Source organism: Micromys minutus (genome assembly GCF_963924665.1).
Source record: "Micromys minutus genome assembly, chromosome: 4".
Taxonomy (NCBI): Eukaryota; Metazoa; Chordata; class Mammalia; order Rodentia; family Muridae; genus Micromys; species Micromys minutus.
This window is the reverse complement of record NC_137973.1, coordinates 29,360,386-29,504,564: the sequence shown is the minus strand read 5'-3', so window position 1 is coordinate 29,504,564 and position 144,179 is coordinate 29,360,386. Positions and strand designations below refer to the sequence as shown.

General features: G+C 39.6%; 4 protein-coding genes and 6 pseudogenes across 10 annotated transcripts; 5 read left to right on the top strand and 5 right to left on the bottom strand.

Annotated features, from left to right (window-relative positions):
• Positions 1 to 27,224: 27,224 nt before the first annotated feature.
• Positions 27,225 to 28,289, bottom strand: LOC308420032 (TD and POZ domain-containing protein 1-like; the record flags this gene model as incomplete). Its single annotated transcript, XM_080915989.1, has 1 exon — positions 27,225 to 28,289. One exon carries the CDS (start codon positions 28,287 to 28,289, stop codon positions 27,225 to 27,227), a length of 1,065 nt encoding a protein of 354 aa, XP_080772115.1.
• Positions 28,290 to 45,124: 16,835 nt separating this feature from the next.
• LOC308420031 (TD and POZ domain-containing protein 4-like) lies at positions 45,125 to 46,237 on the top strand (the record flags this gene model as incomplete). The annotated part of the gene is made up of 1 exon (XM_080915988.1): positions 45,125 to 46,237. One exon carries the CDS (start codon positions 45,125 to 45,127, stop codon positions 46,235 to 46,237), a length of 1,113 nt encoding a protein of 370 aa, XP_080772114.1.
• Positions 46,238 to 59,301: 13,064 nt separating this feature from the next.
• Positions 59,302 to 59,853, bottom strand: LOC308420238 (chromobox protein homolog 3-like; annotated as a pseudogene). Its single transcript has one exon. The product of its transcript is annotated as a chromobox protein homolog 3-like (transcript).
• Positions 59,854 to 60,757: 904 nt separating this feature from the next.
• On the top strand, positions 60,758 to 61,840 carry LOC308420030 (TD and POZ domain-containing protein 5-like; the record flags this gene model as incomplete). The annotated part of the gene is made up of 1 exon (XM_080915987.1): positions 60,758 to 61,840. One exon carries the CDS (start codon positions 60,758 to 60,760, stop codon positions 61,838 to 61,840), a length of 1,083 nt encoding a protein of 360 aa, XP_080772113.1.
• A 12,572-nt stretch (positions 61,841 to 74,412) lies between these two features.
• Positions 74,413 to 75,474, top strand: LOC308420029 (TD and POZ domain-containing protein 2-like; the record flags this gene model as incomplete). Its single annotated transcript, XM_080915986.1, has 1 exon — positions 74,413 to 75,474. One exon carries the CDS (start codon positions 74,413 to 74,415, stop codon positions 75,472 to 75,474), a length of 1,062 nt encoding a protein of 353 aa, XP_080772112.1.
• A 13,424-nt stretch (positions 75,475 to 88,898) lies between these two features.
• LOC308420028 (transcription initiation factor IIA subunit 2-like) lies at positions 88,899 to 89,429 on the top strand (annotated as a pseudogene). Its single transcript has one exon. The product of its transcript is annotated as a transcription initiation factor IIA subunit 2-like (transcript).
• A 1,965-nt stretch (positions 89,430 to 91,394) lies between these two features.
• Positions 91,395 to 95,895, bottom strand: LOC308420027 (transcription factor-like 5 protein; annotated as a pseudogene). The gene is made up of 3 exons: positions 95,873 to 95,895; positions 93,380 to 93,441; positions 91,395 to 92,815 (listed from the first exon to the last, which is right to left on the bottom strand). The product of its transcript is annotated as a transcription factor-like 5 protein (transcript).
• A 442-nt stretch (positions 95,896 to 96,337) lies between these two features.
• LOC308420026 (serine/arginine-rich splicing factor 7-like) lies at positions 96,338 to 101,217 on the top strand (annotated as a pseudogene). Its single transcript has 2 exons — positions 96,338 to 97,061; positions 101,043 to 101,217. The product of its transcript is annotated as a serine/arginine-rich splicing factor 7-like (transcript).
• Positions 101,218 to 104,072: 2,855 nt separating this feature from the next.
• LOC308420236 (thioredoxin reductase-like selenoprotein T) lies at positions 104,073 to 104,638 on the bottom strand (annotated as a pseudogene). Its single transcript has one exon. The product of its transcript is annotated as a thioredoxin reductase-like selenoprotein T (transcript).
• Positions 104,639 to 105,774: 1,136 nt separating this feature from the next.
• LOC308420025 (TD and POZ domain-containing protein 4-like) lies at positions 105,775 to 143,515 on the bottom strand (annotated as a pseudogene). Its single transcript has 2 exons — positions 142,473 to 143,515; positions 105,775 to 106,923 (listed from the first exon to the last, which is right to left on the bottom strand). The product of its transcript is annotated as a TD and POZ domain-containing protein 4-like (transcript).
• Positions 143,516 to 144,179: the final 664 nt, after the last annotated feature.

Sequence of the window (144,179 nt, the reverse complement as noted above, 5' to 3'; positions counted from 1 at the left end):
TCAGTTAGTCAATAGCCAGTCTGTCATCAACTGCTAGCATTCCCCTCTCCTCTTGTTCACACATTAGTCCAGCAATGACATCCTGGTTAGAGAGGATGCCAGAAGATTCATTACCAGGCTCTCTTCTTGAATGCCTCCAGAATAACATTTCAGCTTCTCTGCTGTCTGAACCTGAGCTTGATCAATGGCTACATGACTTATTTGTTTTTGCAGAGGAACATTGTTAACCTATAACAACAGGCTCATTTAGAATGGACTGAGGTATGCTGGGGCAGCAGTGGTCCCAAGCACTAAGATTTATGGGTGGAGTAACTCCTGACAGAAATGTCAGCTCAGAAAGATGAACTGAAAGCTCTGACCAAGGGATTAGAGATGACAAAACCTAAGAGACACAGATAGCCAGTGTCCCTTTGCTACTGCTCATAACCTTGGGGCTATTTTATGGAAAGAGAACTTCTGACTACAGAAGGAAGGATTAACTCCTATCCAGAGGGTAACAAGACCACACCCTGGTGGTCCTAAAATTGGACCTCTCTTCTTCTTGATTGTCCTAGACCTAGGATATTTCATATTCTCTGACCAGAGAGAAAATGTGATCTGGGCTAAAATCCTGCCCATTTCTCAGTGTCATAATAGTTTATGGAGACCAGATGAGTAGAAACTAATTGCACCAGTGAAAATATGTATTGAAAACAATCCATCATTTTTCACACATGGAACCCTGGAACATGCAGGACTTAGTCTGCCAGTCTCACATCAATTTTAGAAATACCAATTTGAAAATAGCTGAAGTTATTAAAAATAGCTAGCAGGACTGTCAGTTGACCAATGTGGCTGCCAATGACAAAAAACCCAGTACTCAAAACCACAGCATCAAGCCAGGAGACTTTCAGGACATAGATTTCACAGAGGTAAAACTAAGAAAATTCTGATACAAATATTTGAAAATACTTATAGACACATTTTCAGGATAGAATTGTGAGGTTCAAATTGGACCTTTACCTGGACCTCCGTAAATGAGAGTCTCAGAGACAGTGACACATACAAAAGTAGAAGGAGGTTAATTATTCGAACATGTCAGGATCATTCCATTTCCAGGGAAAGCTGACTCTGAGCCTATTCTATCAGGGGATTATATACCTTGCAATTTGGGCAGAAATTGCACAGTGATACGTAGACAGGGTACTTGCACATTTGGTGGAAAGAAAAACTGTCAAACCAATTCAGTGTGCCATTCAGGAATGTTCAAGAGAGAGTAGGTTGGGAGTCACAGGAAGCTTTGTTTGAGAGTTTGGCTTGCAGCTGTTCCAGGAACTAAACTCACAATTCTTTTTCTTCCTAGAAGGGAGGGGTCTTTGTGCTCAGAGATTTCTTTGGCATATTTCTACTGGACTTAGATTGATCACAATTCTGGCTTTTTCAGACTGAGACTTCCACAACTAGGCTTGAGACTGTGGAGACAGTCACCAAGAAATTACTAAATAATTTCTCACAAGGTATGGTTTCTCTAAGCTCATAGGATCAGATAATAGACCTACATTTGCATCCCAGGTTAGTTAGAGGTTAGCTAATATTTGGGCTTTGACTGGAAATTCCATTGTGCTTATAGACCTCAGAGCTCAGGACAGGTATAAAAGATAATAGAACCCTAAAAGAAACCTTAACTACATTGAGCTTAGAGGCTGATGGTGACTGACTGACTCTTCTCTGCTTCTTTCTTTACAGAGTACAGAACACACATTTTAGATAGGACTCACCCTTTTGAAGCTATATTTGGTTCACCTAATGACAAAAGTTATTATATAATCTCTAGGGTGTCCAGAGGTTACACAAAGCAGTTTGGCTTAAATTTTGTACATCCATAAAACAGGACTACCTCTGGAGCTCCACCCACTTTATCCCAGATATTGGAGAATTCAACCTCAAAACTCCCTCCTATCTCCCATTGATGGGCTCCTACCCTTGCCTCAGGGACACCACAAAGAGGTAGCCTTTTTGCTATTTCCATGAAGCTTCAGAAAGACCTTGTAGGGCCTTACAGTCACAAGAGAAAAAAGAAGGGAGATGAGAGGCCAAAACTTTTAAATACAGACTTCATTTTTAAAGAACCTTACCTACATTTGAATTCAGGTGAACTAACAGGCTGCTACCTAGCATTACTTAACCAGTTGCCCCCAAAATCTCTAGGGTTAACACAGTCTCTAGGCTAATCCCCAACATATGAATTTCAGCAGGAGCCAATTATCTTAAAGGCCAGAGTAGCTTTCAACTAAACGTTTATACATTTACCACTCACTTGCTCCTTAGTAAAAAGACCTTCACAAGTAGATATTTGGGGCTTTCCCATCCCCCCCCCCCCAAAAAAAAACAGTCCAGCATGTCAGTCATAACTGGTTGGGAAAGGGGAGTGAGATACTCGAATTAAGACACTGCTATGAGTTGCATCAGATCTGATCCTGTCTGTGTTTTGAGAGGATCACTGATATCTCCCTGGTACTACAAAAATTAGTATGAAGCCAAGCAGAGCAATTAAGGAAAAACTGAAAGAACCCAGATTGAATTAGTTACAGCTGGTAGGAGTTTTGGGTTACCCAGCTAGAGCTCAGAAAAAAAAATGAGGAAGGAGTGAGTTCATCCAGCTATGTCTCATTGTCTAAAAGGGTCTAGGCCTAGAAAAGATTTTCCAGAGGTTTTCAGGGCCTAGGTTGGGCCTAGGTTGGCAGGCAGAGGTTGAAAGAGCCAGAGCTGACAGCAAGTAAAGATGAACAATATTACTTTTACAATTATTTTGCTTGTGTTGAAGCAGTTTCAGTTCAAATACAGAAATGCACACACCTTCAATCTGAGTCCTGAGGCAGGAAAACACACACCTTTAATTCAGATTTTGAGACTAAGTGACACACACTTTTTGGATTACACCTTCTGCTGGAGGCCTATGTAAATTTACAGAAGCAGGAAGCTTTGTGTTTGCCTGCTTGGTATCTTCTTGGTAGCACTTATTCGCTGGCAATAGAACCTACTTTTTCAGATTTACTGTATATCCCAACTAGCACCAGTGATGTCATACCTCGTAGACTAAGTAAGTATAGCCTTTAGCCATTGCTGTATTATCTGGACCTGAGCCTGTATCTTATTCTCATATATCCTCTTTCTATTTCCTTATCGAAATTGATACTGCATATTTCGTACAGGACCCTGACTAATACAACACACTTGAGATGAAAATCTGTAAAAATTTTCAAAATCTGCCAAAGTTAGATAGAACAGCTAAAACTTGTTAAAATACACTTACCTAAATACACAGACCTAAAATCATACCTCAAGACGATGACAGCGATCCTTAAACAAGAATGGGAGGAAAAGCAAAAAGAATCAGAAGCTTTTAAAGAGGAAACAAGAAAAATACTCAAAGAACTAGAGGAAAACAGAACCAAAGAGATGAGGGAATGGAAGAAGGAATTTAAACCGGAAATTGACACAATAAAGAAAACACTAAAAGAGATAACCCTAGAGGTAGAACACTTTAAAAAGAAATTACGAGTCACAGAATCAAGCATTTCCAATAGACTACAAGAGATGAAAGAGAGAATCTCGGGGGCAAAGACAACATTGTAAACATAGACAAAACAGCCAGAGAAGATGCAAAAACCAAAAAGCCTCTAACCCAAAATGTCCACGAGATCCAGGACACAATGAGAAGAACAAACCTAAGGACAGTAGGAATAGAAGAGGGAGAAGAATATCAACCTAGAGGCACAGTAAATATCTTTAACAAAATTGTAGAAGAAAAGTTTCCTACCCTTAAGAATTAGATTACCATGAGCATAAAAGATGCCTACAGAACTACAAATAGGTTGGACCAGAAAAGAAATTCCTCCCGACACATAATAGTCAAAACACCAAGTGCCCAAAGGAAAGAAAGAATACTAAAAGCAGTAAGAGAAAAAGGTCATGTAACATATAAAGGCAGACCAATCAGAATCACCCCCAATTTCTCAACAGAGATTATGAAAGCTAGAAGAGCCTGGACAGACATCATGCAGAACCAGAGAGAGCACAAGTGCCAGCCCAAGCTACTATCCTCAGCAGAACTCTCAATCACCATAGATGGAAAGACTAAGATATTCCAAGACAAAACGAAATTTACACAGTATATGACCACAAACCCAGCACTACAACAAATTATAGGTGGAAAACCCAACACAATGAGGGGAACTACCTCATAGTAAAATCAAGTAAACTCCTAAGCAAGAAAACCAAAACAAGAAAGACACACAGGCAAAATTCAACCTACAAAAGCAATAATAGCAGGAAACAGCAGCCACTATTCCTTGATATCTATTAACATAAAGGGACTCAACTCCCCAACAAAAAGATATAGGCTATCAGAGTGGATATATAAACAAAACCCAGCATTTTGCTGCATATAGGAAACTCATCTCAGAGACAGAGACAGACAGTATCTCAGAATAAAAGGTTGGAAAAAAACCTTCCAAACAAATGGCCCCAAGAATCAAGCTGGAGTGGCCATTCTATTATCAAATAAAGTAGATTTTCAGCACAAAGTTATCAAAAAAGATAAGGAAGGACACTTTTTACTCATTACAAGGGGAAACCTGAAAGGAGGAACTCTCGATCCTTAACATATATGCTCCAAATACAAAAGCACCAATATTCATAAAAGAAACCCTACTAAAGCTCAAAAAATACATTTTACCCCACACAATAATAGTGGGAGACTATAGTACCCCACTCTCACCAATGGACAGATCATGGAAACAGAAAATGAACAAGGACACTTCAAAATTAACAGAGTCTATGAACCAACTGTAATTGATAGATATCTGTAGTACATATCATCTTAAAACAAAAGAATACACCTTCTCAGCACCCCACGGCACCTTCTCAAAAATTGAGCACATAATCGGATACAGAACGAGCCTCTATTGATACACAAAGATAGAAATTCTCCCATGCATCCTTTCATATCACCATCATCTAAGGCTGGTTTTTAATAACAACAAAGACAACAAAAAACCCATATACACATGGAAACTAAACAATGCTGTATTAAATGATAGAAGGGTCAAAGAAGAAATTAAGAAAAAAAATTAAGGATTTTCTAGAATTCAATGAAAATGATAACACGACATATCCAAACCTATGGGATGCAATGAAAGCAGTATTGAGAGGAAAACTCATAGCTCTGAGTGTTTCCAAAAAGAAACTGGAGAAAGCAAACACTAGCAATTTGACAGTACAGTTTCAAGCTCTAGAACAAAAGCAAGCAGATACACCCAGGAGGAGTAGACAGCAAGAAATAATCAAACATAGGGCAGAAATAGACCAAATAGAAACAAAAACAACCATCCAAAGAATCAACAAAACCAAGAGTTGGTTCTTTGAGAAAATTAACAAGATTGATAAACCCTTAGCCAGACTAACTAGAGGGCAAAGAGAGAGTATCCAAATTAACAAAATCAGAAAGGAAAGTGGAGAAATAATGACTGAAACTGAAGAAATTCAAGAAATCATCAGATCCTACTACAAAAGCCTATACTCAACAAAGCAGGAAAATCTGGAGGAAATGGATGAATTCCTAGACAGATACAAGATACCAAAGTTAAACCAGGACCAGGTAAACCATCTAAATAATCCCATAACACCTAAAGATATAGAGGCAGTCATCAAAAGCCTCCCAACCAAAAAAAGCCCAGGTCCAGATGGGTTCAGTGCAGAATTTTCTCAGACAGTTATTGGTGACATAATACCAATAGTCTCCAAATTATTCCACAAAATAGATTCAGATAGAACACTACCTAACTCATTTTTTGAGGCTACATTAACCCTCGTCCCTAAACCACACAATGACACTACAAGGAAGATAACTTCAGACCAATCTCACTTATGAACATCAATGCAAAAATACTCAACAAATCCTTGCAAACAAAATCCAAGAACACATCAAAATGATCATTCACTATGATCAAGTTCGCTTCATCCCTTGGATGCAATGATGGTTTAATATAAAAAATCCATCAATGTAATCTATCATATAAACAAACTCAAAGAAAAAAACCACATGGTCATCTCACTAGATGCTGAGAAAGCATTTGACAAAATTCAAAACCCCTTCATGTTAAAAGTCTTGGAAAGAGCAGGAATCCAAGGCCTGTACCTAAACATAATAAAAGCAATATACAGCAAACCAACTGCCAACATCAAACTTAATGGTCGGAAACTTGAAGAAATCCCACTAAAATCAGAGACTTGACAAGTCTGCTTACTTTCACCCTACCTATTAAACATAGTACCAGAAGTCCTGGCGAAAGCAATTAGACAGGAAAAGGAAATCAAAGGGATACAAATTGGAAAGGAAGAAGTAAAAACATCACTATTTGCAGATGACATAATAGTGTACTTAAGCAACCCCACAAATTCCACCAGAGAACTCCTACAGCTGATAAAAAAGTTTAGCAAAGTGGCTGGATATAAAATTAACTCAAAAAAATCAGTAGCCTTCCTATATTTAAAGGACAAACATGTGGAAAAAGAAATTAGGGAAAAGATACCCTTCACAATAGTTACAAATAATATGAAATACCTGGGTGTGACTCTAACTAAGCAAGTGAAGGACCTGTATGACAAGAACTTCAAACCTTTAAAGAAGGAAATCGAGGAAGATCTCAGAAAATGAGTAGATCTCCCATGCTCATGTATTGGAAGGATCAATATTTTAAAAATGGCCATCTTACCAAAAGCAATCTACAGATTCACTGCAATCCCCATCAAAATTCCAACCCAGTTCTTCATTGAGTTGGAAAGAGCAATGTGCAATTTCATCTGGAATAACAAAAGACCTAGAAGAGCGATATTCATCCTCAACAACAAGAAAACATCTGTGGGAATCACTATTCCTGTCCTCAAGCTATATTACAAGGCAATTGTGCTGAAAACTGCATGGTACTGGTACAGTAATAGGCATGGGGATCAATGGAATAGAATAGGAGATCTAGAAATGAGTCCTCACATAAATGGTCACCTGATTTTTGACAAAGGATCTGTAAACATTCAATGGAGAAAGGACAGCCTATTCTACAAATGGTGTTAGTCCAAGTGGCACTGAGCATGCAGAAGAATGAAAACAGACCCTTTTTTATTTCCTTGTACAAAGCTCGAGTGCAAGTGGATCAAAGATCTCCACATTAAACCAGGTACACTGAAACTATTAGATGAGAAAGTAGGGAAAATCTTAGAAGTCATAGGCACAGGAGAAAATTTCCTGAAGAGAACACCAATGGCTTGAGCTCTAAGGTCAAAGATTGACAAATGGGAGTTAATGAGATTGCAAAGTTTCTGTAATGCTAAAGACACTGTCAAGAAAACAAAACGGTAGCCAACAGAGTGGGAAATGATCTTTACCAACCCCACATCATCTAGATAGAGGCCTAATATCCAAGGTATACAAAGAACTCAAAAAGCTAGACACCAGAGAATCAAACAACCCTATTAAAAATGGGGTGCAGAGTTAAACAAGAAGTTCTCAATCGAGGAAAAGCGAATGGCTGAGAAACATCTAAGGAAGTGCTAGACATTCTTAGCCATCAGGGAAATGCAAATCAAAACAACCTAGAGATTCCACCTTACACCCTTCAGATTGGCCAAGATCCAAAACTCAGATGACAGCAGATGCTGGCGAGGATGTGGAGAAAGAGGAACACTTCTCCACTGTTGGTGGGGTTGTAAACTGGTACAACAACTATGGAAACCAGTCTGGCAATTTCTCAGAAAATTTGACATAGTACTACTTGAAGTTCCAGCTATTTCACTTCTGGGCATATTCCACAGAGACACTCCAATATACAACAAAGACGCATGCACCACAATGTTCATAGCAGCTCTATTTATAATAGCCAGAAGCTGGAAAGAACCCAGATGTCCTTCAGTAGATGAATGGATACAAAAATTGTGGTACATTTACACCTTGGAGTACTACTCACTATTAGAAACAATGATTTTTTTAATGAAATTATTAAGAAAAAGGATGCATCTAGAGAATATCATCCTGAGTGATATAACCCAGTCACAAAAGAACAGACATAATATGCAGTCACCGATAATGGGACACTAACCCTAGAAAGCTCAGAACACCCTAGAAACAAGTCACAGTCTTTGTGAAGTTCAAGAAAAAAAAAAAAAAAAGCAGGTCAGCTTTTCACCCTGCGTATTCATTAGCTCAGCTACCCTGATTTATGTGATTACGTTGCTTTGGCTGTGATCTGCGAATGCTGTCTTTATTTTATGTTTGATGACCAAGATCTTACTTTCAAGACAACAACTATGCTTTTCATTTTGTTTCAGCTTTTAACAGTGTTTTTATATTTTAAAGGCCCTGTACTCTGATTAGCTTTTAATTTTCATCAAACTCCCCTAATTTCGCACCTGTTTTTGTTCAAAGGGGTTTCTGATAAAGAACACAGTTAAGAACTCAGACATAGAGAAACAAATTATGCATTTTAACTATTTGTCTGAACCTTCTAGATGTGTATTAAATAAATAAAGGAAAAAAAGAGACTGTCTTTAACAACTTTCATTAAGCTGAGTTGCATAGGAAAACTCTGCAAAGGTTGATGTAACCTTGGAATTTACATCACATCCTTTTGTCTGTAGATTTTTCCATTGGTTTCATATGGGAACACATATCTGTTTTGCCCTCACATTCTGGAGCATGATGCTATTTTATAAATTGAGTAAATGTGTATTTGGCTTTACGTATACTCATCTTTACCGATATAAATCAAAGAAAGCGTTGTCACAAAATCATCTGTTCCCTCCTCACACCTCCAGATGTAATCATCCTGGAAGGAGCCCAGGAAGAGGTATGTTTTGACATTTCATAATGATGTCAGAGAAAATGATTCCACACATGGGCATAACTGTCCTCTCAAATTTTCAAGACACAAATAGGCATTCTTTCTCATTTTAACATGTATACTTTTTCTGTTTTAGAAATATTTATATGCGGAATATTCATCCTATGAATATTCTTTTCACATTCAGGAAACCTGACAAATGAATTCTTGCTTGGACTTCATCTTCCCCAAATTTTGTGTTTTCACCACTTGACTCAAAACAATAAAACATTCTTCAAGCTCCTAAAAAAAAAATTCTGGTGTAATTCTGATTGGTCTACTTTTACATGTTACTTGATTTTTCCCCCCTTATTGATTTTAGGATTCTTTCTATGTTTTGAATATTCTGTGTTTTGACTATTATTTGTCTGGAGGAGTTTCTTTTCTGGTGCAATTCATTTGGAGTTTTCTAGGCTTCTTTTAAGCTCATGGTCATCTAGTTCTTAAGGGTAGGGAAGTTTTCTTCCATGATTATGTTGAAGGTATTTACTATGCCTTTTAGTTGGGAGTCTTCACCCTCTCCCACACCTATTATCCTTAGGTTTGGTCTTTCATTGTGTTCTGGATATTTTGTATGTTTTGGGTTAGGATCTTTTTGGTTTTTATATGTTTTCTGACTATTGTGTCAATATTTTCTATGGTATATTCTGCCATTAAGATCCTTGCTTCTATCTTGTTTAGTCTGTTGGTGATGCTTGCATCTATGATTCCTGATTTCTTTCTAAGGTTTTCTATTTCCAGGGTTGTCTCTTTTGTAATTTCTTTGTTGTTTCTATTTTTGTTTTTAATTCTTTCACCTGTTTGATTGTGTTTTCCTGTGGTTCTTTGAGTGATAATTTGTTTCCTATTGAAAGGTTTCTATTTGTTTATGAGTGTTTTTGTAATTGTTTAAGGGAGTTATTTATGTGGTTCTTGAAGATCTCCATGATTTTCATGAAATATGATTTTAAGTCTAAGTCTTGTTTTTCTGTTGTGTTTTGCAATCCACTACTTGCTGTCATGAGAGAGCTTGTATCAGGTGTTGCCAGGTGGTCTTGGTTTCCATTGCTTAGGCTCTTTCGCTTTCCTCTTGCAATCTTGTTATCTATAGGTGATATTATTGTCTCCTACAGGAGACTGTTTGTCCTGTGGGTCTGAGGGCCAGTGGACTGAGGAAAGAGATTGCTTCTGGGTACTTGGCACTGTGCATGCAAGCAGTGCATTCTGATGGAGGTGATTCTGTTCTGGTTTTTGTGGGGTCAGGTTGGAGACCTCTTGTGAGGCTGTTCTGGGAGCTCAGCCATCTGTGGCCTATTCCTGAATCTTGAGTGATATCTGTCCTCTGAGAGCTCCAGTCATTCCCTCCTGGGACAGCTGGTAGGGTGTGTGGCAAGCTCCCTGTGGGCTCAGGTTGAAGAGCACTTGCAAGGGTGTTCTGGGGTCTCAACCATCTGTGAGCAGGCCTTGAGTCTTGATGGTGGTCACCTGGCCCTCTCACTGGGCCAGAAAGAACCCAGTCTTAGAATGCACCACCCTATCTACCCTCTGAGGTAACCAGGCATTGCCTCAGTGGACAGCTGGTGGCCCTATGTGGCAGGCTTAGGGCTTACCGTGGGCTCAGGTGGGAGAGCAATTGCCCTTGTTCTGGCGTCTCAGCAGTCTGCAGGTGGGTCCTGATTCTTTTACAGTATAATTTCTTATAGAAAAAGGTGACATTAAAAGACAGTTAAGATGCTGTTGTTTCTCACACACCTTGGCAAAACCTGGGACACAGTGCCTGTTGTTGGGAGACACAATGGCATATGGGAAACCTACTTTTTCCAGGATGAAAGACTATCCTAGAAGCCCACAGTCATCGGTTCTCAGAGAAAACAATGGCTTGTAATAGGCAGATATCAAGTGATTACATAGATTTGAAGGACATTAATGTTGTTAATCTATACCAATGAGGCTGTTGCACGTCTGGAAGATATTGCAGTAATAACAGATTCTGTGTTGAGTTGGATAACTTCGAATTTGTCCTGTGTTATTTGATTCTCATTCTGTGGATCCTTAACCATGCTTTAATTTTTTTTTAAATTTAACTTTGGTGTCGTCTGTCCACTTTGAGAAATGTTACAAGGTACTGCCATGTGAAACAGGAATCATGGTTCATTTGTGATTCCTGGAATCTCCTCCTGGAGAATTCAATGAATCCTTTTTTGACTTATCAGTAGTATAAACAAATGAGAGCAAGATGCATGCAACATAAATACCTTCTCCTCATTCTTGTCTTTTTCTTCTTCATTCTACTTTTTCTCCCCCACCTCATACTAGAGACTGATCAAGGCATTCCTAGGCAAGGAGATTTACTGAAGGATAGATACTTAGCAAGACTACTTTCTCAGAAACACCTGCAGCATTCTAACGCTTTTAGAATCACATTTCCCAAACACTATGCATCTTTCATGAAAGGAACTCTAATTCATGGCCATTGTGGATGCTGATTAGATGACTACTAATGACATGTCAGGTAAAACACAGGAACACAGTAATGAAGATGTCACTAAAAAAGACAACATGGAGAGAGCTCTGTTACTTCCTGTTCAATTTCCATATCAGGTGAGAACTGTTCCTAAAAGGACTTTGCATTAAGAAAATTAAAAATGAAATTTGATACAGCACAGTTTACAGAACTGTAGATAAGGGATTCTGGGAAGATGGTAGCAGCATGCTGCTGACAATATCCTAAAACGAAGGCCTGTGCTGAAAATGAGTATGCTAGTCAGATCCTAAGCTGGTCCATATGGGAACTTCTAGGTTAGGACATAGATAGTGACAAACTGTCAAAAAATCATGAATAGAATCATGAAAACCCGTTTAATCCCTGCTAAATTATTTTAGACCGCAAAAGCTATAGAGAGTGAGCTAGACTTTCAGAGTTGTTTCTTCATCCCTAAGAAAGTAGCTGGGGTAGACTGAGAAAATGGCTCACAGGAAAAGCTGCTGAATAACTTTCCAGTCCCTGGCATGCACAGGATCTCTCTCAGCAGTCTGTAACTTCAGTTCCCGGAGATCTAAGAGATTCCTTGGCATTTGAGGGCACCATATGCACATTCTACACAAGCACAAATAAAAATTTAAAGCAGTAACTGTCAAGATGATGGTTTAGGGGAAAGGAGAGTTACTGCTCCTAAGGGTGTGGTGGCTTGAAGTTTCAACACATACATTCTATATCCACCATTGATAAGTATATACAGAGCACAAACTGAACCAAGTGGATTATGAAAAATTAATTTGCACTTGGCATGGTAGTGAACTTGGGAGGCAAAGGCAGACAACTCAAGGCCATCATTGTTTACAAAGTTTGGCCAGAACTGCTAGATTACAGAGAAAACTTTGTTTTAGAAAAAGACATAATGAATAAATAAGATCCTGATGTTCATATGAGTAGAGGGTGGAAATTGAAGAGTTAAGGGAGGGGTTATGTGAACAGGATCAGATAAAACTTTATTTATTGTAAAATTTCCCAAATACTATTGAAAATATAGTGCTTCAAAAGTTTTAAACTATAACCAAAGAAGAAAGATTTAAACATGATGTTATTTATAGAGTTTGTTCACCTTCTGTCTTTATCTTGCAAGGTCCTCAATAAACCACCGAACTGACTACTCAGTATTTACAAAGGAATACATGTTATGACCCACTAAAGATGTCAGAAGTAGAAACCATGTCCTCTGCAGGGACCTCTCTTGGTGGAGGCTGCTGCACACACTCCCATCCTCACCTGCACAGTGCACAGCAACTGAAAACTCAGGCACTGGATTTTATTACCACGTATGCTTCCATGATCTCCAGGACTTCAGATAAGGAGTCAATGGTGGGGCCCTATTTCCACTTGCTGGCTGAAGCATTCCACTCTCTATCTTCTACAAAGGATTCTTTCCTGAAGCACCACTACAAATACCCAAAGAGATCTTAGGGCATACTCAGCTGCTCAATTCCACATTTCTGCAGAAGCAGCAGTGTTGCTTCTCTGACTGGGATAGACAGTGGGATATGTGGAGCTTTTACAGTCTGTGGAAAATCATTGTGGTCCAGGCATTTCTTCAGCTGTAAGTACTTAAGGGAAGGTGGAAAAGGCTAGCTTTAGCAGTAAGCTACCTGTTATCTACATTGCTGTAAACAGGTTTCATTTTGTCTTCCCCTTGTGAAGGCTAGATAAAGCACCAGAACAGACTCATCAGCTGTGACACAGTGACACACTAATACAGATGATGTTAAGAGAAGAAACTCTTGAGTGGAACTGTCTGTACTTTTTACTCGGTTTTCATACTGGACAAAAAGTGCTGTTTTAATTAAGAAAAATGAAGTATTTATATACTGGTAAATGCACACATCTGTAGGCAGGGAATTCTGGGACTCAGTGGTGATCAATCAAAGGCCTCAGGGGGTCTCTGATACCCACTGAATGTTTAAGGCGTCTTTATTTTCTGCACAATTGTCTGTATATTTGTGTGTACTTTCATGTAAGCATGTTTGAATCTTGCAAGAGACAAAAATCAGTGTCCCCCTACATGCTAGGCTATCTCTCTACATTGTCACTATCTTTCTCCCTTACTCTCTTCTTTTTCTGCCTTCTTCTTCTTTAGCCTTCCATAAAGACCTGGACACACCAAGGAGTCAGTACATCTCACTGTGTTTCTGTGATAGATGTTCAAAATGGTAGTTCACCCCATATTTAATTGAGAGATGTAAATTTATAATATAATTTATGAAAGACCAAAGTGTAGCTGTGGTGATTTCTTCTCCATTGCTGTGAAGAAATGCCATTATCCAAAGCAACTTGAAAAACAAAGGTTTTGATACAGCTTCCAGCTTACATTCAGTAATGAGGGAAGTCTGGGCAGAAACTTAACCAACACAAAAACCAAAGTAGAGGCACTGAGCAGTGCTGCTTACTGGGTTGCCTTTTTTTTTTTTTTTTTTTTTAGTCTAGGACCACCTGCCAAAAGGTGACAATGCCCCCAATAGGCTGAGCACTTCCATAGTAATCATTAATCAAGAAAATGCTGTAGGAAGGTGTGTTGGTCCATGCATTTAATCCCAGCACTCATGAGGCAGAGGCAGAGATTGATCTGTAGTTTAGAGGCCAGATTGGTCTACATAGTGATTTCTAGGATAACCCCACCTATCCACCTATGTATAGATAGCCTGAATTAAAAAAAAAAAAAAAAGCAAAGCAACAGGTCCAGGCCCAAAGTGGGATCCAGTCCAAGTGGAGAGACTCCATGGCCTGACACTATTACTGAGGGTATGGAGTGCCCACACAAAGGAACTTATCATGACTGTCCTCTGAAAGACCCAATAAGCAGCTGAAAGAGTCAAATGCAGATATTCACACCAAACCAATGGACTGAACTTGATGACCCTTATGGTTAAATTATGGAAAAGCTAAAAGAAGCAGAGGATAAGGGCAGCCCTGTAGGAAAGCATCCCTGTAAGAGGACAAGCAGTCTCAATTAATCTGGACGACCGAGATCTCTCAGACTCTGGATCACCAACAAGATAGCATCCACTAGGTGATATGAGGCCCCCAACACTTATAAAGTAGAGGATTGCTGGGTGTGAGTTCATTCAGAGAAGATACACTTAATTCTCAAGAGACTGGAGGTTCCAGGGAGTGGGGAGGTCTGAAGGGGCAGGAGTGGGTGTCAGTGGAAGCATTTCTGTGGAGACAAGTCAGGGACATAGGGGATATGGAACAGTCAAAAGGTAGACCTGGAGGAGGATAAATCTAGACTCTAAAAAAATTAAATAGACTTAAAAAAAGAAAAGAAAAACAAAACAAAAATAAGTGGAGGGGTACAGGGAAGATAATGCCTCAGAGACTCCCCTACAGATAATCTGATGGAAGCATTTTTCAAATGAGGTTCCCTTCTCCAGATGACCATGGCTTGTGTAAAGTTCACAGCAAATCCACTAGCACAGCTCTTAGAGAACAGGGTTATTTTAATTACTGCTCAATAACACACTGCAGTTTAGAGCACTGACTTTTTTTCCACAAGAATCAAGTTCAGTTCACAGGACTATAATGGACACTCTTAACTTTTTTTTCTCTATTTCTAGGGCATCCTACACCCTCTTCTGGATTCCTCTGGTACATGGCACAGGGTTGCTACACAAATATAAATTAGAGAAAACAATAAAATAAATAAATAAATAAATAAATAATCAAAAGAAAGTTCAGTAATTTTTCCTAGCTCTTTGCACATCTGTGAAAATGTAATTTTCCAGTCAAAGTCTAATGGCAGGTGGGAAGTCAGCTTTTTCTGGCTTGTCTCTTGTTCTTTGATGGCCAACACAAATTGGACTTTCTTATTAACAAGTTAAAAGAGATGGAGTTGGAGGTACAGTAGGACGTACTGAGGAAGAACGTGAATAAATAGGGACAAAATGTATTGTGTCCATCAGTGAAATTCTCAAAGAATTAGTGTATATTATGTTGTTTCATCTAAAGATAAAGGGAGAAGGAATATGTTTGGTGGATGTGTAGTCAGGTATAGGAGAAGGGGGTGCCTCCACAGGTCCATGCTGAGGCATTCATTCCTCCTGAGAAACCAACCACACAACAAAAGTACAGAATATAATATATTCAGGGCATAGTGAGGGAAGTTGAGAGGGTAGTAGAGACTAAGAAAGGCAGAGAGAGAGAAAGAAAGTAGAGAGAGAGACAGAGACAGACACAGTGAGAGACAGAGAGACACACACACACAGAGAGAGAGAGAGGAAGAAGAGGAATAAGGCCATGAGCATGGGAAGAGAGATGGGGGAGGGGAGTGGGGAAAGGGGAAAGAGGGAGAGGACAGAACTAGATCAAGAAGGCAAGAGAGAGTAGAGGGGCGAAGCAGTCCCTTTTATAGTGAGGCAGGCACACTTGGCTGTTGCCATGTAACTGTGATGTGGAGCTTAGACAAAATGCTAACATATGGAAGAAAAGTAATCTAAACAACCAACAAAAATCAGACAGGATATTATGAATAAAGTCTGCTCTTCCACTGTCCATGAATACAGAAGTAGGGAACAGGCACACCAGAAGAGGGCATTAGATCCCTTACAGATGGTTGTGAGCCACCATGTGGTTGCTGGAAATTGAACTTAGGACCCCTGGAAGAGCAGTCAGTGATCTTAACCACTGAGCCATTTCTCAGCCCAAAAAGATTAGTTCTAACATTTGTATTGAAAATAAAATCAAGATATCAAGCAGATAATGCAAAAAAAAAAAAAAAAAAAAAAAAAAAAAAAGCAAAACAGGGAATTATTTTGTTATCACATTGTGATATAAAATTCCCAGCCCAGATTGCCCTGCTGATTCCATTTGGCTTGCTCTTAAGTAGGAGAGACAAACCAATTACTCTAGATTAGCTCCTCGTCCTACAGGCAGTAACTTCTACACATTCATTTAATCTTTTAGGAGTTATAAGTAATTAGGATTTTCTAGGAAGACATAGAAGCAAATGTAAAATGTAAAAATTGAACTCCAATTCTCGAGTCTTAAGCAGGATCTGAACACATTGCACTGTTCTAAAGGCCCAAAGCACCTGAATCTTTCAATAATTATTTTCCTTCTTTATTACTATTTCCTGTTTGTTTCCTTTTTTTTCTTTAATTATTTGAGAAGGATTTTCTCTGGTCAAGTGAAAATCAACCTTCCAAATGCTGTTTCTTTAATATAGTTATTCATGGTGGGTAAAATCCAACCATAAAAATATTTTATTGCTAATCTGTAACTATAATTTTGCTGTTACAAATTATAATGTAAATATTTAACATGCAGGATATATGATATTTGACCCTTTTTCAAAATTGAGAACCACAAATTGAGAAACTCTTCTTTCGTCCATGTTGTCCTCAGTTTCATTCTGAAGTCCAGGATGGTCTTGAACTTTCCTATCTATTTCTAAGAGCTTGAGACAAGAAGGTTGTTTCATTTTCTAAGTGGACAATGGCATCACAGGAGTCCTTATAATGGGAGGAAAAATGGAAAGAGGCAGAGAAAGGACAGCAGCCAAGGCTTTCATGAGTCTGGCTGGGATCCCAAGCTAGGCAGTGTGGCACCATCTAGAGGCTGAAAAGGACAACAGTCTCCAGTATACTGCTGAGATCTCCATGAGACACCTGAATCTCTGCCTTTAGTCCTATGCATTATGAGAAATAACTAAGCTTGTCAGCTTTTTACCTTGGCAACATTATCGGACTAACTGTGCTCTTTTGTCTTTTTGTTCAGTGCAGTGTGGTGAGAATATATTCATCAACATGGTCAATAAAATCTGTGACTCTTCCTTGGTATTTAAGCAGTGACACCACAACAGCATTTCCAAAGAAATGGAGGAAACTGTTTTAAAAATAAAGAGAGAATATACGATATGGTTAAGATAATAGGGATTTAAGAACTGAAATGTCAGAATAACACAAAGGACACACAAGAGGGCATGTAAGAATGTGAGAATCTGCTGTTGCTACAGATACATCTCCCTAAAACCTGGTAATTAGTCACAAGTGTCAGGATAGTACACTTGAAAGGTCAGTTTAGGTGTACATGTCATCTTCGAAGACTGACAGTTTCTCAAAACAACAAGAACAACCACCAAAACAACCAAACTACCAAACCAGTATTCTGTGTTTTAGCTATTTGTCATGAGTCCACAAGTGCACAATGTTGCTTTTCAGTGTCAGTCACAATGTTATGCAGGGTTGTCTGGAGTGACAGTCACAGTGAATTTTCTCTTGAATTAGACAACTGCAAACCTTGTCTGAAGTCTTTGGCTTCTCCAGTGTCTCCTTCACTGCCCTGGAATTTCATTCACTGAAAGTTTGTATTATTGACTTATTTATAGACATTACAAGAAGGTGCCAGTGAAACTGAGGTTGCTATTCACTGTGGCACCTACAGTTCTCTTATGAAAAACTATGGGGCAAATATATATCTAAAGGAGTCAATTGTAGGAACAGGTAAGGGCCAGGTGCATTCAACTAAATTAATTATATTCTATTAATTATATTATTTCTATTATGATATAAATAATACTATTCTAGAACCTGAAAACAGGTTTTGTGCCTGCTGGGCAACATGCTTTAATGCTGGTCCATGTATCCTTAGATTGAGAGTAGTTCTCATAACGCTTAGAAATGTGACACCTGTGACACAACATTTTTAAGGAAATACATGCGAATGTATGAATGTTCCCAACCTTTGCTGGTGAATTACAAGGAAGACAAAATTCATAATAAATTATGTCCCACCAATGTAAGATTCCACTAAGACAAAGTTCATTTAAGGGACAAGGGACATAATAAAAAGCAGAGAAGTAACATAAATTATTGTGTATTTATTCAATTACTCTATGAGATCAAAATTTCCTACGAATATATTGATTAGGAAAAAGAACCATAACTAGTATACAGCTTGGTGCATATTTCTCTACGTCAGAGGTTCTGGGAAGTTAGCACCCAAGGTGGAATAACATGGATACTGAATCTCCCTGAATCTATACAGGAAGCACACAAACAGCTTCCTCATGGACTGAGGCTGACCTTGTTCCCCACAGTTCATATGGTGAACTCTGTCTCCTAAGGTGATGTTAAGCAAGACAAGTCTCAACGGGGTAATGTGCAGAGTGAAAGACACTAGAAGACTCCATCTAAAATGGCATGCCTTTGTCAAACCCTCCCCTCAAGGTTCAGGGAACTAAGAAGGAAAGGAGGAAGAAAGATTGTGAGAGCCAGGGAGGATAGATGACCAAAGAAAACAGTTCCTTTCTGAGAGAACAGGACTGAGTCATATATGAACTCACAGAGTCTGTGGCAGCATGCAAGGGGCCAGACCAGGTGTCAGAGCTGGAGCAGTGAATTGGACACAATCTCCTATCCATGACTAAGATGCTCTCTCCAACTCATACCTGTCTGTAAAGAAAAAAAAAAAAAAGATTTTTTCCAACAGACTTTCCCTGGTTAAATAAATAAATGACATTTAAGAGTAGGCCCCATATGAAGTTGATGACCTACACAAAAAAGCTGAAAGATAGTTTTTTCTTACCTCTCAGTTTTTTGCTTGGTCATTTTCTTTCTGTCTAGACATTTTGCTTGTATGTTTTGGTTCATGATTTTGCATTTTATTGGATTTGTGTGTTTGTGTGTGAGTGCATGTATGTGTCATGTGCTTTTTCTTTGTTTTTTTTCATGCTGGTTTTGTTTGTCTGCATGTCATGTAACTGGAAGAAGTGAGAACCGTGCATTTGGGTGAGTAGGGCATTTGTATAAGTAGGGAGTTGGGAGGGGCTGGAAGAAGTTGGGGGAAGGCAAATCTTAATATATTATATGAAAAAATTATATTCAATAAAAAGGAAAAAAAGTTGGGCCTTTGTAAGGTAATTTGGCTGTATGGTAATCCTCAGGGATAAGGAAGTACTCTTATATAAAAATTCCATCCAGGAAACCCAACACACTTCAGATAGAGCAAGGATTTGGAGAGAAAGAACAACATGATTGACCCTGGGTTTGGGGCCAGGTGTGGCTATTTGAGCTACTATCACAGAGACAAAGAGGAGGAAGGACGTGAAAAAATGATTGCCAATTGGCTCTTCTACCATTATATCTCTTATAGAAGGTGCCATTTATGAAGAATTGCATGTGCCAGGATCTTGATCCTTCCTGACCCTCAGATTGTAGGAATAAATTCCATGGTTTATAAATTATACAGTGTAATGTAATTTATTTTACAAGGAAAGTATGTCATCTTAGTTCCAGTAAGACAAGATAGAGCTAGAGAGCAGGTCCAAAAGACTGCAAACATTTGCAATAGAGAAGATAATAAAATACTTCCATGGACTCCCAACTTAATATTAGGAATAGTCAGGATCCAGACTGGAGACAACTGAGTGTTGGAAGATGTAGAAACAATAGCATCAGAGGCTGAAATTTTCATTCCATGGATCAAAGGTACAAAGATGAACCTAGAATTAGAGATTGTGCTCTGCTAGCTCTGTGCCCCAGAAGCTCTCAGAATTCACTTGTCAGTTTCGCCTTTAACATAGCCTCATGCTGAGAACAACCACAGGTGTGTAACCAGAACCAAGTGTGACAGGGTCTGAAGAGATGACTGTACCGGCTGCCATTCAGTAGAACCCGGGTTTTATTCCTAGTATCCAAAGGCAATTCTCAACCATCTGGATGCCAGTTTCATGTAATCTAGCGTCCTCTTTTGGTTTCTGTTGAGAGACCAAATCTTTTAAGTTCAGACTCCATTTTAGAGAACTTGTGTTCAGGTAAACTAACAGGCCAGTACCTAGTATTAGTTTCTAAGTTCCCCCCAACAAAACCCAAGCCTAGCTCCAGTTTGTAGGCTGACCCAACAAGTCCTGGCCTCCAGGTTCATCCTCTCCAACAAATCCAGCATTTCCAGATTAATCCCTAACATCCCTCCCCTGCCTAACAACTACCAATGCAGAGGGAAGCAGAAGTCAAGTTTATGGTTTGACTCCTAGCATCAGCCAACTAAGTTAAAGGCCATAGTAGCTTTCCAGTTAGATGCTTGAGAGGCCAGAACCACTAACTGCCTTTTCCCTTGCCCCCTGACCCTGTTTGTTGTGTTCTATAAAAGCTTACTCAAATGGATGTTCTGAGCTCTTCTCTACCAAAACAGTTCACTGCTTGTTGACAGTACACTGAGAGTGAGCAAGCTCAAACAAAGGCCTGTTGTGATTTCCATTATTTGCTCCTGTTGGGTTCCTAACAAACTTTCCTGGTCCCACAGAACACCCAGCCAGAGCTCAGGAAAGAAAGAAAATGTTGCTACCATCTCTGACCAGCAGAAAAGGAGCGACAACACAGCGTTCTTCTCAAAGAGGTTTATTCAGGACACTTACAGCATGCAAGTGAAAATCTTTCTGTCCCTTTCTGTCTCTCTGTTTCTCTTTCTCTCTCTCTGTTTCTCTTTCTCTCCCAAGCACAGTCCCTTTTATCCTCTCTCAACTCCACCTCCTCAGTCCATGCTTCGTGGCTGCAGTTCATAGGTCTGTGTCATCTGGCCTGATCTGGAGTCATGGGTGCTCCTGCACAGTTTGCACGGTGGGAGTGGCTAATCTCAGGGAGGGGGGGCAGGAGAAGTCAGGTGCTAGTCACAAGACTAGGCCGGAGACCCAATCGCCAACTTTGAACTGCCGCCACACCTGCTCTCCACAGGAAAAAAAGAAAAAAGGAAAAAAAAAAAAAACAGTAAGGGTTAACCTTACTAAGGTTTAATCTCAAAAGCTGAAAATGTTCTAGGCCCACATTAAATATTTTGGAGGACAAGAGCTTCCAAGACTAGGCCTAGGTTGCTATGTGAAGGCAGAAAGCCTCAGAGATGACAATAAATACTTATGAATAATAGTTACGTTTGCCTTCAAGATGTTAGAAAGTAAACTGTTCTTTCACCTCTGCAGGTCAGTCATGTTAAAGCAACTTTAGTTTAGATACCAGTACCCAGAGTTGTGAAAAATTTCCCTCTTCTCTACAGTCTCATCTGTGGTAGCAACCACAGGTTGTGTGTATAGTCTCTCACTCAGTCAGTCAGTCTGTATGTCTGTCTGTTTATCTTTCTCTGTCTCTCTGCATCTTCCTCTGTCTCTGTCTCTCTCTTTCTCTCTTTGTGTGTGTGTGTGTATGTGTGTGTGCCTCTATGAACTTCTCTCAGTTTATTCTCTTGAAATGGATAGTTGCTTTGTCTGATGTGAGGACCTTCCCAGGTTCAAGACCAGTGTGCCTCCTTTTTGGTACAAAATTACTTTGGGTTGGCAAGCGTACCCACACAATCACACCAGTGCCCAACACAAAGTCCTAAGCCTGTGCCACTCTGTTAGTCAGATTTATTGAGCAATGCCTATGATTCCTGCCCAGGAGGTCTTAGTTCTGTGAGAAGTAACTATCATCTTCCAGGAACTAAGAAAGAACAATTTTAGAACACCTTTCCGACAAAGAGTTTGTGCAGTTATCACCTAAAGGCATTTCAAATGTCACATTTGGCCTGGGCTTCTAATGAAGAGTCAGTGATGCTAATAGTAGCAATAAGTCTGAGAAAGGAATCAAAAATCAAAATCAAATGATTGGTTTATCCTGTATTGAGCCAAAAGCAGTACTAGAGCCAGACACACAGGAGAACAGGGAGTGGCTGATATAACCTGATACAGTAGTTACTTCTGTGTCCTCTAGACTGTAGGCTTAAGACATAAAGAACTGGAGAGATGAGAGATGTAGGCAGAGTTTTACACTTCCTTTTACATAAGGGCAGTAAAATCAAACTCTAATCTTTGATATCTGTTGAATATATGCTGCAGCCCTTGTAAAACAGCAAAATCTCTCCCTTTTCAGGACCAGCAGAGTAAGCATAACAAGTTCCAAGTCTGCAGAGAACAGAACTCACCAGTGGAGGATAGAGATGATGAGGAATTGAAAAACTGAACCCACCAATTAAAGTGGTTGGATTGAGAAGCATCTAGGATATTCTTAAAGTACACCCTTAATGACTCTGAAAAAGGATTTCCAAGAAGATTTCCTGTGAGTGAAGTACAAGACCACCGACCATATGGGGAGGAGTTTGATAAGGTCTATGGGTTTAATTGGAATAACATAGAGGAAATAACAAAGCCATCTTCAGAGATTTGGGGCTCTGCTTTCTGCCCACCATGTAAGAACTCTTCACCTACCATTCTTTTTATGAACCCCAGACTTCTAACAAGTAAGGAAAATGCTGCTTCCCTGATCATGTTTATGACAGAAATTAGTTTAAGACAAGCACAAGGGTAAATGATATGTGTGCAAGAGATTGACATGGTCCCTTCATTTATGGAAGTTTGATCCCAGTTACCAAAGTACACTGGTGATGGTTCTTCCTGTTCCTATCTGGACTACCTGTGGACTTAAATCCCAAAAGGGAAGGCATACCTTTCTTTATAAATGTTTTTAAGTAGTTAGATCCAGTTCAAATATTTTTCAGGTAGAAAAACATACACCCAGAAACCTTTAATCTGAGATTTGAGGCAGAAAAACACAAACTTGTAATCCAGATCTTGAGACTAGAAAACACATCCTTATCTGGAGCTACACCTTCTTCTGGAGGCCTATATAAGCACATGGAAGAAGGAAAATCTGTGTGTTTGCCTGCTTACTTTCATTTTGCTAGCAACTGTGTTTCTTCACTGACATTAGAACCTACTTGAGAATTTCAGTGTGTACTGAAGTGTAAGTTGTCTTTATGTAGGTGAAGGCAAGCATAAGATAAAACAAGGCCAGTCATTGGACGAGAAGGAAGGGTAGGTGGAAACAAAGTTTTTGGAAAGGGAGAAGCCAGAGCTGGGAGGAGGAGGAGAAGATGGAGAATGAGGAGGATGTCCCCGACCCATGTGGCTACCAATTCAAGAACCTAGCCAGAGGTAGTGTGGATTTTTAAAATTACACAGAACAGATTCCAGTGTTGCCTTCAGACAAGTCAATTTTAGTCCATCCAGCTCTTGATCTGTGTGCCTGGGGAGTACGGTCTGAAAAGGCAGTGAACACATAGGTGTAAAATTCTGCTAATCTAATGAAATATCTGGGCTAGCTTTTATACCTGGTGTATGGGAGAGGGTGGTTTGGGGAAAGGACAAAGGGAAGAAGTACTGAAGTGGTGACAAATGCCTTCGAACCTTATCAGTTAGATTAATAGACTGCTGATCACATTATTCCTGAGAAGCCAGTTCTATGGCAAAGAAACAAAACTCTAACTGGCTTTATCATGAATCATCTTTATTTCTATGTAGTGGAGTAAGAATAAGTCTGATTTGGGTAGAGAGTGGACCCATTTTTGCCATATTCTCTGATAAAAGAATAGCATATGGGCAATGTTATACTGCCCATTATCCAGCTTGGGAACCCTCAAAATGTATGGAATTGGCATAAAACAGACTTTTTGATCAATGGAATCAAACTGAAGACCCAGACATAAATCCACACAAATATCAGTATTGAATTTTGGTTTCAAAATGCCAGAAATACATATTGAATCTCTTTAACAAATGGTGCAGGTAAAACTAAATGATTGTATGTACACTGTAAAAAAAGAAAAAAAAAAAAAAAAAAAAAAGAAAGAAAGAAAAAGGAAGTCGGGAATAGCACTGGAGAAGCCTTTCTGAGCAGAACATTGATAACGATAACATAAAGACCAACATTTAGTAAGTGGGACCTCATGAGACTGAAAAACTTCTGTAAGGAAAAAACACTGTCATTTGGACGAAGAAGCAGCTTAGAAAATGAGAAAAGATTTTACCAATTCTACATCTGACTGAGGGCTAATATCTAAAATGTATTTTTTTACATAAAAAACCTGATAACTGGTTATTTCTTTACTGGTGAAAAGAGATGATTCAATCCAGAGTAGAATATATTAAAATCAGGGTTACTGGGAAGTTTCTGTCAGGCTCCAAGTTCACTGGCACAAAGAAAGGAGGCCAGGGATGTTGACATTGATAGGGGTAGGTAAGGAGAAGGAATGGGCACATGTGCCAGAAGGAGAAAGAGGAAGGAGAGGAAGGGGAATAGAGACGGGGGAGGGAGAGAGGGAAAGGAGAGTGCTCAATAATATCTGATATATATATAGCCCCTGGGGAAAGGGCAGCCTATTCCTTGGGCTGGTAAATACAAGGTTCCAGTCCTGTATGTTAGGTAGTGACTGAGGGATGCTGGAAGAACCTGGGCCGGGTTTGTTTTCTATGTAAAATATACACTTCAGTTCTTTTCCTCAGAATCTGAAAGCAAACAATATAAAAAACAAAACAAAACAACCCCTGGATTCTGGTATCGGCCTGAGCCCAGAGCTGAACCAGTGCCAGAGCAATCTGGACTCAGACCCCACTGATAGAAAGCCAATCTCACAGGAGTGCTGACACATTTGAGAGCCAAGGTGAGACCACCACTGCTCAAATTTCTGGCCCAAGAGGAACATACCCCCCCCCCCCCCCGCCTGGCCCAGAGCCTTCAGGACACAGGAACCAAGAAGCAGTATGGGACAGGATCTTTCTGCTTTAAGTCTGTACCCTGTGCAGACCCTGTGCCACAGCTCTCTTTACCCAGACCGTCTGGGAGGTTGCTATCCCCCAGTAGTGTTGATACACAGGCTTACTTGAGGGTCAAGCCACTGTCAGAATCAGCAAGAGCAGCTAACAGCAGAAGTAAGCAGATGGCTAGAGGCAAGAACAAGTTCCTAATCAACAGAAACCAAGTTCAAAGGGCAGAACTCAGTTCTGCAACCACAGCAAGTCCTCGATATCCCAACCCACCAGAGAAAGCAAGATATTGATTTAAAATCACAACTCATAATGGTGTTAGAGGAGGTTAAGAAGGTCATAAATAACTCCCTTAAAGAAATACAAGACAACACAAGGAAACAAGTAGAAGCCCTTAAAGAGAAAACACAAAAATAAACCAAACAGGTGAAGGAATTGAACAAAACTACCCAAAATCTAAAAATGGAAATAGAAACAATAAAGAAAACAAAGAGACAACACTGGAGATAGAAAATCTAGGAAACAGATCAGGAGTCATAGATGTAAACATCACCAACAGAATACAAGAGACCAAAGTGAGCATCTCAGGGTCAGAAGATACCATAGGAAACATTGACACAACAGCTCGAGGCACTGATGCTGTGGGCAAGATACAAGCAAAAAGTTTGAACCTCGTGATCCCCTTCCCTGCACCCAGCCATGATTCTCAGGTGGGCAGAGATGTGGGCAGCACCTAACAGCTGGTACAGAACCCATCCCTCAAATCCCTGCCTAGTCACAGCATCTTCTGACCATGGGCAACAGCCAAGTCTGAAAGAAGAGTCTCAGCACTAGTTCAATACTTTTGATCCAGACTATCTTGTTGCATTCAATATTTGCATGTAAAGGTGTTTGGGAAAGATGTAGATAGTTACATACTCTGTTGACACTCTGCCACTATGACAAGTGAATATAAGATGGGGAGCTGGAAAATATGGAGGAACAGTGCTGTAATTATATGGGGGAGAGAGGCAGAACTGCAAATGGGATGGAGGTGACAGTTATGAGTAAAGGCTGTGTTGGGTGGGGAACATGTGTGCCCTAAACAAAGGCACCTAAGTTGGCAAAGGAAACACTACCCCAGTTCAAATCACATGGTCTTCGTACACTGAAAGTGGCAGACAACCATAAAATAGTAGCAGCCATTTAAAATCTGTCCATCAAAAAAATAAAATAAAAAATAGAGAGAAGGGCCAGATGTTTTTCACGCAAAATTCTACCAGCCATTTCAAGAGGAGTTACTGCCTATACTCCTTAAATTACTTCACAAAATAAAAACAGAAGGAACTTTGCCAAATTTATTTTGTGAAATTACAGTTGCACTGATTCCCAAACCACAGTTCAGTTTCATTTATGGACTCTGATGCAAAAATACACATTCAATAATTGCAAACAGATTTTAAGAAAACATTAAAGCGATCATTTACAACAAAAAATAGGTTTTGTCTCACTATGTGTAGAAATGCTTCAATATAAAAAATAAAAAAATATAAGTGTCCACATAAACCAACTGAAAGAGAAAAACAAACAAGAAGGAAAACAAAACAATCATTCAAATGAGTCCAGGCAACGTCTTTAAAACGGCATTCCTTCTTGTGAGACTGGGCACAGGTGGTATACCTAAATATATTTATGGTAGTATAGAACAAGCCCATAGTCAACATCAAATTAAATGGGAAAAAGTCAAAACTCTTGTACAGAACCCAATAGCAAGTCATGATTTCTCACTCTCTTAAAAATATTAAATGAAACTATTAAAGTCTTAGAGCATTAAAACAGCTCCCAATCAACAGGATAAATACTAGAAAGCTGGAAGAAAAAATATTTAATTTAAACAATACACATAAGTTGGGTGAAAAATTATATATCTACATTAGTACACATGTTTGATCATCTATTCTGCTCAGTCCAATGCAGAGAAATTTCTCCAAAAAGGCTCAGCTGGGCTGTGCTTCAGGCAAGTTGAATACCAGTTTCTAAGGCATTAGACATCAGGGTAAATGTCAAGGAGAGTGTTGCAGATTTCAGTGCTGCCCTTCCTTCATCCACCATATTAACGTATCACAGGTGTTTTAGCCTGAGACACCATACTGCCTTTCCCACTGTAAATGTTCTAGCCATACCACTGTCTAACCAGAAGTCACTGGTAACAACAGTGGTTGTTGCTGTTGGAAGACAGGTGTAGGTCATGTCTGTCCAGCTCTGAAAATCACTTTAGTTGTTTTAGTTACAATTATAATTAAACTCTCTGGGTAGAAGACACTGAGTGGAATGCTTGAGCCACCAAGTGAGGATGTGACTTTGAAATTATCTTCCACGCCAAGGTCTCAGAGACCTCAGATTCATGAAGTGCAATGAAATCCAGGGTCTGAGTCTTCAGGTGCTCTGTTCTGTGGAGGTGAGCCAGGATGAGAATATGTGCAGCATTCTCCACAGAGAGGTTCCTGCAGAGGACATCCTCACACATGACCTTCAAGCCCTCCAGTCCATACTTGTCAGCAGCAGCTAGCACACCAACTGCCATGGAGTGGCTATAAAGGTGTGGTGCCACCTTCCCTGTGTAAATGAAGCCCATTATCTCCTTGAAGACTCCGGGATCCAGATCATGGATCTCAAAATGGTTCTTTATGCTCTCCTCCATTTCATGTTCAAACATGGCTCTGAAGACTGGAGAGCGAGCTGCTAGGATGGCCTTGTGAGCCCTGAATTCCTGCCCAGCTACCAGCAGGCAGCAGTCTGTGAGAAGGGACTTCTCCCATAGCTCCCCTAGGGCATCTGTCAACATGTGCCTTGGATCCTTGATTGCAGGTGCCCTGTTCTGTCCAGGCATGCTAACAGAGGCTCCTACTATGCTCAACTGGCAGCAGAGGGTGAGCCGGTCTTCAGGAAGAAGACAATGTTGATGGGAGAGAAGAAAGTCTCGAAGTATAAACTTATCGAATCCCCCAGTTTCATATTGCAGAAACCTCATGGTACCGGGGCTCTTCATTGTTTGACATTTCTCTCCTTTGGCATTTATGATCCAGAACTGGAACTTTCCCCAAACTGGACTCTCTGGACAGCTGAGCAGTACCACGTAAACTGACAGATAATCTTTGCTTTCTACATCAATCCCATTTGGGTGCACTCTCAAACACCATCCCAGTTCCTTACCATTGACCTCTAATGAGAACACTGGGCTTGTAATCTTTTTCTGAATTCCCTCCATGCAAAAGGAAAAGTTGGTAATGTTCCACTCATAGCAGAATTTCAGAACATTGATATGTGTATAGCCCCAGCTCATGACTTCCAGGTCCTCAAACATTTCTTCTTGAGGTTCTTTGGAGGTTAAAGTTGATCTGAAAGAAGAACTAGAAGTTATTTACTCTTCATCTTAAAGGATACAATTACAAGTACACTTTAGATGTTAGTTTCAATTTCTTCTAAATTGCCCCCTCTATGATCTTGGATACTTGTATTTTCCTGCAATTTTCTTTCTAGGTTTCAACATTTGTTCTTCTAAAAACAATACAGGTTCATAGTGACTGTTAAAACTCTCTGTCTGTCTCTCTATGTTTCTCTCTGTTTCTCTGTCTCTCTCACTTTCTCTCTCTTCTCTCTCTCTCTCTCTCTCTCTCTCTCTCTCTCTCTCTCTCTCTCTCTCTCTCTCGTGTGTGTGTGTATGTGTATATATAATCTATAAACTATATACTAATCAATAAAAATTTCTATTCTACACTCTGGCTGGTCCCAGAGTTGAAGGGATGACTCAGCGCTGACCTTCCAGGCCACCCCTCCCACCTTCACCATGTCTGGTTCTAACCAACATATCCTGGCTCTCATTTCAGAAAACACAGAAGTTATTATATCATACTTTGAATGAGCTTGAAAATTGTTATACATTCTAATTTAAGTATATTGTATTATTTAGGGATTTGTAAAGAAAATCCAGAATAAATTCCTCTATATTAGTAGAAAGTGGATATTTGGGAAAAAAATACATAAGAATGAGATCCAGCTAATCCAACAATGGCAAAAGTCAGTACTCACTTAGTCAACAAGTTTTAAGGCTCAGATGTTTCTAAGTATATATATGGGAATTCTGAAGAAGTAGGCTCTAATGTTAGTGAAGAAATATGCTTGCTAGTAAGATGAAAGCAAACAGGCAAAGACACAAAGCTTCCTTCTATGTGTTTATATAAACTTCTAGCAGAAGGTGTGGCCCAGTTGAAGGTGTCCAGGGATGTAGATTAAAGGTGTATGTTTTTCTGCCTCAAGACTCAGGTGTATATTTTTCCACCTGAAGAGTCTGTATGAACAGGATCTATCTACTTCAACTTAAGCAGAAAAAAAAAAGAGTAAAAGTTATCAATCCAGTTTTTGGCTTTCCTTAGTTCTGGAGGTAACTCAGATCAGGATAAGAGAAATGGGGTTAGGGGGCTGGAGAGATGGCTCAGTGGTTAGAGCACTGACTGCTCTTCCATAGATCCTGAGTTCCATTCCCAGCAATCACATGGTGGCTCACAACCATCTGTAATGGGATCTTATGGTCTGTCTGAAAATAGCTACAGTATACTCACATAAAATAAATAAATAAATCTTAAAAAAAGAAAGACATCACTAGGCTATGTTTACTGTGGTCAAACATCCATAAAAGAAGGGATCAAGACAATCTCTGCACATCTATTCTTTACCTTTGTGCTGCACTTACACTAAGGTGTGGCCCAGTTAAGGGTGTGTCTTCTAGTCTCAAATCTGGATTAAAGGTGTGTTTTCCTGCCCCAAGACTCAGATTAAAGGCGTGTGTTTTTCTACCCAAAGAGTCTATATTTGAACTGGACATACTTACTACAACTTAAGCCAAAAAAAAATTTTTTAAATCTTGCACTAGTTTTGTAAGTTACCTAAGTCCACAGGTAGACCAGACAGGAAGAATATCTATCAGCAGTGCGCTTTGCTTACTGGGGTCAATCTTCCATAAATGAAGGGACCTTGTCAATCTTTGTATGGTGATTATTCATCTTTGTGCTGCTCTTGCACTGATTCCTGCCATAAAACATGATCAGGGAGGGAGTGTTGTCCTTAACTTTTGAGAAGTCTTAGTGTTTACAAAATGGAGGGCAGTTAGAAGAGCTCCTATATGGTAGGCAGGATGCAGAGCCCCAAACCTCTGAATGTGGCTTTCTTCTTTCAGTAGTGTTGTTCCATTCAGACCCACAGACCTTGTGATGACTTCTCCCAATTTGGTTACTAGTCTTGTACTTCTCCCTCAGAAATTGTTCTTGGAAACCTGTTTTCAGAGTCACTTATGGGTGTGTTTTAAGAATATCCTAAATGCTTCTTAATTCAACCACTTTAGTTGTCAGGATTCACCATATCAGTACCTCATAGTCTGCATCCTCCACTGGTGAGTTCTGTCCTCTGCAGACTTGGAACTCCTATGCTTGTTCTGCTGGGGCTGAAAAGAGAGAAAAGTGGCTGTTTTCCAATGGCTGCAGCATATATTCAACAGATATCAATGATTAAGCTTTTGTTATTACTGCCCTTATGTAAAATAAGTGTAGAACTCTGCCTGTATCTCTCATCTATTCAGTTTGTGTGTTAGATATATAGTCTAAAGGACACAATAGTCCTCACAGAGATTCAATTAACTCAGCCACTACCAGCTTTCTTATAAGTCTGGCTCCAAAGGTGCTTATTCCTCAGGATAAATCAAGTGTTTCTGATTTTTGATTCATCCCTTTAACTTATTGATACTATCAGAATAAGTGACTCTTCATCATGTTCTTTTAGGTCAAGAATCAACAAATGGGACCTCATAAAGTTACAAAGCTCTGTAAGGAAAAGGACACTGTCAATAGGACAAAGTGGCAACAAACAGATTTTTACCAATCCTACATCCAACAGTGGGTTAATATTCAATATATACACAGAACCTAGATGTTAGATAGCAGAGAACCAAATAACCCTATTAAAAATTGGGTACAGAGCTAAACAAAGAATTCTCAACTAAGGAAAACTGAATGGCTGAGAAGTCTCAAAATGTTCAACATCCTTAGTCATTAGGGAAATGCAAATCAAACCAACCCCTAGATTTCACCTCCCCACAGTCAGAATGGCTAAGATAAAAAACTCACATGACAGTAGACGCTGGGAGGATGTCATAAAAGATGATTACTATTTCAGTGAGCTTGTGATTACAAGCTAGTCCAACTACTGTGGAAACCAGTCCAATGATTTCTCAGAAAATTGGACATAGTACTATCTCAGGACTCAGGTATGCCACTCCCCGGTTTATACCCAAAAGATGTTCCAACATACAACAAGGGCACATGCTCCACTGTGTTCATAGTTCCCTTATTTATAATAGCCAGAATCTGGAAAGAACTGAGATGTCCTTCAACATAGGAATGGATACAGAATATATGGTACATTTGCACAGTATGATACTACTTAGCTATTATAAAAAAATGACTTCATAAAATTCTTAGGCAAGGGATGAATTAGAAAATATCCAGAATTTGGCAACCCAATCACAAAAGAACACATATGCTATGCACTTAGTGATATGTGGCCATTAGTTCCAAATCTCTGAATACCCAGGATACAGTTCATAGACCGGATGAAACTAAAGAATAAGGAAGACTAAAGTGTGTATGTATGCTTCAGTCCTTCTTAGAAGTGGAAACAAAATACTCAAAAGAATAAATAGTGAGATAAATGTGGATGCGAGACTGAAGGGAAGGCCACCCAGAGAATGCCTTACGAGGGTATCCATCCTATATATAGACACCAAATCCAGATGCTAAGGCTGATTCCAAGTGCTTTTGAGCAGGAGTCTTATATGGCTGTTTCCTGGAAGGGTCTTCCAGAGCCTGACAAACACAGTTGTGGATTCTTACAGCCAACCATTGGACTGAGAACAGTGTCCCCTATATAGGAGTTAGAGAAAAGATTGGAGAAGCTGAAAGGGTTTGCAGTCTACAGTGAGAACAACACTATCAAAAAACAAGATCCTTGACCCCACCCCGAGCTCCTAGTGACTATATAAGCAGCCAAAGAGCACATATGGAGGAACCCAAGGCTCCATCCACATACATAACCAAGGTTGTCCTTGTCTGACATCAATGGGAGGAGAGGTTCTTTGCCTGTTAAAGGCCTGATGTCTCAGTGAAGCAGAGGGATACAATAGGTTTCTGGAGAGGAAACTGGGAACAGGGATAACATTGAAATGTAAATATAAAATATCTATTAAAAATAGAATGTAGACATTTGAGAATAGCAACCAGGCTGAGTTCTAGCTAATATAACAATTGCAAAAGTCAGTACTTACTTAGTCCACAAAGTTTGAGCTCTCAGCTGTTCTTCAGTATATACTGGAATCCTGTAGATGTAGGTTCTAATGCCAGTGAAGAAATGTACTTGCTAGTAAGATGAGAACAAACAGGCAAGAATACAAAGCACTTCCTTCTTCTATGTGCTTATATAGTCCTCCAGCAGAAGGTGTGACAGAGTTAATAGTGTGTCCTCTAGTCAAGATCTAGATTAAAGGTGTGTGTCTTTCGGCTTTAAGACTCAGATTATAGGTGTATGCTTTCCTAACCAAAGTTTGTATTTAAACTGGATCTATCTACTTCATCTTAAGTGCAAAAAAAAAAAAAAAAAAAAAAAAAAAAAAAAAAAGGAAAGAAAAATGAAAAAAAAGCCCTGCCCTGCAGTTGAGCTGGTCTTAAACTGATTCCTGCCATAATCAGAGAAGGAGTGTTTTCTTGGCAGTCTGAGTGTTCACAAAATGGAGGGCAGGTAGAAGAACTCCCGTTACATGTCCAGTTTATATATCAAGTCTAATGGTCTATGTCTTTTTATTGAGGAATTGAGTCTGTTGCTAAGAGATATTCAGGAATAGTGATTGGTTTTTCTTGTTATTTTGTTGTTAGAGGTAGAATTATGTTTGTGTGCTTTTCTTCTTTTGGGTTCATTGCAAGAAAATTATTTTCTTTTTTGCCCCTAGGCTGAAGTTTTCTTCCCTGTTATGGAGTTTTCCTACTATTATCTTTTGTAGGGATGGATTTGTGGACAGGTCCTGTGTAAATTTGGTTTTAACCTGGATTATCTTGGCTTCTCCATCTATGGTAATTGAGAGTTTTGCTGGATATAGTAACCTAGGCTGGCTTTGGGGTTTTTGGTGTCTGTATGACATCTGTTCAGCATCTTCTAGCTTTATAGTCTCTATTGAGAAGTGTGGTGCAATTCTGATCAGTTATCCTTTATATGTTACTTGTTCTTTATCTCTTCCTGCTTTTAGTATTCTTTCATTGTTTTGAATATTTGGCGTTTTGACTGGTATTTGTCAGGAGAAATTTATTTTTGGCTCCAATCTATTTGAAGTTCTTTAGGCTTTATATGTATATGATCATCATTAGGTTAGGGAAGATTTCTTCAAAATGCTGTGAAAGATACTGGGCTTTTAGTTGGCATTCTGAACATGGAAGGGAGAGATTGTAGGAACATTGTCAAAAGAATGGCATGTGGTGAGCAATACCTTAGAGAGTCATTATAAAGGCTCCAGAAACAAAGCAAAGGCCTTTTTACCTCAAGTGCATTGCATTCTCTAGGTTGTTCTTCATGTTTATTTTTGGTATATGTAAGCACATAGCTATAGAACCTGATCTGGTTAAAGGGTATACTTAGTCCTGTTCTTAGTGTGCCCTGAATCTGCCTATGACCTTATTCTTTCTTTTATGTATTCCCAAATACAATTATACTATGTGCCTCCCAATTGTGTTTAAATTGATCTAGTCTGAGAATGTTCTGGGAAAAGGCTGCTCTGTAGTATTTAGTATATGAGTTCTGGTGTTTATTTACATGTTTTCTGATCATTTGTTTCTGGATTCATACTATCTTCCAAGGATCATTTCTTCTTTTGTTTCGTTCTTGTATAACAATACAGTGCACCAGAAATTGATGTAACCCACACATAGAATGAACTCACTTGAAAGTGGATATTAGATGTAAAGCATAGGATAATCATACGTCAGAGCCACAGCCTTAATACCAAGGAGATCTCAAGTGTTGAATACAAGCATCATTCCAGAAAGAGACAGGAGAAGAGACTTTCTGGGGCCTGGTTTAATGTGGAAATTAATAACGCAAAGTGAGGAAATGTATTGGAAGAAGAGAGTAGGAGGAGAGAGATCAGTGGGATTCACAATCATTTTAGTGGTGAGAAAGAAATCCTGGGCAGTGGAAACTCCATGGAATCTACAGAGTTAAGCCTAGCAATGATCCTGAGCAGAGATATGAAACCTGAACTAGCCATCTTCTGTAGCAAGGTAGGGCTTCTAATAGAGGGATTAGAACACCAACCCAGACCAAACAAAACCCTTAAACCTACAATCTATCCCACATGGAAGGTGTCCTAGGGTAATAATGACACAGAAATTGTGAGAATCAAAAACATGTGAGTGACTGGTACAACCTGAGACCCATGCCTCAAGCAGGAACCCATTCCTGGATCTGCCTGAAGGGACAGGGACTAGAGGATAGAGAGTCCAGAGACCTATGTTAGAACCAAAAACAACTGGGAAACAAGTAAATGGAGTGATTACTAATGGTTTTCAGCCACATTTACAGATAGGAGCCCAGCACATACATCACCAGAGAAGCTTCATCCAGCAATGGATAGGAGCAAATGATGAGACCTACAAGCAACCAAATATTAGGCAGAAGTCAGAGAATCCTGCAAAGCCTGGAGGAAGGATTTTGGGAGGTAGATGTGTCAAGGATACCACAAGTACAGAGCTCACGGAATCAACTCACCTAACCTAGACCCATGGAAGCTCACAGAGCCTAAATGGACAATCAGAGAACTAGCATGGGTTCAGACTCTAGGCCATATGCATATATGTTATGGTTGAGTAGCTTGGTGTTCTGAGTGGAATTCCTAACAGTGGGAGAAGGGCCTGTCTTTGTTGTGGATTGCTGTTTGTATGTTCTGCCCCCTCAAAAGCACATTCAGGTACAGTCAAGTGATTTCTTAAGACTAGAGGCTGTGATTGGGCAGTGGAAATAGTGAGCAGAGCTGAATATTTTAGAGATGGGACAGACAGAGATGGAGAGGGAGAGATGAGATAGGGGGTTGAGAGAAGGTGGAGGAAAAGGTTGGACCAGAACCATTTGGCCTAAAAAAGCCAAGGGAAGTATGACTATATTAGAAGGACAATAGAGTAATGTAGGGAACATTTGCCCCATCTAGGTTTGCAGTGTGTATCTGAGTCAGTTGAGTTTTGAGTTCTTTGTGCAGGTCTTTTGAGAGTTGAGGTTTTACTGTTATCAATCTGGCTGATAAATTATAAGCCTCTGGAGTTTTCATTTTTATGGGGTTACCAGAACAGGTAGCATTGGCAAACAGCTTTCTACTAGCTAGCCAATGAGTGCAGTTTTTCTGGAAAAATCTGGGCATTTTTAGAACCTTGCTAGCCACACAAACCGTGGGGTGGGTGAGACCACAGTTAGCAAGTATCTTAGTCAGTGATTCTATTTGTGTACAAACATCACAATGAAAATCAGGTTGGGGAGAAAAGTGTTTATTCAGCTTACACTTCTACATTGCTATTTATCACCAAAGGAAGTGAGGATTGGAACTCAGGCAGGTCAGGAAACAGGAGCAGACGCAGAGGCCATGGCGAGATGTTGCTTACCCATTTGCTTCCTCTGGCTTGTTCAGTTTGCTTTCTTAAAAAACCCAAGTCTACCAGCCCAGTGTTGGCACCACCCACAATGAGCTGGGTCCTCCTTTGATCATTACTTGAGAAAATTCTTTACAGCTGGATCTCATGAAGATCTTTCCTCACCTGAGGCTCTTTCTCTGTGATAACTCCAGCTTGTGTCAAGTTGACACACAAAACCAGCCAGTACAGATGAGTAACCGGACATGGCATGGATTGTTTTCTATAATTACAAGATACATTTCTCTGACTCTTTGGGCTGCTTTTGGGACCTCTTCCCCTCAACAGGGTTGCTTTGCCCTGCCTTAGTACATGAACATGGGCCAGTCTTATTGTAACTCATTATGTTTGGTAGACATCCTGGTGAGGCCTGTTCTCTTCTGAACAGGAGCAAAGCAGTGGACAATGAAGAGGGAGTATTGGGGGTGGGGAAGCAACTTGGATGAAAGCAGGAAGGAAAACCTGCTGTTGGATGACATATATAAGATAAAAAAATTTTTAAAAGTGAAAATACCATTGAAAATACATTCATGTTTTAACAGACTTCTCACAAGAACACCCTACAACATTCCTGGAGGCTCAATAGAATTTCCAGAGACTACACTTTAAGACAATAAGGTCCTGAGCCCCTAAGGGCAAGGTAGAGGGCAATGGTCAAGGAATTCCAGAGGGTACTCAACTTGAGAAAAAGATTGCCAAGATTTCCCTTCTCCAGTTTGTTCCCAAAACAGTGAGGAGGAGGCTGACATCTCCACCCCAAAAGGAAACTGTTATTGCATATTTGATCATACTTTGAACACCCAAATTGTGTTGCTTACTGTAAAAAAAAAAAAAAACCTTTTTAGTTGTGGAGTGGCTCAGCTTTGGCACACACCTTTAATCACTCTGGCTGGAATACAGGCAAACTCTTACTACACACCTTTAATTCCAAACACTGAAGGTAAAGTTAGTATATAGAATAAAGTACCAGTGTACAGAGAGAGTGAAAAATCAGAGAAGGATTAGACAGGAAAGAATATGCCCAACTGTTATGAAAAGAGGGCAAAGAGAAGCTATTTAAGAGATCAGGGCAGTGAGAAAAGGAGAGAAGCCAGTTTTGCTGGGATAGGGAAATGGAGAGAGGTTGAGGAGAGAGCAGGAGAGACACAGGTAAAGAAAGAACAAGACAGAGAGTGGGAAGACAGAAGATTCAAACATATTGTCAAAGTTAGTATGAGACTAAGTGAGCAATTCAAGGGGAACTGTGAAGAGCCAGACCGAATTAGATACAGTGGAGAGGAGTTTTGAGCCAGATTAAATTAGGCAGCCAGAGACGAGAAAGAACCAGAAGGTGATGGGTTTAATTAGCTGTGAGTATCAGAAGCTGAGAACATTCTAAGCCTAACATGATTTGACTCAGGCTAGAACCTTCCAGAACTAGTCCTGAGTCAGTAGACCAATGGAGAAAGCCTCAAAGAAAATAATTAGTTCATGCAAATAAAACTTTCTTTTACAGAGAAATATTTGAAAGTTGCCCGGAGGTAATTATGGCTAAGGCATCTTCAGTTCAGACATCAGTGTCCAGAAACTGAAAGATATCAGATTTCCTTCTGTCCAGGAGTCTGGATGTGTGTGGTCACCAGTAGTTGTCTGTGTAGTATCACTGTTTCTCTGTGTCACTGTCTCTCTCTCTCTCTCTCTCTCTCTCTCTCTCTCTCTCTCTCTCCCTCCCTCCCTCCCTCCCTCCCTCTCCCTCCCTCCCTCCCTCCCTCCCTCTCCCTCCCTCTCTCTCTCTCTCTCTCTCTCTCTCTCTCTCTCTCTCTCTCTCTCTCTCTCCTCTCTCTCTCTCTCTCCCTCTCCCTCTCTCTCTGTGTATGTCTCTATCTATCTATCTATCTATCTATCATTTATCTATCTATCTATATATATATATATATATCTGCATTTGTCAGTCTGGCTTTTATTAATGACTACTTGCTTTCTTAGGTATAAGGATGCTTCCTTCCTCTGGTGTGGTACAGAATTCTTTTGACTCCGGAAGATCACCCATGAAATCACTCCTCCCTTCCACCTCCCTGAAAAACACAAAAAACAAACAAACAAACAAAAAAAAAAAAACCAAAAAAAAAACTTTACAGCTGTTCCCCTCTATACAGAGAGTTCATGAGCTAAGCCTATAATTCCTGCCCAGGGGGATCTCAGTTCTCCTGATGCAACTTCCACCCTACAGAAGCCTGCTCCTATCAAGGCCACAAAAGAACCAGATACAGACTCACTGATGCTCATAGTTTGCAATACATCTAGCAGAGGAATCAAAATCAATTGATTGATTTATTCAATAATGAGTGATAAGCCAAATTGGACCAAACATGCAGGAAAGGTAAGAGCTGCTGATCTGATATTATTGCTGTGATTTTTCTGTGTCCTCTAGGCTCTGAGGTCTCTCTAAACATGAGAACCTGGTGAGGTGAGAGATGTAGGCAGAGCTTTACATGTCACTTTACATAAGAACAGACATCACAAACCCCACTCTCTGATATCTGTTGATTATATGCTGCAGCCCTTGGGAGTAAGAATACTCTCTCCCTATTCAGGACTAGCAGAGCAAGGGCTGCAGTTTCAAGTCTGAAGAGGATTTCCAAAGAGGATTTCCTGAGAGGGAAATACAGTACAAGATCACCAACCAAATTGGGAGAAGTCATCCCAAGGTCTGTGGGTGTAATTGGAATAACACAGGAAAGAAGAAAGCCACCTTCACAGGTTTGGGGCTCTGCTTCCTGTCCATCACATAGGAGTTCTTCAACTGGCCCTTCATTTTGTGATCACCCACACTTCTGACAAGTTAAGGAAAACACATCTCTCCCTATGATGTTTGAGGCAGGAATTAGTGTAAGACCAGCGCAAGGGTTAATAGTAGCTGTGCAGAGAATGACATGATCCCTTCATTTATGGAAGACTGACCACAGTAAGCCAAATACACTGATGAAGGCTACCCCTATTCCCATGTGGACTACCTCCAGTACTAATAAAGTCCAATACTGGAAGGCATACTTCTATATTTAAAAAAAATTGCTTACGTTCAGGTAGATAGATCCTGCTCATACAGACTCTCCAGGTGGAAAAACACACTCCTTTAATCTGGGTATCAAGGCAGAAAAACACAAACCTTTAATCCATATCCTGAGACTAGAAGACACACCTACAACTGGGCCATATCTTCTGCTGGAGGCCTTTATAAACATATGGAAGAAGGAAGCTTTGTGTCTTTGCCTGCTTGCTCTCAGCTTATTAGGAAGCTCATTTCTTCACTGGCATTAGAAACTACTTCTTCAGGATTGCGGTATATACTAAAGAACTCCTGAGACTTCAAACCTTGTGGACTAAGTAAGTACTGGCTTTTGTCATTGTTGGATTAGCTGGACCTCATTCTTCAGTTTAACTTTATATATTCTCTCTCTCTCTCTCTCTCTCTCTCTCTCTCTCTCTCTCTCTCTCTCTCTCTCTCTCTCTTTCTCTCTCTCTCACTTGATGTATATAGATAGATAGGGAGGAAGTTATTCTTATGTTCATTATAGGACCTTGACTAATATAATTTATATGAAATCAGAATGTGTAACCTTTTCTAAGCTCATTCAAAGTTAGATAGAGCTTTGTACATGTACTTAGTATAGCTTTAGTATATAATCGAGGTTTTTAGAGCATAAGAAAAAAAGAAGGGGAGATGGTTAGGGAAGAGTAGAAGTAGAGAGAAGTAGAGGCAGAGAAAAAGTTGGCAAGAGATAGATATATAGAGAGATAGACATACAGACTGACAGACAGAGAGAGAGAGAGAGAGAGAGAGAGAGAGAGAGAGGAGACGAGAATCAGAGTTGTTGGCCAAGAACACTGGGAGAAGGGGGGAGAGTGGGAAAAGGAGTGAGGGAGAAATGGGTTATAGAGTCAGGGAGAGTAAGAGAAATGAAGAGATTAATAGAGTGAGAAGGGGCAAAAATCCCCTTTTATAGTGAGTCAGGCCTACCAGGCTGTTGCCAGGTGTAGCCTAGAAGGAATGGTAATATTTCCTAATCTTGGATTAATTTGTAATAAAAGGAAATATTAGACAGAGACATTGGTGGGGCAGGAATAGGTTCATCATGATGTTTAGCTGCTTCCTGCAGATATAGGGAAAATGTGTCTGTTGCAGTAAATATTAAATAAAAACAAGTTTATCTATCGGCCCTGATGTCTCACTCCTCAGGCCTGACCCTGATATGGAGCCTCACGTAGACCATCCAAGCCACCACCTGGATCTCACTCTGTTCCCACAACTCCTGTCCCTTGGCCGTTTCCTACTGCATGTTCTCTGCCTCAGTCCCGGTGTTTCTCTGTCCCAAAATCCCACACAACTCTACAGCCTGATAGCTTTTCATACATGTTTATATGTTCAACACTCAATCCACAAACCCTCTACACAACAAGATTACACCAAATAGACAAAGATATAAACTGCCTTTCTATATGAGATACTAGACTTATAAAATCCTTAATATTTATAGCTATTTAATGTCAATTAACATCACCTGGGTCTAGCTGGTCCTTGGGAAACTGCATGTTGCCAAGACCTTCACCCTCCATCCTGTGACCTTCTCTGACCTCACAGCCCTCACTCTTGCCCCGCCCAGGCACTGGCTTTCCTTTATTTTACTAATTAAAATGGGAAGTTCAGGTGGAGTCAATGTGACTAGGCAGCCCTTCTTTGGGAAGCAGAATTAACATTAAAATACCAACAGCTTCAAGACAATCTACAAGTGTCTTTGGGAAATTGAAGAAAATGTGGATGGAATGTTGTTCAGTCTTAAGAGAATTGGCTGTTTCCTTGCCATCCAGCAATTGCAGTACAATCTGTATTTAGAAGAGGCAGGGTGAGTTGAAGACTCTGTGTCCGAATGTAGACTGGAGCCCTCGGTTTGCTTCTCTGGAGGTGTCAGAAGTTTGATAGTATGCATAGAAATCTCACTAGTTACCATAAGCATAAAGTACATGTAGAACTGAATGTAACATGGAAACACTCAGAGGTTTTTGGTGTGTATAGATTAAACATAGTGATTTTTGAATACCAAAAATTGCCACTAGACTATATTCTTAGCTCTTGGAGTATAAATGATTTAAGATCCAGGTGTACTACACTCTGAGAAGGTGCTAGACACTTTACTTTTCTCCTAAGAAGGACTGAGGCTTTCACTTTTTGCCCTTTAATTTTGTTGAGCAATATATGGCCTATGCGTTGTGTCTGGGCTATTCAGTGCTTTCTGGGGCTAGTATCCAATTTTCAGTGACTGCATATTTTGTCTGTTCTTTTGTGACTGGGTTACCTCACTCAGGATGATATTCTATAGATGCATCCACTTTCCTGGGAATTTCATAAAGTCATTGTTTCTAATAGCGGAGTAGTACTCCATTGTGTAAATATATCACATTTTTTTTAATTGAAGAACTTTATTTTAAAAAAACATAGATAAATGCACAAATTTTAAGCATTTTTGCATAAATGCATACAAACACATTTTTGTCATCGCATGGCTTTTTTTTTTAATAAGGTTTGATATTGTGCATTAAGATCTTACTAGTTACAATGAACATAAAGTACGTGTAAAACTGGATGTAACCTGGAATTAGTCAAGGTTTTCTTGGTGTGTAAGGAGTAAACATAATGTTTTTTTCTTTTCTTTCTCTCTCTCTCTCTTTTTTTTTTTTTTTTTGAACTTCACACAGTCTGTGGGTTGTTTCCGGGGTGTTCAGAGCTTTCTGGGATTAATATCCAGTTATCAGTGACTGCATATTATGTCTGTTCTTTTGTGACTGGGTTATCACACTCAGGATGATATTCTTTAGATACATCCATTTTCTTAAGAATTTCATAAAGTCATTGTTTCTGATAGTTGAGTAGTAATCCACTGTGTAAATGTACCACAATTTTTGTATCCATTCATCTACTGGTGGATATCTGGGTTCTTTTCAGGTTCTGGCTGTTATAAATAGAGCTGCTATAATCATTGAGGTGCATATGTCTTTGTTGTATGTTGGAGCTTTACTGGGGCATAGGCCCAGAAGTGGAATAACTGGGTCTTCAGGTAGTACTATATCCAGTTTTCTGAGGAATCGCCAGACTGATTTCCAGAGTGGTTGTATTAGTTTGCAACCCCACCAACAGTGGAGAAGTGTTCCTCTTTCTCCACTTCCTCGCCAGCATCTGCTTTCATCTGAATTTTTGATCTTGGCCAATCTGACTGGTGTGAGGTGGAATCTCAGGGTTGTTTTGATTTGCATTTCCCTGATTGCTAATGATGTCAAGCATGTCCTTAGATGCTTCTTAGCCATTCGATATTTCTCGATTGAGAACGTTTTGTTTAGCTCTGTAACCCATTTTTTAATAGGGTTGTTTGATTCTCTGGTGTCTACCTACTTGAGTTCTTTGTATACCTTGGATATTATGCCTTTATCTGATGTGGGGTTGGTAAAGATCTTCTCCCACTCTATTGGCTGCCATTTTGTTTTTCTGACAGAGTTCTTAGCCTTACAGAAACTTTGCAGTCTCATTTAGTCCCATTTCTCGATCCTTGGTCTTACAGCACCTGCCATTGGTGTTCTGCTCAGGAAGCTTTCCCCTGTTCCCTATGTGTACTAAGGTTTACCCGACATTCTCATCTAATTGAGTCAGTGTACCTGGTTTAATGTGGAGATCTTTGATCCACTTGCAGTTGAGCTTTGTACAAAGAGATAAGAAAGAGTCTATTTTCACTCTTCTGCATGATGTGTGCCAGTTGGACCAACACCATTTGTTGAATAGGCTGTCCTTTTTCTATTGAATGTTTACAGCTACTTTGTCAAAAATCAGGTGACCATATATGTGAGGGCTCATTTCTGGATCTTCTATTTTATTCCATTGATCCACGTGCCTATTTTTGTACCAGTACCATGCAATTTTTAGCACATTTGCCTTGTAATATAGCTTGAGGTTGGGTATAGTGATTCCCCAGATATTTTCTTGTTGTTGAGGATGGATTTCACTAATCTAGGTATTTTGTTATTCTAGATCAAATTATCCATTGCTCTTTCCAACTCTATGAAGAATTGGGTTGGTGTTTTGATAGGGATTTGACTGAATCTGTAGATTGCTTTTAGCAAGATGACCATTTTTACAATGTTGATTCTTCTAATCTATGAGCATGGAGATCTTTCCATATTCTGAGATCTTCCTCGATTTCCTTCTTCAGAGATTTGAAGTTCTTGTCATACAGCTACTTCACTTGCTTAGATAGAGTCACACCAAGGTATTTCATATTATTTGTGACTATTGTGAAGTGTATCTTTTCCCTAATTTCTTTCTTTGCATGTTTGTCCTCTGAGTAGAAGGCTACTGATTTGTTTGAGTTAATTTTATACCCAGTCACTTTGCTGAAGTTGTTTTTCATCTGTAGGAGTAGTCTGGTGGAATTTTTGAGGTCACTTAAGTATACAAACATGTCATTTCCAAATAGTGATATTTTTACTTCATTCTTTCTAATTTGTATTACTTTTATATCCTTTTTCTCTCTAATTGCTCTGTCCAGGACTTCCAGTACAATGATGAATAGGTAGGGTGAGAGTTGGCAGCCTTGTTTCATCCCTGATTTTAGTGGTAATGCTTCAAGTTTCCCACTGTTAAGTTTGATGTTATCTATTTGTTTGCTGCATATTGCGTTTATTATGTTTCGGTATGGGCCTTGGATTGCTGTTCTTTTCAAGACTTTTAACATGAAGGGGAGTTGAATTTTGTCAAATGCTTTTCAGCATCTAGTGAGATGACCATGTGGTTTTTTTCTTTGAGTTTGTTTATATGGTATATTACATTGATGGATTTCTGTATATTAAAACATCCCTGCATCCCAGGGATGAAGCCTACTTGATCATGGTTAGTGACTGTATTGATGTGTTCTTGGACTTGGTTTGCAAGAATTTTGTTGAGTATTGCATCAGTGTTCATAAGTGAGATTGATCTGAAGTTCTCTTTCCTTGTGGGGTTTTTGTTGAAGAACAGCTCAACCTTCTGTGAGCAGTGCACATGCAAGGCTGAGTAAGAGAGCAAGACCTTTGGCGAACAGAGGTGGAATAAGAGCCAGGGCCTGCTTCTGTGCTCTGTCTGCACCTCTACTCTAGAACAAGAGGGTTTGGGCCCCAAGGACTGAGTATGGCTGGGAGCCAGAAAGAAAGGGGTACATCAGAGAGAGGAGGCTAGAGTCAGTCACAGGGAAAATGGCAAGAGAAGGATAGCCCTGTTTCTCAGTGGTTATCATACCACACTCTAGGCAGTATGTCCCTGTTCCTATGTGAGGGAGGGAGAGCAAAAAAATAAAGGGGTAAGAGAAGGAGGCTGTGATAGTGGAGCCTACGTAGAAATATTGCCATTCTTCTGGAAGGATGGAGAGAGAATTTTAAAATTCTCTATTTTTCAAGTGTCTTTAAATATCCATATAGAGTTATTGCCTAGTGGATATTGAGGCCAAAATTAGCATTAGAATTTAGATTCTTTTTGAGTGGGAGGCATCCCAGTAGGAAATCTGGGAGTGACTGTAAAGACATACTCTGTCTAGGTTAGAGTAGAAGTAATAAATTACCTCTATCAGCATGCTGTGTATAAATTAATAACTAGAAAACAGAAGGGCCAGATCACCAAGTGGTCAAGCAGGGAACTAGGGTGTTGTGAACTCAGGCCAGTTTGTAGTATGCAGAACGGTTTACCCACATCACTGGTTTCAAAGCAGTGAGAAAAGGAAATGAGGAAGAGGATAGAGGAAAATCTCATTCAAGGGAAATGTCCTAAAGAAAAGTCATCAAGGAGTTCATTCATAAAGACTGAATGTCCTTTAGCACGAGGACACAACAGGATGGCTGCAAACTAATTACCCCTCACTTGGGACCAGGGGATATTTTCTCTGACCAGTGTGGGAGAAGGAGCTTACCAATTTGCTGGGTAATAGCAGGATAGGGCTAGGGAGCAATCTGTTCCCTAGAGTTGTTTGTTAGAGGCATTTTGTGATGAGGGTGGCAGTGGTACTCTGGTGGGTCCATGCAGAAGTATCCTGTCTCTCTGAGATACCAACCATAGGACTGTTTTAGTATAGAATAGAGTTAAATTAGAGCATGGAAAGGGGAGATGAGCAGGGATGAGAAATGTGGAGAGAGAGAGTGAGAAGGAGAGAGTTTTAACATGATTTAGCAGCCACAAAAGACTTACACAGTTTTCTCTAAAACTAATATTGAAGTCATTAGAAATTTTAGACAGACAAGTTTTCAACATGATGGAATTGCCAATTTAAGAGAAGGTAAAATTTAAATCTAAAATTATCTATAATCGTATCTTATAGGGTAAAGAGTAAATAAATTTGAGTTCTTCCTTTCAGGTTCCATTCTTTCATCCAAGGTACCTCAAGCAGAAATGTCAGGGGACCGGGAAGCCAAGAGCTGGGACTACAGACAGAGTAGCAACCGGAAATTCTGCTATAGATGGACCATTAGCAACTACTCTTTTCTTGTTGAAGGAATGTCGGAATATATTACAAGTCCAGTGTTCTCATCAGACGCTGAAGACAAAGTGAAATGGTGTTTGAAACTATACCCAGATGGGCTTGATGAAGAAAGCAAAGGTTACCTGTCACTTCACCTGATCTCGATCAGATGTGAAAAGAGCACAGTTTCAGCAAAGGTTCAAATTTGTATCTTAGATGCAAAGGGGGAAACATGCAATGTTGCAGAGACCTCAGGATTCTATAATGTCTTGCCTAACCAAGCCTTTGGATTTAACAAGTTCATCCTTAGAGATTTCCTCTTGTCTCAAACCCATTCACTATTACTGGATGACAGACTTACCCTCCTCTGCAAGGTGAGCATGGTCCAAGACTCCTTAAGGGTTTCTGGACAGAACATAAGACTTGCAATCCATAATCCAAGGTGCACAATGGCAGATGACCTAGGGGAGCTGTGGGAGAATTCCCTCTTCACAGACTGCTGCCTGGTGGTAGCTGAGCAGGAATTCAGGGCTCACAAGGCCATCCTAGCTGCTCGCTCTCCAGTGTTCAGAGCCATGTTTGAACATGAAATGGAGGAGAGTGTAAAGTACCGTGTTGAGATCCATGACCTGGATCCCCAAGTCTTCAAGGAGATGACAGGCTTCATTTACACAGGGAAGGCACCACACCTCCACAGCCACTCCATGGCTACTAAATTGCTGGCTGCTGCTGACAAGTATGGCCTGGAGGGCTTGAAGTTCATTTGTGAGGATGCCCTCTGCAGGAAACTCTCGGTAGATAATGCTGCACACACTCTCATCCTGGCTGACCTCCGTAGCATGGAACGCCTGAAGACTCAGACCCTGGATTTCATTACACTTCATGCTTCTGAGGTTTCTGATACCCTGGGGTGGAAGTCAATGGTAGAGTCCCATCCCCACTTGCTGGCTCAAGCATTCCACTCTCTGGCTTCTACAAAGAGTGTTTTCTGGACCCTCCCTTTAAAACAACTTAAGTGGTCTTTAAGACCTGGTCAGCTATGACCTATGTCTGTCTTCCAAATAACAACCAGTATTGTTCCCAGTGACTCCTGGTTAGATGGAGTGACTGCTGAAGCATTTATACTGGAGCATAAGGGAGGGGATCAAGGTGGCTCCGGGCTCACAATAGCTCTAAATAACTTGGAGTTGTGGGTGGGGGAGGGAGCAGCACTGGAGTCTGGTACATTCTACCTGACATATACCATATTGATGTTATTGTTTGACTTTTGTCTCCTGTCTTGTAATCTGGGATTCAACGTAGGTACTGGCCTGAGTGCATAGCTCAGATGGGCTTCTTCTTAGAAACCTGTCTACATTGAACTCAGTAGAACAGATGACTAGGGGCTGAGAGAAAGAAGAAATCAAACATGAATATTTAGTTTTAAGGATGGGGAAAGAAGACCTTTTGTACCCAAAAAACTGAGTTTGGTGGTATGAATATGCTTGGCCCATTGAGTATTAGGGCCAAGTATTAGGTAGTATTAGGAGGTATGGCCTATTGGAGTAGGTGTGGTTTTGATGGAGGAAGTGTCCCATTGTGGATGTGGGCTTTAATACTGCTATGCTAGCTCCCTGGAAAACAATTTTCAACCAGAGGACTTAGTATGAAGACATAGAACTCTCAGCACTCCTGTACCATGCCTTCTTGGGTTTTCCATGTTCCAGCCTTGATGATAATGGACTGAATTTCTGAACCTGTAAGTCAGCACCAATTAAATGTTGTCCTTTTAAGAGTTGTCCTAGTCAAGGTGTTTGTTCACAGTATTAAAACCATAATTAACACAATGGCCAATATCAGCTTGACAAATCAATATCCTAATAAAATATAATATGCATATAAACATTGATATCTGTTTATTGATTTCATTGGTATTTGCCTTCAGAGGAATCAATTTTGTCTATCCAGGTTTTGGTCTGGATGAGTGGGTTGTAGGGTCTTGGGAGGAAGTATATACAGCAGGTATGAAAGTCAGCTAGTTTAGTGTAACTGTAGGGGTAGGTTTAATAGCTGGAGTAGGGGTGAGTGTTTTTTGTGGGAGGGAAGGGAAAAGGGAGGAAGTGCTAGACTCGGGAAAATTGCCTTCCAAGCTTATTAGATTAGTAAACCACTGATGGCATGTATCCAGAGAAACCAGTTCTCTGGCAAGGAAACAGAACCCTAACTGGCTTTTCTGTGACTTATTTTTGTCTCTGTCCAGTTGACTAAGCACAAGGCTGATTTAGGTGACCCCATTGCTACCTTGCTCTCTGATAGAAGTCCAGGGTAAGGATAACGCCCTACTTTCCATTATCTGGCTTAAAACCCACAAAACAGCATGAAATAGGCTTAAAAGCTGACTTTTTTGATCAAGGGAATCAATTTGAAGATCCAGACAAACACTCAAACAAGTATCAAGAATGTTTGTTTGGCTAAAAGCTAGAAATATGCAATGGACAATACATAGACTCTTTAACAAAATGTTGCTGGTGAAAATGGATGGCTACATGTATAAATATGCAAATATATCCATACCTATTACCCTGCACACATGAAACTCCATAAGGATCAAATACTTCAAATTAAAATCAGACAAACTGAAAAAACAAAAAGTGGAGGATAGCCTTGAACTCATTGGCACTGGAGAAGATATACTGAACAGAACATAGATAGTATTACCACTAAGATCAACATTTAGTAAGTGGGCCCTCATGAGACTGAAAAAATTTTGTAAGGCAAATGACACTGTCATTTGGACAAAGTTACAAAACGGGAAAAGATTCTATATCTGAGAGATGGTTAATATCAAAAATGTAGTTTTTAAATAAACATGGTGTAGGTTAGTTCTCTGCTGGAGAAATGAGCCAATTCAAGTCAGATTAGATGTAAATGGCAGGCTCATTGGGAAGCCACTCTCTGAATGGTTAGCTTATTGGCCACAAGGCAGGAAGCAAGGGAAGTTCCCATGAATGAGGGATGGAGGATGAAAAAGCACATACTCTAAGGGAGGGAGGGAGAGACAGAGAGAGGGGGGGGGGGAGCACAAATGTCTGGGTTATACAGGAAAGAGCTCTTCTGGAGGAATGGCAGCCTAAGATCTGGCTCCACAACCAGGATCTTTATATTTATTTATTTATTTTAGATGTCAGCTCATACAATAGAATTCAACTTGGTGAAAGGATATGCTGAGTCCTGTTCCCAGGGTTCCGTGAATTTGCTTATGGCCTTGTGCTTTTCTTTCATGTATTCTCAGATATAATCTATACTATGTGCCTGCCAATTGTGTTTAAATTCAGGTAGTCAGAGAACACTCTGGGAAAAGGCTGCTCTGTTAATAACTAGTATATAAGTTCTGGTTTTTATTTACATATTTTCTAATCATGTGTTTCTGGATTCAAACAGCCATCCATGGATCATTACTCCCTTTGTTACATTCATATATGACAGTACTCTGGTACTAAAATAAAGTTGTATAGAGCATTAGATTGTAGTCCAACACATTCTTTAAAATCCTTATTTCCCAAGACTCTCAGACAAATCTGCATAGTTCAACAACAACAACAAAAGACAAGGAAGAGGAATAATATCAGAGGAGAAGGAAGAAACTGTCTCCCAATATCTAAAGTCAGAACCAGAGTTCTGTCTCAAGAGAGAATGAATTATTCCCCCCCTTTATTCAAACTAGATACTTTTCTCATATAATATGTCCTGATATTTTCATCTCCCTCTCATTCTCCTCACCTTGATCTTTTTCCATACCTACTCCTGTTCTGTCTCTTATAAGCAAGGAACAGGCTTCTAGGAGATAACAAAATAATATAGAAGTTGAATGTGGGGAAAAACACATCATATTGAAGTTGGAACAGGAAACAAGAGTTCCAAGAGGAGAAAAGCCAGCAAAAGAATCAGGGTCCCACTTGTTCTGACACCCAGGGTTTTTATAAGATGCTAAAGGTTATAATAAATGCGCAGAGGTGCTGGCCCAGTTGAGACCTGTGTTGGCTGTTTCAGTCTCAGTGAGCTCCTATGCACCTTTCCTACTCAACTGAGAGGGTCTTGTTGTACTGCTGTCCTCCATCCCCTCTTACTCCTGCACTCCTACAACCTTTTCTTCTGCAGGTGTCACTCATATCGGAGGAAGGGAACTTGATGGAGACACCCTTATAGTCTTAGTGTCTCTGTCTTTCTGTCTCTTGGTCTCTCTCTAATGTCTGATTGTGTGTCTCTGCATATATTCCCACCTGCTGCTGTAAGAAGCTTTTCTTAGATGACTAAATATTATACTCATCTATGAGTAGAACAGAGTGTCATTAGGTTGGTCTTATTGATACGTTTGAAAACAAAGACCTGTAGTATTTGGTTGTATCTTAGGTTTCTGGGCTATCTGGTCTCTGGTTCTTAGTTACCAAAGCACTGTTGAATTTGGGTTCTGACTATGGAGTGAGCCTATATCAAATCAACCATTAGCTGGGTACTCTCAGAAGTTTTGGGGCACTATTTCCCTAGGGTATTTTGTAGGCAAGACAAATTGTAGGTCAAAGGTTTTGGTGTTTATGTTTCTCTTTTGGTAGTCTACAGAGTACCTTCCTGTACCAAAGACACTTGAGCATAGGGGGCCGACTTCATTAAAACACTAGCAAGAATTCATGTGAAATGTTTTCTGTGTGTGTTTTTTTTGACATTGGTGCCCGTCAGTCAGTTTGCAAAGAGCACCTTGGTGTCTTAGTGATATTCTGGATCATTCGTAAGCTTCCTTGGGAGTCTCTTGATTATACAACTCAACTAAACGCAACCCAGTCACAGTACTGGACACCTCTTTTGGTCACAACAGATGTCCAGTTCAGATTCCTTATCCATGATTATTAAGAGGTCTCATTAGAATCACTTTGGTACATTTTAGGAAGTTTGCACTGAACTATGTTTTAAAATCATCTATCAAATGTTTAAATAGCTCACTCATTTACTTAACTGCCAATTACTACATATATGACAATATATACCAATTTATCTTTCTGAGTCTGATTTAGCTAACCTAGGATAAATTTTTTTTTCTGGTATCGTCCATTTGGAAATTTCATGATGTCAATTTTTCAATTTTATTGGATATTCTCTTTATTTACACTTCAAATGTTATATCCTCCCCCCACACTCCACTCCATCCTCCCCCTCAACTTGCTTCCATGAAGGTGCTTCCTCTCCTAAACACCCTCAGGTCCTCAGGGCCTTGCCTGGTTGATATTGTTGTTTTTCCCATGAGATTGCAAACCCTTCCAGAGCTTTCAGTCATTTCTCTAGCTCTTTCATTGGGGTCCCCATGTTCAGTCCAGTGTCTAGCTGCAAGCATCCTTCTGTATCTATATGACTCTAGCAGAGACTCTAAGGAGACATCCATATCTGGTTTCTTCCTGTAAACAACACTTCTTGGAATCAGCAATAAAAAGTGCTTGTGTTTGGTGGCTGCATATGGGGCGGTTCTCCATGTGAAGCAGTTTCTGTAGATCTTTTTTCTAATCCTTGCTCCTCTATTTAACCGTGTATATCACCCCATTAGTGTTTTCTTCTCCCTTACAAGAATACCTGAGGCATCCACTTTCTTGCCTTCTTCTTCTTCTTCTTCTTCTTCTTCTTCTTCTTCTTCTTCTTCTTCTTCTTCTTCTTCTTCTTCTTCTTCTTCTTCTTCTTCTTCTTCTTCTTCTTTTTCTTCCTCTTCTTCTTCTTCTTTTTTTGAGCTTCATAATTTTTCTGGATGATTTCTGGGTATTTTGAGCTTTTGGGGCTAGTATCTGTTTACAAGTGAATATATATTAGGGGTGCTCTTTTGTGACTGGGTTACCTCACTCAGGAAAATAACTTCAAATTCCATCCATTTGCCTAAAAACTTCATGAACTTGTTTTTAATAGCTGATTAGTATTCCATTGTGTATATGTACCACAATTTCTGTATCCATTTGTCTGTTGACAGACATCTGGGTTCTTTCCAGCTTCTGGCTACTATAAAGAAGGCTGCTGTGAAGATGGTTGAGCATGGTCCTTGTTAGATGTTGGAGCTACTTTTGGGTTTATGCCCAGAAGTAGTATAGCTGAGTTCTCAGGTAGTACTGTGCCCAATTTTCTGAGGAACCAACAGACTGATCTCCAGCGTAGTTGTGCCAGCCTATAACCCCACCAAGAGTGGAGGAGTGTTCCTCTTTCTCCACATCCTTGGCAGCTTCTGCATCACCTAAGTTTTGATCTTAGACATTCTGACTGGTTTGAGGTGGAATCTTAGGCATGTTTTGATTTGCATTTCCCTGATAACTGGGGATGTTAAACATATCTTTATGTGCTTCTAAGCCATTCAGTACCCCTCAGTTGAAAAGTCTTTGTTTAGCTCTGTACCAAATTTTTAGATAGGATAATTTGATTCTCTAGAATCAACTTCTGTAACTTCTGGAGTTCTTTGTATATATTTGATACTAGTCCTCTATCAGATGCAGGGTTGGTCAAGATCTTTTTCCAAACTGTTGATTGCCATTTTTTTTTTTTTTATTTTTGGGACAGCTTGCTTGGACTTAGAAAAGATTTGCAAACTCATGAGGTCCCATTTTTCAATTCTTGATCTAAGAGCATAAGCCATTGGTGTTCTATTCAAAAAATATTCTCTGTGCCTATGTATTCTAAGCTTGTCTCCACTTTCTGTTTTCTTAGTTTCAGCATACCTGTTTTTATGTGGAGGTCTTTGATCCATTTGGATTTGTGGTTTATACAAGGAGATAAGAAGAGACTGATTTGCATTCTTCTGCATTCTAACTGCCAGTTGAAACAGGACCCTTTGTTGAAGAGGCTGTTCTTTTTCCATTGAATGTTTTATTACCTTTGTCAAAGATCAAGTGACTATAGTTATGTTTGTTCATTTCTGGCTCTTTGATTCTATTCCATTGATCTACCTGACTTTCTCTGTACCAATTCCAGACAGTTTTCATCCCAATTGATGTGTAATAGTACTTGAGGTTAGGGATAGTGATTCCCCCAGGGAAGTGTTTTTATTTTTTAATTGTTGAGAATGGCTTTACTATTCTGGGGTTTTTATTATTCTAAATGATTTTGCAAATTGCTCTTTCTAACCCTATGAAAAATTGAGTTGGAATTTTGATGGGGATAGGCAAGATGGGCATTTTTACTATGTTGATCCTTCCTATCCATGAGCATGGGAGATCTTTTCATTTTCTGAGGTCTTGTGCAATTTTCTTCTTTACAGACTTGAAGTTCTTTTCATACAGATTCTTCACTTGCATGGTTATGGTCACACCAAGGTATTTTATATACTTGTGAGTATTGTGAATGGATTTGATTCTCTAATTTCTTTCTCAGCCTGTTGGTCCTTTGAGTTGGGGAAGGCTACTGATTTGTCTTAGTTATTTTTTATATCTATCCACTTTGCTGAATTTGTTTATCAGCTGTAGAAGTTCTCTGGCAGAATTTTGGGGGTCACTTAAGTATACTATTATATTATGTGCAAATAGTGATATGTTGACTTCTTCCTTCCCAATTTGTATAACTTTGACATCTTTTTGTTATTTTATTGCTCTGGATAGTACTTATAGTACTATTTTGAATAGGTAAGAAGAGAGTGGACAGCCTTAACTTGAAAGACCCCCTCCTGCTATAGTTGCAGTAATGCCATTTTGTGCTAAGCCCAGAACAGGCAGGGATAGAAAAATACTAAAACAAAAGTGAGCCAGAGGACAGCCCAGTCCCTGTCAAAACAAGATATCTGCGGTGGACCACCTGGACCGGGGTAAAGACACAATATTTTAAAGACACAATATTTTGCCATACGTGCTGAGACAAGGACGAAAAACAGCACCCTGTCCCAGAGGAGGGGCCAAGGCCACCCTTTCCGAAGAACTTGAGGCTTGTCCCCAGCTCACCCTGGTTTCATTTAAATTAACCAATTAAAACCCTGTTGCTATGCTTCTGCTTCTGTACCTTGCTTCGGCCCCCTAAGCCCTATAAAAAGGGGACTGCCCTTTGTCCGGCGCGCAAGTCCTCCGAGAGACTGTGTGCCCACAGGTACCTGTGTATCTAAATAAACCTCTTGCTACTTGCATCCAAAGTGAGTGGTCTCGCTGTTCCTTGGGACGGGTCTCTTCAGATGGAAGATGCCCTCCGGGGGTCTTTCAAACTAGTTTCTGGTTTTAGTGGGATTGCTTCAATTTTCTACCATTTAGTTTGATGTTGGCCTCTGCTTTGCTGTATATTGCTTTTACTATGTTTAAGTATAGCCTTGAATTCCTGACCTTTCCAAGATTTTTGACATAAAATGGTATTGAATTTAGTCAAATGCTTTCTCAGCATCTAGAGAGATAATCAGATGACTTTTTTTTCTTTGAGTTTGTTTATATAGTAGGTGACATTGATGGATTTCCATAGAGTGAACCGGCTTGCATCCCTGGGAGGAAGCCTACTGGAATATGGTGAATGATTGTTTTGATGTGTTCTTGGACTTAGTTTGCAAAACTTTTACTGAGTAATTTTCATCAATGTTCATGAGGGAAATCGGTCTAAAGTTCTCTTTCTTTGTAGGGTTTTGTGTGTTTTAGGTGTGAGTATAATTGTGGCTTCGAAGAATGAGTTGGGTAGTATTCCCTCTGTTTCTATTTAGTGGAGTAGTTTGGAGAGTACTGGTATTAGAAGAAGCAGATACACCCTAGAGGAGTAGACTGCAGGAAATAACTGAAATCGAGGAAGATGAAATAAAAAGAAATATAAAAACAATCACAAAAACTAGGAGCTGGTTCTTTGAGAAAATTAACAAGATTTACAAACCCTTAGCCAGACTAACTGGAGGGCACAGAGAGAGTTTCCAAACTAACAAAATCAGGACTTTTTTTCAATTTAATTGGATATTCTCTGTATTTACATTTCAAATGTTACACCCCCAGCTCTTTTCCCTCCTCCCACTCAAGTTGCATGCAGGTGCTTCTTTTCCCAATCACCCTTGCTCTCTACCTCAGTGCCTTGGCTGGTTGATGATGTTGTTCTTCTCATGACATTGCAAACCTTTCACCTCTTTCAATCCTTTCTCTAGCTCTTTCATTGCTGTCCCCAAGTTCAGTCTGATGTTTAGCTGCAAGCATCCTCATCTGTATCCATACTCAAAAAAAAAAAAAAAACCTGGAAAATCTAAAGATATGGCAAATTTTCTAAACAGATACCAGGTACCAAAGTTAACTCAGGATTAAATAAACAATCTAAACAAGATATAAAAAAAGTTTTTAGGGGCTCTGAGACTTTTCCAAAATACCAATTTTTGAGAGAGTAAACGAGGACAGAATTTACTAGCTGATAGCCACAAGGTCTCATAGACAAGTCAGAATATACATCATCATCAGCCTAAATCTCTCAAAGTTTTAAAATATATAAAGAAGTTTCTAAAAATGTAAAATCAAAGTCTTAATGGACAGGTCAGGCTATGCTGACTAAGCTGAGTTAAGATAAAACAATTCTTGGAAAATGACCTTCTACCCCTCCTGGTGATAAATTTCGAGAAAACCCACCAGGAGTCAGCCTGACCTTGCCCAACCACCTAGTTCCTCCCACTCCCTCACAGGGACTTTCACCTTGGCCCTTTTCCCCAAGGCCAAGCACAGAACAAGATAAAGGAATGACTAACTAAGCCAAGAACAGCCCCTTGAGTGGGGCTACCCAATGCCTGATCCTATGTCCTAAGATCCACCAATGAGAGTAAGCAAATTGCTCTGTTGCTAAAATCTGCCAGCTGCAAAGAATAAAAAAATCTGTGCCTTTTGTATTTGGGGCTGACTCTCCCTGTGAGGATGAGCAACTCCAAGTACATGAAATAAAAACCTCTTGTTATTACAGCGGTCTATCATTTAATTGTGTTCTGTGTGTCGAGTTCCTGAGGGTCTTGAAACATAAACAGGAACCATAACCCCTAAGGAAATAGAAGCACTCTACAAAAGCATCCCAACCAAAAGAAGCCCAGTACCAGATGGGTTTAGTGCAGAATTCTATTAAACCTTCATAGAAAACCTAATAGCAATACTCTCTAAATTATTCCACAAAATAGAAACAGCAGAACACTACCCAACACATTTCTCTAAGCCACAATTATTCTCATTTCTAAATCATATAAAAACCCTAAAAAGAAAAAAAAGTTTAGATAATTTTCCCTCATGAACCTTGATGCAAAAATTCTCAATAAAATCCCTGTGAAAACACATTCAAATAATTCACAATGATCAAGTAGGCTTCATTCTAGCAATGCAAGAATGGTTCGTAGTATTCATAGGGACAGGCAGGCGATCAATGGAAGAGAGCTGAAGTCCCAGATATGAACCCATACACCTATGGTCACTACATCTTTGACAAAGGAGCTAAAAAATTTCAATGAAAAAGAATACTTTATTCACTAAATGGTGTTGGTTCAACTGGCAGTAAGCATTTAGAAGAATGCAAACCATACTTTCATATCTCCTTGTACAAATCTTAAGTCCAGTTGGATCAAAGCCATCCACATAAAACCAGGTACATTTGTGATAGGTATTCTTCTGGTCTGTACTAACCATGGATTTAAGTAACATTCAAAACTACAGGGCAACATCTTTTAAAATTATTTTGCTTAAGTTGAAGTACATACAGGTCAAATACAGAAATGTACACACCTTTAATCTGAGTCCTGAGGCAGAAAGACACACCTTTAATCCAAATTTTGAGACTAGGTGATACACCCTCAAATGTAGCATACCTTTTGCTAGAGGCCTATATAAGCACACAGAAGGAAAGAAGCTTTGTGTCTTTGCCTGCTTTCTCTCCTCTTGCTAGCAAGCCCACTTCTTCACTGGCAATAGAATCCACTTCTTCAGATTTCCTGTATATACCAGAGGCTTCAAACCTCCTGGACTAAGTAAGTACCAGCTTTAGCCATTGTTATATCATCTGGTTGTTAGCTTGCATGTTATTCTCATATATCCTTCTTCTATTTATTTAAAGGAATTTATACTCTACATTCTCTACAGGACCCTGACTAATACAATACACTTGAGATGAAAATGTATAAAAATGTATAAAAAATAAGGTATTCAAGGAAGTCCTGAAAGTGTCATCCCTGACTTCCAAGTACCTCAAAGTCACTTTGATAAATTGCTGTCTAACAGTGCATAGAGATCTGATACATACAATTTAAAGGAAAGAGATCAGAAAGTAGATTGGTATACCTTTGACTTCCTTTTGCTGTCTAGTTGCTTTAGCTTGGACTTCCAGTACTATTTTTAATAGGTTGGGAGATAGGGAGCATGCTTGTCTAGTCCCTTATTTTAATGGAACTGCTTCAAGTTTCTCATCATTTAGTTTGATGTTGGCTACTGTTCTTTGCTTTACTATGTGTAGGTATGGACATTGAACTCCTGATTTTTCCAAAGCTTTTAACATGAAGGAGCATTAATTCTGTCATGTGCATTCTCAGCATCTAATGAGATATCTTGTGCTTTTTTTTTCTTTGAGTTTGTTTGTATGGTGGATTGTGTTGATGAATCTCCATATATTGAACCATCCCTGCATCCCTGGAGTGAAGCTTAGAGATCTTTCTGAAGTGTTCTTGTATTTGGTTTATAAGAATTTTATTGAGTATTTTTGTATTAATGATCATGAGGAAAATTGGTCTGAAATTCTCTTTTTTTTGGTAGGGTCTTTGGTTGGTTTAGGTATGAGCATAATAGTGGCTCCGAAGAATGAGTCGGGTCCTGTTCCTTCTGTTAGTATTTTGTATAGTAGTTAGGAGAATATTGATATTAGGTCTGCTATGAAGGTCTGATAAAATCCTGCACTGAACCCATCTGGTTCTGGGCTTTCTTTTTGGATGGGAAGCTTTTAATGACTGGTTCTATTTCTTTAGGAGTTTTGGAACTCTTTAGATGGGTCATCTGGTCCTGATTTAACTTTGTTACTTGGTATCTTTCTAGAAATTTGTCCATTGCATCTTGATTTTCCAGTTTTGTTGAGGCTTTATGTATAGGCTTTTGTAGTAGGATCTGCTGATTTCTTGAATTTCATCAGATTATGTTGTTATGTCTCCCCTATCATTTCTGAATTTGTCATTTTGGATACTCTCTATGTTCCCTCTAGTTAGTCTGGCTATAGGTTTATCAATCTTGTTAATTTTCTCAAAGGATGAGCTCCTGGTTTTGTTGATTCTTTGTACAATTATTTTTGTTTCAATTGGGTTAATTTCAGCCCTGAGGTTTTAAATTTCCTGCCATCTACTCCTCTTGGGTCTGCTTCTTTTTGTTCTTAGAGGTTTCAGGTGTGGTCAAGCTACTAGTGTATGCTCTCTCCAGTTTCTTTTTGTAGGCACTCAGAGACATGAGTTTTCATCTTAGTACTGCTTTCATTGTATCTCACAAGTTTGGTATGTTGTACCTTCTTCATTTTTGTTTACTTTTTAAAACTCCTTAATTTCTTTCTTACTTGACCTTGTTATCTTTGAGTAGAGCATTGTTCAGCTTCCTCGTGTATGTGGACTTTTTGTTGTTTTTGTTATTAAAAACCAGCCTCAGTCCATGGTTTTCTGAAAGTATGCATGGAAGCATTTTGAATTTCTAATATCTGTTGAAGCCCGTTTTGTCACAACTATGTGGTCAGTTTTGGAAAAGTTACCATGAGGTTTTGAGAGGAAGGTATAGTCTTTTGTTTTATAATAATAAGTTCTAGAGATATCCTGGATAACCAGGATCTTTTGCGTTAGGACCTTTTTGATTTTTGCTATTTCTCTGACTATTCTTTCAATGTTTCCTATGTTATCTTCTGCCCATGATATCTTCTTTTCCATCTCTTGTATTCTGTTGGTGATGCTTGCATCTATGACTCCTGATCTGTTTCCTAGGTTTTCTTTTTTTAAACGGAATATAAAACTACTTATTAACCACTGTTCACCATTATTTACAATAAAGTAAGTATATAGCTGGATGACATTCTGAAACTACAAAGTTACTCTTCTGGGTCATTGAACCAGATCCCAAATATTGAAAAGATTGATCCTACCAGTAAGGAATGAGTCAGGGTAAAGAAAAAGCATGCAGGTCATTCATTGATATTAGCAAATATTGTTCACTCACTTAGTCAGCAGGTCTTAAACTGCCACATCAGCTCCAACCTGGATTCTATTTCCACATAAACAGATTCCATGAATCATAACCTTTTTGTAAAGATTTTAAATTTCAGCCAAGGAATGCTGGTTCATCAGTGGAACCTTTACAGACTGCCTGACCAGGCCCTGCCTCTAAACCAGCTGACCTCTTAAATCAGAGCTCTAAAGTGCTGGGATTAAAGGTGTGTACCACCACACTTGACCCAAGTCTTGTTACTGAATCACACTTCTACTTTGTCTAATTCCATTTTCTGAAGGGGGAGTTATTTGGACAACATTCTGTAAATAAACTACTGTATTTACATGATAATACATCAATTCTCATGTGGTTGCTTTTAAACTCTCCAATAATTTTGACCCTGCTTAATCTGAAAGGTTATGGTTTAGGAAAATATCCACAATGGTGGAATCTCATCAACTTGTGTTTTCTTCAGTTGTTTTGAGTATTAAAAACAATACAAAATAAACAAGTTATGTGTTTTAGGTACATACCACATAAGAAAAACAACAGCAACAAAAACCAGAATGGTCCTTCTTTGTCCCAGTTAAAAATAAGTTCAGACATTAGTAATGACTGTAAAATTTCCTCAGTGTTTTAGAAAAGCTATTCTTCAAAGCAGAGGAAATCCAAATGGTATCAAATATTCTATTGTTAAAGGAAGTCACTACAGAAAGATCTTACTTAGTCAAATGAATCAGTGCAGAACAAAACACAAAAATATCCCAACTACAGCCAATACTTTCAAAACCAGCATATCAAACTTTATTTTCATTAGAATGCTATTTTTCCACACTAGTAATTCAAAACCAAAACCCAAGACAGAAGACACACACACACACACACACATATATATGTATGTATGTATATGTATATGTACATGTATACACACACACACACACACACACACACACACACATACATACATACATACATACATACAATTACTGTGCTTCATGTTCAGGACAAGAATTCGAAGTCAGCCTCTCCTTGTAGAAGGCACTGACAACCTGAGGACACACCATATTTTTTTACAGAGCCAGAACCTAGTCAGCCTCATCTGAGTCCTTCCATTTAACGAGAAACATTAACTCTCCACTGCTGTCTGTGGCACCAGTTATTCGTTCAGGATCCAGACTCTGGTAGAGCTCCCTGGTTTGTCAGCAGCATCTCTTTTCCTCTTTTGATTTGCCATCATCAAATTCACTGTCAGATGAAGATTTCGGTTTTGTACCATCTTTTTTTTTACCAGCTTTTTGAGAATTGAGAAATGCTTCAATTAATTCTGGACAATCTAATTTTTCTTCTGGTTTCCAAGTATTGTCAGCATCTGTGAACCCCTCCTACTTCAGGAAGTACTCCACCTTCCCATTCACTCCAGGACAGTTCAGTATTTTTTCTACCACAAATGCTTCAGGCTCTGCCTCTTCAACTTTTTTACTCTTTCCATTCTGTTTCTTTCCCATTTTTTGCAATGTAGTTTTATTGAAGGACATTTTTAAAATTAATTTATTGGAGAATTGAAGAGTTCACTGCTCACATGTTCAGGGCCGTGGATCCTGGAGTCTCCTCCCTGCGCGCTTCAGTCCAGCCACATCCTAAAGGAGGCAGCCCGGGCGGGCAACTCCATTTCTAAGTTTTCTGTTTCCTTGGTTTTCTCTATTTATGATTTCTTTATTGTTTCTACTTCCATTTTCAATTCCTGTTTGGTTGTGTTTACCTATAGCTATTTAAGTGATTTTTGTGTTTTCCCTTTAAGGGCATCTACTTGTTTATATGAGTTCTGTAATTCTTTATGGAAGTCACTTATGTGTTTCTCAAGGATCTCCATCATCAAGTATGATTTCAAGTCCATATGTTGGTTTTCTGGTGTATTGGAATATCAACTCCTTGCTGTGGCGGGAGAACTGGTTTCTGCTGTTGCCAGGTTGTCTTAGTTTCCATTGCTTAGGTTTTAGAGCTTGTCTCTTGCCAGTATGTTTGTTATCTGTTATGTTAGGTGATCTTCTTGTCTGTGATTGGTGCTTGTCTTTCCTGTTGGTCTGAAGGGCCTGTGGGCTCAGGAGAGGATCTGCTCCTGGGTGTGCGGCTCTCTGCAGGCAGGCAATGAGTTCTGATGGCCATGACCAGGCTCTGTCTCTGGGTCAGACAGAACAGATCCATTCTCAACAGCACTATGCCACCAGAGCCTAGAGAGTTCCGGTGGTCTCTCACTGGATAGTGGGGGTTGGGTAGAGGAGGCACACTTGTGGGATCAGGTGGAAGGGTGCTTCTGATGCTCTTCTGGTCAGCAGACAACGGGCAGGCCCTTACTCCTAATGGCAGTCAGCTGGCTCTATTTCTGAACTACTAGTACTTATTTTCAGATCAACTTTAACCTCCAACCTATTTCCACCAGAAATGCCAGGGTACCTGGATGCCAAGAGCTGTGGCTACACACATGTCTGCTTTCAGAATTTCTGCTATAATTGGACCATTAGCAAGTTTTCGTTTTACATGGATGGAATTTGGAAAAAGATTTTAAGCCCGGTGTTCTCATTAGAGGACAGGGACCAAGAGGCATGGTGTTTGAAGGTACACCCAAATGGTGTTGATGAAGAAAGCAAAGATTATCTGTCAGTTTACCTGTGGCTGCTCAAGGGTTCAAAGAGCCCAGTTTGGGCAAAGTTTCAGTTCTGGATCACAAATGCCCAAGGAGAAATATGTCAAAATATGAAGAGCCACAATATTGTTAGCTTTTGTCAAAACAAACACCGGGGATTCAAAACATTTATTAAGCGTGATATCCTCCTCTCCCATCAACACCGGCTTCTCCCTGAAGACAAGCTCACCCTCTGCTGCCAGTTGAGCGTAGTAAGAAACTTCTTCAGCATGCCTGGACAGAACATGACACCTGCAAACAAGGATACAATGCACGTGTTGACAGATGACCTAGGAGAGCTGTGGGAAAACTCCCTCTTCACGGACTGCTGCCTGGTGGTAGCTGGACAGGAATTCAGGGCTCACAAGGCCATCCTAGCAGCTCGCTCTCCAGTCTTCAGAGCCATGTTTGGACATGAAATGGAGGAGAGCCTAAAGGACCAAATTGAGATCCATGACCTGGATCCCCAAGTCTTCAAGGAGATGATGGCCTTTATTTACATAGGGAAGGCACCACACCTCCACAGCCACTCCATGACAGTTGGTGTACTGGCAGCTGCTGATAAGTATGGTCTGGAGGGCTTGAAGGTCATATGTGAGAATGTCCTCTGCAAGAGCCTTTCTTTGGAGAATGCTGCAAACTATCTCATCCTGGCTGACCTCCATAACACACAGCAGCTGAAGATTCAGGCCTTAGATTTCATTATACATCATGCTTTTGAGGTCTCTGAGACACCAGGGTGGAAGTCAATGGTGTTTTCACATCCCCAGTTGGTGGCAGAAGCCTTCCACTTCCTGGCCTCTGCACAAAGTGCTTTGTTGGAGCCCCCCTCAAATGCCTAAAGCAATTTTAGGAGCTGGACAGCTGTGAGCTATACCTGTCTTCCAACAGCCACAACCTGTGTTGTTTCCAATGACTTTGGGTTAGACTTGAGTATTGCTGGACCATTTACAGTGTATCTGGGGGAAGACAGCATTGTGGTACAAGATTTAAAACAGCTGTAATGCACCTGCCGAAGTGCTGGAGCCAAGTACTGCTTAGTTTGGGTTCATACTGCGGCATCATCTCTCCCATCACATCCCGCTCCTGCTGCCAAGACTCTGGAGCCTTCCAGAAACAGTTTTTCCAGATGCTCTCTCCTGGAATACTGCAACATCAAAGAATGGACTGAGACAGACTGGAAATCCCAGACTGAATTTTCTTTTTTTGTCATTTGTAGTTAAAAAAATGTAAAGTTAACTAGGAAGTTATCTGTAGTTTAAATCCAGAAAACCAAACTACTGGTGCTGTGAAGATTTGGGTTGAATTGGGGTGGAACTGATTTGAATCTCTGTCTCTGACAAATCTCTAATCTACTGGGCTGAAGATTTCTCTGGATTATAAGGACTGGGTTCTTTCTGTTCTGTAAGTGTCAAAGAAACTAAAGGAAGCAATTTACCTTTAGCAACAGCACCGATTATAGGAGTAGCATTTAAAGCAACTGATTTGCCTCTACTTTTAGCGCCCCATTTTATAGCTCCACTGGACCCCAATAATTTATGCAGGACAAATCTTTGTCCTGACTCCCAAGCAAGTGCCTCTCTTAATTTTCATTTGCTGCTAGCTTTCTGTCTTAAGAATCATCAATCACAAAGAACTTGGGTGTTTTAGTGTGAATCTCGCACCTAAGGTGGGCCCGTTTCATTAATTGTTCCAATAAACTGAGATATAGTGTGCATAATGCAATGGTGCAATAAAAAAGTAAAACAGCTGTAATAAGTTAAAATGGCAGGTGGGGCAAGGACAGCACTGGAGCCTGGACTGTTTGCTTGACATCTACCTTATCGATTTTTTTTTCATGATGATGATTTGGAAACTGGGATTCAATTTTGGTTCTGGCCCTAAGTACAGTCCAACTAAGTATTTTTAGAAGCCTGTCTCCATTGGACTGAGTAGAACAGATGACTGGGGCCAGACAAAGGAGAAATCAATCATTAATTCTTACTTTTCAGAGAAGAAGAAGGCAATAAAGATATTATCTTTAAAGACTCACAGTTTTTGGGAACTCAGTTGCAAAAGCAATTACTGCTGTCTGAGAGACCCCAGGCTCAGTTCCCAGCACACACCAGAGTGTTTTAACCACCGGTAACTGATAATCCAGAGGATCCGAGGCCCTCCTCTTGTCTCCATCTTCAAATACAACTCTGTAGACAAAAAATTTACCTAATAAAACATAATATGAGTAAAACTTTTGAAATCTGTCTATGGATTCCAGAAATGTTTATGTTCAGAGAGGTGACAGGTAGTCCAATCAGCCAAGCTCATCTGTGGATGTTTGTGCAGAACCCCTGCTGTCCTTCCAAAATTAGAAACTCTTGGTCTTTTTTCTTACCATGTAATGTTGGCATATTAGATCTCCACCATCACACTTTTATGATGACTGAGAAAAGTAGGAAAAGCAGAGGGTTTACTGGTTCTGAGACACAAGTGTTTGTGGGTCAAGGCATGCACCAATCTTTTATCTGTTTGGAAAACAAAAGGAATTGATCCATTCCAGATTCACACTCCTTAGGCCAAACTTTCGAATGCTGTGACCCCTTAATACTATTATTCATGTTGTGGTCACACAGAAACATTAAATTACTTTCTGGCTACTTTATAACTGTAATGTAGCTACAGAATATCTGCTATTCAACCAGTATGGAAGGGCCATTAGACTGAAAAAGGGATGGAAATGCACAGGTTGGGAAACATGGCTCCAGGCCATGCCTGACAGCAAACCAGGTAGACTGCTTATAGATCTTCTCTTTCTTCAGTAAGAGAATTCCAAAATCTCAACACCACCACTGTGGGATTCACTGTGTCACCTAGAGTCCACCTGGAAAGTCCCAGAGAGGGCTGCAACTTGTCCCTAGATGGCCTGGCTAAGAGCCTCACATATCCTCCCCTTTTCATTGGAGATTTTAATTTCAATCTTAAAATTTTAAGTCAGCTTGGTTTAATTGTTTATATTGCTGTCTAAGCACCATAACAGGGACTCTACTTATGTGTTCTTGATAAAAGTTAGCAAGAGACTTAAAATGCAAGTCCTGAAGGTTAAGAGCAACGAGAAAATGATCAAAGGCCCTATCAGAATTGAAACAAAAGTCATCCCCTGCTGTAAAAACAATAGGTCTATCTCTCTTGTTCAGTAGCTGTACCTCTGCCAGGAAGGTGAGTGAATCCTGAAGATGGGAGGATTCCCATCTTTTATACTCTGGATATCAAGGACTATGGCTGCAAGCAAACTGGAGTAGTGGTTGTCAGTGAGGCCATTCTCCTTTTTAACTCTCCTAGGCTGGATCTCAGAAGCATACTCAGGGTTAAGGTTGTAATTGATTCTCTCTTTCTCCAGCTTAGACCCTGTCCCTCTTATAGAATCTCAAAGATCCCAGAGTCCTCATGAGATAAGAGCCAAGGCATCAATTGAACAAGGACACAAAAACACTTTGTCTGATTCAGGACCTGAAGATGTTCTCAAGGGGTCAATCTTGAATAGCAAGCCCACCAGGTATCATCAGGGGGAATCAAATACCCATCTGGTCAATCATATTCATGAGTAGAGTTACAAAGAATCATTTTTCTCTGGGAGGACAGTGCCTATGCATAGTCCTTCTGTTAGTATCTTAGTGGGAATATCCAATGTGTCTAAACTAGCAGCCATTTTATGCAAATCAGGAGTTAATGTGGGCTACCAGGTGTAAGCAGGGGTTTCTGTTGAGGTAGATCATACTACATCTCTGATGGCTGATGAGACCACCCAGTTGAGTCTATCAGGGGCATGGGTTTTGGCACAGAATGGGGGGGGGGGCTAATGTACAGTACCATGAGAAGGGGGGCCTCCATTATTGAAGTCTCTGTTGATTTTCAGCTTATGGGTTTTGCTGTGTTTTGGGCTGTCCAAATTTGAGGTCCTGGTGAGCTTCGAAGTCAGGGGCAGGCTTCAAGGGGTGATCCTGTTTACCTTGATTGCCACTGGAGTAGCCAACAGGAGAAAAGAGGGTCCTTTCCTTCATGGCTCGAGTTTCTCAGTACGGTGTTGTCCTGTGTAGACTGAGTCTCTAACCTGGAACTGATGGGATGTCTTAGGAGTCTCAAGCTCATAGGTAGCTGCCAGCTGTGACCATCTTTCTCTCTGCACCACATGCAGACCTTTTAGCCTAGCATATAAATTATTATTATTATTATTACTTCTATTATTACAATCAGCCACTCATCATTTACCTCTCAGAGATCTTAAACTGGCCGGTAGTCATTGTTTCTAGGTTCCTGAGCTGGTAGGAGAGGTGTGTTCCAGGCTGATTGGCACTTATGCAGAACACCGCATTGGAGTGGCACGATGATGTGTGGCTTGATTCTGTCTCAGACCTTCTTTGATATGCGATACTGATGCACCACTACCATGCAGGCCCGGGGACTCAGTCCTAAATGGACTGGGGACATGTTCTTAGATTCCCCCATTCCTGCAATTACAGCCCAGGCTTTGGATTTGCCTTTAGAGTGTCCTTAAGCTTTTCATATTTAAATGTTAATTTCACTTCTCCAAGAAGTTCTGTCTAGTATTATACTCAGGACTTTATCAAAACCTTCTCATTCTAATTAGTAAAATAAAGGCGAGGGCCAGTGTTTGGGCAGGGTAAAAGGGGAGGAGGAGAGAGAGAAGGTCAGAGGTCAGAGGATGAGGAGGACCAAGAGAAAAGTTTGAATATGGGACTCGGGAAGGATGAATTAGATCCAGGTGGGCTTAATTGGCATTAGATAGCTATGAACATTTTTGGGACTTTATTGGTCTTATTCTCATATAAAAGAGCAGTTTGTATCTTTGTATATTGGATATAATCTTATTGACTAGAATGTTTGTGGGTTGAATGTATAAAGTTGTATAAAAAGCTATTAGAGTTGTGTTTGTGTTGGGATTTGGGGTAAAGAAACACCCAAGGCAGAGACAGTAGGGCAGGTGGTGTAAACTGCCAGGGAAGAGCGTTTTGTGGACTGAGTGAGACCATGGTGGCAACTTGGACCGAGAAACAGAGTCCGTGTGTGAAGCTGCAAACTAGAAATGTTGCCTGAGAAGTGAATCCATAGGGCCGATGAAGAGATAAATAATTTTTTACAAAATATTTACTGCAACATACGTCTGTAACCAAAAATCTGAGGCAGGCCTTTTTGCTCAAAGAGTTGATACTCATCCTCCAACTGGATGGTTAGGACATGTATGGGTTCCCCTTTTGACCCTCTATCCTGTGATCCATCAGGATGAAAGTGTATTTGTGTACCTATCTTAGTCAGGAGGTCTCTGTCAAACGAGGGGCAGGAACAGTTTGGCATGACTATGAATGAGGGCGATACCTGGCCCACTCTGAGATCCACAGATCTTCCAGTAGACCATAAATATTGTTTGGTCCTGGTATGCCCTTGAAACCAAGACTTTTTGTTTGACCTGGGTCCTCAGTTCCTAGCAAGACAGAGGACTGAGCCCCTGTATCTACATGGAACAGGATAGGTTTCTCTTCTAATTTTAAGGTTACCCTGACCTTGGAGTGGGGGTCTGAACCCTATCTCCATTATTCACTCCCACACTGCATGGCCAATATCTTAGTACTCAGGGATTCTTTTTGAGGATCACAGGCCCCACTTTTCTTCATTTGTGGGCAATATCTTGCCCAGTGGCATTTTTTTTTTATAGTAAGCACATTGATCCTTGTCAAGAGGCTCCTTCCTAGTCCCAGACTTTGTTCATATTTTTCTGTCCATCACTACTGTGGCCAGAATCCTCTGTAAATTCCTTTCCTGCCTCTTCTTCTGCTCTCCTTCCCCACCTTACATTTTTCCATTTTCTTTCTGTGCTTCTTCTCTTCCTTTGTCTCCCTGTTAAGGTAAACTTTCTCAATAAACTGCACTAAATCCCTCAATGACTTATCTCATAGTCTGTGTAGCCTCTGAACCTTTTTTTTTCCTGACACCTGTACTTGTCTATAAAAGGCATAGTCACAATAGGCTTGTCATCATTGCTGCTGGGGTCATAGGGTGCATATTGGAGGGATGCCCCCATGAGCTGCTCTAGAATGTTAAGGGTAACTTGCCTGGTCTTTGCTTTACCTCACATATCTTTGTCTAATTTATGGGTCATTCTGCAACCCCCTTGAGATCTGATGTAGAGTTTCAAGCGCTCCTTACCTTCTGGCGAATTGAAGTCCAGCTAATTGAAGTCAGGGGAATGTCACTGAAATAATATCTAGACTTCTGACAAGATTGAGTGACAGAGCATTGGTTACAGAGCATATCATAACTTAATGACAGTAGCAAAAGTCATTACGTTGACAGTTTTTTAAAAGTAGATGTACTGGCTGGTTTTGTGACAACTTGACATAAGCTGGAACCATCACAGAGAAAGGAGCCTCAGTTGAGGAAATGCCTCTATGAGATCCAGCTGTAAGACATTTTCTCAACTAAAGGCAACTTCAAGGGGGAGGGCCCAATCCATTGTGGGTGGTGCCATCCCTGAGCTGGTAGACATGGATTCCATAAAAAAGCAGGCTGAGCAAGCCAGGGGAAGCAAGCAAGTAAGTAACATCTCTCCATGGCCTCTGATTCAGCTCCTGCTTCTCGATCCTGCCCACGATCTGATCCTGACTTCCTTTGGTGATAATGTGGAAATGTGAGAGTAATGAAATAGCTGTGATTTTTAGCTTTCAGCCAGTGCTACCCTACCCCTCGTTGGGGAATTGAGCCCATACCCCTCCTCTAACCCCCCAACCCCCAAGTGGAAACTCTCTTCCCTGGCAGTCAGGGCCAATATGCACACTTGGCTCCTTACTGTGCCACTGACTCCAGGTTGTCCAATGGATGGGTCCAGCTAACTACCTAGCTCTGCCCTGCACTGATCCACAATGGCTCTGTCCAGAGCAGCTGTATGGGTCCACAACCAAAGACAGCAGGGACCTGCAGTTTTCTTCTTTCTTTCTTTCTTTCTTTCTTTCTTTCTTTCTTTCTTTCTTTCTTTCTTCCTTTCTTTTCTTTCTTTCTTTCTTTCTTTTTTTCTTTCTTTTTTAAGCGAAAGCTGGTCTTTCTGGAGTTTGAGCTGAGAAGGCAGGCTTGGCCCAGTGCCCATACATTGGAAAGCAAATCTTACAGAAGCCCAGCAGGACATAATGGGGAAGGCCAGATCCCCTCCTTATGCTGAGAACCAGGAGTGGAGGGTCCACAGCCATGCAGCATCAGTGAGGGAAGCAGAGAGGGAGTCTACACTACAAGGGAGTGCCTGCTTATTGACCATATAGAACAGACTGACTAGTTTACTCTTTTTTTTCCTAACTTTTCTCTAACAGGTAACTAGGATGGTGAACAGGGTAGATTCAGTCTGTCCCATGTCAAAAAATAAGTGTATGTCTCCCCTCCCCCACACACGCCAGAACCAGAAACAAAAATCCCTGGCATCTGGCCAACAGACTCCACAGGAGATAATCAAAGAAACTTGGCCATGGCCTTCTTGCCAGTGTACCCAGATCCCAGAGTTTTGGAACACAGTAAAAGCAGTTCAAAGTGGCAAATTCATAGCAATAAGTGACTACATAAAACACTGGAGAGATCTCATACTAACAACTTAAAAGCACACCTAAAAGTTCTATGTCAAAGAGACAAAAAACCAACCAACGAAACAAACAACAAAACAACCAAACAAAAACCCCACTCACTCAAAGGAGGAGACAGACAGAATTAATCAAACTCAAGGAGTAAATCAATAAAGTAGAAACAAAGAAACAATACATAGGACCAATAAAACAGATTTGATTCTTTGAGAATGTCAGTAAGATCAGCCAACCCTTATCCAAATTAACTAAAAATTGGTGAGAGTAGATACAAATTAACAAAATTAGAAACAAGAAAACTGGATAGAACAACTGACACCAAACAAATCCAGAGAATCCTGAGGACACATTTAATAACATGCATTCCACTAAATTGAAATCTCTAAAAGAATGAATTATTTCCTCAATAGGGGCAACTTACCATATTCAAATTAAGTAAAGATGAGAAATTTAAACAGACTTATATCCCCTGGTGAAATTGAACCTGCCTTTAAAATTCACTCCCCCACATGGGGAAAAAAATCTGAGGGTAAGTTATCTTTAGCACAGAATTCTACAACCATTTCACAAAGGAGTTAATATCAGTACTCCCCGAATTATTCCACAAAATGGAAATAGAGGAAACATTTCTTCATACAATGTAGAGGAACACAGTAACCCTGATATCCAAATCACACAAAGACCCAGCAAAGCAAGAGGATTAGAAACCTATTTCTTTTATGAACACAAATGCAAAATCAATTAATAGAATATTCACAAACCAAATCCAAGATGACATCAAGAAGATGAATTCAGTTTCCTTGCAGAGATACACTGCTTGTTCTTCAGACAAAAATCAATACATGCAATGCACCATATAAACACACTGAAAGAAATAACCACATAATGATCTGATTACATGCAGAAAAGGCTTTTGACAAAAATCCAGCAACCCTTAATAACAAACGTCCTGGAGGGATTAGGGTTACAGGGTGTGGTGGCTATTCCTGGTTGTCAACATGACTATATCTGGAATGAACCACAATCCAGAATTGGGAGGCTCACCTTTGATCCTGATCTTGAGGCATAGAGGCTATGAATCTTAGGAAACTGAGGCAAGGAGATCTCTGAGCTCAGGGTCATCTGAGACTAAGAAAGTCCCAGATCTGGGTGTGGTGGTATGAAACTTTAATCTGGGACACACCTTTAATCTGGGACACACCTTCTATTGGAGACCTACATAAGAGCTTTGGAAGAAGGAAGGCTCACTCTCTTTGCCTGCTTGCCTTGTGTGACTGAGCATCTGCTACATCCTTCTTCTTAGACAAACAGCTGCTGCCAACCATTGCTGGGGACTTGGACTACAGACTGTAAGTCACCAACAAATTTGCTTACTATTTAGAGACTAACCATAAGTTCTGTGACTCTAGAGAACCCTGACCAATAGAGAAGTTGGTACCAGGGGTAGTTTTAGAGGAGCAAGCATATAAGGAAGAATCTGGAATTGGCTTAATAATTCACCAGCACCTTCAACTACTGAAACCTCTCCAGATGCTCCTTGATCTGTTAAACCAGTTAGCCTCGGTCCTGGCAGGGTTTGCTGGGAGAGGTCTTTCCTTCACCCATGGGTTTCTGCCAGGTTTTCTTCATACTAGTGCTGTCATGGCTGGAGGTCTGGATCTGGTTGCAAGGTGGCTGGATTGATCCAAACGTGGATAATCTAGTCCAAGGCAGCTCACAGGTGGTCCCATCCTCCGGGTCATTCTATTCAAAGCTGAAGATTTCTTGATTTTGAGGTGCCAAGAAGAGGCAGAAGAAAGAATATTTCAAGTTTAAAACTGTGTACCAAAGTCTGGAAATTGAAAAAGAACTCAACATAGTGTAGGGGGTCAGGCACTATAGGGTGGATGTCAGCTGCTCAACAGTTTACCTCCTACCTCTAGTAAATTCTGGACTATGTGATAATTGTTAGTGGCCAGCTTCTTAACTGGCAGGAGCTGTTTGTTCCAGGCCAAACAGCACTTATGCAACACCCCAAGCTGGAGGAGCCTGGAGATGTGTGACTTAACTCCTTCTTGTGCCTCCTGAGACATAGTCCCCTATGTCAGAGAGAAACTGGCATAGCCTGTACCTTGAGTCTAACACCGTGGGGCGATGGCACTTTGCTTTGCTCATTTCTGCTGCTTCCACCCAGGCTGAGAGGAATGTTTCCAAACACCTAGTCAACTTCTCGTTTGGAGTAAAGGTGTCTGTCATCTTTTTGTGGGCAGATTAGGTTTTCCTATGGTATAGCTTCAGTGCCATCTTAGCTAACGCATGTCACATGACTGGCTGTAGTTTCAGTGCCACCTTAATGACAGTCCCTTTTTTTTTTTTTTTTTTTTTTTTTGCTGTTGGAGTTAAATTGCTTTTATTTAGTGTTCTTATGGTTGATTTCTGATATATTAATACATACGATAAACCAGACTCCATATTTTATAAATATAACATATAGTACAAATCATCACATTATAGTTTCATGGAGAGATTAGTGTCAGTTATTAATACAGACAAACATATTAATCACTAATCATTTTGACAGCACCAATGAAAAAGCCTAAGTCAATGATGACTGTGTCATCGTTCTTGATAATTCAGTTTACAGTAAATGTAACCTTTATCAGACTAACCTGTGGATAGTGGATTGTTTTAGGTAGAAAATGCTTTGTCTAGGACTGAAGTAACCATAACAAATGCTGATGGGAGAGAATGTGGGTTGAGTACCTAAGACTAGGTTGTGGTGTATTAACAAACTGCTTCAAATAAGACACTTAAAAAGTAATGACAGTCCCTTAATCACATTTGTTATAGGCAGTTTCTACCTCTCTACCTCCTCAATTTACTACATCCTGATTTAGATTCTCTCATTTCTGTCTTGCCTTGGTGAATAATAATTTTAATATTAATTTAAAGATTATAACAGTAAAAAGTTAAAGATCACTGCCTCAAGTTAATTGACTCAGATATGTTTAATAGATAATTGCTTTCAGTCTTTTCAGAAATCTGCTTAATGTAACTTTTAATGTTTAAGCTTATTTTGAGAGACAGAAACTCCCAAAGCATAACAGTTACAATCCAAACCACAAGGTCTTAAAGAAGATATAGTCACAGTGACAAAACTTTACAGATAACTACTGAGAAACAGTGCTCCACTGCATTACCTCGGTGCTCAGACTTGGCATACACTGTTGTCAATCTGAGGATACCAAGAGAGTTAAATGTCTCATAATGCCTAAGATAAGGCTGAAAGACTCTGGCCAGCCTTACATCCACCTGCCCGCAGCCAAACCAGTCCAGGTTCCAGCTTCCTGCCACAGGTCAAAGCTAGGCTGAGTTCCATTCTCCACCCACAGTAACATTCTTGAGTAGAAAATTCTCAGATTCAACTGGCTGAGTCTTTCTAGCCAATAGAATTAAAGCTCAACATCCTTAGCCAATAAGGTGGTGAATTTGTCCTCTTCAAACTTGGAATTGTGTTGCTTACCCTTGGTCCTGAAAAGCAACAAATTTTGCTATTTTCCAAGGGCTACAGCTTATGTTCAACAGATATTAAAGATTAGGGTTTTTTATTACTGTCCTTATGTAAAACGAAGTGTAAAACTCTGCCTACATCTTGAACTTCTACAATTCTTCATGTCTTCACAGTCTAGAGGGCACAGTAACAACTACAGTGAATCAATCGGATCTGCCTCTCCCTGCTCTCCTCTAGATCTGGCTCCAATGTTTATTCCTAGGAAAAATTAAACATTCATTTTGAATTTTGACTTCTTCATTAGACTTATTGCTAATATTAGCACCAGGGCCTCTTCATCATGTTCTTGTAAGACCTTGGTTGGATGAACCACAGAATAACATCAGAGACCTCAAAAGACTAGTATCACAACTTTCACAGTTTCTGGATTCTTCTGTCTAAACTGGTGTCTAAACTAAAGATGCCTTTACCAAAATTACCTCCAGAGCAGTTGATTTTCTAACATGTTTATTGTAAAAGTAACTATTGTTCATCTATTCATTGACATCTCTGAGGCTTTCTTCCTCCACATGCCAACACATACCTAGTGTAGAAGCTTCTATGCCTAAAATGATTTTAGACTCTGAGATTTATAGCTGAATGAAATCACTTCCTAGTTATTTTTTTATTTAGATATGTGTTTATTATATATAGGTACATTATATTTGTTTTCAGACCCTTCAGAATAATGCCTCAGATCTTATTACAGATGGTTGTAATTTTCTGTGTGGTTGCTGAAATTTGTACTCAGAAGCTCTGGAAGAGTAGTCAGTGTGATTAACCACTGAACCATCTCTCCAGCCCTCCCTTCCTACTTCTATCTGAGCTTTGGCTGGCTGATTTAAATCTCCTTTCCAATGTGACTAATAGAATCTGGGTTATTTAATTTTTTCTGAAGTGCTCTGCTTGTATTCTTAGTAACTTTGACCATCTGTTACAATCTTCTGGCTCCTTCTCCTTTTCTGAATCATTCTTTCTCTTATGTGTCTCCATTGTTCTCCCTCAAACATGTGTCTGAAAAACTCTCTTGGTAAAACTGACTCTGCTCTTCTGTTTGTCTCTGCAGTGGCTTTTTGTCTTCACTGTTTATTTTATTTATTCACACCCCAAATGTTGGTACATCCCAGTACCCCTCTCTTCTCTCCTTTGCTTCTAAGGGGGTATGTAGTGTCAGGGAAATGTTAGTGGTCCCTGAGAAAAAAAGAAGAACCACTCAGACCCCCACTGCTCACACCCCAGGGCACCACTTTAGGGAACATGGTTTTGGTAGTGGAGGTGACCTGAATAGGTGTCTGGACTATCTATGGGCTTAGGTAACATACAAAACTGTAGAAAAGGTCCTTAAAATTTTTTGGGCTTAAGTTGATGTAAACAGATCCTGTTTGGATAAAGAAAAACACACACATTTAATATGAGTCTTGAGACAGGGAAACACAAACATTATCACAAATTTGGGACTAAGTGACACACCTTAACTGAATCACACCTTCTGTCAAAGGCATATATAACCACATAGAAGAAGGAATCAGTGTTTTTGCATGTTGCTCTAATCTTACTAACAAGCCCATTTCTTCATTGTCATTAGAATACACTTCATCAGGATCCCAGCATATACTGAATTTCACCTGAGACTTCAACACAAGTAAGTACTGTCTTTAGTCTTAGGACTTCACCTTTCAGGTTTTTCTCATTGATTCACTTTATATTCATAAAAAATTCATTCTGTATTTACTCTAAAGAACCCTGAGTAATATAAGAAATATCTGAATAGAAACGTATGAAATTTTCCAAACTCTACCAAAGGTAAACTCTACCAAAGTTGGATAAAGTAGCCATCACTGGTTGTCATTAACCTAAGATTCAATAAACACACACAGAATAACACAGACTTAGAGTTGAAGAAGAAAGACAGACACATACACAAACACACAGAGATACACTCACACACACACACACACACACACACACACACACACACAGAGAGAGAGAGAGAGAGAGAGAGAGAGAGAGAGAGAGAGAGAATAAGAGATAGCAACATAAATAGAGTGACACAGAGAGTTTCACCAATCACTACCCATCTTTATTGTCTTCAGTAGAACAAATATTGAAGCCTAAAGAAAAAAGTACATAGAAATACAATTTTCTGACATCATATCTGGTGAAATTTAGGAGAATTTGAAACTAACATCTAAAGTGTATCTATAATTGTATCCTATGGGATATAATTCTTGTTCTTGTTTTCAGATCAACTTTAACCTCCAAACTGCCTCCTGCAAAAATGTCAGGGCAACTGGAAGCCAAGTGCTGGGGTTGCACAGATATCAGTGTTCACAAATTGTGCTACGAGTGGACCATTACCAACTTTTCATTTTTCATGGGGGAAATTCGGAAAAAGATTACAAGCCCAGCGTTCTCATTAGAGGTCAATGAGAGAAAAGTGACATGGTGTCTGAGAGTACATCCAAATGGGATTGATGAAGAAAGCAAGGATTACCTGTCAGTCTACCTGATGTTGCTCAGTCGTCCAGATCGCCCAATTTGGGCCAAGTTTCAGTTTTGGATAATAAATGACCAAGGAGAGAAATGTCAAAGTAGGAAGAGCGCCAGTGTCTTCAGCTTTATTCAAAACCAAGACTGGGGATTCAAAAAGTTCATCCTTCAAGATTTGCTCCTCTCCCAGCATAGATGTCTTCTCCCTGAAGACCATCTCACTCTCTGCTGTGAGGTGAGCATAGTAGGAAAGTTCTTAAGCATGCCTGGACAAAACAGGCCACCTGCAATCAAAGATCCAAGGCACATGTTGACAGATGATCTAGGGGAGTTGTGGGAGAAGTCCCTCTTCACAGACTGCAGCCTGGTAGTAGCTGGCCAGGAATTTAGGGCTCACAAGGCTATTGTAGCAGCTCGCTCTCCAGTTTTCAGAGCCATGTTTGAACATGAGATGGAGGAGAGGCTAAAGAACAGAGTTGAGATCCATGACCTGGATCCCAGAGTCTTCAAAGAGATGATGGGATTTATTTACACAGGGAAGGCACCACACCTCCATTGCCACTCCTTGGCCACTGGTGTCCTAGCAGCTGCTGACAAGTATTGCTTGCAGGACTTGAAGGTCATGTGCGAGGATGCCCTCTGCAGGAACCTCTCTGTGAAGAATGCTGCACACACACTCATCCTTGCTGACCTCTACTGCACAGAGAAGCTGAAGACTCAGGCCTTGGTTTTCATTAGAATTCATGCTTCTGAGGTCTGTGAGACCTCGGGGTGGCAGTCGGTGGTGGAGTCACATCCCCACTTGGTGGCTCAAGCATTCCATTCAGAAGCTTCTACACAAAGTGTTTAGTTGCTCAAATGCATATAATGTTTTTAAAGAGCTGCATAGGTATGACCTACACGTCTTCCACTAGCAACAACCAGCATTGTTACCTGTGACTTCTGTTTGGATAATGGTATGGCTGGAACATTTACATTGAATCTGGGGAAAGACAGCATGGTGGCTCAGGGTTTAAAACAGCTGCTATATGATAAATGTTATAAGTTATGTTAGAATGGTGGGTGGAAGAAGGGTAGCACTGGAATCTGGGACACTTTATTTGACATCTACCCTGCTGATGGTCTTGTCTAATGTCCTGAAAACTGGGATAAAACTGGCCTGATCCACAGCCCAACTGAATTGTTGTTTTTTTTTTTTTTTTTTTTTTTTTTTTTGAGTAACTTCTCTGCATTGGACTGAGTATAATAGATGATGTAACACGTGTATTATTTTAGATGTACATCTTTTAACTAACTATGTGTGATATCTTCAAATAAATATTTTTTCTTCCAACATTCTAATTTCTCTCATGTTGATTTCCACTTGCCTTTTTGCTCTAATTAAAGTTTTAATTGTTTTATTCAATAGCTAAAGGAGTGAAAAATCATGACTTGCTTTGATTTTTGTAAACTGGGCTTTGAGTTTCTTTCCAGTTAACTTTATGTTGATTATGGGCTTGTTATATACTACCATAACTATATTTATATATATCAGCTATTTGCCAATATCTTGAGAACAAAAAGGGGTGCCTTTTAAAAAACATTGCCTGAACCAGGGTTAATGATCATGTTTTCCAGGTTTTGTTTGTTTAGTTTTGTTTTGATTTTGTATTTATTCCATTTCAGTTGGTTTCCGTGGTCAATTATATTTTTTAATATTTTTATTTTTATATATTGAAGCATCCCTACATATCTTGAGACAAAGCCTACTTTTGTTGTAAATGATATTTTAATGTGTTCATGAAATCTGTTTGCAAGTATTTAATGAATATTTTTGTATTAAAGACTATAAGGGAAAATGATCCGTGGTTTGGGTATCAGTGTTACTGTAGTCTCATAAAAGAAATTGAGCAATGATCCTTTTGTTTTTAAATTGAAATAATTTGAAGCAAAAACTCCTTCTGGGATTTTGTTTAAAAATTATCATGTCCTGGGCCTGTTTTAATGGGAAGATATTTAGTGGTTGATGTTCTTTTACTGATAATCTGCCACTATCACTGTATGAGGCCACCATGCAATTTAAACAGGAGTAGTGTTTCCCTTGCAAACTGTGCCTTTGATTTGGTGCATACACATGGTGAGATTTGAAATGTCAGCTTGGGACCTTTTTCTTTGAGTATGTAATGCCCCTGCCTATCTTTTCTGATTAGTTTTCAGTAAAATTATGTTTGATTATATCTTAGAATTTCTATAGCATCTTGCCTCTTAGGTCCATTTGCTTGGAAAATTATTTTTCTAAGCTGTTACTCTGAGATGCTCTCTATTCTTCAGTTGATTTAGATTCCTTGGATCAGCAGAAGGATGGAACCTTTTTTTCCATGTACTCTGTTACTTTGTGTCTTTATTGGGAAATCAAAACTGCTGATAATGAGAGCTATTAATGGCCAGTAGTTGTTGATACCTTGTATCTTGTTATACTTTTTTGAGTGGTGGTGGAATGTTGATATATCATTGCTATGTGATGTGATGTGATGTGATGTGTGTGTGTGTGTGTGTGAATGTGTGTGTGTGTGTGTGTGTGTGTGTGTGTGTGTGTGTTTCTTTCATGATTTACTCAAGCAATGAACAGTGACTTTCACTAATATAAGGATTCCTCCCTACCTACCTTAAATTTGTGTTCACACCTGTTTTGGGGGACTGAAATCATTTTGGCTCTTTCATGTCATTCCTCTATCAAGAATCCACTTGTAATTTTTCTTTTGTCCCAGGATGTTGACCCACTCTGACAGAGATATTACTTAGCCACTTTATACTAGTGTTGTTACCATTGAAAAACCAACACCTGCCATGTCTTTGTTTTGGACAACTTGGACAGGTTGTGATTATTCTTGATAATGCATTTTAATATTTTTGAGGGGTAGTCTTTAGTTTTTGGTTTGTTTCTGTTATTTAAGGAATGTTAATCTTTTTTCTATTGCTATAACTAACCATGTCCCAATGTATATATGGCTCTACTAGCTATATATGGGTTTAGTTTACCTATTTGTACTTCTGCCTCAATACCCATCTTGCACTTTTTTAAAGTTACAATTTTTAGAAGTAGACTAGTTACTTCATAAGCCAGACTCTCTGACTGCCAGGAGTTTGATGGTCCTATTTTTTAGATCTTCTCCTCTGTTTAATAAACATTCAATCTCAATGTTGTTTCTTTGTATTTTTTACCTTTGGCCTCTGCTCATTTATAACAGTTTGCTAAACTATTTGTTTTCTAGTCTGTCGTAATTTCTGTTTTAGCTACTGGAGCAGGTTTGACATTGGTAATCTCCAGAGCTAGTCTTTTAAAATTAAAAAAAATATCTTTGTGACTGTGTTTCTCTGATCATAACAGGTAATGATTGAAGTTAATATGTAGAATGCCACCTAGGGCATTATCTGATTGCAAAGAGTTGTGTTCCCTATTTTTTTTTTCATCTGCATTTATTAGTCCAATGCCAGATTTCCTCACCTTCTGCATGTTCCAAAGGCTCAGGTCTTTTCTTTGGATCATTTCTAAGAAAACAAAAGTAGAACAACAAAAACAATGCTTCTAGGGATGCCTTGCTTATAGTCCTTGCTAACCACAATTAAACCATCTGTCATTTTTAACTTTACAACTATATTTAGAAATGAATTGTATCAAATTAGCACAATAACAATGCTATTTTACATCACCAGTGTCTCTCATTCATTCCTCTATTGGTGCTGAAATTGCCTGTAAAGATCTAATAACATTTATTGTGTTCTGAATTAACATTTTTAAAAGCCAAGGAACCAATCAACATTTAAAAAAATCTTGAATCAATTTAAATTTATGTCAGCTGATATTTTACTCACAGCTGAATTCAATTTTGTCAAAAATCAAAGTTTTTCTTGGGGGAGGGCATGTTTAATTTTAGTAAATAATACAGACCTTTTTCCTGACTCTTCAATTTTGTCCTAAACCTTTAAAGCTGTTAAACTTCATAGTCTTAGTTTCTGTTGCCTAGAACTAGAAAGTCCAAAACATGTCAACTGCAGGAAAAAAAAACTACCTCTCATAGGAACTGCCAGCAGCTGCACCCAACTGGGCCTAAGCCAAACCTAAACCCCAAACGACTAATCAGAAATTCCCTAAAAGACCCCAAATTTTTTCAGAATCTTGACCAATCCCAAATTTACCCAGAGCACTGGAGACAGATCCAACTAACTGTTCAATGGAAAGTAACATAAATGCCACCCACTCCCACCCTAGCAGGTTTTAAATTAACCCTGTAAAGTGCATACCTTTGTCTTAACTGCTGTTGTATGCCAGACCCCTGAATTCTGCATGTCTGCGACATAACATTTGGGTATGGGATATTGTTCTTCAATGCATTTTGAACCCTTATATTTGGCGGGTCATTTGTTATTTGCTGAAAATCTGACCCAAATTGTTGAGAATTTTCTTCTCTTTACTGATCTGTAAGTTTGTTTCTTGTTTTGTCAATTGTCAAATTTGAGTTTTCTTATTCTGGTTCAATCTAGAGTCCAAGAGGGACAGATTAGGCATGGTTTCTGGTAGCATGCCTGGGACTATGGAGGACAAACCTAAACGTCTTCTGTAAAACTTGGTAGTGCTCACCTGATTTCTGAATCAGATGTGTGTTTGTGGACCTTTCTTGCACAGGAAGAAAGACCATCAAAAACAGCCTTTTCTTTTTGGTTTTGCTATCCTGGGAACATTATTCTGTGTTTGTCTGTGTGTATTTTATTTATGGTTTCTGTCTTTCTGTGTCTGTACTTTTCTCTGTGTGTTTTTTTCTGTGGTTTTTGTTCCTGTGTATAATATTTTTGATCCCTAAGATGGTACAGGCACAGAGTACCTCACTGGTTTGGTTCTCAGACATTTCAAAGATTTCCTCTAAGTTGTAGGAGATTCAAGTTTGGTTATTATTCCCAGCAAACAAACCATCTGTTGTAGGAATAAATAGTCCACTTATGAAGAACTATAGCATGAGGAGGGAACTTTGCATCCCCCTAACAATCTACAAGGTGAAAGTAATTGTGTATGAGGCCAAGACCAACCTGTACAAACTGTAGACAAAGGAGGATCACCTGACCACACTGACTTCCCTGACTCATATTAATAGCTCAACTCACACTCAGGCTGTACTGCCCAGAGGCTTGATTCTTCTATGAACTTCCTCCTTCAGTCTTCTGAAGAAAAAATGTACTTCTGAGACAGTTTATGTCTGATGTATCATTGGCCAATGTTCACCTTTAAAATTGGAAGATGTAACACCATCAACCCCATTATCAAAGACTCTCACCTCTTATAGGTCTTTTAATTTCAATCATGCTGACCCCTCAACCTACCTGGGATAACGTTCAGCAACTGCTCCAGGTTCTCCTCACAACAGAAGAGATAATTGGGAGATGCTCTTAATTTGGTTCAGGGACCACATGGACTGCCCACCCAAGTCCAGGCTATTATCAATCAGCCTTAACTTTGACTGTACCCAGCTGGGATTTGTATAGCATTGAAGTTGTGAGAGGCTGTGGGAGTATACCACAAGATTCTGTTCAGTGGGCCTAGGAGAAGCTGCTAGCTAGTTGGCTACAAATTTATCTAAGGAAAACCAGGTATAATAATGAGAGCACTAGAGAATATTTAGGAAGAGTGTTTTGAAGCCTATAGGAATACACTCCTTTTGAGCCAGAAACAAGAGAAAATATTCAGTGGCAAACGTGGCCTTTCTTTTTGTTTTTAAATAAAATTGAACAACTTTAAAAAACAAAGAGAAATGTACAGATTTTAAGCATTTTTGCGTAAAAGTATGAATACATTTTTGTCAGTACTTGATTTTTTTAAAGGTATGATAGTATGCATTAAAATCTTATTAGTTATAATGAGCATAAAGTAAATGTAAAACAAGATGTAACCTGGAAATAGTCAAAGTTTTCTTGGTGTGTAAAAATTAAGCATAAAGGTTTTTCATTTTCTTTCTTTTCTTTGGCATTTGTTTTTCTTGAACTTCATATAGTCTGTGAGTTGTTTCCGGGGTGTTCAGAGCTTTCCAGGGTTAGTATTCAAGTATCAGTGACTGCATATTATGTCTGTTCTTTTGTTACTGGGTTATATCACTCAGGATGATATTCTCTAGATGCATCCATTTTCTTAAGAATTTCATAAAGTCATTGTTTCTGGTAGCTGTGTAGTACTCCATTGTGTAAATGTGCCACAATTTTTGTATCCATTCATCTACTGAAGAACATCTGGGTTCTTTCCAGCTACTTGCTATTATAAATAGAGCTGCAATGAACATTGTGTTGCATGTATCTTTGTTGTACGTTGTAGCTTCTCTGGGGTAAATGCCCAGAAGTGGAATAACTGGGTCTTCAGGTAGTACTATGTCCAATTTTCTGAGAGATCACCAGACTGATTTCCAGAGTGGTTGTACCAGTTTACAACCCCACCAACAGTGGAGAAGTCCACATCCACATCCTCTTTGTCCACATCCTTGCCAGCATCTGCTTTCATCTGAATTTTAAACATGGCTATTTTTAAACAAACAGCCGCTGATATTTGTCAGGATCTTCAGTGCCTGGATGGTTTTTCTTGTAAGGAACTTCCTTTAAGTTCATATAGGAATTACTATATGACTGAGTGACTTGTGGATCAATGGCACTCACTGAGCCATGGACAACCCAAAAGTTAAGGGGAAAGTCTGGGCACAGGGGTAAAACATTCTGTTTGGAAACAGGCACTTCTTTTAATTTCAAATAAAACACCATAGATGCAGGGGCAATGGGCACCAAGATCTATTCTTGGACTAACCAAATAAAGATGAACTTGGTATTGGGACAGATGCCCACACATTCATGGTTGTCTATGGGTGCTCATACTCCCTAATGGGAACATTTACTCACCAAAGTGGATCCCAAATACATTTTGACTCACAGGGAGTTAAATTATTGCATATAAATGACTCAATCCATGCTCTCACTTTAGCGACTGAATGAAGGTACAAATTATTCCTTTAACCCAGCCACAAATCGAAGCTTCTCTTTACGTGTAGAGGTTCATGGAAGAAATACGTGAGGTCTGGGACAAAAGAACCCAGTGGGACTTGTTCATTATCAATCCTCAGTTATGGTGCACCTGAAGCCATCCCAGTCTGAATCAGAAAATACCCAATGTACAGAGAGGCCTGAATGGGGATTACCCTCGGAGCTTGCCTAAATTGGAGACATGTCAGGAGTCCATATGACATGTGCTACAGGAGCTGAGTCAGTTGGGCAACCAAATGTATGCTAAGAAGGGTCAGGTTGTCAACTTGAAATGACCTACCTGGGGTACATACTCAAGGGGTGGGGCAATACACTGTCAGACGCCCAGATACAATCCATCCTTTATTTGCCGGTTCTATAAGTTCTGAGGCAAGTATAGAAATTTCTGAGATCTGTCAGGTTTTGCAGATTCATGGTTTCAGGGTTCTCTGAGATAGTCAAACCAATACATGAGGTCACTAAAGGACAGGAAGTTAAGATAGGACAGACAACTGAGATAGACATTGATTTTAAGACTTTGAAAAAAGCCTTGTTGGAGGCACTGGCTCTTGCCATTCTGAACATAAACTGTCCTACCAGCACTTGATGAAAGAAAAAGGATAGTAAAGATGGTGCTCACCAAAACTTGAGCCCATGGAATAGACCAGTGGCATATTTATCAAAAATGTTGATAATGGTTGTCCAATTCCAGATTGATGAAGTTGCAGGTACTACTTTTGAATTCCCTCACAAAAGATATAACCCATCATATGACCTAAATGAAGTCCCCATGCTACCTGACCTATCCTCAAATATACAGTATAATTTCTATTGATTTGTGGCATGGAAAGAACGTCAGGCCAGTCTTGACTGACATACTCAGCCAAGATGTAGACTGCACCATCTTTATGGCAGCAGCTTCATCCAGAACAGAATCAGATATGCAGTGTTGGCAGTGGTAAATTTGGACTCTGTTGTTTGGGCCCCTCCTGTACTGTCAGGTACTTCAGCCCAAAAGACTGTGTTGACAGCTCCACCTAGGGTTTGAAGTTGACAGAGGGGTTTACAACTAACATTTGTACTGACAGCAGATATGCCTTTGCCACATCTCATGTATATAAGTCCATATATCAAGAGAGAAGATCAGTGACTGCTGAAGGAAATACTATCAATATAAGAAAGAAATACTTGCTTTTCTGGAGTTATTATGGTTTTCTCTCAAAGTGGCCAAAATTCCTTGCCCTGGGCATCAAAAATGAATATGAGGATAGCTGAAGGAAACAGAGAAGCTAATAGAGCCACAGAGAGGCCACCCAATCTTCCACCACAAGCAGCCTGGAAGCCTTGCCACATCTGAGCTCCCCAGCCATCCCTAAATATGCTACTGAATAGTAACAAGATCAAAACAAATGCAGTGAAATTTACAGAATTAACTGATGGTTCCTTACCTTTGAGAGCCTTATCATCCTATCTAAAGAGTTTGCTAAACTATTCATCCATTAGATTTATCAAGCTTCATACATGGGTCCTTCAAAATTAAAGCCATTGCTACCAGGGAAGGATACAACATATGTCACTCATGACAATTGATGAATCAGGCAGCCTCACACTTCCCACCTGCCAGACTGTGAACACCTCAGTCCTTAAGCAAGGAGCACCAGGAAGTAAACTTAGGGGCCAACCATCAGGGGCTAATTGATCATATAGAAATATATCCAGGAATGTGCTCATTTCTTGAATTTACAGCTAGGAAAAGTGAGTATTTTATCTGGTTTAAATATATAAGATGTGTGGTCACTTCATGTTTGATTTTGACTGGTTTTAAAAGGTATAAATGTGCTCTGAATAACTTGGTCTTACAAATTGGCCTATATCCAATTGAGTATGAATACAAATTTGCAACTTTGGTAACAAAAGTTTGTTTAAAACTAGTAAGTTGGTTGGAATCATCCTAAAGAGCAACAGGTGGCATGACCCAAGTGGTTTCTTATGTAGGAACCTAAAGGAGCATTACAGCCTAGCTTAATGTTTCAGCTACCATTCCAGACAAAAATTATCATAGGTTTAAAAGATTGTTTTTATACTCATTTTTTTTTTTTTTTTTTTTTTTACATCCTCATGATTGTAAAGGGTTTGTTTGCTTTTGGCTTGTCTGCTTGTGGTTTTGAAGAGCCCTTAAAGCAATGAATGGCATTGTAAAGCTTTGCCTCAGGGAAGGGTTGATAGTGGTTTTTTTGTTTTCTGCTGCCTTGATGGCTGTACATTGAGACTTAAAATCCTCAATGTTTACTGTTGTAGACGCTTTGTTAGTTAAACAGTCCCTAGTCAGATTGTGGCATAAAAGATTCATAAAGATAATTTACTTATTTAATGTGATTTTCGAAAATCATCAGATGTTAGCTGGCTAGAACCTCACCTTAAGTTCACCAGATAAGTTATCAAACCATTGTCTGTTCTTCTCAAGGGATGCAAATCCTAGTCCCTCTACAGTTTACTGAGAGGTGAAGGGTTTTGCAGAGAATATAGAGGAAGGAATTAGTTAACAGAAGATATTATATAGATTATAATTAATTGTTGGATGTCTGTATTTTTGCCTTATACCCACAGCGGTCTTTTTTCAAAAGGAATCATTAATTTGAATTCACCTTTCTTTCTAGTTAAGTAAATTCTTAATATCCTTTGCTGTGTTAATATAGAACTGTATTATAGATGATTATTTATAAAGGGAAATGTCTTAACCTGATGATGTTTGTTCCATATTCTGAGCAGCAATTAAATTGGTTATTGCTAGATACTGATGTTTGGCTTATTGCATGTGCGAACTTTTCAGGTAACAATTAATAAATCATTATCTACAAAACAAGTGGTTAAAGTTCGTTTCTTTATGTATGTTTTATATTTCCTTTAAATTTATGCATGCATCCCATAGATAATGCAATCGATGTATTTCTAGATGTTTCTTCTATGGGAAAACAGTATATACAATTGGATCACATGTTCATTCTCCTGAGTTGCTGCCTTCTGCAGCATAGATTATGTGCAATAGCCACTGTTTTTAAATGTTGAAAAAATTAGTTGAACTTTAAATTTATATACCTATAGCCAATATATATAGATAAATGTTTGCACCAATAGATATAGTTAATGTTTTATAATTGCTTAAATTTGTTCCTTATTTAGAAATTGCTAATTCTTGAGTTTTGCAATTGTTTATGCAAATACAACTTAATTTAAGAGAATGTACTCTTTCATCTTTTCTGGTGTATTTAAGAGATACTGGATTGCTTAGGTCCCTTAAAAAAGGCAATGCCACTGCAGATTTGTATACCAGGCAGATTATAATCTTATTTTTTTGCTATAAGAATGCAAATGGCCTAAAACAACAATTTGAAACATGTAGAGAATATCCATGTTAAATTGTAAAAATTTGTCGTGAATGTCCTCAGTGTCTTCCTACATCACACATTGGTGTTAACCCTTGAGGACTTGTACCTAACCCATTATGACAAATAGATATTCCTCATATTTATGGTTTTAGAAAATTAAAATATTTATTGAAATATTAACACATTTTCAGCTATCTAGTTGCAACTGTTTTAACATGAAAAGCAACTAAATATGTATAGCCTCTGGACAATTGTCTTTAAGAGTAACACTGATCTCATCTCTGATAGACAAATTGCAGCTCAAGCCAGAGATTGTTTACAAAAGGTCCGAAAAGTATTAGAAGGTGTTTTATGGTTACTTAAATTGTATAGATTGTTCAATACATATTCAATTATTGGTATTCCATCTGATCATACTCCAACAAGAGTATTCTGAGAGGAAGGGCCTCTTTTATGGGTACATTTACGAGCCTCACCTTTGAAAATTGTTGTTTCTTAACCCAAGCTTTTATTAAATTAATAATTTTAATCCTTTCATTTAACTGGATATGCATTCAATCAGGAATGTTTAATTTGAATTAACCAGCACTGTAGCCAAGCTGTCAGCTGACAGACTAGCAGTAAGATACCCTATAGGTAGAGCTCGGTGGAGCTTGTATAAATTAGGTGACCAGAGACTGGAAAACCCGGGGGGGAGGGGCGTGGAGGGTGCTGCTAGACCTAAGACAAACAATCCACAGGAGCTGCACTGATTATTCTAAGACAGGTAAGAGCAAGTGCTGATGCCTTGTGAGCCTAAGTCAAGTCCCTAACTTTAAAAAATACCTTTGGGAGAACTATTGTTATTATACTAACCCCCATCCGAATAGGGTTAGCTAGACTGCCTACTTGCATGCCTTGACTGTGAGAGAGATACAAACCCCCTTTTGTTATGATAATTGTCCCAGTTACAAGTCTATTCCTTACCTGGTCTTCCTGTTTCCAGTTGCCCCAGGTTATAATATGTCACCCTAGGGGGTGACTCTTCTACCCATCAGCTAGGGAAATTGCATAACTCCTTTGTAATTACCTAAGTGCACATACTGAGACTGGATTCACTCATAAGAGACTGCAGTTCAAGGTGGAGTAAACTTTCTGGTAACACAAATAGTGGAGTTTTGTCTTTCTTTCAAACCATTAGGCCTTGTCCCGCTTCAGAGTAGTTGTTTGTGGTGCAGGCACCTCATAGGAAGACAGACAATTTGTTCTTATGTTGTTTACCTGTTAGGACATAGCAGGCTACATTTATATTTTCTAGATAGAAATGTTTCATATTAATAAAATGCCAGCTTGTGTTTACTCTTTTAAACATTATATCAATGTTGAATATATCTACTGATAATTTTACTTTCATTTTCAAACTTACATCTTTAACCTGTGAATAGTTTTTTCTTTCTTTTTTCTTTTTCTTTTTCTTTCTTTCTTTTTTTTTTTTTTTTTTTTTTTTTTCAGGTCTGGCAGGCTGCCTGCAAATTTTCATTCCTATATCTATTTTTGTTGATACTATACTGAAGCTTAAATAGAAGGAAGGCCAAAATGTGGATGCCTCAGTTTTCCTTAGGAAAAAAAAAAGCAAAACTTTCATGGGAGGAAATGCAAGGTTAAATAGAGGAACAGGTATTGAAGGAAAGATCACACAGAAGCTGCCTAACATTGGGACCCACCACATATGCAGTCACCAAATCCAAGCACAATTGCTGATCCCAAAAAGTACTTACTGTCAGGAACCAGATAGAGATGCCTACTCATGGACTATGCTAGAGTCATATGGATACAGCTGAGCATGCTTTCAGCTAACCATTGGTCTGAAATTGGGTATCCCAATGAGGATGCTAAAGAAAGTACCTAAAGAGCTGAAAGAGGTTGCAACCTGATGGGAAAAACAACATCATCAACCAACCAAACCCTCCAAAATTCCCATGGAGTAAAACACCAACCTTTGAGAGACCTATTGATCCAGTTGCATATGTAGCTGAAGATAGCAATGTCTGCCACCAATGTAAGAAGTGAGAAGAGGCTTTTGTCCCAGGAAGAGAATATTTTCCCAAGGTAGTAGAATGCCAAGACAATGAGGTGGAGCATGTGATCAGGATCGAGTGCCCTTTTGTGAAGGTAAATGTAGGGGAGGGGATGGGAGCAGGGCAGGCTAAAAGGATCACATCTCAAATGTCAATACAGAGTATCTGATGATATAAAAAGAGAATGAACATGTGCTCAAATTACACATACTGCCTTCTCATTATATGAGCCGTGTATAAATACAGCGAGTGAACTATCTATGGGCAGCATGCATAAATTTACAGAAAATGCAAAAGCATGCATAAAGAAAAAAATTTGAACCACTTGTCTTTTGGATAATGATTATCAAGTTTGCCTGAAAAGTTTGCACACACAATAGGCCGAGTATCAGTATTTTGCAATAACCAATTGCTGTTTGGAATAAGGAAGAAATACCTCTTCATATTCTTTTCAAAATACTTTTATGATTCTATCCTAAAATTCCATGTTAATGTGGGAACAGCTTCATAATAGGGTATTTAAACTTTACTTGAAGGGGAAGAAAAATGAATCTACATTAATCATCTCTTTTGGCAGATGACTGTTGTAGGTGCAAAGCAATCCAGAATTTATAAAGATCTTGGACAAATGTAAAGAGGAGAATAGGTCCATGTTTGGTAGTACATGTCTTTAATCAAAACATTCAAAAGACAGAGGATACAGATTTTGAACTACAATGCCACTTTACAGAACAAGTTCTAAGAAAACTAAGCCAAGGCAGTGAAAGATGTAATAGAAAAAAGGAGACATGTTCCAGTCCCAGTAAGCATCAGTTGTGAGTAGCTTGGCCCATGTTGCTCTTTGTTCGAGTCATGTTTTGATGAAGATTCGGAACTATTGGCTCTTCCAGCACCAAGCCTTACTGCATGATGGCATGCTTCCGACCATGGTGATAATGGACTAAACCTCCAATGGGGCAAGCCAGCCTCAACTAAATGTTTGCCATAAGAATTACTTTGTACTGAACCAAAATGCTATTTTTTTTAATTTTTTCTAGCAATTCTTAAAAGGTTGTATATTTCTGAGTATGTAAACTTTGTCTCTAGAGCACTGTCTCTCAACACGGAAGCACAGCAGAATCACTTGGGAACTTATATAAAGGAAAAACAATTCCTGAGGCTTTGCAGAGTCACCCTTCTTGCCAATGCCTAGAAATGCTTGTTGAAAAGAGCCTGATATGGATGTATCTTGAGAAGCTCTGCCAGAGCATTACTGGTACAAATGAGAATGTTTGCAGCTAACCATTGGATTGAACATGGAGAACCTAATAGAGGAGTTAAGGAAAGAACTGAAGTTACCTGAAGTGGTTTGTAACCCCAGAGGAAAAAAAAAAACAATATTAACTAAAAAGACATCCCCTCCCCCCACACACCTAGAGCACTCAGAGACTACACTACCAAACAATCAGCACACATAGAGGGACTCATGGCTGTAGCTGCATATGTCTCAGAGGATGGCATTGTCTGGCATCAATAGGAGGAGAAACTCTTGGTCCTGTGAAGGCTCATTTTCTCAGTGTATGGGAATTCCTGCATGTTGGGGTGGTAATGGATGAGTTGAAGTTGGAGCATCCTTAGAGAAGTAGGAGAGGGAGCAGGGGGTATGGGAGAAAGGGGAAAGAGGATAATATTAGAAATGTAATTACATAAAATATTTAATAAAAAAGAATCAGGTTTTCCTCTTCTGAGGATAAGGGTGAAGAAGGCTCCCCAACTCAGGACATCAATGCAAGGGTGAAGAAAAAGCAATTGCTTTCTTTTAAGCCATGGCATATAAGCTATGCATAAATAAAACTTTGGAAATCAGTCTTCAAGAGAGCCTTGATGAACTCATACAGTCTGAACAGATCACCCCCTATCTTGCCCTTCCAGTTCTACTTCCATTTGACAAAGCTAAAAATTCAGCATTGGCTCAGATTCAGCAACAGAGTCATTTCTAGGGGCTCTCTAAATACAGATTCTGTGATAATATTTGGACTTTTGTATTGCATGATGTTAAATTTAAACAGGTGACAGTGGATAAAGTGAAAATTGTAGCCTGTGATGGTAAAAATACTGGCACCAATACTATCGAACAAATAGAGAAATGGGTCTTTTTGATGCTCTCTTCTGTAGATATCACAGTTTTAGAAGAAACAGATAGAAGAGACTTTAAACAATTTATTCTCATGGTGCAAAATGACAACATTGTGCTTAATATACTACCCAAGAGTCCCACTGATAGAAGCATGAGATCCTGTTCTTTTAAGGGACCTTTAGTACTCATAATAAGGAAATGGAACTTTTTAAAAAAATGACAAATCAAATGTGGTAGCTTTCATAAGAATAAGACTCTCTGTGTGACTTGCAGTTAGTCTGTCTAAGGGTTTGAAAATCTTGTTGATTTTCTCAAAGAACAAGCTCTTGGTTTTGTTGATTCTCTGTGCAGTTCTTTGGTTTCTATTTGGTTGATTTCAGCTGTGAGTTTGACTATTTCCTGCCCTCTACTCCTCTTGGGTGTATCTTCAGTTTGTTCTAGAGGTTTCAGGTGTGCTGTCAAGGTGTTACTGAATGCTTTCTCCAGTTTCTTTTTTGAAGCACTTAGAGTTATGAGTTTTTCTCTTACCACTGCTTTCATTGCATTCCATAAGTTTGAGTTGGTTGTGTATTCATTTTCATATATTCTAAAATGTCTTTAATTTCTTTTTTTTTTTGACCAAGCTATCACTGAATAGAGCATTGTTAATCTTCCATGTGTATGTGGGCTTTTTGTTGCTTTTGTTGTTATTGAAGACCAGTCTTAGTCCATGGTGATCTGATAGGATGCATGGGAGAATTTTGATCTTCTTATATCTCTTGAGGCCTGTTTTGTGATGCTCTATATGGTCAATTTTGGAGAAGGTGTCCCCAAAAACCTGAGTCTAGATACAGTCTCTAGGGTAATCCCCAGTACATGACTTTCAGCAGGAGCCAATTATCTTACAGTTCAGAGTCCCTTTCAATTAGATGCTTGTACATTTACCAGCCACTTGCGCCTTAGTATAAAGACTTTTACCAGTAGAAATTTGAGGCTCTCCCACCCCCCAAAAAAATCAGTACTGCACGTCATAACTAGATTGGAAAGGGAAGTGAGATGAGTGGAATGAAGACACTGCTATGAGTTTCCTCGGATCTGATCCTGTCTGTGTTTTGGGAGGATCACTGATATTTCTCTGGTACTACAAAAGTTATTTTGAGGCCAAGCAGAGCAATTCAGGAAAAGCTGTAAGAACCCAGATTCAATCAGTAATAGCTCATAGGAGTTTTAAGTCATCCAGCCAGAGCTCAGAATAAACTAGGAAGGAGTGAGTTTATTCAGCTAAATGTCTCAATGACTAAAATGATCTAGGCCTAGAAAAGATTTTCCAGAGGCATTCCAGGCCTAGGTTGGCTGGTAGAGGTTGAAAGTACCAAAGATGACAATAAATAGAGGTGAACAATATTACTTTTATAATAAATACATTAAATTCAACTTCTCTGTCAATTCTGGAGGTAAGTCTGGTTAATGTATCTTCAGGTTAGATTCCAGTGTCCAGAAAATGTGAAAGATATTATTCAAGACTTTCCAGGACTCAGAACTGAGGCTTGGGTTTCTCCCACGAAGGTCTTGAAAAAAGGAGAAACAGTCAGTGATGTACCACCTGTGCCCGGAGAATTCTCGATGGTCTCTCCATGGATAGTCAGTGGGGAGAGATAGTGGCTGTCCACCAGTGTGCTCAGGTGGGAGAGAGTGCTTCTGAGGCTCCTCAGCTCTCTGTAGGCAGGCCCCGAGTCTTTTTTTTTTTTTTTTTTTTTTTTTTTCATTTTTCCTATTCTTGCTTTCATTTCTTTCAAAGTATTTTTTTTTTCCTTCCCTGGGGCTTCATAAACACTAAGCAAGTACTCTGCTACGAAACTACATCTGCTGACCTTACCAAGTCCGTGGAGGAAAAAATCATGTCCTGAATGCTGTTCAGACCCAACATAACAGACTGTGCACAACAGGTACAATTTGGTATTTGACAATTGAACTTAACAGTCATATATTTCATAAGCATATCGTGAAAGTCCTGGTTGTGACTATGACTTCAATAAATGACATCAGCAGGGAGAACTCCCTTCATACTGGACTTCACTTCTGGCCTCAGAACCCAGGATACCCAGCACAGTCTAGCAAGAGGGATCAGAGGCAACACTGACAAATAACAGAAAATTCTCAAGCTCTGCCCACCTGCTCAGTCACCACAGCAAGAGAATCCACATTTTCACTGAGCAAACTGAGGAATACCAAAGTCCACTTCACGAACACTCACCTTTTTAAGAGAATCCCCATGTCTTTCCTGAATGTACTTGAGGAATGCTGTGGTCCACTGAAGGGTTGTTGCTTTATCTGTCTCTGCATTGCAGAATGGAACTAAAAGATTCAGCTCATCACAGCAAATGCGGATTCTGTGCCTTCTATCTCGTTCCATTCGGTTATGTCTCTCGTGAAGCTGAGACCATCCTCCCTGGGGTCCGCTCTGAGTCTGCTCCCCCAAGTTTGACTGTGAGGACTCTGAAGACTGCCAGGTGCCCCGTGAGGCTGCAGCGCCTTCGCCCACGTTCTGAATCTCTCCAAGGGCTCCTCGCTCCACGCCTGTGTCCAGCTGGAGGATTCTACTCTGATTCCGCTTATTGATAGCTTGCTTACATAGCACTTCTTCTCCTACTTTAATCCAAACCTGCTCCAGCAAGGCTTTGTTTCTATCACCTCCTGTTTGTTTGGTGGACTCAATCTCTTACTGGTAACAGAAAGAAAATGCTCTAGGCAGTCCAATATCCTGGTGCTTGGCAGCTTCCAGTATAGAACATGAGTTACTAGAACTCTGAGTCTGTCCCAGGCTGGCGTTCCCACCCGTGGAGCAGGCACTTGTAAACAGTGGGTAGGTGAACTGCAAAGCAGTGGTGGCAGCAGCAGTTTTATTTTTCACTAAGGTCGTACATTTTGTTGCTGGTGAAGAGGAACATTCATTAATTCAGATGGATGTCGAATAAGAGTTACCAAATTGTTGAGCGCCACGCCCGACTCAGCGGGCTCCGCACCGCGCGGCATGGGGGGCTTTGCCTGCACACTGTTGAAGCAGTCCTCCAGGCTGATGCGTACAGTCCGCTTGGCCCGGACCTCGGGTGCGCCTTCGGGCCCCGCGCCGCCCGCGCCTTCCTTGGCCGCGCCGTCCGCCCGCGTCCGCGTCCGGTCCGCACCACCAGGCGTCTTCTCCCCCGCGCCCGCCTCGCCAAGCAGCATCATATGCAGCTCCTGGAAATCTATGTGGCCCAGGCACGGCGCGCCGGCCGCCAGCGGCGGGCACAGCACTGGATACACCAGCAGCCGGAGTGCATGCATGCCTGGAGCTCGCCTTCAGCCGCATCCATGTGTGAATAGAGAATGTGCTGCAGCTGTGTGTACTCCACTTCCCTCATCTCCACCAGGCTCAGGTCCGTGGTCGTGAACCTCAGCCCTGGCTCTCCCAAAACTGTGTCCCCGTCGCCCGCGCCCTAGGGGCCCGCCTCGCCGCCCTCACGCCCTCCTCAGGCGGCAGCTCCCGCGCCCAGGGCCCGACATGCCAGCGCAGCGTGGCCCAACGACGGGGCGCGGGCACCGGGAAGGCGACACGGACACGGGCGGGCGACGAGGAGGGGTGGCGGCCTCCTCAGACTTCGCGCCGGCCACCGCCAGCTCACCAATGAGGGAGGGAAACTGCTCAGGCCCTGAGTAGTACTCAGGACTACTAGTTCTTATTTTCAGATCCACTTTAACCTCCAATCTTCTTCAAGCAGAAATGCCAGGGGACCTGGATCCCAATAGCTGTGGCTACACACATATCTGTGTTCATGAATTCGGCTACAAATGTACTATTAGCAACTATTCATTTTGCATGGATGGAATTTGGACAAACTCTGCAAGCCCTGTGTTCTCATTAGAGGACACGGACCAAGAAGCATGGTGTTTGAAGGAACACGCAAATGGTTTTGACGAAGAAAGTAAAGATTACCGGTCAGTTTACCTGACACTGCTCAGGTGCCCAAATAGCCCAATTTGGGCCAAGTTTCAGTTCTGTATCACAAATGCCCAAGGAGAGAAATTCCAAAGTAGGATGAGGTCTAACATTATATGCTTTCCGCAAAACCAACACCGAGGATACAAAAAGTTTATTCACGGAGATTTCCTTCTCTCCTATCATCAGTGTTTTCGCCCTGAAAACCAACTCACCCTTTGCTTCCGGTTGAGCATAGTAGGAAACTTCTTTAGCATGCCTGGACAGAACATGATTCCTGCAAACAAGGATACAAAGCACATGTTGACTGATGACATGTGGACTGAGCAGAACAGATGACTGGAGCCAGAGCAAAGTAGTAATTGCACATGAATGCTTATTCTTCATAGAAGGAGAGGCAATAAGACATTTCTAAAGACTCAATTTGTGGAAACTCAGGTGCCAAAGCAATCACTGCTATCTGAGAGGCCTCTGGTTCAGTTCCCAGCCCCCACTGGAGAGTTTTTAACCACCTGTAACCGGTATTCCAGAGGATCTGAGACTCTCCTCTGTTCCCCATGGTCACAAACAACTCCATAGACAAAAATTTCACTTAATAAAAAATAATAAAAGTAAAACTTTTGAAATCAGTCTGTGGATTCCAGAAATGTTTATGATCAGAGAGGTCACAGGTAGTCCAATCAGCCAAGCTCATGTGTGGATGTCTGTGCAGAACCCTTGATGTCCCACCAACATTAGAAAATTTTAGTCTTTTTTTTTTTTTTGCATATAGTGTTGGCACATTAGATCTCCACCATCACACTTTTATGATGGCTAGAAGAGTAGGCAAAAGCAGAGGGTGTCTAATTCTGAGACAGAAGTCTTTGTGGGTCAAGACATCCAAACATTTTTATCTGTTTTAAAAACAGAAGGAATTGATTATTTTCAAATTCATAAGTCTTAGGCCAAACTTCTTATGCTCTGACCCTTAATACAATTATTCAAGTTGTGATCGACCACAAATATTTAATTATTCTCTGTCTACTTCATAACTATAATATAGCTACAGAATATCTGACATTCAACCACTATGAAAGGGCCATTTGACTGAAAGGAGATAAAAATGCACACTTTGAGATACATGGCTTTAGGTCATGATTGGGAACAAATCAGGTAGACTGCTTACAGATAGTCTCTTACTTCAGTAAGAGAATTTCAAAATCTGAATTCCACCTCTGTGTCACTTAGAGATGACTCCTGAAGAACGATAGGATAAATCACCATCTTCAGGTGTTAGTAGAAGACACGTGTAAGGAATAACTGGATTTAATTAAAATTATATTGTTATTATCATAATTATTAAGTACCATAATATTCTTTGTACTCGTAACAAGGTTTAGAAATTGCTGGGCACTGTGGGTATTTGTTTTTATTGCTTTTTTGTTTTTATTGCTTTTTTGTTTTTATTTGATATTTTATCTATTTACCACTGTTATGTTCTTTCTTCACTTGCCCATTTCCCCTCCACCATTCTTCTGTTTTGTTGAAGATACTTTTATTGCCATCCACCCACTCACACCTCAACAACCTGGCATTTAACTACACTGGGGAAAGAAGCCTTCACAGGATCTAGGGCTGTTCCTCCTATTGATGTCATCCTCTGTACATATGTGGCTGGAGCCATGTGTCTCTCCATGTGTACTCTTTGATTGTTGGTTTAGTCCCTGGGAATTCTGAGGGGTCTTGTTGGTTGATATTGTTGTTCTTCCTATGGGGTTGTAAACCCCTGAAGCTCTTTAAGTCCTTGATGTAACTCTGTCATTGTGGCCCATGTGATCAGTTCGATGGTTGGTGCAAGTATTCTCATGTGTATAGGCAAGGCTCTGTGAGAGCCTCTCTGGAGATATCCATATCAGACTCATGGTATTTGGGCCTTTTCCCAGTGGTTATAGTTGTACACAGCTGACTTATGAAGGTAAAAATATTTTTTTTAGGTAAACAGAAAGGGTGATGTGTAGATTTACCTTAAGGCAATACATGATTGGACAGTAGAAAAGTAGGGAAGGACTAGGAAAGCAGAAGAGGAAGTGGTAGGCTGAGATCACAGGAAGAGTTGAAGACAGATTCATATGTTTCTCTTGACACATATCTAGCTTTATGAAGTTGTCATGATTTAATCTAAGGGTTTTTAATAGGTCTAATTTATCTCCTATAGATGGTGAGTTTATATCTTTGTCCATTCCTTTAATTCTTATTGTGTAAAGGGTTTATGGATTGAGATTTTAACATATAAACATGTTTGATAAGTTTATAGATATAAGTCTTTTTTTTCCCAGGCTGTGGAGAATGTGAGATAATTTTTAGCTGGTAGAGTAGTAGTTGGTGGGAGTTGTTCCATCGTGCTGGCCTGTGGCTTTTGTAGAACTAGCAACCACAGCTCCACTCTGGAGTATCTCCTACAGAGAGACACCTAGCAGGACTGGTAGCAGCAGATTACTTTTAAATATTTACCTACAACACATGTTTTCATATATTCTTTCACCAAAAGGTATAGCACAGATTAATGGTGTATTTTATTTCACAATATCTGGATCACTAGTGGGAGTTCCTACATCAAAGCACTAGATTACAAAGAGATTTAAATACTAAAAACCAGTCAGTAAAAGCTGATATGTCTGTTCTCCATTTTTTGAATAATAATTAAATCCAGATACCCTCAAGCTTTTTACCAAGAATTGCCATCACAGTCCATGAGGACTACCATTCAATTTAAGCTGGAGCAGTGTTTTCCTTGCAAACTTAGGTGCCATTGGTCTTGGGGCACACATGGTACGAGTTAAAATGTCAGTTTGGGGCATTCTGGCCCAGCAAGAGGGCTGGGTCACTGACATTAAGACTCAGGACCTACCTGCAGATGGCTGAGACCCCAGAACTGTCTTATAATCACTCTTCTGCCTGAGCCCATAGGAAGATTGCCACATACCATTCAGGATCCAAATAACAAGAAATAAAAATCACTGTTACATAATTTCTCTGAAAATTAATGGACTCAATTCCCCAATAAAAAGGCATGGACTGGTCATGCCGCCGGGATCTTTCACAGAGGAATTTTATCAGCCGCTTCCCTCCCTGCTACTTGCTCTGTGAGTTTGGCAAGCTAGAGCCGAGTATGCCGGCCGGCCATCCTGTCATGATACGGGCGGTATGGAGGAGAAATCAAGGTGTATTTTGGCAATCTGGGTACTGGTGCTGGTAAAGGAGAATTAGGAAGGGCATTCAGTTACTATGGGCTCTTAAGAACTGTATGGATTGCCAGATATCCTCCAGGATTTGCCTTTGTGGAATTTGGAGACCCAAGAGATTCAGACGATGCTGTTCAAGGATTGGATGGGAAAGTGATTCTTGGTTCTCGAGTGAAGGTTGAATTATCAACAGGCATGCCTCAGAGATCTACTTTTAATAGGCCATCTGCGCGCCGTCCCTTTAATCCTAATGTTAGATGTTATGCATATGGTGAAAAGGGACATTATACTTATGACTGTCATCACTATCGCCTATGAAGAAGAAGCAGTTCATGATCTAGTTCACATTCCTGATCCAGCTGAAGGCGATATTTCGCTCATGCAGTAGGAGCCATGGAAGGAGGTTAAGATCACCATCTCCTCGGAGATCCAGGTCTGTGTCTTTTCCTAGATCAAGTTCAGCTTCACTCAGAAAATCTAGGTTCGGTTCTATAATACGATTGAAGTATTTCCAATCCCGCTCAAGGTCAAGATCTAGATCCAGGTCTATTTCACCACCAAGAAGCAGCCAATCACAATCCAGATCTCCATCTCCTAAAAGAAGTCGTTCCTCATCAGGAAGTCCACACCGAATTGCAAGTCCAGAAAGAATGGACTTAACTTCTCAAGTTCACTGGTTAGGGAAAAGTTATTTTGTTTACATTGTTATAAGGGGTTTTATTATGTCTGTAATGTGTAACCTAGTAAGAATCATCAACCATCTAATAAAAATGGATCTGGATTATTACTCTGTGAATTTCAAAGAAGTAAATATTGTTTTTCTTGACTGTATTAACACATTTTGGCCTGAGAATGTGGGTTTTTATTTGACACACTTAAATAAAATGTTTCTAACTAAAAAAAAAAAAAAAAAAAAAAAAAAAAAAAAAAAAAAACATAGACTATCAGGCCTGATACATAAACAGGTTCTAGCATTTTGCTGCCAGCAGGAAACTCATCTCAGAGAAAAAAAGACACTACCTCAGGGTAAAAGGCTGAGAAAAAACTTCCAAGTAAATGGCCCCATGAAACAAGCTGGAGTAGCTATTCTAATGTCTAATAAAATAGATTTTTCAAACAAAAGTTATCAATAGAGGTAAGGAAGCATACTTTTTACTCATCACTGGAAAATTCTATCAAGACGAACTCTCAATCTTGAACATCTATGCCTTAAATACAAGAGCACCCACATTTATAAAAGAAATCTTATTAAAGTTCAAAGCATAAATTACACAATGTACAATAAGAGTGTGAGACTTTAACACCCCACACTCATCAATGGACATAACATGGATACAGAAACTGAACATAGACACCACACAACTAGCAGAGGTTATGAACCAACTGGATTTAACAGAGATCTACAGGACATTTCATCAAAAATTACAGAATTTATGTACTTCTCATCACATCATGGTACCTTCTCCAAAACTGACCATACATTTGGTCACAAAACAGACCTCAAGAGATACAAGAAGATCAAAGTATTCCTATGCATTCTATCAGATTACCATGGACTAAGGCTTGTCTTTAATGACAAAAATAAACAAAACCAAAACAAACAAAAGCTTCCATACACATGGAAGCTGAGCAATGCTCTGCACATTGATAACATGGCCAAGAAACAAATTAAAAAATATATGGATTTTTTAGAATTTAACAAAAATGACACCACTAAATAACCAAACTTTTGGGATGTAATGAAGCAGTACTGAGAGGCATCTTCATGGCTCTGAGTTTCTCCAAAAAGAAGCTGGAGAGCACAAACACTAGCAGCTTGATAGCACAGCAGAAAGTCCTTGAACAAAAAAAAAGCAGACACACCCATGAAGAGTATACTGCAGGAAATAATCAAACTCAGAGCATAAATCAACAAAATAGAGACAAAAAGAACTATACAAGGAATCAACGAAACCAAGAGCTGTTTTTTTTTTGTTTGTTTGTTTTTTGTTTTTTGTTTTTTTTTTTTTTTTTGAGAAAATCATCAAGATCAATAAACCATTATTCAGATTAACTAGAGGGCACAGAGAGAGACTCCAAATTAAGAAAATCAGAAATGATGGGGGACACATAACAACAGAAACTGAGAAAATGCAAGAAATAATCAGATCCTACTACAAATGCTCATACTCAACAAAACTGGAAAATCTGGAGGAAATGAATAAATTTCTAGAGAGATGCCAGTAACCAAAGTTAAATGAGGATCAGATAAACCATCTAAAAAGTCCCATAACAAATAAAGGAATAGAAGAAGTCATCAAAGGATCCCAATCAAAAAAATCCCAGGACCAGATGGGTTTAGTTGAGAAATCTATCAGACTTTTATAGAAGACTTAATACCTATACTCTCCAAACTATTCCACAAAATAGAAACAGAAGAAACACTACCCAACTTCTTCTTCAAAATTACAATTATGCTGATACCTAAACCACACAAAGACACCACAAAGGAACAGAACTTCAGAACATTTTCTCTCATGAACACCGATGCAAAAATACTCAATAAAATTCTTACAAACTGAAACCAAATACACATGTAAAACATCATCCACAATGACTGTGTAGGGTTTATCCTAGGGATGCAGGAATGGTTCACCATATGGAAATCTATCAAAGTAATCCACCATATAAACAAACTCAAAGAGAAACACCACATGATCCTCTCACAAGACACTGAGAAAGCATTAGACAAAATTCAACACCCTTTTATAATAAAAGTCTTGGAAAGATGAGGAATCCAAAGCCCATAACTTAACATAGTAAATGCAATGTACAGCAAACCAATAGCCAACATCAAACTAAATGGAGAGAAACTTTAAGCAATCCCATTAAAATCTGGACTAGACCAGGCTGCCCACTGTCCCCCTACCTATTCAATATAGGAAGTCCTGGCCAGAACAATTAGGCAACAAAAAGAAATCAAATGGATTCATATCAGATAGGAAAGAAGTCCAAATAACACTATTTGCAGATGATATGATAGTATACTTAAGTGACTCCAAAATATCACCTGAGATCTTTTTTCCTTAATATTTATTTTAGAAAAATCATAGAAAAATGTACAGATTATTAAAAGGATTTTAGTGTAAATACATAGAAAAATATTTTTGTCAGTACTTGATTTTTTTAAATGTTTGATAGAATGCATAGAAATCTTACTATGTACAAAGATCATAAAGTATATGTAAAACAAGATATAACATGGAAATAGTCAATGTTTACTTGATGGGTAAAGATTGAACATAATAATTTTTATTTACCAAAAACTGCCACAAGGCTTTCTTCTTAGCTCTTGAGTTATTAATGATTTAAGGTCTAGGTGTACATAATTTTGTGAGGGTGCTATAGACTTAATGATTTTTTATTGTGAATAACTGAGGCTTCTAATTTTTGGTCGTTTTTTTTTTTGTTTTTTTTTTTTTTTTGTTTTTTTTTTTTGATATGATTTGTGAGTTGTTTCTTGGGTATTCAGAGCTATCTGGGGCTAGTATCCAATCATCAGTGACTGCCTATTGTGTCTGTTCTTTTGTGACTGGGTTACCTCAGTAAGGATGATATTCTCTAGATTTATCTGTATTTTCCCACCATTCTCTCCTTTGTTCTGTCCTATGTCAACAGCCTGGGATCCAAACACATGCTTCCAATTCATTTGCCTCTGAGATTGACCTTAGTTTTTCTAAGGATAAATGTGTGTGTGAGTGTATGTGTGTGTGCAGGGGAGGGCTTTAGGGAGCAGTTGATCTGGCTAGAGTCTGCATCACTCTCTACTGTGGAGGTGGGATTTGAGGCATGGCTAGTGTTTTGCACAGCTGCCTAATGGTGTGTCCAGGAAAAGTGGATTTACAATCTGAGTTCAGAAAGCACCTACTGGTTCATGATGATTTGCATAACCATTCTTCAGTGCTTCTACTGATCTCACAGCATTTACCTTTGTGTTTTGTATTCACAGCATTTACCTATCTGCCCCACGATTTTAGTTGGATTTATTTATGTTTCTCTCCATTTTAGTTGATGTTGGCTATAGAATTGCTCTAAGTTGCTTTCATTACAGTCATTTACATTCCTTGTGTCTCTTCGGTCTTTTGTCATATGTATCAATGATTTTCACCAAGGCTTTTTCTAAATCTAATGAGATGATTGTGGCTTTTGACTTTCAGTTTGTTCATAGGGAAGATTGTAGTATTAGTGTTGAAGATCCTATGCCAAATGCTCCAGCTCATCTTATACCAAGAATGGTAGATAATACTACAGAATGAACAGCAAAACTTTTTACACTGTGAGCTGGAAATCTGTTGGCATAAGCACCTTCTTTTCTTTTATACCCTCTTAATACCATATTATAGCCTGAATCCCTTCTGGTGACTTATTCTCTTTTTTTCAATGTAGACAAGTGTCAGTTTGTTATGAAGTTAGTATTTATTAGAGAAACAGTGTTTTCTGCATTTCTAACTTGCTTGAAGAAATCGATTTAAACCAGGGTTCCAGTAGATGGAGCCTGTGCTTTCATAATCCCACTGTACACAGTAGTAGCCTGAGGCTCCATCCCAGCCTCTCTGATGGGCCTGATACTATGCGTGAACACAAACATATTGATTTAGGATGTATTTTTCTCTCCTAGGGATCTAACTAGTGATACAACAAATTTTCCACATCAAAGTATTAAGTATATCAAATGTCTTAGTCAGGATAAGGGTACCTATTCCTGCACAAAGATCATGATCAAGAAGTATCTTGGGGAGAAAGGGTTTATTCAGCTTACACTTAACCATGCTGTTTTTCACGAAACGAAGTGAGGACTGAGCATCAAGCAGGTCAGGAAGCAGGAGGTGGAGTCGGGGCCATGGGGGAATGTTACTTACAGGCTCATTTCCCCTCATTTTTTCAGCTTGCTTTATTATAGAACCAAGATCTACCAGCCCAGTGATGGCAGCACCCACAATGGGATAGGTGCTTCCCACTTGATCACTAGTTTAGAAAATGCCTTACAGCTGGATCTCATGGAGGCATTTCCTCAACTGAGGCTTTTTTCTGGGATAACTCCAGCTTGTGTTAAGTTGACATAAAATCAGCCAGTACAATTGACACCTTCTCAATTTGACACACAAACATATGACTATTAATCCTCAACCCTTACTTTCCTGTTCTCTGCCAAGATCTAAATAACGATTTTTTCCTTTCACATTGGCTTAGTTATTTTCACAATACCACAAAGAAGTCCCAAATCTTTACAATTCTTTACCTGCTCTCATTTATTTAAAAAAAGGCCCCTCGAGTATCAAATTATGTTTAAAAAATTTAACTGAAATTATTTAAGTTATGACAATGATAGAATGTGCCAGTCAGTCAAAATTCCAAACTACTAAACCTCTGAATTAAGAATGAACCATGACTGGATCTCACCCTGTTTCACAGCTCTGCCAGCTGAGCACCTATCACTAATGCTAGTGCTCGGCCATGCCATTCACATTCTGATAGCATGTGTCTATATTCGACACACTGAGGTGTAAAGCAATGTCTTACCAACTTTTTATTTCTGCAAAAATCCTCCCATAATGGCAACTGTGTTGAAAACTCCAGTAAAACTAGCAGGCCTGTGATAGATCCACCATCATATGATTAACAGAGCACAGATATTTTGTAACTATACAATTTATAAGCAACTAATAAATTTTGAAATATTTGTAATATAATGAAGTTATAAATAGTTTATCTTCTTCTTTTCCTTATATATTTCTATTTTCATACACCTCATTTATCTGTCTAGTAGACTATTAAACTCTGGATTTAAATATGACTAAGCATAAAATAAAAGAGATGAGTGTGAATGTCTAAGCCAGTAAAAGCTACTAACTTGGAGACAAATTCAACCTAAGGCGAACATTGAGAAAGCTGGATTTGCCATTGGGTTCTTCATAGTTCGATCTGTCAAGTATACATGGACATCCATGGCTGAAATTATGAACGTCTATGTGCCATAAAGCTAACTCCATCACAAATGGAATGTCCACTACTTGAAAAAAGGCCCCTCCAATGTTAAACTTTGCAGGATGTGGAGTCTGAAATGGTAGGCAACCATATTAGCAAGGTTTTAAGACCTAGTCAACATACACATATATGTGGAATTTCCATTTAAATTACAATGTCTATACCAAAAGAACCTACGCTAGCAGTGCTACAGTGCTAACCAAAAGGTACCATTCCATCCGTTCAATCACTAGACTGTTTTCCTGTCATCTGAAGGCAATGGCAGACTCCACTTTAGGCTGTAAGAGGCTCTGCCTGGATGCACACAGGGTACATCCAGTGGTCAAGCTGCTCTCAGCATCCAGTCCCCATGCTGTGTCCCTTAAGCTCATAACCTCCACTCACGACCAGGTCATGGCGGCCTCTTCCACTTTACTTTTCTGTTGCCACAGGTGCTATGTAACTGCTACTCAAAACTAGTCTCTAGTTCCGGAAAATCATTCTTATTGTCTTTGTAAACTCTAAGTTTCTTTTTAGAATTCTGGAACAATATGAAAACATTAAAAATATTTTAATTTTGTCTTTCAAATACAATAAAATTCGGATATATGATGTTTTAAGATAATTCAATTACTAGATGAATGATCTCCATTTACATAATATATACTTTGTAAAGAGGTTTCATTGAATTGCTCTTTAGTGAGGTGAGTTTCAACTCTTCTAAAACAGTAAATTAGCTCATTACTTGTGTGTAAATCTGAAGTGTGTCTGTTAGGACATTATCTTTTAAGTCAAAAACAAAAAAATTAGGCAGATGTTTATTTAAAACAATGCTAACAGATACACTGAGCAATAAACTTTTTCATTTAACTTAATGTCTGCTCAGTTTCTTAAAATTAGTTTCGTATAAAGAGCCCATTAATTAACTCATGAGATTGGTCAAGGCAGGGCATTTGAACTAGAATATAGGATTTTTAAAGCAGTTGGTTTTGCTGTTCTTGATAATCAATCTCTCTTTCCCTCTCTCACTCTCTCTCTCTCACACACACCTGCATGCGCACCACACTTGCTAGGCAACATACACACACACACACACACACACACACACACACACACACACACACAAACACACATAGTATTCTGGATATTGGATTTCCTCCCATAATCCTGTATAATTTACTGTTCGCAATCTTCAGTGTTTTCAAAACTATGTATTAAACATGGCCAATTAGATCTATCTGAGGAACTCTTAAAAATTATTTGGGAACTTCAGTTCAGAAAACTGATGATTAACTATTTAAAAAATGAAAATTCATATAAAAACACAACCGACTTAACACAGGTGTTGAAAAAAAAAACTCAAGTTGTAACTCAATTCTGTACTTTCTCAAACATGATGGAAAAAGAATTACAAGTAGTAATACTATGTAAGAAGAAACTATTAACAGTGGGCTTGGGGTGCTACACAGTATCACTGCACTACAAGTATGTGCAGAATTCAGCATGTGCCAGCATGGAAAACTGTCTTGCACTGAGGTTTTCCAAGAGGTACAATGAGCCTGCCAAGAAACATCTGGTCTGTACTAATAGCTTGCTGTCTTCAGTACAGGCCTTCATAATGTCAGCCACGCTGCTCTTGCAAAATCCCTTAGTGTAAAAGAGTTTTCAGTGCTGATAGGCAGGACTATGATCGATGATGTGGAATTGAATCCAATGCACATTGAGTTTCATTTCATTGTCAAGAATCTGAACAAGTTGTTGCCTTGGTGGAAGATGTCCAGACTCCAGCTTAGACCACACTGGCACCTCATTTAAAGTTATCTCAAATGCACCTGTTTACATATACTGGTTCTCAATCATGTTGCTCAAGATGAAAACCATTATACATGCATAAGCCTTATTTTCTTTGTCCCACTGCCAGATGTTAGGAGCTTGCATGCTGAAAAAAGCAAAAGGATCTTTGTCAACTACTATTAAGCCTATTAATACTAGTTTGAAGTGTCTATAAATTGGTTGAGGAAGATAATTCTCCCCTTCAATGTGGATGTCTGGATACCGCTGGCTAGTAACCCGCATGTACTCCTCAAACACCCGCCTGTACCCTCAGGATACACAAATCTGGAACTTGAGCAGCAGCCCCGTGGCATACTGCATCCTTAATCTCTTGCTGGGCACGCTGCCCAGGTTGGCAGAGGCCTCGCTGCGGACCACCGCCAACACCACCACCAGCAGAAGCAGCAAGAGCCTCATCTTAACTGAGACAGCCTCTCCGGCCGCTTCAGACTAAGACTGCAGCCCAAAACCTTAAATAACATTTTTTTTTAATTGAATAATCTTTGTGTTTACAATTCAGGTGTTATCCCCTTTCCAACAATCCCCTCCCTCTCCTACTGCCTCCTTGAAGGTGCTCCCTCTACCAAACTCCCTCTTCTACCTCATCATTTCCCTACACTGGGAAAGGAACCTTTGCTGGCTCAAAGTCCTCTATCACTGATGCCAGAGAATGATATCCTCTGCTACCTATGCACCTAAAGCCACAGATCTCTTTAACAACACATTAGTTAGTGTTTTAGTCCTTGGGAGCTGCGGTGTGTTTGGTTAGTTAATAATTTTATTTTTCCCATGAGGTTGTAGACCCTGTCAGCTCCTTCCACCCTTTCTGTGTTTCCTTTATTGAGGTCCCTGTGTTCAATCTAGTGATTAGCTGCAAGCATCTTCCTCTGTATCAGTCTGTCTCTGGCTGCATATGTGGGTATACCCCCAGGTGAGGCAGTGTCTGGATTGTCTTTTCTTCAATCCTTGCTCCTCTATTTGTCCCATTATTTCCTCCCGTGAGTTTTGTTCTCCCTTCTAAGAAAGACTGAGGCATCCACCTGTTGGACTTCATTCTCTTTGAGCCTCATAATTTCTGTGAATTATTTCTTGGGTACAATTTAAATCTTATTTAGAGCAATAAGGCAACTGACAATAAAAAGGACAAACACTGGAAAGTTGGAAGAAAGCATATTTATTTGCAGATAATACACATAAGTTAGGTCAAATATTGTAAATGTAATATAGTAAACACGAGTTAGGTCTTCTGTTCTGCTCAATCAAATGCAGACAAGTCTCTCCAAAAATAAATCAGTTGGGTTGTGCTTCAGGACAGTTGAATTCTAGTTTCCAAGACATCAGACAAGAATATTAACAGGGTAGATGTCAAGAAGTGTCTGATACTTCAATGCTGCACTTCCTTCAGCCACCATTTTAACATATTACAAGTATTTTATTGTGAGTCACCATGTTGCCTTTCCCCAGATTCACTGCAAATGTTCCAGTCATACCACTGTCTAAACATAAATCATTGGTAACAACACTAGTTGTGGCTGTTGGAAGACCGGTGTGGCTCACCGATGTCCAGCTCTTAACATTGCTTTAGGCGTTTGCATGGGGGCTCCAAGAAAACACTCTGTGCAGAAGCCAGTGATTGGAATTCTTGAGACACCAAGTAGGCATGTGACTCCACCATTGACTTCCAGCCCAAGGTCTCAGAGACCTTAGAAGCATGAAGTGTAATAAAATCCAGGGCCTGAGTCTTTAGGTGTTTTGTGCTGTGGAGGTCAGCCAGGATGAGAGTGTGTGCAGCATTCTCCACAGAGAGGTTCTTGCAGAGGGCATCTTCACACAAGTCCTTCAAGTCCTCCAGTCCATACCTGTCAGCAGCTGCCAGGACACCAGTAGCCACCGAGTGGTTGTCGAGGTGTGGGGCCTTCCCTGTGTAAATGAAGCCCATCATCTCCTTGAACACTTGAACATCCAAGTCATGGATCTTAACTCGGTTCGTTAGCCTCTCTTCCATTTCATGTTCAAACATGGCTCTGAAGACTGGAGAGCGAGCAGCTAGGATGGCCTTGTGAGCCCTGAATTCCTGGCCAGCTACCACCAGGCAGCAGTCTGTGAAGAGGGAATTCTCCCACAGTTTTCCTAGGTCATCTGACAACATATGGCTTGGATTGTTGATTGCAGGTGGCCTGTTCTGTCCAGGAATGCTAAAGAATTTTTCTACTACACTGACCTTGCAGCACAGGGTGAGCCGGTCTTCAGGAAGAAGCCAATGCTGATGGGAGAGAAGTAAATCTCGAAGGATGAACTTTTTGAATCCCCTTCCTTCGTTTTTTAGAAAGCTGAAGACACTGGAGCTTTCCCTAGTTAGATATTTCTCTCCTTGGGCATTTATGATCCAGAACTGGAACTTTGCCCAAACTGGGCTATCTGGACAGCTGAGCAACATCAGGTAAACTGACAGGTAATCTTTGCTTTTTTCATCAATACCATCTGGACGTATTCTCAAACACCATTCCACTTCTTTCTCATTGACCTCTAATGAGAATGTTGGGCTTGAAATCGTTTGCTGAATTCCCTCCATGCAAAATGAAAAGTTGGTAATGGTCCACTTATAGCAGACTTTCTTAATACTGATATCAGTGCAACCCCAGCGCTGGGCTTCCAGTTGGCCTGACATTTCTGCTGGAGGTAGTTTGGAGGTTAAAGTTGATCTGAAAAGAAGAACTTGAATTATATCCTGTAGGATAAGTAGTATAGATACACTTTCCATTTTACTTTCAATTTCTCCTAAATTTCACCAGCTATGATCTCAAAAGCTGACCTGAAAAACAAGGTTTTTTTTTTTGGGGGGGGGGGGTTCGACTTTTTCAAAACTCCCCAATTCAATGTGAGACCCTAAAGACACAGAAATGGTTAAAATCAGATCTCATCAGTCATCACAAGACTATGAGATCCTGCTTGTGCCTGACAAATAAAAACAATGGCCCAGAGTAATTATCGGAGAAAAAAAAACCCATAGAGTATACTGATTAATAGCCACCTGGCTTTCTAGAAAGCCCTAGAAAGGATCCTGACACATGCCATAGTTAACTCATGCTCTAATCACCCAGTTTTGAGAAACAAAACAAGGACAAAACCCCTCAATGTTTTAAAATATATAAACAAGTTTCTGAAAATATAAAAACAACGTTTTAGTAGACAGGTCAATCTATATTGACCAAGCTGAGTTAAGAAAAAAAAAAAATTAATGCTTTAGGGACAGTTCCCCTACCCCTCCCTGTACTGAATTTCAAGGAGAATGCAAATTGTCCACAACCTTACTGCAAATGTTTCTCCCCCACCCCCACGTTTCCTCCTCCTTCCTCTCCTTTTTCTAAAAATTATACTGCTGACCAATGGTAAAATAGTACTTCACAGCCCTCACATAAAAGTATAAAAGATGTATACTTTTTGAGTTTGGGGTTGCACTTCCGCACAGGTAGAGCAACCCCATGTACATGGAAATAAACATCTTGCCATTGCAGTGGTCTATGGTTTAATTGTGTTCTGTGGGTTGCACTCCTGAGCTAAGACTGCTTGGGGTCTTACAACAAAACGTTTACTTCTTTGTACTTTTTAGGTTTCAATATTTATTCTACTGAAGACAATACAGACCAGTAGTGGTTGGTGAAACTCTATCTTTGTCTCTCTCTTTCTCTATCCATGTCTCTGCCTCTCTGTCTGTGTCTCTGTGTCTCTTTCTGTGTGTGTTTCTGTGTGTGTCTCTCTCTCTACCCCCACTCTTTGTCTGTGTTCTTCTCTGTGTTTATTGAATCTTAGGTCAATGGTATCTAGTTTTGGCTATTTTATCCATCTTTGGAAGAACTTGGAAAAATTTTTATGTTCCTATTCAAATAGGTATTAGTCAGCATCCTGTAGAATAAATACAGAATGATTTTCTCTCTATACAGTGAAAAACAAGAAAAATCTGAAAGGTGAAGTCCTAAGACTAAAGCCAGTACTTACTTATTTGAGTAGGTTTGAAATCTCAGGTGCTTTTCAGTATATACTGGAATCCTGTAGAAGTAGGTTCTTCCAGTGAAGAAATGGGCTTGCTAATAAGATGAGAGCAAGCAGACAAAGACTCAGAGCTTCCTTCTTCTGTGTGCTTATATAGGCCTCCAGAGGAAGGTGTGATCCAGTAAAGGGTGTGTCACCTAATCTCAAAATCTGGATTAAAGGTGTGTGTTTTCCTGCCTCAAGGCACAGATTAAAGGTGTGTGTTTTTTCTGTATTCAAACTGGATCTATCTACTTCAACTTAAGCCAAAAACTTTGAGAGACCTGTTTTCCAGTTTTGTTTGTTACCTAAGTCCTTAGGTAGTCCAGACAGTTAGATATTGAGGGCTCCTCTACTACCAAAACCATGTTTCTTTAAGGTGGTGCACTGCCATGGGGATGCAGGGGACTGAGTGGCTCATCCCCCTTTTTTTTTTTTTTTTTTTTTTTTTTTTGGGCAGGGATCACTAACCTTTCCCTGACACCTCATACTTCCTCAGAAGCAAAGGCCAAGCAGAGCAGTTCATGAAAAAACATGAAAGAACCAAGATTTATTCAGTTACACTGGAGAGGAGTTTATAGAAAAAAATCATAATAAAAAGAACTAGGAAGGAGTGAGCCCATTCAGCTATGAACCCAAGATTCTAAAATCATTTTAGGCCTAGAAGAGATTTTACAGAGGCTAGGCTCTTCTGGGACTATGCATAGGTTGGCATGTGTAGAAAGAAAGCCTCAGATATGTCAATAAATAGATGACCAATAGTTACTTTTACAATAAACATATTAGAAAATCAACTGCTCTGTCACCTCCGGAGGTAAGTCTGGTAAAAGCATCTTCAGTTTAGAAACCAATTTAGACACCAGGATCCTGAAACTGTGAAAGATTTGATTCTAGTCTTTTTAGGACTCTAAAGTGAGTCTTGGTTTCATCCAACCAAGGTCATACAAGACCCTGATGAAGCGACCCTGATGCTAATAGTAGCAATAATTCTAAGGGAGGAATCAAAACTCAAAACCAATTGATTAATTTATCCTGAGGGAAAAGCAGCATTGCAGCCAGACACACAGGAGAGCTGGGAGTGGCTGAGCTGATTGAATCACTGTAGTTATGAATGTGTCCTCTAGACTGTAGGACTAAGACAGGAAAAACTCTAGAGATGAGAGATGTAGGCAGAATATTACATTTCATTTTATATAAGGGCAGTAATAACAAAGCCTAATCATTGATATCTTCTGGGTACATGCTACAGCCCTTGGGAAACAGCAAATTTTCTCTATTTTCAGGACTTACAGAGTAAGTGTGGCAGTTTCAAATCTGAAGAGGTCAGAAATCACCAGTGGATGATGCAGTCTATGAAGTATTGATAAGCTAAATCTTGCCAAATAAAATGATTGAATTGAGAAGCATTTAGGATATTCTTGAACCACACCCTTACGTGACCCTGAAAAAGAATTTCCAAGGAGGATTTCCTGAGGGGAATTTCAAGATGACTACCAAATGAGGAGGAGTCATCACAAAGTCTGTGGTTCTGTATTGAATGAAACTCCAGAAAGAAGAAAGCCATCTTCAAAGGTTTGGGGCTCTGCTTCCTCTCCCCCTCCCCCATATAGGAGCTCTTCCTCTTGGCCTCCATTTTGTGAGCACTCAGACTTCAGACAAAATAAGGACAAAACCTCCTTCCTGCCTATGTTTATGGCAGGAATCAGTATAAGGCCAGCACAAGAAAAATACCAGCTGTGCACAGATTGACTTGGTCCCTTCATTTATGGAAGATTGACCCCAGTAAGCAAAGGGCACTGGTGATAGCTCTTCTTCCTGTGTGGAGTACAGTGGATTTAAGTAACTTACAAAACTGGAGGTCAAGCCTTTCAAATGTTTTTGACTTATGTTGAAGTATTTAGATACAGTTCAAATACAGACACTTCTAATAGAAAAGCTTTGATATGAGTCTTTTTTAAATTTTATTTTTAAATTGGATATTATCTGTATTTACATTTCAAATGCTATACACTTTTCCCTTTCTCCTATTTCCCCTCCCCCTCCTCTTGCTTTCATGAAAGTACTTGCTCTCCAAACCACTCTCTCCATCTCAGTGCCTTGGCAATCCTCTACTCTGGGTAAATGCACCTTCACTGGACCATTAATGGCAGACAATGCTATCCTCTGCTCCATATGCAACCAGAGCCATGGGTCTCTCCGGGTGTGCTCACTGGTTGGATGTTTTAGTCCCTAGGAGTTCTGGAGGGTTTGGTCAGTTGATAATGTTCTTCCCATGGGGTTGCAAACACTTTCAGCTCCTTCAGTCCTTTCTCTAGCTCTTTCATTTGGGTCCCTGTGTTTAGTCCAATGGATATCTGCAAGCATCCTCACATGTATCTGTATGACTCTGGCAGAGCTTCTGAGGAGGCATCAATAGCTGGCTCCTGCCAGTAAGCACTTTTTAGTATCAGCAATGTTCCTTGAGTTTGCTGACTGTATTTGGGGTGCATTCCCAGGTAAGGCAGTCCCTGATTAAATTTGCTAAATACAGATTCCGCAATAATGTTTGGACTTTTGCAATGCATGATGTTGAATTCAGAGGGGCAATAGTAGATAAAGCGAAAATTGTAGCCTGTGATGATAAATACACTGGGTATATATATATTCCCCAAGAGTCCCACAGGTAGAAGCATGTGACTCTCTGTTCTTTTAAGTAACCTTTAGTACACAGTATAAGGAAATGCAACATTTTTAAGAATATGACAAATCAAAAGTGGTTGTCTTCCTAAGAATAAGAGTCTCTCTGTGCCCTCCAGTTAATCTGTCTAAATGTTTATCTATCTTGTTGATTCTCTCAAAAAACCAGCTCTTGGCTTAGTTGATTCTTTGTATAGTATTTTGGTTTCTATTTGGTTGATTTCAGCTTTGAATTTGGTAATTTCCTACCATCTACTCCTCTTGGGTGTATCTGCTTCATTTTGTTCTAGAGCTTTCAGGTGTGCTGTCAAGGTGTCAGTGAATGATCTCTCCAGTTTCTTTTTGTTTTTAGAAAGTATCATTTCTTTTTTTTAATTGAACAAGTTTATTTTACAAAACAAAGATAAATGTACAGATGTTAAGAGCATTTTTGCATAAAAGTATATGAATACATTTTATCAGTACTTGATATTTTTTAAACTTTATTTTAATAAACAAAGATAAAAGAAAAAAATTTTAAACATTTTTGCATAAATGTATACAAATATAATTGTGTCAGTGCTTGGCTTTTTTTTTCTTTTTTTTAAGTTGTGATACTCTGAATTAAGGACTTACTAGTTACAATGAGCAAAAAGTACATGTAAAACAGGATGAAACCCGGAATTAGTCAACGCTAGTCAAAGCTTTCTTGGTGTGTAAGGATTGAGCATGACATTTTTTTTTTTGTTTTTTGTTTTTTGTTTTGTTTTGTTTTGTTTTTTTTTTTTTCTTGAACTTCACACAGTCTGTGAATTGTTTCTGGGGCAGTCCGAGCCTCTGGGATTAGCATCCCAATATCAGTGACTGCATATTATATCTGTTCTTTTGTGACTGGGTTATCTCACTCAGGATATTTTCTAGATGCATCCATTTTTTTAAGAATTTGGTTAAGTCATTGTTTCTGATGGCTGAGTAGTACTCCGTTGTGTAAATATAACACAATTTTTGTATCCATTCATCTACTGAAGGACACTTGGGTTGTTTCCAGCTTCTGGCTATTATAAATAGAGCTGCTATGAACATTGTGGTGCATGTATCTTTGTTGTATATTGGAGTGTCTCTGGGGTATATGCCCAGAAGTGGAATAGCTGGATCTTCAGGTAAGTACTTGATATTTTTAAAGTTTGACAGTATACCTCAAAATCTTACTAGTTACAATGAGCATATAATTCATGTGAAATAAGATGTAACTTAAAAACAGTCAAAGTTTTCTTGGTGTGTAAAGATCAAGCATAATAATTTTTCTTTTCTTTCTTTTTTTCTTTTGGCCTTTGTTTTCCTTGAACTTCATATAGTCTGTAAGTTGTTTCTGGGGTGTTCAGAGCTTTTTGGGGTTAGTGTCCAATTATCAGTTACTGCATATTGTGTCTTTTCTTTTGTGACTGGGTTACCTCACTCAGAATGATATTCTCTAGATGCATCCATTTTCTTAAGAATTTCCTAAGGTCATTGTTTCTGATAGCTGAGTAGTACTCCATTGTATAAATGTACCACAATTTTTGTATCCATTCATCTACTGAAGGACATCTGGGTTCTTTCCAGCTTCTGGCTATTATAAATAGGGCTGCTATGAACATTGTGGTGGATGTGTCTCTGTTGTATGTTGGAGCATCTCTGGGGTGTATGCCCAGAACTGGAATAACTGGGTCTTCAGGTTGTACAATGTCCAATTTTCTGAGGAATCACCAGACTGATTTCCAGAGTGGTTGTACCAGTTTACAACCCAACCAACTGTGGAGAAGTGTTCCTCTTTTTTCTGCATCCTCGTCAGCATCTGCTGTTATCTGAATTTTTGATCTTAGCCATTCTGGCTGGTGTGAGGTGGAATCTCAGGGTTGTTTTGATTTGCATTTCCTTGATGGCTAAGGATGTGGAGCACTTCCTTAGATGCTTCTCTGCCATTCGATATTTCTTGATTGAGAACTTTTTGTTTAGCTCTGTACCCCAATTTTTAATAGCACTGTTTGATTATCTGGTGTCTAACTTCTAAGTTCTTTGTATACCTTGGATATTAGGCTTCTATCAGATGTGGGGTTGTTAAAAATCTTTCCTCAATCTGTTGGCTGCTGTGTATAATCACAGACAACAGATGGCAAGAGGAAATCAAAAGAACTTACCCCAGGAAAACCAAGACAACCTGGCAAAACCAGAACCCAGTCTCCCATCACAGCAAACAGCGGAATGCCAAACACTCCAGAAAAAAAAGAGTCAGACCTGAAATCATACCTCAAGATGATGATAGAGATCCTTAAACAAGAACGGGAGGAAAAGCATAATGAAATAGAAGCTTTTTTTAATTTAAAAACTTTATTTTACAATACAAAGATAAATGTACAAATTTGCAGCATTTTTTGCATAAAAGTATACCAGAACATTTTTAAGGTTGTAATTAAGTATTTGTGGGTACATATACATAGTCACACCTGAAATCATACCTCAAGATGATGATAGAGATCCTTAAAAAAGAACAGGAGCAAAAGCGTAAAGAAATAGAAGCTTTTAAAGAGGAAACAAGAAAAACACTCAAAGAAATCAAAGAACTAGAGGAAAACAGAACCAAAGAGATGAAGGCATTGATGAAGGAATTTAAAATGGAAATGGAAACAATACAGAAAACAGTAAAAGAGACAACCCTGTAGGTAGAAAACCTAAAAAAAAAATCAGTAGTCACAGATGCAAACATCTCTCCAGTTTCTTTTTGGCAGTGCTCAGAGTTATGAGTTTTTCTCTTAGCATTGCTTTCATTGCATTCCATGTGTTTGGGTTGGTGGTGCACTCATTTTCATAAATTCTAAAATGTCTTTAATTTCTTTCTGTCTTTATTCTTTGACCAAGCTATCACTGAATAGAGCATTGTTAAGCTTCCATGTGTATGTGGGTTGTTTGTTGCTTTTGTTGTTATTGAAGACCAGTCTTAGTCCATGGTGATCTGATAGGATGCATGGGAGCATTTTGATCTTCTTAAATCTGTTGAGGCCTGTTTAGTGATGCACTATATGGTCAATTTTGGAGAATGTGCCTCGAGGTGCTGGGAAGAAAGTATGTTCTTTTGTTATTGGTAAAGCTAGATGATCTTGTTTTCTCTTAGTGGAGCTTGTCTCCCCTGTGGATTGTGTTCTAGAGGGAGATTGCTCCTGGGTGTTCTGCTCTCTGGGTAACCTATGAGTTCCAAAGGCAGTGCCCAGTCCAGATGCAAGTGGACTTGGTCTGGAAGTGTCTGTTTCCAGGTAGCACCACTCCCTGCACCATGTACTCTGAGAGTACTGGGCTGTCCCTCCCAGGATAGACAGTGGGAAGAGAATTTGGACATGACCCTGCACTCAGGAGTGAGAGTCCTACTGTGTTTCTATCAGATGCCCAGCAAGTCCTGATGAAACTGAGTCAGGTCTGCCCTTGGGCTGGGAGTGTGCACTCCCAGGAAGCACCTTCACTTGTGCCCTGTGAGTTCCAGGTGGCTTCTTCCTCTATAGACAGTGGGGAGGGAACATGAATTCACCTCTGCTCTGGGAGTAAGAGCCATTCTGTGGCTCTTCAGAGTGCTCAACAACCTGTGGGCAGACCACCATTCCTAACTGGTGTTCAGCTCTTTATGAGCAGTCTGTGAGATCTGATGGCAATGGGCAGGAACTAGCAGAGCTTGCAGATTAAGACTCCTCACCTCTGTAGGGGAGTGCTCCTGCATATTCACTGGGCACTCAGTTCTCTGCATTAGGCAGAGAGTCCTGATGACTGTTTCTGATCTTCCTGTGACTCTGGGCTGAGAGAGAGAATGGACCAGTCAGATCTCAGACTGTACTGTGATCCCTGCTCCCCTCGAGAGTTTCCAGAGATCCTCCCCCAGACAATCAGTGGAGAGAGAGTTTGGGTTCACCAGTGGGTTCATTGGGTAAAGCTTTCCTGTGATTCCCCTGGGTGCTCATTCCTCTGCAGGCATTCCTGATGGCAGTGTGGCTGACAACATACTTTGTCTTTGATGGATATAACCTTAGATTGAGAGTAGTTCTCATAACTCTTTTAGAAATGTGATACATGTGACAAAACATCTTTAAGGAAATAATATATGGAAATTACCAAATTTGTTGGTGTGTTTCTATCAATATGTGAATTATAACAAACATATCAAACCCATGCATGTGTCCCTAGAGGACACAGAAATGAAACAAAAACCCAGAATCTCTTAGAGTACCTGAAATATACAAATTCTTGAGCCTATGAAAAGAAGGACTTCTTACTATGCCAACTACAGGTGGCCTCCCTAGACCTAGGGGACTCAGGACCTGGTGTCAGTTAGTCAATAGCCAGTCTGTCATCAACTGCTAGCATTCCCCTCTCCTCTTGTTCACACATTAGTGCAGCAATGACATCCTGGTTAGAGAGGATGCCAGAAGATTCATTACCAGGCTCTCTTCTTGAATGCCTCCAGAATAACATTTCAGCTCCTCTGCTGTCTGAACCTGAGCTTGATCAATGGCTACATGACTTATTTGTTTTTGCAGAGGAACATTGTTAACCTATAACAACAGGCTCATTTAGAATGGACTGAGGTATGCTGGGGCAGCAGTGGTCCCAAGCACTAAGATTTATGGGTGGAGTAACTCCTGACAGAAATGTCAGCTCAGAAAGATGAACTGAAAGCTCTGACCAAGGGATTAGAGATGACAAAACCTAAGAGACACAGATAGCCAGTGTCCCTTTGCTACTGCTCATAACCTTGGGGCTATTTATATGGAAAGAGAACTTCTGACTACAGAAGGAAGGATTAACTCCTATCCAGAGGGTAACAAGACCATTGGACCTAAAATTGGACCTCTCTACTTCTTGATTGTCCTAGACCTAGGATATTTCATATTCTCTGACCAGAGAGAAAATGTGATCTGGGCTAAAATCCTGCCCATTTCTCAGTGTCATAATAGTTTATGGAGAGCAGATGAGTAGAAACTAATTGCACCAGTGAAAATATGTATTGAAAACAATCCATCATTTTTCACACATGGAACCCTGGAACATGCAGGACTTAATCTGCCAGTTTCACATCAATTTTAGAAATACCAATTTGAAAATAGCTGAAGTTATTAAAAATAGCTAGCAGGACTGTCAGTTGATTAATGTGGCTGCCAATGACAAAAAAACCCAGTACTCAAAACCACAGCACCAAGCCAGGAGACTTTCAGGACATAGATTTCACAGAGGTAAAACTAAGAAAATTCTGATACAAATATTTGAAAATACTTATAGACACATTTTCAGGATAGAATTGTGAGGTTCAAATTGGACCTTTACCTGGACCTCCTTAAATGAGAGTCTCAGAGACAGTGACACATACAAAAGTAGAAGGAGGTTAATTATTCGAACATGTCACGATCATTCATTTCCAGGGAAAGCTGACTCTGAGCCTATTTTATCAGGGGATTATATACCTTGCAATTTGGGCAGAAATTGCACAATGATAAGTAGACAGGGTACTTGCACATTTGGTGGAAAGAAAAACTGTCAAACCAATTCAGTGTGCCATTCAGGAATGTTCAAGGGAGAGTAGGTTGGGAGTCACAGGAAGCTTTGTTTGAGAGTTTGGCTTGCAGCTGTTCCAGGAACTAAACTCACAATTCTTTTTCTTCCTAGAAGGGAGGGGTCTTTGTGCTCAGATATTTCTTTGGCATATTCCTACTGGACTTAGATTGATCACAATTCTGGCTTTTTCAGACTGAGACTTCCACAACTAGGCTTGAGACTGTGGAGACAGTCACCAAGAAATTACTAAATAATTTCTCACAAGGTTTCTCTAAGCTCATAGGATCAGATAATAGACCTACATTGGCATCCCAGGTTAGTTAGAGGTTAGCTAATATTTGGGCTTTGACTGGAAATTCCATTGTGCTTATAGACCTCAGAGCTCAGGACAGGTATAAAAGATAATAGAACCCTAAAAGAAACCTTAACTACATTGAGCTTAGAGGCTGATGGTGACTGACTGACTCTTCTCTGCTTCTTTCTTTACAGAGTACAGAACACACATTTTAGATAGGACTCACCCTTTTGAAGCTATATTTGGTTCACCTAATGACAAAAGTTATTACATAATCTCTAGGGTGTCCAGAGGTTACACAAAGCAGTTTGGCTTAAATTTTGTACATCCATAAAACAGGACTACCTCTGGAGCTCCACCCACTTTATCCCAGATATTGGAGAATTCAACCTCAAAACTCCCTCCTATCTCCCATTGATGGGCTCCTACCCTTGCCTCAGGGACACCACAAAGAGGTAGCCTTTTTGCTATTTCCATGAAGCTTCAGAAAGACCTTGTAGGGCCTTACAGTCACAAGAGAAAAAAGAAGGGAGATGAGAGGCCAAAACTTTTAAATACAGACTTCATTTTTAAAGAAACTTACCTACATTTGAATTCAGGTGAACTAACAGGCTGCTACCTAGCATTACTTAACCAGTTGCCCCCAAAATCTCTAGGGTTAACACAGTCTCTAGGCTAATCCCCAACATATGAATTTCAGCAGGAGCCAATTATCTTAAAGGCCAGAGTAGCTTTCAACTAAACGTTTATACATTTCCCACTCACTTGCTTCTTAGTAAAAAGACTTTCACAAGTAGATATTTGGGGCTTTCCCATCCCCCCCCCAAAAAACAGTCCAGCATGTCAGTCATAACTGGTTGGGAAAGGGGAGTGAGATACTCGAATTAAGACACTGCTATGAGTTGCATCAGATCTGATCCTGTCTGTGTTTTGAGAGGATCACTGATATCTCCCTGGTACTACAAAAATTAGTATGAAGCCAAGCAGAGCAATTAAGGAAAAACTGAAAGAACCCAGATTGAATTAGTTACAGCTGGTAGGAGTTTTGGGTTACCCAGCTAGAGCTCAGAAAAAAAATGAGGAAGGAGTGAGTTCATCCAGCTATGTCTCATTGTCTAAAAGGGTCTAGGCCTAGAAAAGATTTTCCAGAGGTTTTCAGGGCCTAGGTTGGGCCTAGGTTGGCAGGCAGAGGTTGAAAGAGCCAGAGCTGACAGCAAGTAAAGATGAACAATATTACTTTTACAATTATTTTGCTTGTGTTGAAGCAGTTTCAGTTCAAATACAGAAATGCACACACCTTAAATCTGATTCCTGAGGCAGGAAAACACACACCTTTAATTCAGATTTTGAGACTAAGTGACACACACTTTTTGGATTACACCTTCTGCTGGAGGCCTATGTAAATTTACAGAAGCAGGAAGCTTTGTCTTTGCCTGCTTGGTATCTTCTTGGTAGCACTTATTCGCTGGCAATAGAACCTACTTTTTCAGATTTACTGTATATCCCAACTAGCACCAGTGATGTCATACCTCGTGGACTAAGTAAGTATAGCCTTTAGCCATTGCTGTATTATCTGGACCTGAGCCTGTATCTTATTCTCATATATCCTCTTTCTACTTCCTTAGCGAAATTGATACTGCATATTTCATACAGGACCCTGACTAATACAACACACTTGAAATGAAAATCTGTAAAATTTTACAAAATCTGCCAAAGTTAGATAGAACAGCTAAAACTTGTTAAAATACACTTACCTAAATACACAGACCTAAAATCATACCTCAAGACGATGATAGCGATCCTTAAACAAGAATGGGAGGAAAAGCAAAAAGAATCAGAAGCTTTTAAAGAGGAAACAAGAAAAATACTCAAAGAACTAGAGGAAAACAGAACCAAAGAGATGAGGGAATGGAAGAAGGAATTTAAAACGGAAATTGACACAATAAAGAAAACACTAAAAGAGATAACCCTAGAGGTAGAACACTTTAAAAAGAAATCAGGAGTCACAGAAGCAAGCATTTCCAATAGACTACAAGAGATGGAAGAGAGAATCTCGGGGGCAAAGACAACATTGTAAACATAGACAAAACAGCCAGAGAAGATGCAAAAACCAAAAAGCCTCTAACCCAAAATGTCCACGAGATCCAGGACACAATGAGAAGAACAAACCTAAGGACAGTAGGAATAGAAGAGGGAGAAGAATATCAACCAAGAGGCACAGTAAATATCTTCAACAAAATTGTAGAAGAAAAGTTTCCTACCCTTAAGAAGTAGATTACCATGAGCATAAAAGATGCCTACAGAACTCCAAATAGGTTGGACCAGAAAAGAAATTCCTCCCGACACATAATAGTCAAAACACCAAGTGCCCAAAGGAAAGAAAGAATACTAAAAGCAGTAAGAGAAAAAGGTCATGTAACATATAAAGGCAGACCAATCAGAATCACCCCCAATTTCTCAACAGAGATTATGAAAGCTAGAAGAGCCTGGACAGACATCATGCAGAACCAGAGAGAGCACAAGTGCCAGCCCAAGCTACTATCCTCAGCAGAACTCTCAATCACCATAGATGGAAAGACTAAGATATTCCAAGACAAAACGAAATTTACACAGTATATGACCACAAACCCAGCACTACAACAAATTATAGGTGGAAAACCCAACACAATGAGGGGAACTACCTCATAGTAAAATCAAGTAAACTCCTAAGCAAGAAAACCAAAACAAGAAAGACACACAGGCAAAATTCAACCTACAAAAGCAATAATAGCAGGAAACAGCAGCCACTATTCCTTGATATCTATTAACATAAAGGGACTCAACTCCCCAACAAAAAGATATAGGCTATCAGAGTGGATATATAAACAAAACCCAGCATTTTGCTGCATATAGGAAACTCATCTCAGAGACAGAGACAGACAGTATCTCAGAATAAAAGGTTGGAAAAAAACCTTCCAAACAAATGGCCCCAAGAATCAAGCTGGAGTGGCCATTGTATTATCAAATAAAGTAGATTTTCAACACAAAGTTATCAAAAAAGATAAGGAAGGACACTTTTTACTCATTACAAGGGGAAACCTGAAAGGAGGAACTCTCGATCCTTAACATATATGCTCCAAATACAAAAGCACCAATATTCATAAAAGAAACCCTACTAAAGCTCAAAAAATACATTTTACCCCACACAATAATAGTGGGAGACTATAGTACCCCACTCTCACCAATGGACAGATCATGGAAACAGAAAATGAACAAGGACACTTCAAAACTAACAGAGTCTATGAACCAACTGTAATTGATAGATATCTGTAGTACATATCATCTTAAAACAAAAGAATACACCTTCTCAGCACCTCACGGCACCTTCTCAAAAATTGAGGACATAATTGGATACAGAACGAGCCTCTATTGATACACAAAGATAGAAATTCTCCCATGCATCCTTTCAGATCACCATCATCTAAGGCTGGTCTTTAATAACAACAAAGACAACAAAAAACCCAAATACACATGGAAACTAAACAATGCTGTATTAAATGATAGAAGGGTCAAAGAAGAAATTAAGAAAAAAAATTAAAGATTTTCTAGAATTCAATGAAAATGATAACATGACATATCCAAACCTATGTGATGCAATGAAAGCAGTATTGAGAGGAAAACTCATACCTCTGAGTGTTTCCAAAAAGAAACTGGAGAAAGCAAACACTAGCAATCTGACAGTACAGTTTCAAGCTCTAGAACAAAAGCAAGCAGATACACCCAGGAGGAGTAGACAGCAAGAAATAATCAAACATAGGGCAGAAATAGACCAAATAGAAACAAAAAGAACCATCCAAAGAATCAACAAAACCAAGAGTTGGTTCTTTGAGAAAATTAACAAGATTGATAAACCCTTAGCCAGACTAACTAGAGGGCAAAGAGAGAGTATCCAAATTAACAAAATCAGAAAGGAAAGTGGAGAAATAATGACTGAAACTGAAGAAATTCAAGAAATCATCAGATCCTACTACAAAAGCCTATACTCAACAAAGCAGGAAAATCTGGAGGAAATGGATGAATTCCTAGACAAATACAAGATACCAAAGTTAAACCAGGACCAGGTAAACCATCTAAATAATCCCATAACACCTAAACATATAGAGGCAGTCATCAAAAGCCTCCTAACCAAAAAAAGCCCAGGTCCAGATGGGTTCAGTGCAGAATTTTCTCAGACAGTTATTGGTGACATAATACCAATAGTCTCCAAATTATTCCACAAAATAGATTCAGATAGAACACTACCTAACTCATTTTTTGAGGCTACATTAACTCTCGTCCCTAAACCACACAATGACACTACAAGGAAGAGAACTTCAGACCAATCTCACTTATGAACATCGATGCAAAAATACTCAACAAATCCTTGCAAACAAAATTCAAGAACACATCAAAATGATCATTCACTATGATCAAGTTCGCTTCATCCCTTGGATGCAGTGATGGTTTAATATAAAAAATCCATCAATGTAATCTATCATATAAACAAACTCAAAGAAAAAAACCACATGGTCATCTCACTAGATGCTGAGAAAGCATTTGACAAAATTCAAAACCCCTTCATGTTAAAAGTCTTGGAAAGAGCAGGAATCCAAGGCCTGTACCTAAACATAATAAAAGCAATATACAGCAAACCAACTGACAACATCAAACTTAATGGTCGGAAACTTGAAGAAATCCCACTAAAATCAGAGACTTGACAAGTCTGCTTACTTTCACCCTACCTATTAAACATAGTACCAGAAGTCCTGGCCAAAGCAATTAGACAGGAAAAGGAAATCAAAGGGATACAAATTGGAAAGGAAGAAGTAAAAACATCACTATTTGCAGATGACATAATAGTGTACTTAAGCAACCCCACAAATTCCACCAGAGAACTCCTACAGCTGATAAAAAAGTTTAGCAAAGTGGCTGGATATAAAATTAACTCAAAAAAATCAGTAGCCTTCCTATATTTAAAGGACAAACATGTGGAAAAAGAAATTAGGGAAAAGATACCCTTCACAATAGTTACAAAAACTGTAAAATACCTTGGTGTGACTCTAACTAAGGAAGTGAAGGACCTGTATGACAAGAACTTCAACCCTTTAAAGAAGGAAATCGAGGAAGATCTCAGAAAATGAGTAGATCTCCCATGCTCATGTATTGGAAGGATCAATATTTTAAAAATGGCCATCTTACCAAAAGCAATCTATAGATTCACTGCAATCCTCATCAAAATTCCAACCCAGTTCTTCATTGAGTTGGAAAGAGCAATGTGCAATTTCATCTGGAATAACAAAAGACCTAGAAGAGCGATATTCATCCTCAACAACAAGAAAACATCTGTGGGAATCACTATTCCTGTCCTCAAGCTATATTACAAGGCAATTGTGCTGAAAACTGCATGGTACTGGTACAGTAATAGGCAAGTGGATCAATGGAATAGAATAGGAGATCTAGAAATGAGTCCTCACATAAATGGTCACCTGATTTTTGACAAAAGATGTGTAAACATTCAATGGAGAAAGGACAGCCTATTCTACAAATGGTGTTAGTCCAAGTGGCACTGAGCATGCAGAAGAATGAAAACAGACCCTTTTTTATTTCCTTATACAAAGCTCGAGTGCAAGTGGATCAAAGATCTCCACATTAAACCAGGTACACTGAAACTATTAGATGAGAAAGTAGGGAAAATCTTAGAAGTCATAGGCACAGGAGAAAATTTCTTAAACAGAACACCAATGGCTTGAGCTCTAAGGTCAAAGATTGACAAATGGGACTTAATGAGATTGCAAAGTTTCTGTAATGCTAAAGACACTGTCAAGAAAACAAAACGGTAGCCAACAGAGTGGGAAATGATCTTTACTAACCCCACATCAGATAGAGGCCTAATATCCAAGGTATACAAAGAACTCAAAAAGCTAGACACCAGAGAATCAAACAACCCTATTAAAAATGGGGTGCAGAGTTAAACAAGAAGTTCTCAATCGAGGAAAAGCGAATGGCTGAGAAACATCTAAGGAAGTGCTAGACATTCTTAGCCATCAGGGAAATGCAAATCAAAACAACCTAGAGATTCCACCTCACACCCTTCAGATTGGCCGAGATCCAAAACTCAGATGATAGCAGATGCTGGCGAGGATGTGGAGAAAGAGGAACACTTCTCCACTGTTGGTGGGGTTGTAAACTGGTACAACAACTATGGAAACCAGTCTGGCAATTTCTCAGAAAATTTGACATAGTACTACTTGAAGTTCCAGCTATTTCACTTCTGGGCATATTCCCCAGAGACACTCCAATATACAACAAAGATGCATGCACCACAATGTTTATAGCAGCTCTATTTATAATAGCCAGAAGCTGGAAAGAACCCAGATGTCCTTCAGTAGATGAATGGATACAAAAATTGTGGTACATTTACACCTTGGAGTACTACTCACTATTAGAAACAATGATTTTTTTAATGAAATTATTAAGAAAAAGGATGCATCTAGAGAATATCATCCTGAGTGATATAACCCAGTCACAAAAGAACAGACATAATATGCAGTCACCGATAATGGGACACTAACCCTAGAAAGCTCAGAACACCCTAGAAACAAGTCACATACTTTGTGAAGTTCAAGAAAAAAAAAAAAAAAAAAAAAAAAAAAAAAAAAAAAGCAGGTCAGCTTTTCACCCTGCGTATTCATTAGCTCAGCTACCCTGATTTATGTGATTGCGTTGCTTTGGCTGTGATCTGCGAATGCTGTCTTTATTTTATGTTTGTTGACCAAGATCTTACTTTCAAGACAACAACTATGCTTTTCATTTTGTTTCAGCTTTTAACAGTGTTTTTATATTTTAAAGGCCCTGTACTCTGATTAGCTTTTAATTTTCATCAAACTCCCCTAATTTCGCACCTGTTTTTGTTCAAAGGGGTTTCTGATAAAGAACACAGTTAAGAACTCAGACATAGAGAAACAAATTATGCATTTTAACTATTTGTCTGAACCTTCTAGATGTGTATTAAATAAATAAAGGAAAAAAAGAGACTGTCTTTAACAACTTTCATTAAGCTGAGTTGCATAGGAAAACTCTGCAAAGGTTGATGTAACCTTGGAATTTACATCACATCCTTTTGTCTGTAGATTTTTCCATTGGTTTCATATGGGAACACATATCTGTTTTGCCCTCACATTCTGGAGCATGATGCTATTTTATAAATTGAGTAAATGTGTATTTGGCTTTACGTATACTCATCTTTACCGATATAAATCAAAGAAAGCGTTGTCACAAAATCATCTGTTCCCTCCTCACACCTCCAGATGTAATCATCCTGGAAGGAGCCCAGGAAGAGGTATGTTTTGACATTTCATAATGATGTCAGAGAAAATGATTCCACACATGGGCATAACTGTCCTCTCAAATTTTCAAGACACAAATAGGCATTCTTTCTCATTTTAACATGTATACTTTTTCTGTTTTAGAAATATTTATATGCGGAATATTCATCCTATGAATATTCTTTTCACATTCAGGAAACCTGACAAATGAATTCTTGCTTGGACTTCATCTTCCCCAAATTTTGTGTTTTCACCACTTGACTCAAAACAATAAAACATTCTTCAAGCTCCTAAAAAAAATTCTGGTGTAATTCTGATTGGTCTACTTTTACATGTTACTTGATTTTTTTCCCCTTATAGATTTTAGGATTCTTTCTATGTTTTGAATATTCTGTGTTTTGACTATTATTTGTCTGGAGGAGTTTCTTTTCTGGTGCAATTCATTTGGAGTTTTCTAGGCTTCTTTTAAGCTCATGGTCATCTAGTTCTTAAGGGTAGGAAAGTTTTCTTCCATGATTATGTTGAAGGTATTTACTATGCCTTTTAGTTGGGAGTCTTCACCCTCTCCCACACCTATTATCCTTAGGTTTGGTCTTTCATTGTGTTCTGGATATTTTGTATGTTTTGGGTTAGGATCTTTTTGGTTTTTATATGTTTTCTGACTATTGTGTCAATATTTTCTATGGTATATTCTGCCATTAAGATCCTTGCTTCTATCTTGTTTAGTCTGTCGGTGATGCTTGCATCTATGATTCCTGATTTCTTTCTAAGGTTTTCTATTTCCAGGGTTGTCTCTTTTGTAATTTCTTTGTTGTTTCTATTTTTGTTTTTAATTCCTTCACCTGTGTTTGATTGTGTTATCCTGTGGTTCTTTGAGTGATAGTTTGTTTCCTATTGAAAGGTTTCTATTTGTTTATGAGTGTTTTTGTAATTGTTTAAGGGAGTTTTTTATGTGCTTCTTGAAGATCTCCATGATTTTCATGAAATATGATTTCAAGTCTAAGTCTTGTTTTTCTGTTGTGTTTGGCAATCCACTACTTGCTGTCATGAGAGAGCTTGGATCAGGTGTTGCCAGGTGGTCTTAGTTTCCATTGCTTAGGCTCTTTTGCTTTCCTCTTGCAATCTTGTTATCTATAGGTGATATTATTGTCTCCTACAGGAGACTGTTTGTCCTGTGGGTCTGAGGGCCAGTGGACTGAGGAAAGAGATTGCTTCTGGGTACTTGGCACTGTGCATGCAAGCAGTGCATTCTGATGGAGGTGATTCTGTTCTGGTTTTTGTGGGGTCAGGTTGGAGACCTCTTGTGAGGCTGTTCTGGGAGTTCAGCCATCTGTGGCCTATTCCTGAATCTTGAGTGATATCTGTCCTCTGAGAGCTCCAGTCATTCCCTCCTGGGACAGCTGGTAGGGTGTGTGGCAAGCTCCCTGTGGGCTCAGGTTGAAGAGCACTTGCAAGGGTGTTCTGGGGTCTCAACCATCTGTGAGCAGGCCTTGAGTCTTGATGGTGGTCACCTGGCCCTCTCACTGGGCCAGAAAGAACCCAGTCTTAGAATGCATCACCCTATCTACCCTCTGAGGTAACCTGGCATTGCCTCAGTGGACAGCTGGTGGCCCTATGTGGCAGGCTTAGGGCTTACCGTGGGTTCAGGTGGGAGAGCAATTGCCCTTGTTCTGGCGTCTCAGCAGTCTGCAGGTGGGTCCTGATTCTTTTACAGTATAATTTCTTATAGAAAAAGGTGACATTAAAAGACAGTTAAGATGCTGTTGTTTCTCACACACCTTGGCAAAACCTGGGACACAGTGCCTGTTGTTGGGAGACACAATGGCATATGGGAAACCTACTTTTTCCAGGATGAAAGACTATCCTAGAAGCCCACAGTCATCGGTTCTCAGAGAAAACAATGGCTTGTAATAGGCAGATATCAAGTGATTACATAGATTTGAAGGACATTAATGTTGTTAATCTATACCAATGAGGCTGTTGCACGTCTGGAAGATATTGCAGTAATAACAGATTCTGTGTTGAGTTGGATAACTTCGAATTTGTCCTGTGTTATTTGACTCTCATTCTGTGGATCCTTAACCATGCTTTAATTTTTTTTTAAATTTAACTTTGGTGTCGTCTGTCCACTTTGAGAAATGTTACAAGGTACTGCCATGTGAAACAGGAATCATGGTTCATTTGTGATTCCTGGAATCTCCTCCTGGAGAATTCAATGAATCCTTTTTTGACTTATCAGTAGTATAAACAAATGAGAGCAAGATGCATGCAACATAAATACCTTCTCCTCATTCTTGTCTTTTTCTTCTTCATTCTACTTTTTCTCCCCCACCTCATACTAGAGACTGATCAAGGCATTCCTAGGCAAGGAGATTTACTGAAGGATAGATACTTAGCAAGACTACTTTCTCAGAAACACCTGCAGCATTCTAACTCTTTTAGAATCACATTTCCCAAACACTATGCATCTTTCATGAAAGGAACTCTAATTCATGGCCATTGTGGATGCTGATTAGATGACTACTAATGACATGTCAGGTAAAACACAGGAACACAGTAATGAAGATGTCACTAAAAAAGACAACATGGAGAGAGCTCTGTTACTTCCTGTTCAATTTCCATATCAGGTGAGAACTGTTCCTAAAAGGACTTTGCATTAAGAAAATTAAAAATGAAATTTGATACAGCACAGTTTACAGAACTGTAGATAAGGGATTCTGGGAAGATGGTAGCAGCATGCTGCTGACAATATCCTAAAACGAAGGTCTGTGCTGAAAATGAGTATGCTAGTCAGAGCCTAAGCTGGTCCATATGGGAACTTCTAGGTTAGGACATAGATAGTGACAAACTGTCAAAAAATCATGAATAGAATCATGAAAACCCGTTTAATCCCTGCTAAATTATTTTAGACCGCAAAAGCTATAGAGAGTGAGCTAGACTTTCAGAGTTGTTTCTTCATCCCTAAGAAAGTAGCTGGGGTGGACTGAGAAAATGGCTCACAGGAAAAGCTGCTGAATACCTTTCCAGTCCCTGGCATGCACAGGATCTCTCTCAGCAGTCTGTAACTTCAGTTCCCGGAGATCTAAGAGATTCCTTGGCATTTGAGGGCACCATATGCACATTCTTCACAAGCACAAATAAGAATTTAAAGCAGTAACTGTCAAGATGATGGTTTAGGGGAAAGGAGAGTTACTGCTCATAAGGGTGTGGTGGCTTGAAGTTTCAACACATACATTCTATATCCACCATTGATAAGTATATACAGAGCACAAACTGAACCAAGTGGATTATGAAAAATTAATTTGCACTTGGCATGGTAGTGAACTTGGGAGGCAAAGGCAGACAACTCAAGGCCATCATTGTTTACAAAGTTTGGCCAGAACTGCTAGATTACAGAGAAAACTTTGTTTTAGAAAAAGACATAATGAATAAATAAGATCCTGATGTTCATATGAGTAGAGGGTGGAAATTGAAGAGTTAAGGGAGGGGTTATGTGAACAGGATCAGATAAAACTTTATTTATTGTAAAATTTCCCAAATACTATTGAAAATATAGTGCTTCAAAAGTTTTAAACTATAACCAAAGAAGAAAGATTTAAACATGATGTTATTTATAGAGTTTGTTCACCTTCTGTCTTTATCTTGCAAGGTCCTCAATAAACCACCGAACTGATTACTCAGTATTTACAAAGGAATACATGTTATGACCCACTAAAGATGTCAGAAGTAGAAACCATGTCCTCTGCAGGGACCTCTCTTGGTGGAGGCTGCTTGGTGACACTCCCATCCTCACCTGCACAGTGCACAGCAACTGAAAACTCAGGCACTGGATTTTATTACCACATATGCTTCCATGATCTCCAGGACTTCAGATAAGGAGTCAATGGTGGGGCCCTATTTCCACTTGCTGGCTGAAGCATACCACTCTCTATCTTCTACAAAGGATCCTTTCCTGAAGCACCACTCCAAATACCCAAAGAGATCTTAGGGCATACTCAGCTGCTCAATTCCACATTTCTGTGGAAGCAGCAGTGTTGCTTTTCTGACTGGGATAGACAGTGGGATATGTGGAGCTTTTACAGTGAGTCTGTGGAAAATCATTGTGGTCCAGGCATTTCATCAGCTGTAAGTACTTAAGGGAAGGTGGAAAAGGCTAGCTTTAGCAGTAAGCTACCTGTTATCTACATTGCTGTAAACAGGTTTCATTTTGTCTTCCCCTTGTGAAGGCTGGATAAAGCACCAGAACAGACTCATCAGCTGTGACACAGAGACACACTAATACAGATGATGTTAAGAGAAGAACCTCTTGAGTGGAACTGTCTGTACTTTTTACTCAGTTTTCATACTGGACAAAAAATGCTGTTTTAATTAAGAAAAATGAAGTATTTATATACTGGGAAATACACACATCTGCAGGCAGGGAATTCTGGGACTCAGTGGTGATCAATCAAAGGCCTCAGGGGGTCTCTGATACCCACTGAATATTTAAGGCGTCTTTATTTTCTGCACAATTGTCTTTATATGTGTGTGCTTTCATGTAAGCATGTTTGAATCTTGCAAGAGACAAAAATCAGTGTCCCCCTACATGCTAGGCTATCTCTCTACATTGTCACCATCTTTCTCCCTTACTCTGTTCTTTTTGTGCCTTCTTCTTTAGCCTCCCATAAAGACCTGGACCCACCAAAGAGTCAGTACATCTCACTGTGTTTCTGTGATAGATGTTCAAAATGGTAGTTCAACCCATATTTAATTGAGAGATGTAAATTTATAATATAATTTATGAAAGACCAAAGTGTAGCTGTGGTGATTTCTTCTCCATTGCTGTGAAGAAATGCCATTATCCAAAGCAACTTGAAAAACAAAGGTTTTGATACAGCTTCCAGCTTACATTCAGTAATGAGGGAAGTCTGGGCAGAAACTTAACCAACACAAAAACCAAAGTAGAGACACTGAGCAGTGCTGCTTACTGGGTTGCTTTTTTTTTTTTTTTTTTTTTTTTTTTAGTCTAGGACCACCTGCCAAAAGGTGACAATGCCCCCAATAGGCTGAGCACTTCCATAGCAATCATTAATCAAGAAAATGTTGTAGGCAGGTGTGTTGGTCCATGCATTTAATCCCAGCACTCATGAGGCAGAGATTGATCTGTAGTTTAGAGGCCAGATTGGTCTACATAGTGATTTCTAGGATAACCCCACCTATCCACCTATGTATAGATAGCCTGAATTAAAAGAAAAAAAGCAAAGCAACAGGTCCAGGCCCAAAGTGGGATCCAGTCCAAGTGGAGAGACTCCATGGCCTGACACTATTACTGAGGGTATGGAGTGCCCACACAAAGGAACTTATCATGACTGTCCTCTGAAAGACCCAATAAGCAGCTGAAAGAGTCAAATGCAGATATTCACACCAAACCAATGGACTGAACTTGATGACCCTTATGGTTAAATTAGGGAAAAGCTAAAAGAAGCAGAGGATAAGGGCAGCCCTGTAGGAAAGCATCCCTGTAAGAGGACAAGCAGTCTCAATTAATCTGGACGACCGAGATCTCTCAGACTCTGGATCACCAACAAGATAGCATCCACTAGGTGATATGAGGCCCCCAACACTTATAAAGTAGAGGATTGCTGGGTGTGAGTTCATTCAGAGAAGATACACTTAATTCTCAAGAGACTGGAGGTTCCAGGGAGTGGGGAGGTCTGAAGGGGCAGGAGTGGGTGTCAGTGGAAGCATTTCTGTGGAGTCAAGTCAGGGACATAGGGGATATGGAACAGTCAAAAGGTAGACCTGGAGGGGGATAAATCTAGACTCTAAAAAAATTAAATAGACTTTAAAAAAGAAAAGAAAAACAAAACAAAAATAAGTGGAGGGGTACAGGGAAGATAATGCCTCAGAGACTCCCCTACAGATAATCTGATGGAAGCATTTTTCAAATGAGGTTCCCTTCTCCAGATGACCATGGCTTGTGTAAAGTTCACAGCAAATCCACTAGCACAGCTCTTAGAGAACAGGGTTATTTTAATTACTGCTCAATAACACACTGCAGTTTAGAGCACTGACTGTTTTTCCACAAGAATCAAGTTCAGTTCACAGGACTATAATGGACACTCTTAACTTTTTTTTCTCTATTTCTAGGGCATCCTACACTCTCTTCTGGATTCCTCTGGTACATGGCACAGGGTTGCTACACAAATATAAATTAGAGAAAACAATAAAATAAATAAAGAAATAATCAAAAGAAAGTTCAGTAATTTTTCCTAGCTCTTTGCACATCTGTGAAAATGTAATTTTCCAGTCAAAGTCTAATGGCAGGTGGGAAGTCAGCTTTTTCTGGCTTGTCTCTTGTTCTTTGATGGCCAACACAAATTGGACTTTCTTATTAACAAGTTAAAAGAGATGGAGTTGGAGGTACAGTAGGACGTACTGAGGAAGAACGTGAATAAATAGGGACAAAATGTATTGTGTCCATCAGTGAAATTCTCAAAGAATTAGTGTATATTATGTTGTTTCATCTAAAGATAAAGGGAGAAGGAATATGTTTGGTGGATGTGTAGTCAGGTATAGGAGAAGGGGGTGCCTCCACAGGTCCATGCTGAGGCATTCATTCCTCCTGAGAAACCAACCACACAACAAAAGTACAGAATATAATATATTCAGGGCATAGTGAGGGAAGTTGAGAGGGTAGTAGAGACTAAGAAAGGCAGAGAGAGAGAAAGAAAGTAGAGAGAGAGACAGAGACAGACACAGTGAGAGACAGAGAGACACAGAGAGAGAGAGAGAGAGAGAGGAAGAAGAGGAATAAGGCCATGAGCATGGGAAGAGAGATGGGGGAGGGGAGTGGGGAAAGGGGAAAGAGGGAGAGGACAGAACTAGATCAAGAAGGCAAGAGAGAGTAGAGGGGGGAAAGCAGTCCCTTTTATAGTGAGGCAGGCACACTTGGCTGTTGCCATGTAACTGTGATGTGGAGCTTAGACAAAATGCTAACATATGGAAGAAAAGTAATCTAAACAACCAACAAAAATCAGACAGGATATTATGAATAAAGTCTGCTCTTCCACTGTCCATGAATACAGAAGTAGGGAACAGGCACACCAGAAGAGGGCATTAGATCCCTTACAGATGGTTGTGAGCCACCATGTGGTTGCTGGAAATTGAACTTAGGACCCCTGGAAGAGCAGTCAGTGATCTTAACCACTGAGCCATTTCTCAGCCCAAAAAGATTAGTTCTAACATTTGTATTGAAAATAAAATCAAGATATCAAGCAGATAATGCAAAAAAAAAAAAAAAAAAAAAAAAAAAAAGCAAAACAGGGAATTATTTTGTTATCACATTGTGATATAAAATTCCCAGCCCAGATTGCCCTGCTGATTCCATTTGGCTTGCTCTTAAGTAGGAGAGACAAACCAATTACTTTAGATTAGCTCCTCGTCCTACAGGCAGTAACTTCTACACATTCATTTAATCTTTTAGGAGTTATAAGTAATTAGGATTTTCTAGGAAGACATAGAAGCAAATGTAAAATGTAAAAATTGAACTCCAATTCTCGAGTCTTAAGCAGGATCTGAACACATTGCACTGTTCTAAAGGCCCAAAGCACCTGAATCTTTCAATAATTATTTTCCTTCTTTATTACTATTTCCTGTTTGTTTCCTTTTTTTCTTTAATTATTTGAGAAGGATTTTCTCTGGTCAAGTGAAAATCAACCTTCCAAATGCTGTTTCTTTAATATAGTTATTCATGGTGGGTAAAATCCAACCATAAAAATATTTTATTGCTAATCTGTAACTATAATTTTGCTGTTACAAATTATAATGTAAATATTTAACATGCAGGATATATGATATTTGACCCTTTTTCAAAATTGAGAACCACAAATTGAGAAACTCTTCTTTCGTCCATGTTGTCCTCAGTTTCATTCTGAAGTCCAGGATGGTCTTGAACTTTCCTATCTATTTCTAAGAGCTTGAGACAAGAAGGTTGTTTCATTTTCTAAGTGGACAATGGCATCACAGGAGTCCTTATAATGGGAGGAAAAATGGAAAGAGGCAGAGAAAGGACAGCAGCCAAGGCTTTCATGAGTCTGGCTGGGATCCCAAGCTAGGCAGTGTGGCACCATCTAGAGGCTGAAAAGGACAAGTCTCCAGTATACTGCTGAGATCTCCATGAGACACCTGAATCTCTGCCTTTAGTCCTATGCATTATGAGAAATAACTAAGCTTGTCAGCCTTTTACCTTGGCAACATTATCGGACTAACTGTGCTCTTTTGTCTTTTTGTTCAGTGCAGTGTGGTGAGAATATATTCATCAACATGGTCAATAAAATCTGTGACTCTTCCTTGGTATTTAAGCAGTGACACCACAACAGCATTTCCAAAGAAATGGAGGAAACTGTTTTAAAAATAAAGAGAGAATATACGATATGGTTAAGATAGTAGGGATTTAAGAACTGAAATGTCAGAATAACACAAAGGACACACAAGAGGGCATGTAAGAATGTGAGAATCTGCTGTTGCTACAGATACATCTCCCTAAAACCTGGTAATTAGTCACAAGTGTCAGGATAGTACACTTGAATGGTCAGTTTAGGTGTACATGTCATCTTCGAAGACTGACAGTTTCTCAAAACAACAAGAACAACCACCAAAACAACCAAACTACCAAACCAGTATTCTGTGTTTTAGCTATTTGTCATGAGTCCACAAGTGCACAATGTTGCTTTTCAGTGTCAGTCACAATGTTATGCAGGGTTGTCTGGAGTGACAGTCACAGTGAATTTTCTCTTGAATTAGACAACTGCAAACCTTGTCTGAAGTCTTTGGCTTCTCCAGTGTCTCCTTCACTGCCCTGGAATTTCATTCACTGAAAGTTTGTATTATTGACTTATTTATAGACATTACAAGAAGGTGCCAGTGAAACTGAGGTTGCTATTCACTGTGGCACCTAGAGTTCTCTTATGAAAAACTATGGGCAAATATATATCTAAAGGAGTCAATTGTAGGAACAGGTAAGGGCCAGGTGCATTCAACTAAATTAATTATATTCTATTAATTATATTATTTCTATTATGATATAAATAATACTATTCTAGAACCTGAAAACAGGTTTTGTGCCTGCTGGGCAACATGCTTTAATGCTGGTCCATGTATCCTTAGATTGAGAGTAGTTCTCATAACGCTTAGAAATGTGACACCTGTGACACAACATTTTTAAGGAAATACATGCGAATGTATGAATGTTCCCAACCTTTGCTGGTGAATTACAAGGAAGACAAAATTCATAATAAATTATGTTCCACCAATGTAAGATTCCACTAAGACAAAGTTCATTTAAGGGACAAGGGACATAATAAAAAGCAGAGAAGTAACATAAATTATTGTGTATTTATTCAATTACTCTATGAGATCAAAATTTCCTACGAATATATTGATTAGGAAAAAGAACCATAACTAGTATACAGCTTGGTGCATATTTCTCTACGTTAGAGGTTCTGGGAAGTTAGCACCCAAGGTGGAATAACATGGATACTGAATCTCCCTGAATCTATACAGGAAGCACACAAACAGCTTCCTCATGGACTGAGGCTGACCTTGTTCCCCACAGTTCATATGGTGAACTCTGTCTCCTAAGGTGATGTTAAGCAAGACAAGTCTCAACGGGGTAATGTGCAGAGTGAAAGACATTAGAAGACTCCATCTAAAATGGCATGCCTTTGTCAAACCCTCCCCTCAAGGTTCAGGGAACTAAGAAGGAAAGGAGGAAGAAAGATTGTGAGAGCCAGGGAGGATAGATGACCAAAGAAAACAGTTCCTTTCTGAGAGAACAGGACTGAGTCATATATGAACTCACAGAGTCTGTGGCAGCATGCAAGGGGCCAGACCAGGTGTCAGAGCTGGAGCAGTGAATTGGACACAATCTCCTATCCATGACTAAGATGCTCTCTCCAACTCATACCTGTCTGTAAAGAAAAAAAAAGATTTTTTCCAACAGACTTTCCCTGGTTAAATAAATAAATGACATTTAAGAGTAGTCCCCATATGAAGTTGATGACCTACACAAAAAAGCTGAAAGTAGTTTTTTCTTACCTCTCAGTTTTTTGCTTGGTCATTTTCTTTCTGTCTAGACATTTTGCTTGTATGTTTTGGTTCATGATTTTGCATTTTATTGGATTTGTGTGTTTGTGTGTGAGTGCATGTATGTGTCATGTGCTTTTTCTTTGTTTTTTTTCATGCTGGTTTTGTTTGTCTGCATGTCATTTAACTGGAACAAGTGAGAACTGTGCATTTGGATGAGTAGGGCATTTGTATCAGTAGCAAGTTGGGAGGGGCTGGAAGAAGCTGGGGGAAGGCAAATCTTAATATATTATATGAAAAAATTATATTCAATAAAAAGGAAAAAAAGTTGGGCCTTTGTAAGGTAATTTGGCTGTATGGTAATCCTCAGGGATAAGGAAGTACTCTTATATAAAAATTCCATCCAGGAAACCCAACACACTTCAGATAGAGCAAGGATTTGGAGAGAAAGAACAACAGGATTGACCCTGGGTTTGGGGCCAGGTGTGGCTATTTGAGCTACTATCACAGAGACAAAGAGGAGGAAGGACATGAAAAAATGATTGCCAATTGGCTCTTCTACCATTATATCTCTTATAGAAGGTGCCATTTATGAAGAATTGCATGTGCCAGGATCTTGATCCTTCCTGACCCTCAGATTGTAGGAATAAATTCCATGGTTTATAAATTATACAGTGTAATGTAATTTATTTTACAAGGAAAGTATGTCATCTTAGTTCCAGTAAGACAAGATAGAGCTAGAGAGCAGGTCCAAAAGACTGCAAACATTTGCAATAGAGAAGATAATAAAATACTTCCATGGACTCCCAACTTAATATTAGGAATAGTCAGGATCCAGACTGGAGACAACTGAGTGTTGGAAGATGTAGAAACAATAGCATCAGAGGCTGAAATTTTCATTCCATGGATCAAAGGTACAAAGATGAACCTAGAATTAGAGATTGTGCTCTGCTAGCTCTGTGCCCCAGAAGCTCTCAGAATTCACTTGTCAGTTTCGCCTTTAACATAGCCTCATGCTGAGAACAACCACAGGTGTGTAACCAGAACCAAGTGTGACAGGGTCTGAAGAGATGACTGTACCGGCTGCCATTCAGTAGAACCCGGGTTTTATTCCTAGTATCCAAAGGCAATTCTCAACCATCTGGATGCCAGTTTCATGTAATCTAGCGTCCTCTTTTGGTTTCTGTTGAGAGACCAAATCTTTTAAGTTCAGACTCCATTTTAGAGAACTTGTGTTCAGGTAAACTAACAGGCCAGTACCTAGTATTAGTTTCTAAGTTCCCCCCAACAAAACCCAAGCCTAGCTCCAGTTTGTAGGCTGACCCAACAAGTCCTGGCCTCCAGGTTCATCCTCTCCAACAAATCCAGCATTTCCAGATTAATCCCTAACATCCCTCCCCTGCCTAACAACTACCAATGCAGAGGGAAGCAGAAGTCAAGTTTATGGTTTGACTCCTAGCATCAGTCAACTAAGTTAAAGGCCATAGTAGCTTTCCAGTTAGATGCTTGAGAGGCCAGAACCACTAACTGCCTTTTCCCTTGCCCCCTGACCCTGTTTGTTGTGTTCTATAAAAGCTTACTCAAATGGATGTTCTGAGCTCTTCTCTACCAAAACAGTTCACTGCTTGTTGACAGTACACTGAGAGTGAGCAAGCTCAAACAAAGGCCTGTTGTGATTTCCATTATTTGCTCCTGTTGGGTTCCTAACAAACTTTCCTGGTCCCACAGAACACCCAGCCAGAGCTCAGGAAAGAAAGAAAATGTTGCTACCATCTCTGACCAGCAGAAAAGGAGCGACAACACAGCGTTCTTCTCAAAGAGGTTTATTCAGGACACTTACAGCATGCAAGTGAAAATCTTTCTGTCCCTTTCTGTCTCTCTGTTTCTCTTTCTCTCTCTCTGTTTCTCTTTCTCTCCCAAGCACAGTCCCTTTTATCCTCTCTCAACTCCACCTCCTCAGTCCATGCTTCGTGGCTGCAGTTCATAGGTCTGTGTCATCTGGCCTGATCTGGAGTCATGGGTGCTCCTGCACAGTTTGCACGGTGGGAGTGGCTAATCTCAGGGAGGGGGGGCAGGAGAAGTCAGGTGCTAGTCACAAGACTAGGCCGGAGACCCAATCGCCAACTTTGAACTGCCGCCACACCTGCTCTCCACAGGAAAAAAAGAAAAAAGGAAAAAAAAAAAAAACAGTAAGGGTTAACCTTACTAAGGTTTAATCTCAAAAGCTGAAAATGTTCTAGGCCTACATTAAATATTTTGGAGGACAAGAGCTTCCAAGACTAGGCCTAGGTTGCTATGTGAAGGCAGAAAGCGTCAGAGATGACAATAAATACTTATGAATAATAGTTACGTTTGCCTTCAAGATGTTAGAAAGTAAACTGTTCTTTCACCTCTGCAGGTCAGTCATGTTAAAGCAACTTTAGTTTAGATACCAGTACCCAGAGTTGTGAAAAATTTCCGTCTTCTCTACAGTATAATCTGTGGTAGCAACCACAGGTTGTGTGTATAGTCTCTCACTCAGTCAGTCAGTCTGTATGTCTGTCTGTTTATCTTTCTCTGTCTCTCTGCATCTTCCTCTGTCTCTGTCTTTCTCTTTCTCTCTTTGTGTGTGTGTGTATGTGTGTGTGCCTCTGTGAACTTCTCTCAGTTTATTCTCTTGAAATGGATAGTTGCTTTGTCTGATGTGAGGACTTCCCAGGTTCAAGACCAGTCTGCCTCCTGTTTGGTACAAAATCACTTTGGGTCTTACAGCTTACCCACACAATCACACCAGTGCCCAACACAAAGTCCTAAGCCTGTGCCACTCTGTTAGTCAGATTTGTTGAGCAATGCCTATGATTCCTGCCCAGGAGGTCTTAGTTCTGTGAGAAGTAACTATCATCTTCCAGGAACTAAGAAAGAACAATTTTAGAACACCTTTCCGACAAAGAGTTTGTGCAGTTATCACCTAAAGGCATTTCAAATGTCACATTTGGCCTGGGCTTCTAATGAAGAGTCAGTGATGCTAATAGTAGCAATAAGTCTGAGAAAGGAATCAAAAATCAAAATCAAATGATTGGTTTATCCTGTATTGAGCCAAAAGCAGTACTAGAGCCAGACACACAGGAGAACAGGGAGTGGCTGATATAGCCTGATACAGTAGTTACTTCTGTGTCCTCTAGACTGTAGGCTTAAGACATAAAGAACTGGAGAGATGAGAGATGTAGGCAGAGTTTCACACTTCCTTTTATATAAGGGCAGTAAAAACAAACTCTAATCTTTGATATCTGTTGAATATATGCTGCAGCCCTTGTAAAACAGCAAAATCTCTCCCTTTTCAGGACCAGCAGAGTAAGCATAACAAGTTCCAAGTCTGCAGAGAACAGAACTCACCAGTGGAGGATAGAGATGATGAGGAATTGAAAAACTGAACCCACCAATTAAAGTGGTTGGATTGAGAAGCATCTAGGATATTCTTAAAGTACACCCTTAATGACTCTGAAAAAGGATTTCCAAGGAAGATTTCCTGTGAGTGAAGTACAAGACCACCGACCATATGGGGAGGAGTTTGATAAGGTCTATGAGTTTAATTGGAATGACATAAAGGAAATAACAAAGCCATCTTCAGAGATTTGGGGCTCTGCTTTCTGCCCACCATGTAAGAACTCTTCACCTACCATTCTTTTTATGAACCCCAGACTTCTAACAAGTAAGGAAAATGCTGCTTCCCTGATCATGTTTATGACAGAAATTAGTTTAAGACAAGCACAAGGGTAAATGATATGTGTGCAAGAGATTGACATGGTCCCTTCATTTATGGAAGTTTGATCCCAGTTACCAAAGTACACTGGTGATGGTTCTTCCTGTTCCTATCTGGACTACCTGTGTACTTAAATCCCAAAAGGGAAGGCATACCTTTCTTTATAAATGTTTTTAAGTAGTTAGATCCAGTTCAAATATTTTTCAGGTAGAAAAACATACACCCACACACCTTTAATCTGAGATTTGAGGCAGAAAAACACAAACTTGTAATCCAGATCTTGAGACTAGAAAACACATCCTTATCTGGAGCTACACCTTCTTCTGGAGGCCTATATAAGCACATAAGAAGGAAAATCTGTGTGTTTGCCTGCTTACTTTCATTTTGCTAGCAACTGTGTTTCTTCACTGACATTAGAACCTACTTGAGAATTTCAGTGTGTACTGAAGTGTAAGTTGTCTTTATGTAGGTGAAGGCAAGCATAAGATAAAACAAGGCCAGTCATTGGACGAGAAGGAAGGGTAGGTGGAAACAAAGTTTTTGGAAAGGGAGAAGCCAGAGCTGGGAGGAGGAGGAGAAGATGGAGAATGAGGAGGATGTCCCCGACCCATGTGGCTACCAATTCAAGAACCTAGCCAGACGTAGTGTGGATTTTTAAAATTACACAGAACAGATTCCAGTGTTGCCTTCAGACAAGTCAATTTTAGTCCATCCAGCTCTTGATCTGTGTGCCTGGGGAGTACGGTCTGAAAAGGCAGTGAACACATAGGTATAAAATTCTGCTAATTTAATGAAATATCTGGGCTAGCTTTTATACCTGGTGTATGGGAGAGGGTGGTTTGGGGAAAGGACAAAGGGAAGAAGTACTGAAGTGGTGACAAATGCCTTCGAACCTTATCAGTTAGATTAATAGACTGCTGATCACATTATTCCTGAGAAGCCAGTTCTATGGCAAAGAAACAAAACTCTAACTGGCTTTATCATGACTCATCTTTATTTCTTACTCTAGTTGAGTAAGAATAAGTCTGATTTGGGTAGAGAGTGGACCCATTTTTGCCATATTCTCTGATAAAAGAATAGGATATGGGCAATGTTATACTGCTCATTATCCAGCTTGGGAACCCTCAAAATGTATGGAATTGGCATAAAACAGACTTTTTGATCAATGGAATCAAACTGAAGACCCAGACATAAATCCACACAAATATCAGTATTGAATTTTGGTTTCAAAATGCCAGAAATATATATTGAATCTCTTTAACAAATGGTGCAGGTAAAACTAAATGATTGTATGTACACTGTTAAAAAAAAAAAAAAAAAAAAAAAAAAAAAAAAAAAAAAGAAAAAAGAAAGAAAGAAAAAGGAAGTCGGGAATAGCACTGGAGAAGCCTTTCTGAGCAGAACATTGATAGCGATAACAAAGACCAACATTTAGTAAGTGGGACCTCATGAGACTGAAAAACTTCTGTAAGGAAAAAACACTGTCATTTGGACAAAGAAGCAGCTTAGAAAATGAGAAAAGATTTTACCAATTCTTCATCTGACTGAGGGCTAATATCTAAAATGTATTTTTTTACATAAAAAACCTGATAACTGGTTATTTCTTTACTGGTGAAAAGAGATGATTCAATCCAGATTAGAATATATTAAAATCAGGGTTACTGGGAAGTTTCTGTCAGGCTGGCAAGTTCACTGGCACAAAGAAAGGAGGCCAGGGATGTTGACATTGATAGGGGTAGGTAAGGAGAAAGAATGGGCACATGTGCCAGAAGGAGAAAGAGGAAGGAGAGAGAGGGGAATAGAGACGGGGGAGGGAGAGAGGGAAAGGAGAGTGCTCAATAATATCTGATATATATATAGCCTCTGGGGAAAGGGCAGCCTATTCCTTGGGCTGGTAAATACAAGGTTACAGTCGTGTATGTTAGGTAGTGACTGAGGGATGCTGGAAGAACCTGGGCCGGGTTTGTTTTCTATGTAAAATATACACTTCAGTCCTTTTCCTCAGAATCTGAAAGCAAACAATATAAAAAACAAAACAAAACAACCCCTGGATTCTGGTATCGGCCTGAGCCCAGAGCTGAACCATAGCCAGAGCAATCTGGACTCAGACCCCACTGATAGAAAGCCAATCTCACAGGAGTGCTGACACATTTGAGAGCCAAGGTGAGACCACCACTGCTCAAATTTCTGGCCCAAGAAAAACATACCCCCCCCCAGCCTAGCCCAGAGCCTTCAGGACACAGGAACCAAGAAGCAGTATGGGACAGGATCCTTCTGCTTTAAGTCTGTACCCTGTGCAGACCCTGTGCCACAGCTCTCTTTACCGAGACCATCTGGGAGGTTGCTATCCCCCAGTAGTGTTGATACACAGGCTTACTTGAGGGTCAAGCCACTGTCAGAATCAGCAAGAGCAGCTAACAGCAGAAGTAAGCAGATGGCTAGAGGCAAGAACAAGTTCCTAATCAACAGAAACCAAGTTCAAAGGGCAGAACTCAGTTCTGCCACCACAGCAAGTCCTCTATATCCCAACCCAGCAGAGAAAGCAAGATATTGATTTAAAATCACAACTCATAATGGTGTTAGAGGAGGTTAAGAAGGTCATAAATAACTCCCTTAAAGAAATACAAGACAACACAAGGAAACAAGTAGAAGCCCTTAAAGAGAAAACACAAAAATCAACCAAACAGGTGAAGGAATTGAACAAAACTACCCAAAATCTAAAAATGGAAATAGAAACAATAAAGAAAACAGACAACACTGGAGATAGAAAATCTAGGAAACAGATCAGGAGTCATAGATGTAAACATCACCAACAGAATACAAGAGACCAAAGTGAGCATCTCAGGGTCAGAAGATACCATAAAAAACATTGACACAACAGCTCGAGGCACTGATGCTGTGGGCAAGATACAAGCACAAAGTTTGAACCTAGTGATCCCCTTCCCTGCACCCAGCCATGATTCTCAGGTGGGCAGAGATGTGGGCAGCACCTAACAGCTGGTACAGAACCCATCTCTCAAATCCCTGCCTAGTCACAGCATCTTCTGACCGTGGGCAACAGCAAAGTCTGAGAGAAGAGTCTCAGCACTAGTTCAATACTTTTGATCCAGACTATCTGTTGCATTCAATATTTGCATGTAAAGGTGTTTGGGAAAGATGTAGATAGTTACATACTCTGTTGACACTCTGCCACTATGACAAGTGAATATAAGATGGGGAGCTGGAAAATATGGAGGAACAGTGCTGTAATTATAAGAAGGAGAGGCAGAACTGGAAATGGGATGGAGGTGACAGTTATGAGTAAAGGCTGTGTTGGGTGGGGAACATGTGTGCCCCAAACCAAAGGCACCTAAGTTGGCAAAGGAAACACTACTCCAGTTCAAATTACATGGTCTTCGTACACTGAAAGTGGCAGACAACCATAAAATAGTAGCAGCCATTTAAAATCTCTCCATCAAAAAAATAAATAAAAGATAGAGAGAAGGGCCAGCTGTTTTTCACGCAAAATTCTACCAGCCATTTCAAGAGGAGTTACTGCCTATACTCCTTAAGTTGTTTCACAAAATAAAAACAGAAGGAACTTTGCCAAATTTATTTTATGAAATTACAGTTGCACTGATTCCCAAACCACAGTTCAGTTTCATTTATGGACTCTGATGCAAAAATACACATTCAATAATTGCAAACAGATTCTAAGAAAACATTAAAGCAATCATTTACAACAAAAAATAGGTTTTGTCTCACTAGGTGTAGAAATGCTTCAATATAAAAAATAAAAAAATATAAGTGTCCACATAAACCAACTGAAAGAGAAAAACAAACAAGAAGGAAAACAAAACAATCATTCAAATGAGTCCAGGCAACGTCTTTAAAACGGCATTCCTTCTGGTGAGACTGGGCAAAGGTGGTATACCTAAATATATTTATGGTAGTATAGAACAAGCCCATAGTCAACATCAAATTAAATGGGAAAAAGTCAAAACTATTGTACAGAAACCAATAGCAAGTCATGATTTCTCACTCTCTTAAAAATATTAAATGAAACTATTAAAGTCTTAATTAGAGCATTAAAACAGCTCCCAATCAACAGGATAAATACTAGAAAGCTGGAAGAAAAAATGTTTAATTTAAACAATACACATAAGTTGGGTGAAAAATTATATATCTACATTAGTACACATGTTTGATCATCTATTCTGCTCAGTCCAATGCAGAGAAATTTCTCCAAAAAGGCTCAGCTGGGCTGTGCTTCAGGCAAGTTGAATACCAGTTTCTAAGGCATTAGACAGCAGGGTAAATGTCAAGGAGAGTGTTGCAGACTTCAGTGCTGCCCTTCCTTCATCCACCATATTAACGTATCACAGGTGTTTTAGCCTGAGCCACCATACTGCCTTTCCCACTGTAAATGTTCCAGCCATACATTGTCTAACCAGAAGTCACTGGTAACAACAGTGGTTGTTGCTGTTGGAAGACACGTGTAGGTCGTGTCTGTCCAGCTCTGAAAACCACTTTAGTTGTTTTAGTTACAATTATAATTAAACTCTCTGGGTAGAAGACACTGAGTGGAATGCTTGAGCCACCAAGTGAGGATGTGACTTTGAAATTAACTTCCATGCCAAGGTCTCAGAGACCTCAGATTCATGAAGTGCAATGAAATCCAGGGTCTGAGTCTTCAGGTGCTCTGTTCTGTGGAGGTCAGCCAGGATGAGAATATGTGCAGCATTCTCCACAGAGAGGTTCCTGCAGAGGACATCCTCACACATGACCTTCAAGCCCTCCAGTCCATACTTGTCAGCAGCAGCTAGCACACCAACTGCCATGGAGTGGCTATAAAGGTGTGGTGCCACCTTCCCTGTGTAAATGAAGCCCATTATCTCCTTGAAGACTCCGGGATCCAGATCAGGGATCTCAAAATGGTTCTTTATGCTCTCCTCCATTTCATGTTCAAACATGGCTCTGAAGACTGGAGAGCGAGCTGCTAGGATGGCCTTGTGAGCCCTGAATTCCTGCCCAGCTACCACCAGGCAGCAGTCTGTGAGAAGGGACTTCTCCCATAGCTCCCCTAGGTCATCTGTCAACATGTGCCTTGGATCCTTGATTGCAGGTGCCCTGTTCTGTCCAGGCATGCTAACAGAGGCTCCTACTATGCTCAACTGGCAGCAGAGGGTGAGCCGGTCTTCAGGAAGAAGACAATGTTGATGGGAGAGAAGAAAGTCTCGAAGTATAAACTTATCGAATCCCCCAGTTTCATATTGCAGAAACCTCATGGTACCGGGGCTCTTCATCGTTTGACATTTCTCTCCTTTGGCATTTATGATCCAGAACTGGAACTTTCCCCAAACTGGACTCTCTGGACAGCTGAGCAGTACCACGTAAACTGACAGATAATCTTTGCTTTCTACATCAATCCCATTTGGGTGCACTCTCAAACACCATCCCAGTTCCTTACCATTGACCTCTAATGAGAACACTGGGCTTGTAATCTTTTTCTGAATTCCCTCCATGCAAAAGGAAAAGTTGGTAATGTTCCACTCATAGCAGAATTTCAGAACATTGATATGTGTATAGCCCCAGCTCATGACTTCCAGGTCCTCAAACATTTCTTCTTGAGGTTCTTTGGAGGTTAAAGTTGATCTGAAAGAAGAACTAGAAGTTATTTACTCTTCATCTTAAAGGATACAATTACAAGTACACTTTAGATGTTAGTTTCAATTTCTTCTAAATTGCCCCCTCTATGATCTTGGATACTTGTATTTTCGTGCAATTTTCTTTCTAGGTTTTAACATTTGTTCTTCTAAAAACAATACAGATTCATAGTGACTGTTAAAACTCTCTGTCTGTCTCTCTATGTTTCTCTCTGTTTCTCTGTCTCTCTCACTTTCTCTCTCTCTTCTCTCTCTCTCTCTCTCTCTCTCTCTCTTTCTCTCTCTCTCGTGTGTGTGTATGTGTATATATAATCTATAAACTATATACTAATCAATAAAAATTTCTATTCTACACTCTGGCTGGTCCCAGAGTTGAAGGGATGACTCAGCACTGACCTTCCAGGCCACCCCTCCCACCTTCACCATGTCTGGTTCTAACCAACATATCCTGGCTCTCATTTCAGAAAACACAGAAGTTATTATATCAAACTTTGAATGAGCTTGAAAAATGTTATACATTCTGATTTAAGTATATTGTATTATTTAGGGATTTGTAAAGAAAATCCAGATTAAATTCCTCTATATTAGTAGAAAGTGGATATTTGGGAAAAAAATACAT